Source organism: Anticarsia gemmatalis, chromosome 16 (assembly GCF_050436995.1).
Source record: "Anticarsia gemmatalis isolate Benzon Research Colony breed Stoneville strain chromosome 16, ilAntGemm2 primary, whole genome shotgun sequence".
Taxonomy (NCBI): Eukaryota; Metazoa; Arthropoda; class Insecta; order Lepidoptera; family Erebidae; genus Anticarsia; species Anticarsia gemmatalis.
In genome coordinates, this window is record NC_134760.1 from 9,808,152 (window position 1) to 9,952,330 (window position 144,179).

The 144,179-nt window shown below is 36.4% G+C and overlaps 8 protein-coding genes across 18 annotated transcripts; 4 read left to right on the forward strand and 4 right to left on the reverse strand.

The window, feature by feature from the left end:
* Window positions 1-628: 628 nt before the first annotated feature.
* Window positions 629-14,179, reverse strand: LOC142979382 (uncharacterized). 3 transcript variants are annotated; one of them, XM_076124256.1, is made up of 3 exons: window positions 11,617-11,736; window positions 3,090-3,306; window positions 629-1,474 (listed from the first exon to the last, which is right to left on the reverse strand). In XM_076124256.1, the coding sequence occupies exons 1-3, from the start codon at window positions 11,719-11,721 to the stop codon at window positions 1,236-1,238; spliced, it is 561 nt and encodes a 186-aa protein (XP_075980371.1). In that variant the 5' UTR covers window positions 11,722-11,736; the 3' UTR covers window positions 629-1,235. The 3 variants fall into 3 exon arrangements, with proteins under 3 accessions (XP_075980371.1, XP_075980372.1, XP_075980370.1); XM_076124257.1 differs by lacking the exon at window positions 11,617-11,736 and adding an exon at window positions 9,631-9,705; XM_076124255.1 differs by lacking the exon at window positions 629-1,474 and having other exon boundaries at window positions 3,173-3,306; window positions 11,617-14,179.
* A 12,387-nt stretch (window positions 14,180-26,566) lies between these two features.
* Window positions 26,567-78,000, forward strand: LOC142979241 (uncharacterized). Of its 8 annotated transcripts, XM_076124066.1 has the most exons (8): window positions 61,596-61,736; window positions 62,568-62,736; window positions 75,419-75,506; window positions 76,644-76,837; window positions 77,037-77,206; window positions 77,370-77,460; window positions 77,561-77,734; window positions 77,851-78,000. In XM_076124066.1, the coding sequence occupies exons 3-8, from the start codon at window positions 75,485-75,487 to the stop codon at window positions 77,998-78,000; spliced, it is 801 nt and encodes a 266-aa protein (XP_075980181.1). In that variant the 5' UTR covers window positions 61,596-61,736; window positions 62,568-62,736; window positions 75,419-75,484. The 8 variants fall into 8 exon arrangements, 7 of the variants coding, with proteins under 7 accessions (XP_075980176.1, XP_075980179.1, XP_075980177.1 ...); XM_076124067.1 differs by lacking the exons at window positions 61,596-61,736; window positions 62,568-62,736 and adding an exon at window positions 29,052-29,191; XM_076124065.1 differs by lacking the exons at window positions 61,596-61,736; window positions 62,568-62,736 and adding an exon at window positions 74,895-75,025.
* Window positions 34,869-44,475, reverse strand: LOC142979294 (sialin-like). Its single transcript, XM_076124138.1, has 11 exons — window positions 44,262-44,475; window positions 42,694-42,914; window positions 41,953-42,046; window positions 41,239-41,387; window positions 40,721-40,868; window positions 40,022-40,188; window positions 39,691-39,840; window positions 39,059-39,191; window positions 38,059-38,214; window positions 37,837-37,925; window positions 34,869-37,395 (listed from the first exon to the last, which is right to left on the reverse strand). The coding sequence occupies exons 1-11, from the start codon at window positions 44,293-44,295 to the stop codon at window positions 37,114-37,116; spliced, it is 1,623 nt and encodes a 540-aa protein (XP_075980253.1). The 5' UTR covers window positions 44,296-44,475; the 3' UTR covers window positions 34,869-37,113.
* papi (tudor and KH domain containing protein papi) lies at window positions 48,515-74,503 on the reverse strand. Of its 2 annotated transcripts, none has more exons than XM_076124071.1 (13): window positions 74,225-74,503; window positions 72,895-73,082; window positions 62,773-62,991; window positions 62,130-62,287; window positions 61,582-61,741; window positions 58,956-59,110; window positions 58,348-58,461; window positions 57,605-57,703; window positions 57,382-57,486; window positions 56,912-57,026; window positions 56,178-56,298; window positions 54,276-54,376; window positions 48,515-53,726 (listed from the first exon to the last, which is right to left on the reverse strand). In XM_076124071.1, exons 2-13 carry the CDS (start codon window positions 73,076-73,078, stop codon window positions 53,407-53,409), a joined length of 1,851 nt encoding a protein of 616 aa, XP_075980186.1. In that variant the 5' UTR covers window positions 73,079-73,082; window positions 74,225-74,503; the 3' UTR covers window positions 48,515-53,406. The 2 variants fall into 2 exon arrangements, with proteins under 2 accessions (XP_075980186.1, XP_075980187.1); XM_076124072.1 differs by having other exon boundaries at window positions 61,621-61,741; window positions 74,225-74,502.
* Window positions 78,001-78,213: 213 nt separating the features above from the next.
* Window positions 78,214-78,838, forward strand: LOC142979245 (uncharacterized). The gene has a single exon (XM_076124073.1). The coding sequence runs from the start codon at window positions 78,225-78,227 to the stop codon at window positions 78,726-78,728; it is 504 nt and encodes a 167-aa protein (XP_075980188.1). The 5' UTR covers window positions 78,214-78,224; the 3' UTR covers window positions 78,729-78,838.
* Window positions 78,839-78,888: 50 nt separating this feature from the next.
* Window positions 78,889-82,249, reverse strand: LOC142979242 (X-ray repair cross-complementing protein 5-like). The gene is made up of 3 exons (XM_076124069.1): window positions 81,807-82,249; window positions 81,091-81,246; window positions 78,889-80,960 (listed from the first exon to the last, which is right to left on the reverse strand). The coding sequence occupies exons 1-3, from the start codon at window positions 82,095-82,097 to the stop codon at window positions 79,305-79,307; spliced, it is 2,103 nt and encodes a 700-aa protein (XP_075980184.1). The 5' UTR covers window positions 82,098-82,249; the 3' UTR covers window positions 78,889-79,304.
* Window positions 82,250-82,546: 297 nt separating this feature from the next.
* LOC142979243 (2-phosphoxylose phosphatase 1) lies at window positions 82,547-90,238 on the forward strand. The gene is made up of 7 exons (XM_076124070.1): window positions 82,547-82,936; window positions 83,120-83,269; window positions 83,650-83,788; window positions 84,145-84,308; window positions 84,612-84,686; window positions 85,468-85,642; window positions 86,544-90,238. Exons 1-7 carry the CDS (start codon window positions 82,816-82,818, stop codon window positions 87,706-87,708), a joined length of 1,989 nt encoding a protein of 662 aa, XP_075980185.1. The 5' UTR covers window positions 82,547-82,815; the 3' UTR covers window positions 87,709-90,238.
* Window positions 90,239-132,787: 42,549 nt separating this feature from the next.
* On the forward strand, window positions 132,788-138,469 carry Thor (eukaryotic translation initiation factor 4E binding protein thor). The gene is made up of 2 exons (XM_076124094.1): window positions 132,788-133,011; window positions 137,228-138,469. Exons 1-2 carry the CDS (start codon window positions 132,870-132,872, stop codon window positions 137,434-137,436), a joined length of 351 nt encoding a protein of 116 aa, XP_075980209.1. The 5' UTR covers window positions 132,788-132,869; the 3' UTR covers window positions 137,437-138,469.
* The last annotated feature ends 5,710 nt before the right edge of the window (window positions 138,470-144,179 follow it).

The window sequence follows — 144,179 nt, forward strand, 5'->3', positions numbered from 1 at the left end:
AAAAGCATAAGAAACAGATTATAAAATAAAAGGGAAGAGCTTTTATGACTAAAATTTGAATAACATACTAGGTACATAAAGTACGAGAGTAAGGTAAAGATTGAAATAGAAAAAAAGTAGCTATAGAAAAAGAAATAAATGTCAAGATGTCGTCCTAAGTATAAAATTGATGTCATGATATTATGTATTGAAGAAATATTAATGACATGATATATGGAAGTCTGACAACCAGTCTTACCAACGGGTATCGTGTTGTAACCCAGGTAACTGGGTTGTGGAGGTGCGATAGATAGTCGCTCCATGTAAAATACTGGTATCCAGCCTGCGTCTGGTGAGACTGGAAGCCGACTCCAACATAGTTGGGAGAAAGGCTGATGAATACTGATAATCATGACGACATGATATGGAAATGAAGAAGTATGCAAGGATTTGTGAAACATTTTATATCGATTAATGTTACAAGTATATGATAATGCTGATTGATATAATATTTTATGTATGTGATGATCATGAAAACGATTATAACAGTGAAGTTTTAGATGTTATAGAAGTAGAAAGAGGTAAGGAGAAAGTTGTATTGAAAGAATAATGCATGAAAGTAATGGTGAAAATGAAATGAAACGATAAGTAACATAACAACTTATATTTAAAACAAAAGAAGCAAGTACAGTATAGCATAGAAAGAAACAAATGAATGGTGACAGAGAAAGAGTATTTATGAACTTGTACATATATACTTTGTATATTTGTGTACGTTTGATAAAGATAAGCGTGAAAGAAGTGCTTAAGCATAAGAGCGTGCGAAAGTAATGAAAAGAAGAAAGAAGCAAGAATGATTTAGAACTACCTCAGTACGTATCACAGTGTACTTTGTAACTTTAACTCTTAAACATAAAGAAAGGAACTAACTTCGTATACAGTGCATAGAAATAAAAGTTTAGCGGAATGAACCGTTTTTAACAAATGTGCGGTTATCCAGCTACGAACCTAAGCTAAAAATATCACTTGAAAATAATACTGTCTTTGGTAATATTTGAATAACAAGTGCTTGGCAAGATAAGTGCAACATTGAGCCTCTTATTGGCAGTGAGAGCAAGAGCATTGAATTAAAATGGTAAGTCGACCCACTCGAAAGAATGTCATAGACGTAAAGCCTAAAATTAACTATCAAAATAAATTAATTTGTAATCACGAGTGGGTTTTAACTTCCATTATTTTGTGCTCGCCCATATTACCTATTTCCTGTAACCAGAATCGTCATGGTTATTGACGGGGAAGTCAGCATACCAGCCAAAGGCACCGTTGTCGCCGGTGTGGGCTCCGAAGTCCACGTATTCACCGAAGTCTGGAGGCCTCTCCGCGTATTGCGAGCTTGCACCCAGAGTAGCTGCTCCTGCCACATCTTGTGGTTGATTCTGGACTCTTACTAGTCTGGCCGGTGCTTCATTTTCTTGGGGAGGGGCCAGGGCGATCGCTGTAATCAAAGATAAACTCCTATGAAATTCGAAGAATAATTTGCTATCAAATTGGAACATAATTGGCCATGGAAATCGGCCCTGTTCCGACATTCGCAGCAATTTAAGATCCATCTGGTACATTATGTGTTACAACATCGACACGCAATTTGGGGTTGTAATAGTGGAAACCATTTTGAACCAAGTTGTTAGATTTATTTCATAATCCGGAACCGACAGCATAATAACGAACTAAATAATAAAGTATAATTCGTGACATTTGACGTTAATTAAAATGCAAATTTTAGCATTCGATCTCAATAAATTATATATCACAAATGACCATACGTTAAGGATACAATTAACAAAAATAAAATGATCTTTAAATTCAAGGCTTTATATATTTATCAGCCTAGATAATAATATGAGTGCAACTTTTTAAAACGTTTCCAAATTGAGCTAAGGAAACGTATGCATAATGCTTTACGAAATGAATAGTAATCGTTTTTTTAGCATGCATAAACTGGCTCAATCAGCGGCTTAAGCGTGCGTGACCGGGCGGACTTAATTGAGCAACACTCGTATTACAGGATAGTTGCAAGACTTGCAACATGTTGACGCACCCCGGTCACTACTCGCATGATTTATGACTAAGTTACTAACCCACTGCTCTAGAACACATAAATCAAGCGCATTATCATAAGTAAACATTTCGCGTCGTAAATCGAAAGTTGTTACACGTTACCTCATAGTGTTCTCGCTAGATATTTTATACCAAATTGGATTTATGTTACTCAACTTTATGGCGCCGCTGTATCGCCAAACATGAATTTATATTGCACTTGTTGTTTTATGTAGCTGAATGAAGTCTCTTTATTTGTTTTGCAATTATCTAGAGACTGTCTTTAAGTAAAAATACGGATATCCGTCCGACAAGAAATAACATAAAAATATAAAAAATGATTTAAATTAAGTAAATCAACTAAATTATTCAGTTTAAATTATACACTAACCAGCCAGGTGCCAGTGAAGCCAAGCAAACTAGTTTGTATAATCTAAAGAAAGTACGGCACTGAAGCTTTTTCAGGCTAATTACGTAAATCCTCAAAGCATTTCAACAATGGATGAAAGTGTGGTTCGAGCACATGCCTGTCTTTGTTCTTAGTGAACGGACAAACGGACACGATTCCATTGAATGTAAAACAAGTTATAACAAACAACGGTTGAGTAGAAAGCAAGCTGATCCTTTGTTCTGCGGTGAAAGTGATGGGGTCAGAACAATCTTGATTGATGTCCGTAAGAATCGACATTACCGGCTCGTTACAGCTTGACATTTCGCAACTGTGGTGACGAAAGTAGTTGAGACATGAATGGTAATGTGGAGATTTAGTTTGTTGATATGTGAGAAATGTTGTATCGTTGCTAAGCTAAAAATCTATGTCTCTACTGAAGTAATTGCCGGTGACGAAGAAGTGCCTTTTGTAAAGACGAAAATGTTGAAAAAGTAACATTTGAACAAGAAAGTTAGCCACATAATTTACGACAGATTTACAATCGCTAACAATAGTTTTTTCTTCCCTACTTGCAAAGACATGTACCACTAAAAATCTAAGTTCTTAGATAAAAGTATCTTACGTTGCTGCTGATACGGCTGCAGTTGTATGGGGTGATAATCCTGTTGGTACAACGCTTGTGGTAGCTGCGGGAGCGGGGGTGGCGCGAGGGTCTGCCGCGGCACCCTGCGTGCTCGCAGTGCTGTCAGGTCCACGAAGGCGATCTGGTCCGCCGGCACCGCGATGTATGACGGCATCGCGGACGCCACGGCTGCTAACGTTGTCAGGATTATCACGTGCTGCAAGAGAAAGGAAAAGTTAATATGGAACATAGATTTAAAAACGTGAGAACTAAATTTTATAAAATATTTAAGGGGAATAATAATATTGATGGTAGTCTAAATACAGATTTTAGAGCGGCAGAAACTTATTGATGGTCGTATAAGTACGGATTTTGGAACGGCAAAACAAAACAAGGTTTGTCTCAAAGTGATGATGTTTATGTCGTTATAAAAAATGTGATAATGATCAATTTGTTTTAATGATGTTAGGATGTTAATCTGAGTCTAAATTAGCTGGAGCAAATCAGTAATTGTTTGTAGTAAGTTCTATACAGCCTAACGTGAGCGTGCTTATGTTTGTGGACATTGTATTTACCATGCTTTACGTATACAATAAAGTTCTATAAATGTCTAAAGTATTGCGTAATGCTTTCTCACAGCGGGTGGTCTCCTGGCAGGTGTGTTCAAAACAGAAATAGCTCATCGAAACTTGTGAAATGAAACTGAATGATCTTTATCTACATTTAAAAATAATATTTGGGGCTTCCTGTCATCGCTGACCACCTACAAGATAGCTATATTTAAAACCTACTAATGAGGTGTTTGAATAAACAAGTCGTCTTGTAAATAACAATGTTTTGAATAAAGACATTAAGATGTGTCTATTTTGTAAGATATTTATGATTGCATGACTGTGAGTAAGAGCGATTATAACGCAGTTAGTTGTGCCACGTAATACGTCGTGGCTAACACTATCATTTGCCGACTGTTAGGTAATATTTGTCATGCAAGTTTTGTTTGATACTTTTACTTGCTACTGTAAATGTTTGTCTTGTTCAAAGTGTTTTGCTTTCACTCAAAGCGATTACCTTTTGAATAACGATTACGAATCTTTTAAATGATATTGGCGCCATTATTGTGTTCCGTTCCACGCTGTAAGTGGAGGAATGTTTTTGATTGGTGCGGATACAATTTTAATGTTGTAAAGGAAGTTGTTTGCGTCTAAAGGTTATGTCGGTTAATTGGAGAAACTACTGGTTTTAAAATATAAATGTATAAAGTATTTTGCTTTGTAATTTAACATGAAGATAATATGAGTGCTTTCTGAGTTACATTTCACTCACATAGTTATATTTCATCTTTGGTGAGGGGTTTGTTATAATTAAGAAATTAAAATTCTTTTATAGTGACCAATAGTTAGTTTAAGTTGCGTGTTTGTATGACCCAACCATAAGCTGTAAAAGGAATTTAACGGAACGGAATCCAAGCAACGAAAACATTTCAACACATAAAGCGATCACGATATATTACAAATATGTAAGTTTAGACTTCATTGCTTCACAAACGACACAGTATCTTTGCAATAAGGGAACTCGGCGCTACTCGGCAGTAAGTTAGCCACGTTTTGTCAGCGTTTGCGCAACAGTAGTAATTGGAGCTCGGGCGTTGTTGCATAACTAGAGACACGCGCGGTGGACCGAAGAAATTCATTGTTTAACACTAAAGTTTTCATGGCGAAACTTTATGAACAATTAGTGAGAAAAAGATTACATCGAACGCTTTTTGTATCGCAATATTTAACGCGCTGAGAATAATATGTTGTAAGAACTTTAAGTTTTTAAAATGCCTGCTCTTTGTCATGCATTGTTTGCGTATCTTTGCGCATATTATTTTCCTTTCATAAGATAATACATCAACATTAACGAAGTAGCTAATTAGTTAATGACAGAGGCTCGTGAGATTTTGTGAAATATTTATTTATACAACGTTGCAATTTTTGATGAACTTTTTCATAGCGTATAAAGCGTACTTGATAATAGATTACTATAAGCGTAAGTTTTATTATGATTACAAAATTAATGATGAAAACGTGAACAAACATTTCTAATAACTGCACTATGTAACCAATTAAAAAGCATTTTACCGCATAAATCTAAACATCGTTTTACAAGCATTCAGTTGGATAACAAGTAATAACAACGAGCAACTCATCAATTCATTCATACGCTTACAAAGATTGATGAATGATTTCATTCATATGTTCCGTTCATTTCACAAGTCAGTTCTCTATTTCTATCGGAACGTTGTTTATGGTGTTGTAACATAAAACCAATAGATCTATATTGTGTAGGTTGCTGTGGGCGTTTCAAATTAAATACCTGTACAGTAGGTGGAAAATTACGTCCGCACAACTTTCGATTTAAACCTTGAAATATCTCATTATATTGACCTCAGTAACCGCTGTTACAATAAAACCTCATTTTAAATTCTACCGGTAAATGCCAACGAAAATGTTAATCTTAACGATTTAAAAAGATAGCCTTTTTTGGTAATAATATGGTTAAGAGGCCTGACACATGATACGATTAAAAGAACTGGTTTATTGGTACTGATATCGGTCTTGAAAGGAATTGTACAGTGAAAGTGCAACCGTAATTATATTAAGACTTTCACTGTTTATGTTTGGATCATAATTTATTATCTTTCTATCTTTTGGAACTAGAAACTATTCAAGTTGATATATAAAACAAAGTCTTATTGTTCTTCGATCTCAAGACCATGCAACTATAAATGGTCGTATATTTTGACACCTCAAATATTTGAAACAATGTGTTATAAAATCTTGAGAATCTACGTTTCATAGTCAAAGAATTTCACACATCGAGATAACAATGCTTGCTCCGTATTTGTGGACATGGTAACCGTGTTGACAAGGCTGAATGCATTGTGTTACTTCAGTGTCATTCTCTTACCTTTGCCTGACCGGTTGACCTATAAAAAAGTTACGGTACACGCTAAGCTGCTTTATGGTGAAGCATAGAGTTGTAGAGTTGAGACCAAAATGAGATAAACTAATCATATCCTTGTTTTCAATCGTGTAAACTTTTAAAAGTTTTTAGAAATTATCAAAGTAAAGAAACGGAAGAAGTATCGCAATTAGGATGTTGGCATTCTAGTTACGCGTTCTTTAATATCTATCTAATATTCTTATTCTTACGGGATTAAGGCCTATATAAATATTTTAAAACAAAACTTAGCTGTATTCAGTGTAGTGCCTGTAAAATGTAACACGAATAATTAACATCACACTATTGCGTAGCCCACACAGCTGTTTCAGCAACAGACCTTATCAATGAGTCCATCAAAGAATGCAACGGCATTACAATCTGTCTCTTTATCAGATTGGACTAACACCAAAGAGTTTATTTGTACACGACCATTGCGTCATGTCCGTACTTTTAATAAGCCGTACTTAATATTATAATTGAGAAAGTTTTTTCTATCTAGGACATAGAAAAAGACCGTTTTCTATGAGATGGGGATATCTTTGGATAAACTATTGAAATTTTAATGCAATTTTTCACAGAGATAATTGAAGCTCAGGGGTTAAAGGCTAATTTATTTTCCAGTTATCATGCGAACGAGCCGAAACGAACAACGAAAGTCATAGGTAGTTTCCAATAGATGAATATCTAAGTACTATAGCATACCCTGTCTAAGTACAGCAGTTAGTTCTTATTAACACGTCACGAATCACTTTCAAACGGCTGTCTGAAAGCGAAATGACTTTACGTAACAACCGTTCAAGCTTGATTTGTTGTCAAATAAGACCAGTTTTTGTGAGAGCAATAGCTGTAATGGATATGCGGTAGAGCTAGTCATTTTTTGTCAGTTCAGATTTAAAATGAAGGATTTATAATCCGCTAAACGACTTTCGAAACTTTAAATAGATTTAGTTTCGAACTTGTGTGCATGTCAAGGCGACCTCTTTGTGAAGTGAACACTAATTTTATTCAGTGTGAGACTTAGTCATACTAATCCAGTTATGCTAAGATAATAGTAGGTATCAACCTTCAAATGGCCAAGTACTTAGTTATATGCTTTTGTCATAAAGTTGTTGCATTCAACTTTCGAACACTGGTCTGAGTCGTAGACTATTAAAAAGTTAACACTGTTTTTTCTTTGATCAATGATCGGAACTAATAAATCGAATATAACATTAGTAACGCATGCACACGAATACTAAGTTCAATCTTTATTAACCTAATGGCAACACGGTTACGTCCGACATTACGTTTAGAAAGTAGAGTAAATACGATTTCATGGCCTTACGAACCAACTGTGATCAATTACACAACCATTTGTATCGATAAAATCGATTAAAAGAAAACCTACTTTTTCCTTTCTTTTTTACCGGAAAAAGAATCGATTTCTCGTCTTGTTTACCACTCTCATTATATTTTTTACGGTTTTTATATAACAATGACAGTTGGACAACATTTTTAATATTAGTTTTTTTTTGTCAGCGTGGGAAAGTAACGGTGTTTTGAAAGTGAATGCATTTAAAATTAAATATTCAAAGGCTTAATTAAAAGTTTAACGACTGTTAAACGTTATATTATATTAAGTAAGATTGCGAATTTTATATAAAGCGAAATAATTGTTATGCAATAATTATGCATTTTCGGAATATAATGATGCTATATAATTTTGCAATTTTATACAGTTTATTCAAATTATATAACAAATACAATATTCTGCATATTCTCTGAGACATTTATTTAATGATACAGTTCTTTCTTAAGAGTTATTAAAATGTCCATCCATATTTAAATCGTAGGTACTTTTATTTCCGCGCTAGGACTTATACCATAAAGGAAAATTCAGCAAGGTTTCCTAAATAACCATTTCATTGTTTGGATAAATGGTATTGGAATATTTTGTTATCATGTACCGGCTGAATGATACGAACTCCACTCGGTCCCGATTGCCTTCAATACTTCCGCGGGTGAAAGGGTTTTCAATGCCATTTACTTTTTGCGGTATTATATGACAAATATCGTTTCTACTGGCCACCTAACATGTTCCTCAAGGTTGAACATTAAAAACTAAGTTATTGTTATTATTTTTTATGATAATGAATAATTGACAATAAACAGATATTATAAAAGGTACTTTTTTTATAAAATATGCATTCGATCATAAAATTGGAATGACAATGGTTACAATGCAAATGCAATGTTACGCATTAAAAAACTTGCTATATATTTTTGGTCGAATGTTTTTTTAAGTGAAAAAATGTCTTTCTTAGTCACTCTATTTATTATTTTTAGATATTTTAGTAGCCAAGATACATACAATCAGATGCATATAATTTTATATAGACCTTATTAAACTGTTATAGTAATTTCTCCAGGGGACAATTTATTTTTTCTTTTTTTGCTAGTTGCCATGCAATCAAGGCGAGATGAATACTTTTTATGCATACTTTATTATTTTATTACAGACTACTACATAATCAAAATGACGAATAGATAATATATAATTTTATATAAAACATTTACGTATAGCAAAATTACTTGTGCACTGAACTATGAAGATTTTACTATTATAATCGAAGCAGTACTTATAATTTATAGCGACTACTATATTTATGTGATGGTTCATTAATTTTGATCACTTTTGATTGTCTATTGTTAGTATGATTGATGGTTTAATTGTACATAATGTTCGACTAATCGGTTGAATTTTTTGGAAGGATAAAGAGAATTCATATACAATAGAATGTTTTTTCGTAAATATAAAATACCTAATTAGTAGTAAGGGTTAACGGTAAGGATTTTTTTAGAAATAGATTAGGTACTAGGTAGTGCATAATTGTATTTGAGTAACTCATTATAGAAACAAATATAATTATGATTTAAATTGTAGTAAAAGATTATTTCAGAAGTCCGTTGTCTGAGTGCAAAATACAAATGTTTTGTTGTTGAAAAGAAAGCAGCTAATATCACACAAACGAACGTTAAAACAAATGTAATTTGTAATTTAAAGTAAATTGAAACAAAAGCCATATTGCCTTGAATATTTCGGTCAGTTGCTGCTCTAATAATTTTCGACAGCCAGATTATTTTACAAAGAAAATCTTATATTTGAAAAGATTGGTGTATGTTTGCCGAATTTATTTTATTTTCTTGACTATACTTAATATTCTTTGTTTTATTTAGAATTCAAACAAACTCGTAAACTTTTAAATAATGACATTTTGTACAACGAATAAAATATTCAAATTTTTAAGATAAGTACTTAGTTAATAATCCGACAATGTTTTGTGTGTATGATAAAGGTGTATAAAAAAGATATTATTGTGGAAAAACTAAATAAAAAATATAGTTAGTAGCATAACTTAAAACTACGATTAATTCATAAATATTAATTAAGAAACATACTTTCACTAAACACTAAATAAATACACCATATTATCACTAAAAATAAATACACTATATAATAGATATTACGTGATTATCTACAAGAAACAAACACTAAACGAAATTGTGGACTGACCATTCTGTGTTGTGTGTTGGCGGGAGTGACGCGACGACGCGCGCGAACGACTGAAATGGCCGCACAACTTGCTACAATTTTTATACTACATACACAGTACGGTTTCACTTTCTACTCGAGTCCGGTCGAACGTGATCCACTTTTTTACGGCGGCCATAACTCTTACGCCTTTAAAGGTAAACAAAGAGACTGATCACCCCTGGGTACAAGGTACAGAGAAATTGTAAAGGACTGAGTCCTTGGATCCCGCTTGCCATATGACGTTCGTACCCGTTATACGTGTTTTTGAAGCGATTTACATATGATACATATCACGTCATGTGGTGGCATTCAAAATGATGCATTTTCTACCGTTTCGATGTTTAATCCTATTAAAAAAATATGTCTACAGCCTTATAATGTCCCGATAGTTAAAGAAGGAAAATTTTGAGTAATGCATTTTTGTCTCACTTCTAGGTACAAGTTTATTCCAGGAGCGGTAAGGCCTTGAATCTACAATTTTTTAGAACTGTAAGCAGTTGACTGCATTTCTACAAGAAGTTTAAGATGACGATGATTATGTAACTATCGCATAATAACAAAAGGGTCTACGTTCAGTAAAAACAAAAGAAAACATCGTGCCGGAAATATTTCCATTTCTCTAAAATCATTGTTCTCCGACCGAAAAGACTATTACAAGAACGTGATTCTTTTATATTACAACAATCTTTTTAATATAACATTCTAAGTTTCCCGATTCCTATTTCTATTTAAGGACAATTTGGCTCTTTTAGCTAGTGGATAAAGTCATCATTAGTGATAAATATCTACTTGTTTAAGATATAATTATATTAGCGCTGAAATAAGTCGATAGTGGTCTAAAAATTCGGCTTCCACGCAAGTGGTCTAGGTTTCACACCAATATTCAATCCAATCAATCAATGACTTTTCGAAGTTATGTTCGTAGCAATCAAGAACACTGGATCCAACAGTAAAGGAAAACATTGTGATAAAGCCTAGCATGCCTGAGAGTTCTTTAGTCAGTTATTGAATAAATGCAATGTCGTCATGTTTTAGGCGCCCATAGCCAGTTAGACCTATGTTAACATCGGTCGGTAAACGGTCTGTCGGTCTGTTAAGCAACCGTTGGCGCGATCATTCTATATATGGGTGACCGTTTAATGGTATGTGAGCTGAGCGTCTCCGTGTTTCGGAGGGCACGTAAAAAGTCGGTCCCGACTGTTGACTACTAAGATAACTGTCGTAAAGCCACGTCAGAGGCCTTTCGGGCGGCTTGAACGACTTTGACACTAGGTTGATCACTAACAATTAGCCAAAAAATAACCAACCAGCACTTGGTCAGCGTGGAGTCGAGGCCCAACCTGTCTCTTATTCTGGGAGAAGGTCTTACCCAGCAGTGGATTTTATTACATTCAGAATACATAATACTATACTTATGTCTGACGAAAGGTCTATAGGTATTTTTGTGACATTTGGGTGCCGGAATTATGAATAGATCATTTTTTGCGTCTGGCTTAAAGTTCGTTCATATAAATGTCATGCTAAATGAAAATAAAAAGAACGTTTCGTTTTGAAGTTGTCAAAATACGTGGCTGTGCCACAGCCAAGCTTATGAATGAAAGGCTAAGTTAACGCCTAGAATTATACTTAGTTAATTATCGATTTAGTTATGAACAAAAATTTTATGATGATTGGAGCAAAGATGCACTTTGACCTGCGCCGTAACGTCCAGCAAATCAAGGTAATATGCTCGAGCAGATTGAGGTATAAAGGTGGGTTCAGCGCTAGAGAAGCTGAGCATAAACTGACCACGGGCCAAAAAAAACAGTCGTTTAGAAGCATGTCCCTTCGAGACTTGTGAGGCAGTCCACAATACAAGAATTTGTGGCTTTTGCTTTACTTTGGCTCTTTTCGTGTGTGATGCGACAATTGATAAATAATAATTGAATAATAGAATACGGGAATTAACGCGAACACGCATTTTACCTTAAAATGCCTAACGTTTCGGCGCAGGTTGCACTCGCCGTGGTCCCAGGCAGACTGGAGCAGCGATGACAGGACTTCGTGTATATGAGGCGGACGAATGTCCATCCACCCTCATATTTTGATTTTTCCTACCGCCAACACACACTACACTAACCGTGTCCCTATTCTGTGAGCTAACCGATTGCGAAACATAGCGAGGTTTTGTAACAGTAATCACTGGATTCCACGTCGCGGATAATTTGAAGCCGTCTTCCCGATTGAAATTTGGATGTTTCTTGATTTCGATCGCTTCACGAACAATCCTCGAGTAGAAATGTCGTTCAGTGGAGAGGACTTGAGGGCGATGGAATTCAATCCAGTGATTAGTTCCTGCTTCGAGTAGATGTTCCGCAATGGCTGACTTGCTGATTTGACGGTTCTTAACAGCGGCGATATGTTCCTTGACCCTTTCAGCTATCGACCGCTTAGTCTGGCCTATGTAGGAACTACCGCAGCTGCAGTTGATCTTGTAGACACCTGGTGTTTGAAACGGTAGTACATCCTTCGGTGTGCCCACCATGCTGCTGACTTTTGCCCCCGGCGTGAATACTGTGCTGATGCTGTATTGTTTCAATACATTCCCTATCTTATCAGTCACTCCTCTGACGTAGGGCAAGTAGGCGGGCTGTCTGTTGACCTCCGGATGTTTACTCCGTTTCGTGATCCTGTTCCTTCGTCGACTTACGTGGTATCCGTTCATTCGTAGTACCTCCTGAACATGTTCCAGCTCCTTCCCAACATGTTCAGGGTCACAGAGGTCATGAGCTCTGTTCTTCAGTGACGTCATAACGGACTGCAAGTGACGGGGATGGTGATGTGATGTAGCGTGCAGGTATCTATCTGTGTGTGTCGGTTTCCGGTAAACACAGTGTGATAAGGATCCATCGGGTTTCGCGGCAACCCTCACATCTAGGAATGACAACGACCTGTCCGTCTCCATTTCGTAGGTGAACCTCATCTTAGGGTGAATGGAGTTTAGGTGTTCTAGATATTGATCTACTTCCTGTTGACCTCCTTGGATAATGCAGAAGATGTCGTCCACATATCTTTTCCAAAGCCGTATGGTTTTTGGTCCGAGTGCCAATGCTTTCTCCTCAAAGTGCTCCATCCAGAGATTAGCCAGTGCAGGGGCAACGGGGCTGCCCATTGCGACGCCATCAATCTGAAGGTAATGTTGGCCTTGGAAAAGGAAGTAGTTGCCGTCCAAACAGTTTTTAAGAAGATCAATATAGTTAAACGGCATCTCGTTGTCCTCTAGCTTGGTCTTTACCACGTCCAAACACTCCTTAATTGGAACATTGGTGAAGAGCGACTCGACGTCAAAACTCACCATGACATCGCCCGATTCCAATCTAAGGTCCTTAATAATCTGGACGAAGTGCCGCGAATCTTTCACAAAAGACGGTGTATTTCCCACAAGTGGCTGCAATACTGACGCAACGTACTTTGCAAGGTCGTAAGTAGGAGAGGCGATTTGACTCACGATAGGCCGCAGTGGTACGTTGGACTTGTGTATTTTGGGCAGGCCATATAATTTCGGTGGTTGGTGCGACTTCGGTTTATACAGTCTTTCGTACTCGTCTTCCGTGAAAAGGTCCTTGTTGTCCTGTATCAGCGTCCGTATTCGTCGTGTTACTCTAGTCGTAGGGTTATATGATACCGGTTTATATACCTTGTTATCACATAACAAATCCCGAACTTTCTGTTGGTAATCAGTTGTATTCATCACTACAGTGGCGTTTCCCTTGTCGGCCTTAAGCACTAATATATCCCGGTTATCCCGAATAAGTTTCAGTGCTTGACGCTCTTCTGCAGTGGTATTACTCGCTGGAACCTTCGATTTTCGTAATATAACCGCAACGTCCTGTCGCAGGGTATCGGCGTCGCCGGGCGGTATTTTATTACGAGCAATCGTTTCCTCGACGCTACTGATTACACTTTCGAACGGAATTCGCTTAGGCGTTAGTGCGAAGTTCATGCCTTTGGCCAAGATATTCATCGTAGGTTGGTCTAAACTCACATTTGAAAGGTTTACGACGGTTTTAGTCAGTGGATCGGGTACAGCCGGTGACGTATTTTTCTCGACATACCTTCGGTTGTACTCCTTCGAGAACTTACGCTCATGGGTTTCACTACACAACTCGAAGGTCCGAGAAGCCTGAAGATACGTTACCCGATCACACAAGTCGTAATCTTCGCGTGATAAACTAACACTACACTTCACATGTAACACGTATAACTCGCTATGAATACGGTTAAGCTCACTGTGTTTGTTCCGTATTAATTGTCTCAGAAGCCGTTCACTCGCGTTATTTAGAATATTACGGGAATGCGCAATGTCACTACGCGGTTTGATACGTACACACGTAGGTAATAAGTTCCAATCGCGACACTTAGTTAAAAATATCAACGATGTTTCCACTCGCGCACGTTTCCGACGTAAATATTCTAGGTCACGTATTTGTTTTGCAATGTCCGACCCGTAGCGGTTTGCAATCATAACTTTTAAACTCTCGCGTTGCATGTTTAATGTATAATAGAATACGGGAATTAACGCGAAACGCATTTTACCTTAAAATGCCTAACGTTTCGGCGCAGGTTGCACTCGCCGTGGTCCCAGGCAGACTGGAGCAGCGATGACAGGACTTCGTGTATATGAGGCGGACGAATGTCCATCCACCCTCATATTTTGATTTTTCCTACCGCCAACACACACTACACTAACCGTGTCCCTATTCTGTGAGCTAACCGATTGCGAAACATAGCGAGGTTTTGTAACAGTAATCACTGGATTCCACGTCGCGGATAATTTGAAGCCGTCTTCCCGATTGAAATTTGGATGTTTCTTGATTTCGATCGCTTCACGAACAATCCTCGAGTAGAAATGTCGTTCAGTGGAGAGGACTTGAGGGCGATGGAATTCAATCCAGTGATTAGTTCCTGCTTCGAGTAGATGTTCCGCAATGGCTGACTTGCTGATTTGACGGTTCTTAACAGCGGCGATATGTTCCTTGACCCTTTCAGCTATCGACCGCTTAGTCTGGCCTATGTAGGAACTACCGCAGCTGCAGTTGATCTTGTAGACACCTGGTGTTTGAAACGGTAGTACATCCTTCGGTGTGCCCACCATGCTGCTGACTTTTGCCCCCGGCGTGAATACTGTGCTGATGCTGTATTGTTTCAATACATTCCCTATCTTATCAGTCACTCCTCTGACGTAGGGCAAGTAGGCGGGCTGTCTGTTGACCTCCGGATGTTTACTCCGTTTCGTGATCCTGTTCCTTCGTCGACTTACGTGGTATCCGTTCATTCGTAGTACCTCCTGAACATGTTCCAGCTCCTTCCCAACATGTTCAGGGTCACAGAGGTCATGAGCTCTGTTCTTCAGTGACGTCATAACGGACTGCAAGTGACGGGGATGGTGATGTGATGTAGCGTGCAGGTATCTATCTGTGTGTGTCGGTTTCCGGTAAACACAGTGTGATAAGGATCCATCGGGTTTCGCGGCAACCCTCACATCTAGGAATGACAACGACCTGTCCGTCTCCATTTCGTAGGTGAACCTCATCTTAGGGTGAATGGAGTTTAGGTGTTCTAGATATTGATCTACTTCCTGTTGACCTCCTTGGATAATGCAGAAGATGTCGTCCACATATCTTTTCCAAAGCCGTATGGTTTTTGGTCCGAGTGCCAATGCTTTCTCCTCAAAGTGCTCCATCCAGAGATTAGCCAGTGCAGGGGCAACGGGGCTGCCCATTGCGACGCCATCAATCTGAAGGTAATGTTGGCCTTGGAAAAGGAAGTAGTTGCCGTCCAAACAGTTTTTAAGAAGATCAATATAGTTAAACGGCATCTCGTTGTCCTCTAGCTTGGTCTTTACCACGTCCAAACACTCCTTAATTGGAACATTGGTGAAGAGCGACTCGACGTCAAAACTCACCATGACATCGCCCGATTCCAATCTAAGGTCCTTAATAATCTGGACGAAGTGCCGCGAATCTTTCACAAAAGACGGTGTATTTCCCACAAGTGGCTGCAATACTGACGCAACGTACTTTGCAAGGTCGTAAGTAGGAGAGGCGATTTGACTCACGATAGGCCGCAGTGGTACGTTGGACTTGTGTATTTTGGGCAGGCCATATAATTTCGGTGGTTGGTGCGACTTCGGTTTATACAGTCTTTCGTACTCGTCTTCCGTGAAAAGGTCCTTGTTGTCCTGTATCAGCGTCCGTATTCGTCGTGTTACTCTAGTCGTAGGGTTATATGATACCGGTTTATATACCTTGTTATCACATAACAAATCCCGAACTTTCTGTTGGTAATCAGTTGTATTCATCACTACAGTGGCGTTTCCCTTGTCGGCCTTAAGCACTAATATATCCCGGTTATCCCGAATAAGTTTCAGTGCTTGACGCTCTTCTGCAGTGGTATTACTCGCTGGAACCTTCGATTTTCGTAATATAACCGCAACGTCCTGTCGCAGGGTATCGGCGTCGCCGGGCGGTATTTTATTACGAGCAATCGTTTCCTCGACGCTACTGATTACACTTTCGAACGGAATTCGCTTAGGCGTTAGTGCGAAGTTCATGCCTTTGGCCAAGATATTCATCGTAGGTTGGTCTAAACTCACATTTGAAAGGTTTACGACGGTTTTAGTCAGTGGATCGGGTACAGCCGGTGACGTATTTTTCTCGACATACCTTCGGTTGTACTCCTTCGAGAACTTACGCTCATGGGTTTCACTACACAACTCGAAGGTCCGAGAAGCCTGAAGATACGTTACCCGATCACACAAGTCGTAATCTTCGCGTGATAAACTAACACTACACTTCACATGTAACACGTATAACTCGCTATGAATACGGTTAAGCTCACTGTGTTTGTTCCGTATTAATTGTCTCAGAAGCCGTTCACTCGCGTTATTTAGAATATTACGGGAATGCGCAATGTCACTACGCGGTTTGATACGTACACACGTAGGTAATAAGTTCCAATCGCGACACTTAGTTAAAAATATCAACGATGTTTCCACTCGCGCACGTTTCCGACGTAAATATTCTAGGTCACGTATTTGTTTTGCAATGTCCGACCCGTAGCGGTTTGCAATCATAACTTTTAAACTCTCGCGTTGCATGTTTAATGTATAATAGAATACGGGAATTAACGCGAACACGCATTTTACCTTAAAATGCCTAACGTTTCGGCGCAGGTTGCACTCGCCGTGGTCCCAGGCAGACTGGAGCAGCGATGACAGGACTTCGTGTATATGAGGCGGACGAATGTCCATCCACCCTCATATTTTGATTTTTCCTACCGCCAACACACACTACACTAACCGTGTCCCTATTCTGTGAGCTAACCGATTGCGAAACATAGCGAGGTTTTGTAACAGTAATCACTGGATTCCACGTCGCGGATAATTTGAAGCCGTCTTCCCGATTGAAATTTGGATGTTTCTTGATTTCGATCGCTTCACGAACAATCCTCGAGTAGAAATGTCGTTCAGTGGAGAGGACTTGAGGGCGATGGAATTCAATCCAGTGATTAGTTCCTGCTTCGAGTAGATGTTCCGCAATGGCTGACTTGCTGATTTGACGGTTCTTAACAGCGGCGATATGTTCCTTGACCCTTTCAGCTATCGACCGCTTAGTCTGGCCTATGTAGGAACTACCGCAGCTGCAGTTGATCTTGTAGACACCTGGTGTTTGAAACGGTAGTACATCCTTCGGTGTGCCCACCATGCTGCTGACTTTTGCCCCCGGCGTGAATACTGTGCTGATGCTGTATTGTTTCAATACATTCCCTATCTTATCAGTCACTCCTCTGACGTAGGGCAAGTAGGCGGGCTGTCTGTTGACCTCCGGATGTTTACTCCGTTTCGTGATCCTGTTCCTTCGTCGACTTACGTGGTATCCGTTCATTCGTAGTACCTCCTGAACATGTTCCAGCTCCTTCCCAACATGTTCAGGGTCACAGAGGTCATGAGCTCTGTTCTTCAGTGACGTCATAACGGACTGCAAGTGACGGGGATGGTGATGTGATGTAGCGTGCAGGTATCTATCTGTGTGTGTCGGTTTCCGGTAAACACAGTGTGATAAGGATCCATCGGGTTTCGCGGCAACCCTCACATCTAGGAATGACAACGACCTGTCCGTCTCCATTTCGTAGGTGAACCTCATCTTAGGGTGAATGGAGTTTAGGTGTTCTAGATATTGATCTACTTCCTGTTGACCTCCTTGGATAATGCAGAAGATGTCGTCCACATATCTTTTCCAAAGCCGTATGGTTTTTGGTCCGAGTGCCAATGCTTTCTCCTCAAAGTGCTCCATCCAGAGATTAGCCAGTGCAGGGGCAACGGGGCTGCCCATTGCGACGCCATCAATCTGAAGGTAATGTTGGCCTTGGAAAAGGAAGTAGTTGCCGTCCAAACAGTTTTTAAGAAGATCAATATAGTTAAACGGCATCTCGTTGTCCTCTAGCTTGGTCTTTACCACGTCCAAACACTCCTTAATTGGAACATTGGTGAAGAGCGACTCGACGTCAAAACTCACCATGACATCGCCCGATTCCAATCTAAGGTCCTTAATAATCTGGACGAAGTGCCGCGAATCTTTCACAAAAGACGGTGTATTTCCCACAAGTGGCTGCAATACTGACGCAACGTACTTTGCAAGGTCGTAAGTAGGAGAGGCGATTTGACTCACGATAGGCCGCAGTGGTACGTTGGACTTGTGTATTTTGGGCAGGCCATATAATTTCGGTGGTTGGTGCGACTTCGGTTTATACAGTCTTTCGTACTCGTCTTCCGTGAAAAGGTCCTTGTTGTCCTGTATCAGCGTCCGTATTCGTCGTGTTACTCTAGTCGTAGGGTTATATGATACCGGTTTATATACCTTGTTATCACATAACAAATCCCGAACTTTCTGTTGGTAATCAGTTGTATTCATCACTACAGTGGCGTTTCCCTTGTCGGCCTTAAGCACTAATATATCCCGGTTATCCCGAATAAGTTTCAGTGCTTGACGCTCTTCTGCAGTGGTATTACTCGCTGGAACCTTCGATTTTCGTAATATAACCGCAACGTCCTGTCGCAGGGTATCGGCGTCGCCGGGCGGTATTTTATTACGAGCAATCGTTTCCTCGACGCTACTGATTACACTTTCGAACGGAATTCGCTTAGGCGTTAGTGCGAAGTTCATGCCTTTGGCCAAGATATTCATCGTAGGTTGGTCTAAACTCACATTTGAAAGGTTTACGACGGTTTTAGTCAGTGGATCGGGTACAGCCGGTGACGTATTTTTCTCGACATACCTTCGGTTGTACTCCTTCGAGAACTTACGCTCATGGGTTTCACTACACAACTCGAAGGTCCGAGAAGCCTGAAGATACGTTACCCGATCACACAAGTCGTAATCTTCGCGTGATAAACTAACACTACACTTCACATGTAACACGTATAACTCGCTATGAATACGGTTAAGCTCACTGTGTTTGTTCCGTATTAATTGTCTCAGAAGCCGTTCACTCGCGTTATTTAGAATATTACGGGAATGCGCAATGTCACTACGCGGTTTGATACGTACACACGTAGGTAATAAGTTCCAATCGCGACACTTAGTTAAAAATATCAACGATGTTTCCACTCGCGCACGTTTCCGACGTAAATATTCTAGGTCACGTATTTGTTTTGCAATGTCCGACCCGTAGCGGTTTGCAATCATAACTTTTAAACTCTCGCGTTGCATGTTTAATGTATAATAGAATACGGGAATTAACGCGAACACGCATTTTACCTTAAAATGCCTAACGTTTCGGCGCAGGTTGCACTCGCCGTGGTCCCAGGCAGACTGGAGCAGCGATGACAGGACTTCGTGTATATGAGGCGGACGAATGTCCATCCACCCTCATATTTTGATTTTTCCTACCGCCAACACACACTACACTAACCGTGTCCCTATTCTGTGAGCTAACCGATTGCGAAACATAGCGAGGTTTTGTAACAGTAATCACTGGATTCCACGTCGCGGATAATTTGAAGCCGTCTTCCCGATTGAAATTTGGATGTTTCTTGATTTCGATCGCTTCACGAACAATCCTCGAGTAGAAATGTCGTTCAGTGGAGAGGACTTGAGGGCGATGGAATTCAATCCAGTGATTAGTTCCTGCTTCGAGTAGATGTTCCGCAATGGCTGACTTGCTGATTTGACGGTTCTTAACAGCGGCGATATGTCAGTATTGCAGCCACTTGTGGGAAATACACCGTCTTTTGTGAAAGATTCGCGGCACTTCGTCCAGATTATTAAGGACCTTAGATTGGAATCGGGCGATGTCATGGTGAGTTTTGACGTCGAGTCGCTCTTCACCAATGTTCCAATTAAGGAGTGTTTGGACGTGGTAAAGACCAAGCTAGAGGACAACGAGATGCCGTTTAACTATATTGATCTTCTTAAAAACTGTTTGGACGGCAACTACTTCCTTTTCCAAGGCCAACATTACCTTCAGATTGATGGCGTCGCAATGGGCAGCCCCGTTGCCCCTGCACTGGCTAATCTCTGGATGGAGCACTTTGAGGAGAAAGCATTGGCACTCGGACCAAAAACCATACGGCTTTGGAAAAGATATGTGGACGACATCTTCTGCATTATCCAAGGAGGTCAACAGGAAGTAGATCAATATCTAGAACACCTAAACTCCATTCACCCTAAGATGAGGTTCACCTACGAAATGGAGACGGACAGGTCGTTGTCATTCCTAGATGTGAGGGTTGCCGCGAAACCCGATGGATCCTTATCACACTGTGTTTACCGGAAACCGACACACACAGATAGATACCTGCACGCTACATCACATCACCATCCCCGTCACTTGCAGTCCGTTATGACGTCACTGAAGAACAGAGCTCATGACCTCTGTGACCCTGAACATGTTGGGAAGGAGCTGGAACATGTTCAGGAGGTACTACGAATGAACGGATACCACGTAAGTCGACGAAGGAACAGGATCACGAAACGGAGTAAACATCCGGAGGTCAACAGACAGCCCGCCTACTTGCCCTACGTCAGAGGAGTGACTGATAAGATAGGGAATGTATTGAAACAATACAGCATCAGCACAGTATTCACGCCGGGGGCAAAAGTCAGCAGCATGGTGGGCACACCGAAGGATGTACTACCGTTTCAAACACCAGGTGTCTACAAGATCAACTGCAGCTGCGGTAGTTCCTACATAGGCCAGACTAAGCGGTCGATAGCTGAAAGGGTCAAGGAACATATCGCCGCTGTTAAGAACCGTCAAATCAGCAAGTCAGCCATTGCGGAACATCTACTCGAAGCAGGAACTAATCACTGGATTGAATTCCATCGCCCTCAAGTCCTCTCCACTGAACGACATTTCTACTCGAGGATTGTTCGTGAAGCGATCGAAATCAAGAAACATCCAAATTTCAATCGGGAAGACGGCTTCAAATTATCCGCGACGTGGAATCCAGTGATTACTGTTACAAAACCTCGCTATGTTTCGCAATCGGTTAGCTCACAGAATAGGGACACGGTTAGTGTAGTGTGTGTTGGCGGTAGGAAAAATCAAAATATGAGGGTGGATGGACATTCGTCCGCCTCATATACACGAAGTCCTGTCATCGCTGCTCCAGTCTGCCTGGGACCACGGCGAGTGCAACCTGCGCCGAAACGTTAGGCATTTTAAGGTAAAATGCGTGTTCGCGTTAATTCCCGTATTCTATTATACATTAAACATGCAACGCGAGAGTTTAAAAGTTATGATTGCAAACCGCTACGGGTCGGACATTGCAAAACAAATACGTGACCTAGAATATTTACGTCGGAAACGTGCGCGAGTGGAAACATCGTTGATATTTTTAACTAAGTGTCGCGATTGGAACTTATTACCTACGTGTGTACGTATCAAACCGCGTAGTGACATTGCGCATTCCCGTAATATTCTAAATAACGCGAGTGAACGGCTTCTGAGACAATTAATACGGAACAAACACAGTGAGCTTAACCGTATTCATAGCGAGTTATACGTGTTACATGTGAAGTGTAGTGTTAGTTTATCACGCGAAGATTACGACTTGTGTGATCGGGTAACGTATCTTCAGGCTTCTCGGACCTTCGAGTTGTGTAGTGAAACCCATGAGCGTAAGTTCTCGAAGGAGTACAACCGAAGGTATGTCGAGAAAAATACGTCACCGGCTGTACCCGATCCACTGACTAAAACCGTCGTAAACCTTTCAAATGTGAGTTTAGACCAACCTACGATGAATATCTTGGCCAAAGGCATGAACTTCGCACTAACGCCTAAGCGAATTCCGTTCGAAAGTGTAATCAGTAGCGTCGAGGAAACGATTGCTCGTAATAAAATACCGCCCGGCGACGCCGATACCCTGCGACAGGACGTTGCGGTTATATTACGAAAATCGAAGGTTCCAGCGAGTAATACCACTGCAGAAGAGCGTCAAGCACTGAAACTTATTCGGGATAACCGGGATATATTAGTGCTTAAGGCCGACAAGGGAAACGCCACTGTAGTGATGAATACAACTGATTACCAACAGAAAGTTCGGGATTTGTTATGTGATAACAAGGTATATAAACCGGTATCATATAACCCTACGACTAGAGTAACACGACGAATACGGACGCTGATACAGGACAACAAGGACCTTTTCACGGAAGACGAGTACGAAAGACTGTATAAACCGAAGTCGCACCAACCACCGAAATTATATGGCCTGCCCAAAATACACAAGTCCAACGTACCACTGCGGCCTATCGTGAGTCAAATCGCCTCTCCTACTTACGACCTTGCAAAGTACGTTGCGTCAGTATTGCAGCCACTTGTGGGAAATACACCGTCTTTTGTGAAAGATTCGCGGCACTTCGTCCAGATTATTAAGGACCTTAGATTGGAATCGGGCGATGTCATGGTGAGTTTTGACGTCGAGTCGCTCTTCACCAATGTTCCAATTAAGGAGTGTTTGGACGTGGTAAAGACCAAGCTAGAGGACAACGAGATGCCGTTTAACTATATTGATCTTCTTAAAAACTGTTTGGACGGCAACTACTTCCTTTTCCAAGGCCAACATTACCTTCAGATTGATGGCGTCGCAATGGGCAGCCCCGTTGCCCCTGCACTGGCTAATCTCTGGATGGAGCACTTTGAGGAGAAAGCATTGGCACTCGGACCAAAAACCATACGGCTTTGGAAAAGATATGTGGACGACATCTTCTGCATTATCCAAGGAGGTCAACAGGAAGTAGATCAATATCTAGAACACCTAAACTCCATTCACCCTAAGATGAGGTTCACCTACGAAATGGAGACGGACAGGTCGTTGTCATTCCTAGATGTGAGGGTTGCCGCGAAACCCGATGGATCCTTATCACACTGTGTTTACCGGAAACCGACACACACAGATAGATACCTGCACGCTACATCACATCACCATCCCCGTCACTTGCAGTCCGTTATGACGTCACTGAAGAACAGAGCTCATGACCTCTGTGACCCTGAACATGTTGGGAAGGAGCTGGAACATGTTCAGGAGGTACTACGAATGAACGGATACCACGTAAGTCGACGAAGGAACAGGATCACGAAACGGAGTAAACATCCGGAGGTCAACAGACAGCCCGCCTACTTGCCCTACGTCAGAGGAGTGACTGATAAGATAGGGAATGTATTGAAACAATACAGCATCAGCACAGTATTCACGCCGGGGGCAAAAGTCAGCAGCATGGTGGGCACACCGAAGGATGTACTACCGTTTCAAACACCAGGTGTCTACAAGATCAACTGCAGCTGCGGTAGTTCCTACATAGGCCAGACTAAGCGGTCGATAGCTGAAAGGGTCAAGGAACATATCGCCGCTGTTAAGAACCGTCAAATCAGCAAGTCAGCCATTGCGGAACATCTACTCGAAGCAGGAACTAATCACTGGATTGAATTCCATCGCCCTCAAGTCCTCTCCACTGAACGACATTTCTACTCGAGGATTGTTCGTGAAGCGATCGAAATCAAGAAACATCCAAATTTCAATCGGGAAGACGGCTTCAAATTATCCGCGACGTGGAATCCAGTGATTACTGTTACAAAACCTCGCTATGTTTCGCAATCGGTTAGCTCACAGAATAGGGACACGGTTAGTGTAGTGTGTGTTGGCGGTAGGAAAAATCAAAATATGAGGGTGGATGGACATTCGTCCGCCTCATATACACGAAGTCCTGTCATCGCTGCTCCAGTCTGCCTGGGACCACGGCGAGTGCAACCTGCGCCGAAACGTTAGGCATTTTAAGGTAAAATGCGTGTTCGCGTTAATTCCCGTATTCTATTATACATTAAACATGCAACGCGAGAGTTTAAAAGTTATGATTGCAAACCGCTACGGGTCGGACATTGCAAAACAAATACGTGACCTAGAATATTTACGTCGGAAACGTGCGCGAGTGGAAACATCGTTGATATTTTTAACTAAGTGACGCGATTGGAACTTATTACCTACGTGTGTACGTATCAAACCGCGTAGTGACATTGCGCATTCCCGTAATATTCTAAATAACGCGAGTGAACGGCTTCTGAGACAATTAATACGGAACAAACACAGTGAGCTTAACCGTATTCATAGCGAGTTATACGTGTTACATGTGAAGTGTAGTGTTAGTTTATCACGCGAAGATTACGACTTGTGTGATCGGGTAACGTATCTTCAGGCTTCTCGGACCTTCGAGTTGTGTAGTGAAACCCATGAGCGTAAGTTCTCGAAGGAGTACAACCGAAGGTATGTCGAGAAAAATACGTCACCGGCTGTACCCGATCCACTGACTAAAACCGTCGTAAACCTTTCAAATGTGAGTTTAGACCAACCTACGATGAATATCTTGGCCAAAGGCATGAACTTCGCACTAACGCCTAAGCGAATTCCGTTCGAAAGTGTAATCAGTAGCGTCGAGGAAACGATTGCTCGTAATAAAATACCGCCCGGCGACGCCGATACCCTGCGACAGGACGTTGCGGTTATATTACGAAAATCGAAGGTTCCAGCGAGTAATACCACTGCAGAAGAGCGTCAAGCACTGAAACTTATTCGGGATAACCGGGATATATTAGTGCTTAAGGCCGACAAGGGAAACGCCACTGTAGTGATGAATACAACTGATTACCAACAGAAAGTTCGGGATTTGTTATGTGATAACAAGGTATATAAACCGGTATCATATAACCCTACGACTAGAGTAACACGACGAATACGGACGCTGATACAGGACAACAAGGACCTTTTCACGGAAGACGAGTACGAAAGACTGTATAAACCGAAGTCGCACCAACCACCGAAATTATATGGCCTGCCCAAAATACACAAGTCCAACGTACCACTGCGGCCTATCGTGAGTCAAATCGCCTCTCCTACTTACGACCTTGCAAAGTACGTTGCGTCAGTATTGCAGCCACTTGTGGGAAATACACCGTCTTTTGTGAAAGATTCGCGGCACTTCGTCCAGATTATTAAGGACCTTAGATTGGAATCGGGCGATGTCATGGTGAGTTTTGACGTCGAGTCGCTCTTCACCAATGTTCCAATTAAGGAGTGTTTGGACGTGGTAAAGACCAAGCTAGAGGACAACGAGATGCCGTTTAACTATATTGATCTTCTTAAAAACTGTTTGGACGGCAACTACTTCCTTTTCCAAGGCCAACATTACCTTCAGATTGATGGCGTCGCAATGGGCAGCCCCGTTGCCCCTGCACTGGCTAATCTCTGGATGGAGCACTTTGAGGAGAAAGCATTGGCACTCGGACCAAAAACCATACGGCTTTGGAAAAGATATGTGGACGACATCTTCTGCATTATCCAAGGAGGTCAACAGGAAGTAGATCAATATCTAGAACACCTAAACTCCATTCACCCTAAGATGAGGTTCACCTACGAAATGGAGACGGACAGGTCGTTGTCATTCCTAGATGTGAGGGTTGCCGCGAAACCCGATGGATCCTTATCACACTGTGTTTACCGGAAACCGACACACACAGATAGATACCTGCACGCTACATCACATCACCATCCCCGTCACTTGCAGTCCGTTATGACGTCACTGAAGAACAGAGCTCATGACCTCTGTGACCCTGAACATGTTGGGAAGGAGCTGGAACATGTTCAGGAGGTACTACGAATGAACGGATACCACGTAAGTCGACGAAGGAACAGGATCACGAAACGGAGTAAACATCCGGAGGTCAACAGACAGCCCGCCTACTTGCCCTACGTCAGAGGAGTGACTGATAAGATAGGGAATGTATTGAAACAATACAGCATCAGCACAGTATTCACGCCGGGGGCAAAAGTCAGCAGCATGGTGGGCACACCGAAGGATGTACTACCGTTTCAAACACCAGGTGTCTACAAGATCAACTGCAGCTGCGGTAGTTCCTACATAGGCCAGACTAAGCGGTCGATAGCTGAAAGGGTCAAGGAACATATCGCCGCTGTTAAGAACCGTCAAATCAGCAAGTCAGCCATTGCGGAACATCTACTCGAAGCAGGAACTAATCACTGGATTGAATTCCATCGCCCTCAAGTCCTCTCCACTGAACGACATTTCTACTCGAGGATTGTTCGTGAAGCGATCGAAATCAAGAAACATCCAAATTTCAATCGGGAAGACGGCTTCAAATTATCCGCGACGTGGAATCCAGTGATTACTGTTACAAAACCTCGCTATGTTTCGCAATCGGTTAGCTCACAGAATAGGGACACGGTTAGTGTAGTGTGTGTTGGCGGTAGGAAAAATCAAAATATGAGGGTGGATGGACATTCGTCCGCCTCATATACACGAAGTCCTGTCATCGCTGCTCCAGTCTGCCTGGGACCACGGCGAGTGCAACCTGCGCCGAAACGTTAGGCATTTTAAGGTAAAATGCGTGTTCGCGTTAATTCCCGTATTCTATTATACATTAAACATGCAACGCGAGAGTTTAAAAGTTATGATTGCAAACCGCTACGGGTCGGACATTGCAAAACAAATACGTGACCTAGAATATTTACGTCGGAAACGTGCGCGAGTGGAAACATCGTTGATATTTTTAACTAAGTGTCGCGATTGGAACTTATTACCTACGTGTGTACGTATCAAACCGCGTAGTGACATTGCGCATTCCCGTAATATTCTAAATAACGCGAGTGAACGGCTTCTGAGACAATTAATACGGAACAAACACAGTGAGCTTAACCGTATTCATAGCGAGTTATACGTGTTACATGTGAAGTGTAGTGTTAGTTTATCACGCGAAGATTACGACTTGTGTGATCGGGTAACGTATCTTCAGGCTTCTCGGACCTTCGAGTTGTGTAGTGAAACCCATGAGCGTAAGTTCTCGAAGGAGTACAACCGAAGGTATGTCGAGAAAAATACGTCACCGGCTGTACCCGATCCACTGACTAAAACCGTCGTAAACCTTTCAAATGTGAGTTTAGACCAACCTACGATGAATATCTTGGCCAAAGGCATGAACTTCGCACTAACGCCTAAGCGAATTCCGTTCGAAAGTGTAATCAGTAGCGTCGAGGAAACGATTGCTCGTAATAAAATACCGCCCGGCGACGCCGATACCCTGCGACAGGACGTTGCGGTTATATTACGAAAATCGAAGGTTCCAGCGAGTAATACCACTGCAGAAGAGCGTCAAGCACTGAAACTTATTCGGGATAACCGGGATATATTAGTGCTTAAGGCCGACAAGGGAAACGCCACTGTAGTGATGAATACAACTGATTACCAACAGAAAGTTCGGGATTTGTTATGTGATAACAAGGTATATAAACCGGTATCATATAACCCTACGACTAGAGTAACACGACGAATACGGACGCTGATACAGGACAACAAGGACCTTTTCACGGAAGACGAGTACGAAAGACTGTATAAACCGAAGTCGCACCAACCACCGAAATTATATGGCCTGCCCAAAATACACAAGTCCAACGTACCACTGCGGCCTATCGTGAGTCAAATCGCCTCTCCTACTTACGACCTTGCAAAGTACGTTGCGTCAGTATTGCAGCCACTTGTGGGAAATACACCGTCTTTTGTGAAAGATTCGCGGCACTTCGTCCAGATTATTAAGGACCTTAGATTGGAATCGGGCGATGTCATGGTGAGTTTTGACGTCGAGTCGCTCTTCACCAATGTTCCAATTAAGGAGTGTTTGGACGTGGTAAAGACCAAGCTAGAGGACAACGAGATGCCGTTTAACTATATTGATCTTCTTAAAAACTGTTTGGACGGCAACTACTTCCTTTTCCAAGGCCAACATTACCTTCAGATTGATGGCGTCGCAATGGGCAGCCCCGTTGCCCCTGCACTGGCTAATCTCTGGATGGAGCACTTTGAGGAGAAAGCATTGGCACTCGGACCAAAAACCATACGGCTTTGGAAAAGATATGTGGACGACATCTTCTGCATTATCCAAGGAGGTCAACAGGAAGTAGATCAATATCTAGAACACCTAAACTCCATTCACCCTAAGATGAGGTTCACCTACGAAATGGAGACGGACAGGTCGTTGTCATTCCTAGATGTGAGGGTTGCCGCGAAACCCGATGGATCCTTATCACACTGTGTTTACCGGAAACCGACACACACAGATAGATACCTGCACGCTACATCACATCACCATCCCCGTCACTTGCAGTCCGTTATGACGTCACTGAAGAACAGAGCTCATGACCTCTGTGACCCTGAACATGTTGGGAAGGAGCTGGAACATGTTCAGGAGGTACTACGAATGAACGGATACCACGTAAGTCGACGAAGGAACAGGATCACGAAACGGAGTAAACATCCGGAGGTCAACAGACAGCCCGCCTACTTGCCCTACGTCAGAGGAGTGACTGATAAGATAGGGAATGTATTGAAACAATACAGCATCAGCACAGTATTCACGCCGGGGGCAAAAGTCAGCAGCATGGTGGGCACACCGAAGGATGTACTACCGTTTCAAACACCAGGTGTCTACAAGATCAACTGCAGCTGCGGTAGTTCCTACATAGGCCAGACTAAGCGGTCGATAGCTGAAAGGGTCAAGGAACATATCGCCGCTGTTAAGAACCGTCAAATCAGCAAGTCAGCCATTGCGGAACATCTACTCGAAGCAGGAACTAATCACTGGATTGAATTCCATCGCCCTCAAGTCCTCTCCACTGAACGACATTTCTACTCGAGGATTGTTCGTGAAGCGATCGAAATCAAGAAACATCCAAATTTCAATCGGGAAGACGGCTTCAAATTATCCGCGACGTGGAATCCAGTGATTACTGTTACAAAACCTCGCTATGTTTCGCAATCGGTTAGCTCACAGAATAGGGACACGGTTAGTGTAGTGTGTGTTGGCGGTAGGAAAAATCAAAATATGAGGGTGGATGGACATTCGTCCGCCTCATATACACGAAGTCCTGTCATCGCTGCTCCAGTCTGCCTGGGACCACGGCGAGTGCAACCTGCGCCGAAACGTTAGGCATTTTAAGGTAAAATGCGTGTTCGCGTTAATTCCCGTATTCTATTATACATTAAACATGCAACGCGAGAGTTTAAAAGTTATGAAATAATAATTGAATTGATAACTTGCTTTTATTTAGAACAAAGTCTTTTAATTCCAGTTTTTTATTATAATAGTAATAGCAAACTGGAAACGTAAGACTATTTTCTTATAATTTAGAACATTACCTGTAGAACAAGTTTAACTTATTGATTTATCCTCATATTTGTATGAAGGGAAAAACCAAAGAAAAAAGGAAAACATTGTTCTTCTGTGGTACTTAGGTAAGTACTTGCAATAATGACATAGGGAAATATAACAAAGTCTCTACATATTTATCAAACTAAGTTTCCGTCATGACTGTCTGTATGTTTGCGACATACTTGCATGCGGTTTTAAGGAAAAGCCTAATGATTCACAGAGTAGAGTTTATAATTCAAATTTGATTCAGCTAGTTGAAATTGTCGAAAAAATAGAGGTCAGAGACTTCAGGCTCAACCTAGTTTATTTGTCATCACATTTTGCTCATGGATAAGTCTTAAGAATAACATGACACATGTCGAGTACAAATATAAGGTAAACATACACCCTCTTATTCATTAAAATATATAAAAAAATCTAAAATAGGTTAGAGAAATTGTGAAGAAATTGTGTTTATGAATAAGAGGGACAGACTTTATACTCGCTCGGTTTTACCAGACGTAACAAAATCATTGCAATTTTCTAGACAAAAAACCTACGTGGTTAATTAACTTTTTCTTTGTGAGGTAACACCGACGCCGGATATACGGCAAGTCAACCTTGAATGCATATAGAGCAACCTGTTCGGTTCCAAGTACACGCTTGTTCATTGGCAGGCTAGTTTACTTAACACAAATTCAGGGTTGCTAATTTTTGCAGTAAAATTACTGATATAGGTAATTAATTTTTTTATCAATTACTAGTGAACTAACCCCTCTTTGTCCTGGTATAGTACAATTTTATCCCGTTGATTCCTTTCCCTTGGGAATTGAGATCTTATCGATCTCAAACAAACCTTTTCTCGATAGTTACAAAAATACTTATTAAAAAAAATATCCAATTTGTACTATTGTGTAATTTTTATACAAAATATCGTATTTTCAGTTTGTCTGTATGAACTAATATAATAAATATCTAGTTCCCATACAAACAATCGATACCGTTATCCGTTATTACCATTTCCACGACTTTAATGCCGCCAATTTTCTTCAAAGACAGTTATATACGATCCTGTAAGGCAGAAACTTAGACTTAGAAATAAAAAGGCGATAAAAGACGCCGAAATATGTCGACAGGTCGACGACTGTGTGTACTACTAAACTACTTTATGTTTATCCAAATCCATGGATAGCTTGTTTTTCTTTAGTAGAATTCGACATATTCTATTGAAGAAAAGCTAACTACAGATAGATATTAATAATTAAATAGCGGCCGTAATTCGAAAAAGTGACTGGTGGCTACTTAACAAGTTTTCAGCCCACTCGGTCCACCTCTTATCTTGATCAACTGTTAAACACCTACGATTTACTTTAGAAGGTTGTAAATTGAATAATCTAACTTGTCATTTACATAAATGATTATAAAGTCAAAAAGTATTTGTGAAATGGACTTGACACGAGGTTGAGTATGTACGTGGGTTTTCTATCCAAGCAATACTAAATATCATATTAATTGCCGTAACAAAGAAACCCTGCAGTGCATATTTGTGACTAGCTGACCCGCGCAATTTCGCTAGCGTCACATAAGAGAGAATGGGTCAAAAATTTTCCGTTTTTGTAACATTTTTTATTGCTACTCTGCTCCTATTAGCCGCAGCGTGATGATATATAGCCTTCCTCGATAAATGGACTATCTAACACTCAAAGAATTTTTCAAATCAGACCAGTAGTTCCTGAGATTAGCGCGTTCAAACAATCAAACAAACAAACTCTTCAGCTTTATAATATTAGTATAGATTAGTATAGATAGAATATACAACGTTAATAAAAGCGAAAGGCATGATACTATCTATTTCTTGTATCATTATAAGGCTATACAAAAAAATTAGATCTATGTAAGCAATAGTTTAGTCACAGGAATATTTTGTAGTTTATTCTTAGTTCAAGCGCCATGTTGTATTTCGTCTGTCCTAACTTCCGAGGTTTATCCTATGATGTCGATTTTCTACGAGATTATACGATACGATACGATAGACTATCGAGAGTTAAATATTTTAAAATGTATTTGAAAAAGTTACTAAGTCGGTAGTGGTACGAAAACGCCCTGCAGTATCCATTTATTATTTTACCTCCGAAAGAATAACGAACATCGGATCTGTCTACGTAGAGGTACTCACATTTACATACAGAAACATCACATCCTCGGTCATGTTTGGGTGATTCCAATCCAGATTTCCTTGAGATTACCAATCCACTGTTTGCTTTGACGTAACTAGGATTTTCCTAGAAGGGACTATCGCCTAAGATCTAATACTTAGATGACATGCAACGTGTAAATGCTGCACTATTTCTCTATGCTATTATTTCCTTAGTAATAAATCTCAGAAGGTTTAACCTGGTGTGATTACTGTGATTATTCTAGATTCTTCAATATGTATTACCTAAATAGTTCCATAGTCGCCAGAATAGATTTGTTTCAAGCCTTGAACTAAAGTAAACCAGTTATTAATTTAACAATTACACTAAAAATTAAGTCCAATTGTTTATCGTAACGTTCTCAGGTGCTCAAACATTGCGTTTGTGTGATATTATCAGTGCGTCCCACAATATTTCATCACACGTAACAGCCAACAAGCGCAGGAGTGCATACTAAACGCGCACTTATTACACAAGCATCATGGCGCACTAAAAAGGATTGGAGGAAATCATTTGCATTATAGTAGGGAAGTTGATCTAAATCTTTAAGTAATACTATTTCCTATTACGACTTAGAGAGAATTAATGTAGATCAATCAAATCTATTGTGCGGAAGTAATTTGAATTAGACTGCCTCCGTGGCGCAGTGGTTTAGGTCACCATTGCGTCGGGAGGTCGTGGGTTCGATTTTCGACAATTATTTGTGCGATCCACAAATAATTGTTCGTGCGATCCACAAATAATTGTTTCGGGTCTGGTTGTACTTTGTGTCTAGTCTTTTATATGTTACTGTAAAAGCCCGAACTGTGGCAAATCCTAAGATTTTCCGGTAAAACCTAAGATTTACCAACTCTCAATGGTAAAAGTCCGAACAAGCCAGAGTTTAAAAACTATGTTACGATATATAAAAAAATCCTCCTTCATAACTATGTTTATAACTATTTCACGGTATAATTATATACTGTGACATACTTATAAAGAAGGAGTTTTGGGCGAAGCGACATGGGTAGGTTAGGTTAGAAGTAGCCTTCGTGGTTATTTTTTTTTAACCACCCAGAAGGAGGGGCTCCGGCGACATCTCGACATCATCAAGTGAATATAGGTAAAAGTTCGAAATAAAAGAATTGTTCGGACTTTTACCATTGCGAGTTGGTAAATCTTAGGTTATACCGGAAAATCTTAGGATTTACCACCGTTCGGGCTTTTACAGTAACATATATACTAGATGCCGCCCGCGACTTCGTCCGCGTGGAAACCCTTCCACGCGGACTAAAAAGTAGCCTTTGTGTTATTCTGGGTCTTCAGCTATATAGGTACCAAATTTCATCGTAATCGGTTCAGTAGTATTTGCATGTAAGAGTAACAAACATCCATACTCATTGGTAGGATAACGACTTAGAAACGTGCTTTAATAAAAGAAAATTGTAAGTAGTTTTATGCTAATATCAACTTGTGCCTTTTTTCCATTGAAGTTTACGCAGGTGCCTTTCTCTTTCAAGGAAAGAAGGGCTCAAGTGATTGTACAGTGATTCTATCTTACGACTTTCTTGTTTCAATGTTGCGTGTGTGTGGTATTTTATGGTTTTTGTATTGCGTATTATGGGTGTAATGTCATGGTGTGTTTGCGTTACTACATCACACTTTACACCTTCCATGTGACGTCATATTGCACCCACGTTTTGTCATGAGACAGATGTTAAAATTATAAGAAAATTAGCTGACCCGGCAAACGTTGCTTTGCCATATATAAAAAAAATTGTGTCACTTAGGTGTATGAAAAGTAGATGTTGGCCGATTCTCAGACCTAGTCAATATGCTCACAAAATTTCATGAGAATCGGTCAAGCCGTTTCGGAGGAGTATGGCAACGAAAACTGTGACGCGAGAATTTTATATATTAAAGCATTTTTAGAGCATTTCGTTTCTTTGTTCATAGATACTGTTGATCTTGATCTAAGTATCTACTTAGTCACCTAAACAAACGAGAGGAACAGTAAAACATTGTGAATCTGATTCTATTTTTAATATTATTTTGTCTTACAAACACGTTCTACTTTTCACGAATATTTCATGGATAAGTAAGTAAAATGCACTGTTAGCAAACAAAAGGTACAAAACTTCATTTATTCAGTGTTTTATAAGTATAACACGTGTAAAAAATTGAGAACACATGCGCGATGAAGGCGGTGCATTATAAATTATAATTGCTTACAGTGTAAAGTTACTACACTGACCCCAATCAAGTTTGCACTGCACTTTTCCACGCAATTTTTAAGTAAACCTTCAACAAATGTTATTGTTTCCTTATTACTAAATTAATAGTTAATATAATTTATATTTTTGCCTTCCGACTTGTGAAGTGCCGGTTTTTAACAAAAAGAGTTTCTGTTAATTACTTCATTCGGTTTGATAAATATTGTACAAGGTGTAAATTATATATCCTACGACTTAATATAGCTTATGAACTCTCTGTGTACCAAATTTGGTGTAATAATCAACCATCGAAACTTCATACCATCAAAACGTTTGCATTCAATATCATCAGTAAGATAAGATCAGTAATAATATTTACTTTCATCAAAAAAGAGAAAATAGCTCCAAAATCCAAATTACAATTCAATCAAGATTTGTTATAAAGTACTTAAATGTAAGAGGAAGTGGTCTAGATGTTTGTTTTTCTTGTAAATTGACACTTTTCGCGCTCGACCGACGGTTACGTAACATCGATAATGATTCGATAATCGAGTCGTTTACCGAATCGGATGCACGGATCGAGAACTTTTTGTGCATTTGACATGGTTTTAAATCCAAATAAAGATGGCATTTAAAAATAAACGTAACAAATGGATAAATATTAATATGCCTTCTGAATCGAAATTCTCATTTCGTTGAGTAACTATTACTATACCTTCTCATAGTCTATTGAAATGTTAAATTTCTTAGGCCTTAGCTTGCGTTAAGGGGACTGAAATACTCAACCCTTAATGTAACTTTTCAATGGATATCTATCTGTAAAAGGCATAAGGCTCACAGCCTTTCGTAATTCATAATTTGGTGCATCTATTCTATAATCATATGATTGTGGCTAAGTTTCGTGCCATCCAAACTGGTGTTAACATATCATTAGACAACTAACTATAGATACAATTACCGACATTGGACTGAAAGAAAGGATTAATTGATTAAGTAGCAAAATTCGCGCAAAAAATAAGTAAAAATATAAGTACCTAGGTGTAATCTCAAACCTGTCGCACTAAGCAACAAAATTAAAAGGGTTGGGATATATGGAAAATAATAAAATCCACGTAAAATGTGCAATACTAAAATGTTATTCAGATAGTCTTGAAGAATGTTCTAGAATATCTAACAATCTAAAAAGCAGTTTGACAAGTTAAAGCAATAAATTATAACACGATTAATACACAATTTTCAACCATTTATAAACATAAAACACGATAATATCAAATTAAAACGTTGATTAATGACGGACGCCTTTCGACTACGCAATTTAAATGAGAGAAGCGCATAATGACGTTTTAGATAATCTAATAGTTGACGTAACGAAAGTGGTTTTCTATTTTTAGTTTTTTTTTGTTTTGTTTATTGATTAGAAACAAACGCTTATTAATACCTCAATTTATTACACAACTGGAACATAATCAACTACAGCCTTTCTTCCCACTATGTTGGAGTCGGCTTCCAGTCTCACCGGATGCGGCTGGATACCAGAGTTTTACATAGAGCGACGATAGAGCCTATCAAACTTCCACAACTCAATTACCTGGGTTATACCACAATACCCATTGGTTAGACTAGTTGTGAAACTTTCAAGTTACCTACAACAACTAGAGCGCAACCTCTTATATCCCTTAAAGACTTACACAAATATACTTGAGCGTCCATGACCGGTATAAGACACAAGCCAATCAAAAAAGCTGTAGGCCCAGATCACAACGCAGGTGTAACGTCGTTTAATAGATTTTAGATACAAAAGTCAAGAAAACATAAACATGCAGAGAAAATGTTGTAGTTGAAACTGTAAGAGTAGAGGTGCATGCATCGGGATGGAAAAACAACTATGTTTCATATAATATAGACATCGTAACATAGAACATTAATGGAAATCTCAATGTTTTTAAAAAACATACACACACACAAGAAAAAACTTCTTCCACTCAATGACAAAAAAGAAAGAAAAATCTCTCCTTCGGTTTGGGCTCCGAGAGTAGTTAGTTTTCAATCAGCAGCAACAATATTTACGTAAGACTTACAAATTAGTTTCATAACACCTTGACAATTGTTAAATTAGGTTTGAAGCTAATTAAAATATTTATCAAGGTGCATAATTAATTGTAAACTGATTGCGCTGTTTGTAAGGTCCTTGACCAAGTCGTATCTGCAAGAATCAAACTTCGCAGCGGTGGATATTTGCGTCTCGCTCTTACTTATTATTGAAAGCTATAGGGAGAAAGAAAGAGAAGATTCTCTTGATAGAAGTACCTTTAAAGTTAAGTACTGTCAAAGGTCGTCAAATTTGGGGTTATTTAAATGCTGGAAAATAAAAACCTATACTAATATTATAAAGCTGAAGAGTTTGTATGTTTGTTTGAACGCACTAATCTCAGGTACTACTGGTCCGATTTGAAAAATTCTTTCAGTGTTAGATAGCCCATTTATTGAGGAAGGCTATAGGCTATATATCACTTAACGATAAAAAAATTGACGGCAAACAATCGTTATACTCGCCCTCACACCTGTCAAATAGGAATCAAAAGCTCTAAAACTTTGTATGCATGTATATTAGCAGGAATACAATAGCCATGTTAAAACAAAGGTGAAAACAATATGACTTTTAAAATTGATTCAATTTGTACAATATCTTTGGCTTAAAGTTTAAACTTTGACATTAAATATAGTTACTTCATATATTCTAATCTAAAGACTCTCACATTGAATACGTATTTAAATAAGATTAAGATAAAGAAAACGGCGTAACTGACGGGCTTGTATGGGGTCTATCCCACTAGTCCCGTTGAGTTGTCCCGTGACGGGACAACTGGCACTATTTTGTCCCAGTTATCCCGTGGCGGGATAAGTGATACTATTTTGGTGCCAGTTGTCCCGTTGCAGAAATATCATGGAGCCAATAAGACAGACGGAAGGGTCAATACCATTAGTTCCATGGAATTGTTGTGTGACAACAGGTACTTAGTACTTTGGTATCTAGCACATTTTAACAAAGGTAGATATCTCAAATGGAATATGCACTATACTTGTGTAGATAAATTGTAAAACTAAAGGTATTTAAATCTATATCTTAGTAATAATGAGGCAAGGATTTGTAACGATCGTACCAAGTTGTGTTCTTTGGTCTCTGCCTACCCTTACAAAAAAAAGTCATAATATTATTCGATTCTGGGGAGCCTCCAAAACTCAAAAGTGCAGTAAAATCCCAGAAACAAGTTAACAACCTTGAAGACTTTTGGAGGCCTCCTAAATCCATGCCTCCAAACTACCATGTACTAGTTTAATTGTTCCTAAGCTTTTCTTTGCTCAGTTACTGGCGGCTCAATTGAGTGGACGTTATTAAGGTTTTCCGGCTGAACCTCGGACGGTCTCGTTCCTTCACTAGTAATATCCGCTTGTGTACTGACGGTAGGTTGAGTCATTTCAATATTGTCTGGTGGTGCATCTTCTTCATCGTCTTTGTGTGCCGGCCTGTTCCACGGCTGTTCCTCACTCGTCGCGAAGAGACTGAACACCACTAATTCGATCACGTATATGAGGATCATTATTATGAATACTATTTTCCATGATGGCTGAAATTTTGAAACATATTAATAGTGTTTTTTATACTGGACGATCTTGCAACTCTTTTAAGGTTACCATTTTTTTGGCATTTCTCTACCAGTATCGAATATCGTTAACCGGAAAGATCGAGTATCGAGAGTTTCTACGACGCCCGCTAGAGGCGCTGATCAGATTTTTGTGCCAAATTTCTCGACAGCTCGGTGGTTGTAGGTAGTAAATGATGGTAGAGAATCGAGCTACTGAACCTACGGGCTAAAATAAACCTGAAGGTTACATCGACGTGACTGTGCCGCGAGGGAGAAGGAACTATTTTATGCATTGCGTTTGAACTCCCCGGCAGGCAATATTATGAAGAAAACAGGCAACAAGAAGAAAAATCCTGTCCTTTTGAGAAAAGATTGCTGCTCAGCAGTGGGACGAAATTACATAATTAAAATATTGGTACTTACACCTGCCGTGAACATCCATATACCGGCGAGAATCGCCATCAAACCGATAAACAATCCGGCTATAAAATCTGTGTACCCTGTCAAATTACCTGAAAAAAAATATATAACTATAATTTATAATTTCAAAATATATTTTTAAGTCGTACTTTCTCGACTGCTATGCAACCATGGTAATTTTTCTTTTCCATATATACTGTCATAAGCATTAATATTTTTATTTACCCGCATAGTTAGGCGCGATGTCGATATGATTGGCCAGTATCCCCGAGTGCGTGCCGCCGGTGGCCACGACGGCGATGGACCACAGCACCGTGGCGCCGGTCACGTTGCACCTCAGAACGAGCACGCCACATAGGCACAAAGCCGGCACTGCTGACGCTGTAACACATATCAATAATATTAGGTCGGGGAAAAAGTCTTTTCTCTTTGGCTTCAAGAATCACAAAAGAGTACACGGTTCATTAGGTTTCTTTCAGTGAGCTTGTGAGGTACCCAAATATCGAGCTTTTTTGTGTAGAGAAAAGATTTTATTACAAGTTCATACATACTATAATGCGAAAAGACTTTTTCCCCGACCTAATATAACCCATTACTGTCTTACTGTGTCTTACTGTCACTGCTGGGCAAGTAACCTCCCGGAATAAGGGAGGGGCTAGATCTTGAGTCCTATTTCGTGTTGGGGTATTGGCATACCTACAATTGGCATACTTGCAAGAACTGTAGCTCGATTCTCTACCATTATCGACTACCGACAACCAGCTCGCCATCAAGAAATTTTGCAAAGAAAATTAGACAAGCTCTTCTAGCGGACTCTGTATGAACTATTTTGGCAGTACATTATAAATGTCAACAGCTAGATACTCGACTGTATCGAATGTAGAGAACTGCGCTACTGTACTAAAGAACTTTTAGGAAAGCAAGATTTTATCACGATTATTAAGTGCTGTTGTTAGTAGCATAAAACTTCGAAATGTCAGGTCAGGAGGGGGGGGGGGGTAATCCTCATGCCCGCCCCCGCTCGAAGTAGGGCCCGCGTCCAAGGCGGGCCGCCACCGGCTGGGACGCGGAGTATCCGATTGGAGGTACCGCATCCTGGCCACGTTATGGTGACCGTGGAAGGAACACCGTCCGGTTTTTAGTCGGTAGGCCCATGCTCCCTGGGGCGGTACATGCAGTAATGCATTTTCCTGACAGAAATAAAAGGTACATTTCTTTTACTTACCAAACGCAGTACTGATCTTCCTAATTTGCACGATAGAGATGTAGTGCCTCGTACTCAAGACATTCAGTACCATGCTGAGACCGATAGCGAAGACTCCTTGAAACAGCGCTGATAATATCAACACTGTGTTATCCTGGAACATAGTGTTCAGCCTAAGGACTATGTGTCTACCGTCTATAGTTTAAAAAACGTTTAATATATTATAGTCCGACATCTTGGTAAAAAGTCCTGCAGGAGTTTTTTTTTTTGATTTTATTAATATTTCTGTGTTTTTACAAAAAAAAGTTACTGTAGCATGCAAGCTACCGTCGGCTGCATCCCTCTGGGGGGTCACTGAGTTTCAGAGAATATAAATTTTGTTTACCTTTGTCAGTCACGAACCGTGCTCTTTAAAGAGCCTTATATGGCTTTTTAAAAGTTATTCTTATTATTATCAACCCAAATTGTCCCACTGCAGGGCGAAGGCCTCCCTACTTACATATCTCTGTTTAAAGCTATTTGATGCCAATCTTTAATATGAGAGTCCAACTCATACTTGGCCTTTCGCGTTGTCGCTTTCTATCAACTGGGAGTACTGGGACTCAGTGGTTGTTTTTGCCAAATTATTATACTATAATTAATTGATAGTTTACCTCTGTAACATTGTACTTCATCACGCTCGCCATATACAGAGGCAGCACTACTAACAAGGAGATGACGCCGATGTTGGAACAGCTGTGACAGAAACACAGCACTAGGAAAGCACGCGACCTGAGTATAGCGCACCAAGGAGCCGGGAGTTTCTGAAAACAATATTATTTTAACTTCATTCTAATAGAAACTGCTTTTTCCTTAGCCTGATTTAGTGTCTCACTGCTGGGCAAGGGCCTCCCTCCTTAACTTCCAAATCACCCTATCGTCAGCAAGATCCGTCTAGTTTTCAATCCGGAATTAGCTATTAGCGCTTTATTAATACTTAGTTACATCACGTGTTTGGTCGCCAATAACATCTCCCAGAGAAGAGACAATCAAGTTCCTTTCATCCAATGTGATAAGACGCTGTCGTTGCGGCGAGTCGTCCACCATCATGACCCAGAAACCACACCAGACTATTGACAGAGCACCGCTGATGTAAAACACTGCCGTCCAACCTGCGGTACATGGAAATTATCAAGTTTTCTCTATTTCTTGTTTTACAGTTTAGATTAGGAATAAATTGAATTAAAATATTGTTTTTGTAAACTGAAACAATCGAATTTTTGGAAAATACTCTAATATACTACATAAAAGAACGTGTAGAAATAGCTAAACGTTAAATTTCTTATACAACACTAACTAAATGTACTTTTCATTACAAGAGTTATTAAGATTTTCACTTTCAACGATTCTACTGTAAAGTTCTTTTACGAGTTAGCGTAACAGAAATAGCTGCTGCCCGTCTGATAGGCTTACTGGCATTATCAAGTTTTTCACTTTAAATGCTAACTGAAAAGTTCACTTTTACGAGTAAGCGTAGTATAAATGCTGATGTTGTCGGTCTATCAGATTAACCGATACTTATTTAAAAGTGGTGAAATGGAGGCTACATCTTTTTGTATACACAACGCTATTTACATAGCAAAGACTTATCAAAATTCTATCCCTAAGGGAAAAAGCCGTGATTTTATGTTTTAATGTAATTACCTAGACTAGCAGATATAGTGGTCGCCATAGCGCCGTATAAAGCTGGGCCTAAAGACTTGCTGGTGGAGACGATAGCCTCCATGACTCCTCGCTCGGTGGGAGGCGCCCATCGAGCCACGAGCACGTGCATCGCCGGGTATGATAGCGCCTGTGTAGTTATCAATAAATAAATAACAGCAAGATCTCTCACTAGGCTATGAGAGTGAAGGAGTAGAGAGTATACTTGTGCTCATACTTGAACAAATTATATATAAATTTTATAATATTTTCTTCTAAAACTTTGGTGTTTATACTTAAAGCGTATTAAGTTTAAATCAAACCCCAATTGGCAGCGTGTTGGGCTCAAGGCCTAAGTGCTTGTTCACGTTGGAACTCGCGGGCGCGGTGGCGGTCGCGAGCGCGGGGACGTGGCGATTTGTGTTCACGTTGGCCTCTCTCATTACGGGACTCTCAAGCCGAGTGGGACATTAATGAGTAAAATTTATTTTTCATTATATAAGTTTATAAGTGAGTCTTACCGTACCAGCTCCTAGCCCAATACGAATACATCCGAGTCCAAACGCCCCTGCCGAGGCAAACGCAGGTGTGAGCAGTGTACTCACTATACAGGTCACCACGCCTATTAACATTACCCATTTCGCTGACCGCAGTTCCGCTTTCTGAGCACCTGTACCAATAAAAATACAGTCGCTTATGTGTGCGACATTGCCGACAAGAGAGTATGCTGAGGTGGTATGACCCTGTCTAGAGGAGGCGATACTACGTCGGAAACAAGGCACTAAAGCTTTCCCTCCCTGGTTGTAGATCCAGAAGACAGCCCAAAACAAGATGGGAAATTGTAGTGCAAAAAGACATGAGTGAGTGTTAGTTTTCCAAAGACGAGGTCCAGGATAAAGCGAAGTGAAGGAAAAAGAGCAAAAGGGTTGAACTACCATATGGGATTCAAAGCATGGAAGAGAGCGTTGCTTATGTTGAATTCACGTTTCTAATAAGGGGCGATTGCTCTTTTTCGATTATGTTGGAGTCCATCTTACCAGATGCAGCTAAAATAACAGTATTTAACATGGAACGACTGTCAATCGGGCTTCCACAACCCGGTTACCTGGGATATAACAACACTGTACCCCTCGGTAAGACTGATTTACAAACTTTCAAGATTCTGACTGTCAAAGATCTTTGAAAATGACAGCATAGACCCACAATAATTTTAGTTCCAAATAAAGTTTTTTTACCCATTAATATGAAGCCTTGGTATCCATAATAAAATCCTTGTTGCAAGAATCTTGCATTGTGTTCAGTTGTAAACGCCAAGGGGCCATCTGCAACCTAAAATAAGTAAATATTACAAGTTTCGTACTTTTGCCCGCAGGTCCCGTGATTACCCGTGGTAAAATGTGTTACTTATATTATGTTAGCAAAGGTTATTATAAACTATCTGTTTTAAATTTTATTAAATTCTGTTTACTTATTAGAAGTTTCGTGAAAGAATGATTTTAACTAAAACTATACATATAAATCCATCAATCATTACAAACTTTTGCACTTATAAACTTTCAAGTATTTAAAATCATCATAGTATTTTTTATCTACCACCGTTTCGGAAAAGCTGTTGCTCGTGAGAAGAAACGGCAGAATACTCACGGTTTGCTCTTTTAAATGCAAATATTTATAGCCATGTTATATTAATGACTAGCTGACCCGTGCAACTTCGCTTGCGTCACATAAGAGAGAATGGGTCAAGATTTTTTCATTGCTACTCTGCTCCTTTTGGTCGTAGCGTGGTGATATATAGCCTATAGCCTTCCTCGATAAATGGACTATCTAACACTGAAAGAATTTTTCAAATCGGACCCGTAGTTCCTGAGATTAGCGCGTTCAAACAAACAAACAAACAAACTCTTCAGCTTTATAATATTAGTATAGATTTACTGTGATGAGTAGAAATAAAAAGTTATGAATCAGATACTACTTACATTAACGTTTATAATCTTGGGAGTGTCGGGACACGTAAAATCATTGTATAATATGGAGGGCGCAGCTTTGTCTATGCCTCCACTTGCTATTCTGATGGCAGTGTGATTGAACATGACTTTCGCACTGGCTCCACTCAGGGACATGTTGCCGGATAATCCATACACGATCAACATACCCATGGAACCAAGAACGGCAACAATGTATCGCGTGGGAAAGTAGCCTGAAATTGAAATTACTTATTATTCATTTTGAAACTGTCTACTTTATTCCGTCTACCGTCTTTCAACGTGCCCTCTGAAGCACGGCAACGCTAAGTTCAAATATCATTAAGAGGTCACCCATCTATGAGATGACCGTCGTCGTTTACAGACGGGTGAATGCAACTGGCTATCAATCAGTCAATCAATATTGTTACATATGTGTAAAACTCTTCCGTTACTGGGTGACTGACTGACTGATTGGTTAACAATGCACAGCCGAAACTGCTGAGCGTAGAAAGATAAAATTTGATATTAAGATTCCTTAGGAAATGTTGAGAAGCACTTATAGAGGATTTTTGGAAATTCCGCCCCGAAGGGGATGTAATTCCACGCGGGCAAAGCTGCGGGCGAAAAGGGTACTCCTCTGTAAAATAGTCACATTAATAAAAGTAGAAGCTTCGCATTTTGAGTTGTATATACGTATACGTACAATTCATTCTTGTACAAACAATACAAGACTCTATATTTGTCTAATTACGTGGTTTTGTTTACTATTTGTCCTGCATACATGACTATTTGCGTAATGCAATTTGAAGTAAACAACTAAAACAGGACAACAGGAAAAATCTAAATGAATATACTTATTCATTGATCTCCTATCTTGTACAATGATCTGTTATTTATCCTGGTTTAGGAAAATCCGTTTAATAATTACTGTCTGATTAAATAGAGAAAAAACCCGGCCAAGCGCAAGTACCATTATTTATAAAAACTTCATTGTATTTTGTTACCTCCTTTAATGTTAATTTTATTCAGTTTTATTATATTTGTTGTCATCGCGGCAACAGAAATACATCATTTGTGAAAATTGCAACCACTTAACTATCACGGTTCATGAGATAGATACATGGTGACAGACAGAGAAGTCTCAGCAATAGAGCCCGGTTTTGAAACAAATCATGTTGCTCATGATGTTAGCTATCTAGATAGGAGATGTTATTAGTATTTTACAAACAACCCAGGATTCACCAATTCTTGATAAGATGGCATTTTGACAGTTATTTCCATACAGTTTCTATCACTTTATCAAACAAAAACGCTAGACAACGGACTCGTAATGAGGATATTTTTTTTCTTTGCATACCTCCAAGAACCGTTCTTAAGAACTCTCAGTCACAAAAGGTTGCATCACGATGTTTTCCTTAACCGTTTAGACAATTAATAACTATTTCTAATACACACGTAACTTTGAAAAGTCAGTGTCGCCTTGGGTTCGAACCGTCTACCACTTGTAGTTACAAATTATACCACTTTTTCTAGTTATTTTGACTTCCGTTTTGACTTTAAAACAAAAAACTTTGACTTACGTAAAAACGCAGCTTCCTTCACAGGCACGTCCATGGTTGATGAAAATTTCCTCACAAATAATAATAATTTATAAAAGTAATAACATAACAATTAGTCATGTTAAGTACAGCAGAAGTACACAGTGTAAACATGGTCAGTTATTATTTATCTCGGGTTTAGCTTTGTACCTATTGTTCCTAGTGACATTGCATTGCGCATTGCCCGAAGTATACTAAACTAGTTATTACTATAATTGCCTGTTATACCCGGCTTAGGCATACATACAGACTACAGATGCAGGCAATTTAATTGCCGATAGGTATAAATCGTAACCGGTGGACCTTTATGACACGATGTATAGATATGAATGAAGCAAGGGAAGTTTGTAAGGCTCTTAACCAAGTGACATTCTTTGGTCTTTGATTACCCTTATGAGAACAAGGCGTGGTTTTATGTATGTATCTATGTATAATTCGAAAATTTCAGACACACGTTAAATCACGTAATCGCCTTTAAAAGCTCAAACGACACCGTGGCCTTATTACGAAATATATATACTTAATATAAACTTGTGGCTATCAAAAATATGTCGGCTTAAAATAGTGCACAGTTGAGTAAACAATGTACCCAAGTATGTATTTAAACTCTCTAATTTGGTGCAATGGTGTTATCACAAATATGCCTTATGTAAGTAAGTAACTAAACGTTTGTCAACAATAAGAAACCTTTAAATACTTTCTTTAATGAAAACTTATGTTTTTTTTTACCAATTAACACACACAATTTACCTTGTCTTAATTGGCGATTAAATATCATCAAATATTTATTTGGTATAGTCTAACAACTTAGTAGTAAGCTTATAAATACAAAACTCGGAATTAACCCTAGAAAGATAACCTACGCCTCAGAGGCAAATTGCTGTCTCTTTCTAATGAGCGCGCGTATCTACCTGTCCTTTTTAGTTAGCTTTTTAGTTAGTTGTAGTTAAGTTAGTTCATTAAAAAAAATATATTAATATATCGTACGCCTCTAAAGCGCATGGTTATCTTTTGTGGCAGTCAAAATATGGTTATCTTTCTAGGGTTAAGAACCTCAATGACCTGCACGCTTATGCACCTGACAATGGCATGTTCGATAAAGCTGCCTAATCTTAAAATCACACAGATTTATTTATAATAATTTTGTCAGATTTACGACGTTTTTAATTAAAATATCGACCAGTGCCCAAAAACAAGGAGATGAATTAAGAAAAGTTTGAACACAACGAAACATACAAACATTCGCATTTATAAAAGATGAACCATGTTTCAGAACGGAGAGCCTTTGAACACTTAAGTAAAATTGCTAACTCATGTTCAGCTAATAAAATGATCACGAGATATTATAACGATATACTTCCACAGCTTTCCATACTAGAATTACAGGCCTTAGTACCTTAGCTCATGGCTCTATGACGGTACTTTCCCTTCGCAGCAATTACAAGCTTTCCTACAATACCGACGTAGAATATGTAGGTACTAGGTACAGACTAGTAGTCTAGTTTGTCGACTCACTTTCACGATACCTAACAAGATGTAGGTGAATTGGAAAAGGAAATAACGATAAGAAATTTGTGCCGATTAGTCTATTATAGACCGACAACTTAGTAGAGAACATCGGCATGAATGATTTCTTTTAGCCCATTACTGTATCACTGCTGGGCAAGGGTCTCCTTTCGATTGAGAGATGGGTTAGGCCTAGAGTCCACCACGCTGGCGAAGTGCGGGTTCTACACACCTCCGACGCAAATAGTCGAGGGTTCGTGATCCCGAGGCAACACACACTTCTGACTTTTATAAGTTATGTGTGTTCCAGGAATAATTACACTTTTGTTCTAAAGATGACGGAAAACATTGTGATGCAACCTTACTTTACCTTACATCTGAGAGTTCTTAAGAACAAATCTTAAAGATATGCAAAGGCCCCAACACGCACCTGGACAGCGTGGTTGACTCAAGGCCTAACACCTCCCTCAATCTGGGAAGAGACTCTTGCTCAGCAGTGAGACAGAAATAGTTTCAATCAAAATACTTAATTATTATAATGAAAGTGTTCTAGTAAGCTAAGTGTTTCGATATTATTACCTACTTAATTATGCAACAGCGTTCTCAAAGAAACTTGCACATATGCAAATATGCATTGGTAACGCTTAGCACCGTTCTACTTCGTTTTTTTGACTTGATTTGTCAAGTTGTACTCAATACGTTAATTAATGTAGATAGCGCAGTGGGTCATGTAGTCGATATACCGCTTCCACCGCTCCTTGTGTAGTAGATTCGATTCCTCTGTGGAAAGTTGTGATCTACAAATACATAGGTCCTAAAATGTCTGTGGTCGTCATTATTATTAAGATTTATCTAATCTAGAGAATATTGTAAGAGTGAAGTTAGACTTAAACCTGCTTTGGCACGCGACAACTCAAATATATCGAGTGGTAATTAATAGATTGTGGAAATATCAACTGCGTTTAGTTAGAACACCTATTTTTGAAACCTACCGTTTACCTGTCTAATAACTAAGTTTCGTATTTTAATAACATAAGTAGCTAACTTCATTCTTTCTAAGGAAATGCCACATACACAGATCATATCGGTGATGTCTTGCAATAAGATCAGGGTGCGTAGTACTCGTAACCGGCGGTCCTGTATGACAAGATGTATGGATGTGAATGACGCAAAGGAAGTTTGTAAGGATCTTACCAAGTGGTGTTCTCTGGTCTCTGCCTACCCCTATGAAACGAAGGCGTGATTTTAACTATGTTTGTAGGTAAATGTCTTGCCTAGTGCAGTTGCTTCGATGTTTAGTGCAAAACTAGCAACCCTGGTTTTATTTACTTATGAAATTCGCAATAACAATTCAATGGACATATTTGTTAGATAAGTTCTAATACCGCGGCGTATAATTGACACGTTTCAGGGCCATGATATTTTTATAGAGGCGAAGTCAGGACTAAGTGCCTAGTTAACTTAGAGTCAGGGTTAGGTAAATTATATATTAGATGAGACATGATATTTTTAAATGTATTCTTCACCCACTCTTAAGTTTGGGAATTTGTCCATCCTTTGCATTGACGTTTTCGTCAAAACAACGATATACTTACTTAATATACATAAGTACTAGGTACCTACCCATAATGACAAATTCTAAGGGGCGATATCATGGCTCCAGGTATGGGCAACCGGTTCGATGCTAAAGTATCAAATGTATGAAAAAAGGGGACAAAATATCACCCGATAAATTATTAAACAAATTCGGTTGGGATGGTACACAGTTAGTTTGTAGCCTGGATGGACAAATAGTATAATTATTTTTGGCACAGGATTTTTTCATGCAGACTAAGTCAGGGGCATAAACCAGTATTAAATATATTCCGTAACCGTCTATCACTTGCACCAATCCAAATGATTTAGTTGAACGCCAGTTCGGGACCGTTTCAAAGCGTAAATAAGTAACAATTTGTAGAGAGCACCACGCTTTCCAACTGCCATTGTACTAAAACCATTGTTTACAGTACTACTGACAGTCTTACACTAAAATAAACACCGATTATATTACTTAACTGTGATTATATAATCATGTTTTAAAGTAGTTGTACAGCCGAGTATTCAAACGATACTCAATTTTAAGTGACGAACAGATCTATTTCATTACAACACAGGTCAAAGTATCAGTAGTAGCATGAGACTTAAGCGAAACTTAATTTAAATGAATATGGATCAGAATGGATCAAAATTTTCCCCGTTTTTGTAACATATTTCACTGCTGCTCTGCTCCTATTGGTTGTAGCGTGATGATATACTTATAGCCTATAGCCTTCCTCGATAAATGGGCTTTGTAACACTGAAAGAATTTTTCAACTCAGACCAGTAGTTCCTGAGATAGCGCGTTCAAGCAAACAAACACACTCACTTCAGCTTTACAATATTAGTAAGTATAGATATTCGGCTATTATAATTATATATAAGTGTGTATAGTAGGTAATTTGCGAACGAATTTATCTGCATTACTCTGAAGATTAATTAAATTTGTCAGTTGTGAACAATTTCAGCTTTTGTTCAAGGATGTGTTAAAACAACAATGTAAATCAATGTTGGAAATATGTAGTTATTCGATGGTCAGCGAATTTTGTATTTGACTGTCCGTAGGACGCGTTTTTTTTACTGTTCGTCTAGAACTCTAGAACATCAAACTGAAAAAGAAAAAAGGGAATACAATACATAAATAAAACTCAAAATTGATCCAAACGTTTCTATTTCCGAAAACGCTAATCGCAATGTACATTTTACAAAATATATTCGAGTGTAACAAAACTACACAAATATACAACTGTATAACAAAACCGAATTATTAACAAACTAAAAATTATAAATCAATACTTTTCCCGTATCTAGTGGGCTTAGATACTTCCTTATAACTAGTGGGTTCATTTATCTGATCTCTCTGTCTATCGTACTGGGATAGAAAGAGAGAAAAGATCTGAAATTATTAGCTACTTGATAAGGAAGCTAAATGGTATGGCACCATTGTACATCAAATACACTAGGAAACATTATTTTAAGCATATTGATATTATTATCACATTGCTGGATTAGCATAGATATTTAATGCCAAAAATTCAAAGGGCCGGCAACAAATGGACTTCTTAAGCACTATGTAATGTATTAGAAAGTAGACATTGGCTTTTGTGATTCAGATGCCAATGGCCGACTTTACACACACGCTCTATCGCAAGATCTTAGGAGCGTACAGGAAAGACGACGCGCTCTGCGCTCGCGATTTTCTTCGCGGGCACGGACAGATGAGCGCGATGTGTGGTCTTTCCTTTCTCCTTGCACACCCTTTACACGCGCGCTCTTTCACGCGCGATTGTTTTTTCATGCGCGATAGAGTGTGTGTGTAAAGGGAGCTATTGTCTACTTGTTCGTAACGCAGAAGGCGGCCTCCTGTAGTGATAGATGCAAATGCAAGACAACATACATTTTTTTATTTAAATGTTTCCTAGTGTGTAAGAAGTGAAATCAAACAAAATAATTTAAAGGCGCTCAACTTTGAAATCTTTAAACCAAAATTGAGCACAAAATAATAAGTACTACGCTATATACATACATACAAAAATGTAACAATATCATGACTGTTCGTTTATTTAAGTAATATTTGAGGCTCTAGTAAGATTTATATTATTTAGTCAATTGAGAGAGAAAAAATGACGTATTTGAGAATTAAATACTGATGTTCACCAATTGACTTCATATTGACAATAAGTCAAATCTTTGGTGATTTTGTACACACTACTTTTGGGCTGTGATTAAACAGTCCCAAGGTCGTGGACCTTAATCGCTACCCGATAAGAAGGGAAGGGTCTTTGAGGCGAGATTAAAAATTATAACGTGTAATTTACAGTTCTTGTAACACAAGAAAAAAACAACGTTCCAGCGGTTGTTTCCGCGACTGATTGTTTAAAAAGGTGAAACTATCTTATATAACAAACAAACAGCCGTCAATTACAATTATTTTAGCACCATCTGTTACACCTAGATGTTAACAATCTTACTTGTTCCATTCTTAACGCTTACTTCCTTCCTACGCTGAATGGAAGCCTTACTATCACACCATATATTGTCCTTATACCGATCACTTCGGTGCTAATTTAATGAAGCCAACGAAACAAAACACACTTTACTACGACATGAACAGTGAATACGCTTTTAACGTGAATATGAATAATAAACACATCCAAATTACTCATAATTAGTTCAATCAAGTTAAGTTTTTATGTATCTCGTTGGCCTCACAACAAAACAAACTAACTAAAAAAACTTATAAATAATAAAGCAAAGGTTAATATCTAAACAAATATAATCTAATTATTATTTCACAAAATGCAGACAAATAGGATGGCGATGGGAGACGATCACTTTTAAACAAGTGCTTCATGACAATGTTAGTTTACAACAAGCTGGCTATTGTAAAAGTTTGGGTAAAAAGTAGAATGTCGCAGATAACTGCAACTGCAGAGAACAGCGGACTACAAACTGCAAATGTCAGACTGCCAACTGCAAACTGCAAAACTCAGGCGGAAGTTTGTTAAATTTGTTAATTGACTACAAACTGCAAGAGTCGCAGCGTGTCATTGTTGCTATCTGCATTCTTTAGTTTTCTGCGGAATCCTACTTTTGTTTTTTACTAATTTATATTACCGTATATCTAAATACATAAGCTATTCTGCCTAGAAATTATCAAGAAAAGAATTGACAGTTTCTTCTATGTTTCAACGGTATTTTCCCAGTCGTAGCTCTAACACTGTCCATTGGGGTTACAACTTGGACTATTCTTCCTAATCTCCCCCGGGGTGCAATCTGGGAAAGAGCTAGAGAGGACAACTGGGAATATACAGTTTCAATATCCTTAAAATGTTATAATAATTGAGGTGTTTTCGTAAGCCATTGACATTTATTACAAAATTCTATACTGATAACAATAATTGGTAGATCAATTAAATACTATAAAGGTAGAAATGTAAGTACGCAATAGATATACCAAAAATATATTTTGAAAAACTCCTATAGAACATTTGCTAGAAATACTAGTCAAAGACATAGGTACAGTTAGGCCTAAAGTTTAGGAAATTTGAACCTTAAACACATAGAGATTAAGCCCAGTTCCACGGTTCAGAAATAAGTCTCATAAGCTATTTATCAGATAAAGTGGCACAAATGTATGAAAAACAAGTGCTAAAATTTGATAGTTATTAATGGTGAAATCGTGCCTAAATTTATTTATCTAACGACTAGGTACAACACTGGTCACCCTGATTAAGTAAGCTCGACATAATTCGAGACTGTAATACAATCTAATAAGTACTTATAAGAAATTTATAATATTTTAATGATGCTGTTATACTCTTCGCTTGTAACCTCTCCACTATCTTCTATAGCAACTATGTAAAGTTTTTTTTTTCAAGTACCTAAATAAATGATTCCCAATCTGAACTTGGTCAGTGTGATGAACTCTAAGCCTAACCCTCCCTCGTTTGGGAGGAGATGCTTGCCCAGCAATGGGATGGTTTAAGAAAATATGGGCAGTTATGCCTCGAACTCGAAACTTAATATTTTAACAATTTTATAGTACCTTTTACATGATGGGGTTATTAATTAACTACACAAATAAATTCTAAATGACTTTTCATTTTTATTGTTGAGCGTTCCTATAATTTTCGGAAGTTACGCGATCAATGGTAATGGATATTTTGAAATATCTTAGTTCTAACATTCAGAATATATAGTGAAGTATTGTATCTAGTCAAATGACAGACAGAAGATTATGTCTACAGGACCACATCTCTACAATCATAAGCAAAAAAACATGTATACTAACATTATTTACGTATTTAACGTAAATTAAATTAGTATCTACTACCTTATATGAGTAATATTTACACGTACATATCTGCTAATTATCTACAACAAATACAACTGACTATACTCGAGTTATTACAAACGTGCGAGCTACGTCATATCGTTTAATCGGACTCTCATTCGCACATAATCGACAAAGACATAGTAATACATGATTTGCCATGTAATACTTAAATTTATACATACTTATTTATATGAATAATTGAACAACCTTTCTTGTCAGTGTTTTGAGAGTAGGTGACGAAAGTACATTTTAAAAAAGACGTAGCACGAATATGGAGATTATAGTTTAATTAAATTTGATAATGAAAAAAGATGTACCGATATCATGTTAAAGAAAATTATAAAATCCTACTTATTTCTTCAAATTTATACAGAAGAAAGATCCGATATGCACTCATTCAAAACAATTTTGTACACAATATTAAAGCTTTCTGATGCGGACTAGTGATTTTGTAAATTCACACAAACATCGCATTACAATAATATTTACCATATTGTTGCTTTATTATTTTAATATTTAAATAATGCTTTTTATTCTTTGAAACGTATCTAAAGGTAATATAACAAAAAATATGATTTGCAAATATCTATACTAATATTATAAAGCTGAAGAGTTTGTTTGTTTGTTTGTTTGTTTGTTTGAACGCGCTAATCTCAGGAACTACTGGTCCGATTTGAAAAATTCTTTCAGTGTTAGATAGTCCATTTATCGAGGAAGGTTATAGGCTATATATCATCACGCTACTACCAATAGGAGCAGAGTACCAGTGAAAAATGTTACAAAAACGGGGAAATTTTTTAACGCTTATGTAACGCAAGCGAAGTTGCGCGGGTCAGCTAGTAATGAAATATACCTTAAATGGTAGCAAAAGTAATTTTAAGGTATGCCAATATTTATCAAATTTGTGACAAAATGAACCAAACTTAACAACTCAAGAAGTATTTAACAAAATCTTTTTTTTTATAAGAAGCTTACAAGTGAAAATAATATCTTATTTGAGACTCTTATGACTGGTATTATACAATGAACAATTACACTATATGCTACAGTATACCTAATACAACAGGATTTTATCCGGACATACCTACTATACTAATAGTTGCAATGACAAAACGCAATCTTTCCTTACAAACTTAATTGATATGACACGCTTGTATTTTTCTTAGACCTCTTATTTGCCACTGGTGTGTTTTTAAGGTCCTAGAACTCTTCCATCCAAACATCAAAGAAGGTTACCGGGGTGGTTTTTTAGTGGTAACACATACACACACATAGTTTGGTTTCGGGTTTTCCCCCAGGAAAATTCGGGTATCCGAAAGGATTTTTCCCCTCGAGAAAAAAAAACTTATGTTTTTAAAGGCCAGTTTAATAGCTTCAAATAAATGTTGGATTAAGTATCTGATGAAATATTGCCATTAGATGTATGAAAAAGACTCAAAATTCCACCAGTTAAGTTAACTGATACTTATTGAGACGTGGCAAATACTACAAGCATTCTTTGACATATTAATCAGGCAGTTAGTAGACAGTTTAAAGTTAAATCTTGCCTTTTCAGAGACGGCTTTCCACGCCGCTTTCGAGATTATTAAATTTTATCATTAAGTACATAATTGAACAATTTACTTATTCATTTATGTTTCATATAATCTATCTATTTACACTTAACGGACACACATTTTATCATTGCAACTAAATTAACAAAAAGACTTACTTATTAACATCATGCTGTGATCTACCGAGCGCCTCTAAATTACTATGATGTGAATCTATTCTATTCATGTTCGCTTTGAACTCATCTCTTTGGGTCTTCATATGAATAGGTGTCGATGGTACTAGGGTATCTAAGGACCCTTCCTTGTCGACATTCTGTTTCTCCATGTGAAGGAAGTTCTCGTGAGATCCGTTGAGATGCGGCTGAGATAATGACTTGTCTGGGTACGATAAGTCAAAGTTTGAAATAGATAGAGGCTTGCTCGATTCTTGTAGACCTGATGCTAGTGATTTTGATGTTGTCATACCGTCGTTATCTGGAAAATTGTTCAATAGTTATAGCGTGTTTTGAAGCTATCTTTATTAACTAGATCAGAAAGTATTGTGTAAATGAGGGAATTCAGAACCTAATCGTAGTTTTTAAGATCGTAGCGCAGTCTATGATCAGAGTTCAAAAATCGACTAAAAGCTTTCCCTAATATTTTTACTATAATCTATATCATGCCTTCTCGAAAGCTACCTAGAAATCAAGGATTTTAACTACTTTATCAAATATGGTTTTTACTCCAAGGACAATTATAATATTTATATATGTATGGCTATAATTTGAGCTAATAAATAATTTGAGGTAATCATAAGCTCTCATGAGATACCGTCCGCTTTTTGTGAGGGCGGTAGTGCTTGTTTGTGGGATTAAACTATTATATTTTATGTAAAGGGGGGCGCTGGAATTATTATCCTTGTAAAGGGGGACTATAGTCAAGGGTTGGGAACCTATGGTTTTGATGATCAATTGCTCAGCACATATAGGCCAAAACAAGACGGAGAGCAGCCGCTCACAAAATACATGTGAAATTGTATAGTACCTTGTGTAGTATCGATAGTGGGTGATACTTGTCGTTCGCCGTGGTCGTCTTTGTGGTCCTTCGGTAGAGAGGAGCTTCGCCCCTCCAGCATGCCCAGTACTCTGTACATATACATTTAGTTAAGTTTAACCGTAACTACGTAAAATTTACAAAATAATGAACCATTTTAAGTAATATTAAATACGTCAATTACCTTAATTAACTTATCCTGAATGTGAGCATGTTCAAAATATATTCATTTAGATGATATTAGTTATACGAAAAACATATGAAGTTTTGAGTTATATTGAACCGAAATTCTTCGGAGATTATCATTGCAAATTAATTTGTCTGTGCGTCAGTGGCGAAGGCTCCATACAACTCGATTCCTATCGGCTTCCCTTTCTGGACAGACTTAATATTAATATTAAATTAATTGTTTACTATTGCCAAATAAAACACAATTAATTAATAATCACCAATATTTAAACCGAAATCTTTAACTAGAATCATTAATCTAATCGAAACAGTACGAAAACACCTACACTTCAAAAATTACGCTCCGCTAAAAACGCAACGTGAGGTAATAATAATGAAATAAGCCGGAGGCGCTGATCGAGAATCGCGTACAATAAAAACTATGGCGGCGATGTCGCTTACGACCTTGTGGATCGCGCTTCGCACCGCGCTGCATAGTGGCGAGCAAGCCGGAGGAAGAGCGGGTTGCCTCGCGCTACAGCGCTCGCGCCGCGGCGGACACATGATCTTACGCATGTTTCTGTCGCGGTGTGAGCCGCGTGCAAGAGCGAGATGGAAAATATAAGCTAAGCATCCTGCATAAGTATTAGTTTTTGTCCAGTTTGACATTAGGTCATGTTACTCATGTTTGTTTACTGTTTACATCTTTCGCGCGCTCTATTACAAATTAGAATATTTGTGTTTATCACAACATTATTCCTTAATAATTGTGTTTGTGCATAATTGTGAATGTATCAGTATATAAAACAGTAATTGTTTTGCATGTTTCTATTAGAGTAAATTTTCATTTTGTCAGATTTATAGGTTAAACTCATAACAATAAAAGTGTTCTGCGTTTATCCATAATGTGTTTGATATTTTATTGTTGATGAATACATTCTAAATTGCTTGTATAATAAGTTATTAAACAACCAGTGCGAGACAATCATCAATCGTTCGATATACGTTATCTTAAATATGTGCTGTTGTGTTACCTACGTGTTACTACTGAAGACAGAGTAACTTAACACAAAACAAGCATGATTAGGTAGCCAATGGTAAGTACCTATGTATTATTAGTCTGTAGAGAGAGAAATAAGATACCTACTGTAGTCGAATGTAGATAATACACTCATATTGTTATTATGCAGTAATACGCTACTTTTATGTCGGCATTCTTACGATGTACATAAAATGTAGGTACTATACCTAGACAATGACTTATAGCTCCGGCTTACCTTTTGTAAAAAATGACCCTTCGCCACTGCTGTGCGTCTAATCAAATTTAAATGACACAGGGATATTATCGGTTTAACATATATCCATAATATCAAATCAACCCGAAGTTTCGAAGATGTAGGCAGAGGTGCATGAAAATCACCCACGTCGAGAAATTAGAAATTTTAGTCTCATGTAATAGGAGCGAACCTGTTGCCAACCACCGGGCACACTTTTAATTGCCTCCGTGGCGACCAAAACCACTGGTTTTGGTCACCACGCCGCTACTATTGCATCGGGAGTTCGATTCCCACACGGGACAATTATTTGTGCGATCTACAAATGATTGTTTCTGGTCTGGTTGTGCTTCGTGTCCGTTGTTTGACTGTTGTAAAAGTCCCCGCGACACAAGAGCAAATCTCAGTGCGGGATAACTTTTAAAAAAAGTTACCAATCAAATGTACTGACCGTGAGTTGCCGAGGTCTCCGAAGGGTGGTCTCATGTGTCGGGGCGGCGAGGGTCGCTCGTGCGGGCCCGCCTCCGCCCACCCCTCCGATATCAACACGCCGCCGATGTCCAGCTCGCCTTCTGAACATATAACAACACACGGTCACGGTCATTTGATTCCAAACTAAGCAGAGCTTGTACTATGGTAACCAAATAACAACACATTTATAGTACATGGCATTAGTTTTGGTTATTCTTTCAGTGTTAGATAGTCCATTTATCGAGGAAGGCTATAGGCTATATATCACGCTACGACCAATATGAGCAGAGTAGCAATAAAAAATGTTACAAAAACGGGGAAAATTTTAACCATTTTCTCTTATGTGACGCAAGCGAAGTTGCGCAGGTCAGCTAGTTTATTAACAAAGGAGCAAAACTATGTGAGGTATACGCTAAACCTTACGTTGGTGCACGAACCGTTACGTACACAAATAGTACATCATCATTGCGTAAATTAAGATAAATCTTAAAGCAAAATTTAAAGGTTTGATTCAGATAGTATATGTATAAGTTTTCTTTTAAGTTACCAATAAATATATTTTTCTTGGACAACAACAGTATACCTTTCTTGGGTTAAAATTTATAAAACCGTGTTTATTTTTTTGTTGTATCCTGTTCACACCTATGTAATAAATCATTAAATATAAACAATAATATAATAACAGTAAAATTATGCAACAATAGTATAATGTACCGTCAGTAGCGTCGAACAGTTTGATGCCGGGTATTTCTTGTTCCTTCTCTCCTTCAGCCGTCGCAGTCTTCTTATATGTGCACGTGCGTGACAGTAACGCCTTCCATCTTGCTACCTACCAATACAAAGAAAAAAGAGCATTAGAAAATTGCTGGGTAACATTTCCACAATAGTACTCCATTGATTTATTTGTAGCGAAAGAAAGTGTAACTGCTGTTCGCAGATGTAGAGTTTAAATACCAGGACAAACCCGAAAGCGTCGATCTTAAAGGTTGCCACACACATATTGCACGCAGGAAACACACGCACACAAAGTTGAGGGAAGGTCCCTCAATTTTTTTGCCACATAATTTGATAGTTTCCATGTAACTGGCTGCCTTTCTGTGAATCAGTGTCTATCGAAAAAATACGTATTCGAAACCATTTAGTTCAGATTGTCTGTATACCATTGTGATGTAAATTCATAATACCTGTGTCAGTTCTTCGAAGCGCTCGATGGCCTGTGGGTGCCAGCGCTCGGGCTTGACATCAGGGCGGGGCGCCGGCCGCACTCCCGCTAGGAAACACTCCATAGCCTGTAATTAAACAAACCATATATCAAAACTCAAGTGTTCATAAGGCATTCCCGTTTTTCCCGATGATTCCCGATGGTAAATAAGTAATAATAAAAAGACCTTAACAATGGTACCTTACCTGGAATCGTAGTCGTAGTAGGTCAGCGCGCAGCTCACACAGTTCGTGCGTGGCCACGTACTCGCTGTCACCGTAGTCCAAGTAGAACACGTCCGCTACCTACAATTTAAATATAACATAATCAGATCACAAGAGATATAAAAATATGTGAGAATAATTTGCACAAATTACTAGTGACTTTCAAAAGCTCTTAATTAGATTAATCTGGGCTGCTTGCATAAGGCATGGCCATCAAATTAGGGATCCTCGCTTATCCTTATCTAAATAACTAATATTAGCGGGGACCATTAATCGAACACATAAAACAATACTTAGAGTAAGCCCGAATATCCGTAAAGGACATTTTTGTTAAACAACGGTACCCACAATATTCCTTACAAAAGAGAACCGCGGTTACATACAGCTATTTTAAACGTTTCACAGCGAAAAAAAAGTGTGTAAGGTTTAAATCGTTCGTTGGTTCGTCATATGGTTAGTGGTCAGCCTAGTGTCAAAGTTGTTCAAGCCGCCCGAGAGGCCTTTGACATGGCTTAACGACTGTTATCTTAGAAGACAACAGCCGGGACCGACTTTTTACGTGCCCTCCAAAGCACGGAGACGCCCATCTCAAATACCATTATGCGGTCACCCATCTATGAAATGACCGCGCCGAGGATTGCTTAACCCACAGATCGTTTACCAACCGGTGAGCTCAACTGGCTATGGGCGTCTCAATCAGGTTTAAATGTGGTCAGAACACTTGCCTGTTGCGACGCGTCGAACTCGTTAGGTCTGATGTCGTGCACGCGCGCGCGGTACCACTTGCCGTCGTGGCGGAACACGGCCGCCACCACCTGCCCCACGGACACGTGCGACAACTGCAACACACAAACATATACATATTAATAATTAATTCATTAAATACACTACTGTTCCAGTGTTGTACAAGAGTCTCCTTAGTCCTCACAGATTGAACGAGGGATTAGATCTCGAGTCCACCACGCTAGCTTCCAGAACTCGAGCATGCTATATTTTATCACGTTCATTTCCTTCGCCGTTAGAACAATTGATACAAAATATTACGCTTGTGAAACTCAAAGGTGTAGATTTTTGTATGAAATACACCCAGGTATCGCCATTCACAAATATTTTGTACCATTTAAAAGGGCGAGTCTATTGCTATATACCATACACGTTACCAAACTCCGGGCTGCTATTGAAAATATTCTAATATAAAATAGAAACAAACACTTTTCCGTCACGAAAATCGAACTTAAGACGTCTTGATCAACAATCAGCCACAGATATTTCATACTCAATGTAAAATCTGCGATCTAAAAACATGTTAATGGTCATAATTCATGGTAGTTACCGCATGCGCCTCTCGATTCTCCTTCTTGCCGTAGTAGTCGGTCATGAGTTCGTTGAGCTCGTCTAACTGCGCCACCTGCGGCCCCACGAACTGCACCCAGAAGCGAGACGGAGACGACACGGCTGACACGTACACTTCTATCGGAGCTGCGCCTTCTGCACCACAAGTTAACAGTTGTAGCTTTTTAAAACTTTAAATATATAGGGTCTTCTCATGATCAGATGCATGGGCAGAATCACGGAATAACAAACACAATGTCATACATTTTCAATGAAGATGGCTATCGCCAAACTCAGCCGATGACATTTAACGCACACTGAAATACGATAAGGAATAAACGACTATTACAAATTAAAATAACCAGCCATATTTCAATGAGATTAGAGTCGTATTTTGCACTAATACTTCGTGATTTATGTTGGATTTCTATCTAAGTGCTTTCACTGCTGACACGCTGACATGCCCCTTCCTCTTGTGTTAGTTATGCCGTGAGCAGAATCGCCTCCCAAAATATCACCAGGTATTATGAAAAGACCCTGCATACATTAAGTTTCTGAAACGTAATAATTGGTTCTCAGAAGTCAAATGCCACATATAAGGATGTTGTTATATGGCTAGTTTCAATTAAACTGGCTGCCGTAGCTGAATATCGGTCAGGAGGTCATAAGAGGCGAATTTACTGTAATTTGATTGTTATATAAATACATTTTCGCACAGGGTTCGAACCTGCGATCGATGTCACATACGTCATTGATATAGTATTTCAATTATTATAATTAAAACGAATTAATACTGAAAACCAATTAACAATTTAAAACACTCTACATTAAATAATAATCACCACCACTCACTACCCCAAAAACACACTTTTTAAACTCCCAAAATAGAAAACTCCCTGAACCAATACCAAATAATTCGTAAACAAAACCAAAATTAAATTTGGATATATTTTAAAAGCGTTTACATACCGGGCCTAAGTTTTGATTAACTTAGCGTTAACTAGGAACCACAAAACATGACACAGTTAACGATAACTTAATCTACATAACATCCGTATACGTGTACGAACGTGCACGCACTTTTTCAAAGCTAGGTTAGGTAACACAATATCTGTCATTAAATACTCATAATGTATAAAGTTGCCATGACGTAAATCTGGTACAGTTGACTGTACACGCACATGCACGCACTTTCTCAAACAGACGTACGCAGAAACAAAATACACGGTATGCAAAACGCTTTTCGCTATAATTTTCATAATCTACCACCTATATACTATATAACCCTTTACCCTAACATATACACACGTCAAACAAAACGACACAAACACACATGGATCACTAAATACATAAATATATATTTATTAGGTTTCACTCCAGTGCTTTGTTACACTATGAAACAAATGTGTGTTAAATAACATTACTGAACAAACTTACTATAGAATATATAGCTGAAATGGAACTGGGAACTATAATGGTAAGCCACAGGGCAAATTTTCTGTAATTTATTGACGCAATCACACTGGGGTGACACGCAAAACATTTTTTTCCCTTGATTTCTTCTCTGAGGCAATTTATTCATATTAATATTAGGTCGGAGAAAAAGTATTTTCGCATTATAGTATGTATGAACTTGTAATAAAATCTCTTTGGCTCCAAGAATCACAAATGAGTACACCGTTCATTAGGTTTCTTTCAGTGAGCTTGTGAGGTACCCAAATATCGAGCTTTTTTGTGTAGAGAAAAGATTTTATTACAAGTTCATACATACTATAATGCGAAAAGACTTTTTAACCGACCTAATATGTCATGGTTGTTGTATAATCGATGTTTTTCAAAGTAACATTATAAAGATACAAAGATGAACTTTCAAAAAAAATCTTCCATTTGTAACATATTTTTTAATTCTATAGGTTCATTGACGTCAAATTGTATATTATTCCCACATAAATCGTAGTTGCGCATTTTAAATATAATTGATTTTAGTAATCATGTTATTTAAGTCGATAGTAGATATTACTTACTTTAACTTTTAAAAGTGAATTTTCAAAACAGCCCACTTTAAACGACCTTAACTTATGTAATGTTTAAAGAGCCAATTAGCACATTAATCCGATATGTATTGAAATAGATTACCGTTCTATCTGACACTTATATGGCTATTACAAACACAAACATTGAATAACCTTGAAAGCCTAGCCTAGACTTTTGTTATTCGTAGGTCAAGATATGAATTGAGAAATGTTGTATTACTATTTATGATTTTTTTTCAATATATGAATGGATGTTAATGGTAAATTTTGATTTTGATAAATAAAAGATCTTATATATTTTTTTTTGTATCCATAAATCCATATTATTATATTTTTAATACAAATTTTCATAATGTTTTATGTTTTAAATATTGCTATCCTCGAACTGTGGAATTTATATTTTTCTGGACTGAATTTAACATTACTTTGTAATTTCTTTCATAGAATCATTCAGACACATATAGCAGAGAATCACAAAAAATATGAAAATTCAAATCATTCTTCTAAAAGTTTTCTAGAACCGAAATAATACGCATTTGTTTACTAGTTTTGACGTTTCGCTTACCCTACAAGTGAGTCATGCTGTTAGCTTACCAGGGCGCTTATATCTGACATGCCTGACGTGCGAGTCACCTTGCTCCTCCGAGTGGTCGCTGGCGCACGACGCGGGCGGCGACGGCGACTGCTCCGCCGGCGCGTGCCGCGGACTGCGGCGCGACTGCTCGATCTCGCGACGACACTTCTCTTGGGTAACCTGATGATTTAAACAACATTTAGATATTTAAATAAGTGAATTTTACACGTAACTGTCTCATTGCTGAACATGTGTTTCCTTTCGAAAAGAGAGGGGAGATACGTGACAATGATGCTCCTTGTTTTTTTTTGCGAATACAGTACAAGACAAGTTTTATTGTTTGAATTTTACATATTGTTGTAAGACTAGAGGACTATTCCGAGGCTACTAGCATCACGCCACGCAACTAACGTAGTTAGAAAACTTTATTTTCCTTAAAAAACCGTTTAAAAGAACTTTAAGGATACCGTTACCGTTAAAGTAAAGCACACAACTGTTTAGTCTAAGAGTTAAATGTTTATACCATTCATCTATGACGACTCGGTTATATGAAGCGGCTAACACTTACATTTTGTTCGATGAGTTGTTTAGCGTTTTCGATCTGTTCCTTGGTGCCTCTGATGGAGACCTGTCGCTCCGACATCTTGTCGCCGTTGCTCGGCGCCTCGATCTTAATGCGAGCCCCGCTGCGGTGGCTTATTGAACTTATGTTGTCGCCACCGTAACCTGCAATTACGAAAAAATATATAAAGAAAAATAAATCCTGAACGATTAAGTGTCTTGAACCAAATTCTGATGGCCAGAATCAGATAGTGATGGCAACTTCGCACTAGAATCAATAGAGACGGATTAGTTTAGAAACTTTAAAGGTTCCTGTGACCACGATCTTTAGCAACAAGAATATTTTTCTTGCCTAACATTCGGGCACAGCAGCCCGTGAAAAAAAAACTGTCTTGAAAAATTTTGACTGCTGGTAACAACTGGTAAAGATCTTTGATAATGACAGCCGGGACCCACCACATGACGTGCACTGACATGACTTTTCGAAACACGGGGGAACTCAGCGTGTATATCCATCAACCCATCCACTGACCAACCTTCGATCCGCGCAGCTGTTGTCTTAGCCACGAGCACCTACTCGAATGGATGTTAATATGTGGATATAAATAGAACAGGTATGTTTCTGACTTAAATTTGTAGAAACTACTTACCGATGATCTTGCCGCAAGCCCACCCCGGTATAGTAATGACTTCTACCACGATGGTTGGCTGTTTTTTTATAAAGTCGTGTACCATCGTCTCGGCCATCTGCGTGTCTTCCGACTTGCCTTTGATGACGCACACGTCGTAGTCTTGGTCGCTAAACTTGTTGAAGTTTATTTTAGCACCTGTTTTCAATTCGATGTCTTTTATGTTTGAACCGCTGCGACCTAGTGGCAAGAATAGAATATAATATAATAGTTTATTTCAATTACTAAGTTTTACAAAAATGTCTCTTAGTCTACAGTAAATATAACAACAAAGGATGATTATATCAACAAGAGAATACGTTGACGACCGTAGTAGTATGTACTGTGTCACAGTCGTCAGCGCCTTCCACTCAAGTAATTACACTCCTTGTTTTCAGTAGCAGCAAAATCTTTTATAAATATTTCGCTATTTTTATTTTAATTGACTGCCTCCGTGGCGTAGTGGTTCTTTTATAAATATTTCGCTAACTATTTTTATTTTAATTGACTGCCTCCGTGGCGTAGTGGTTCTTTTATAAATATTTCGCTAACTATTTTTATTCTAATTGACTGCCTCCGTGGCGCAGTGGTTTAGGTCACCACGCCGCTACCATTGGGTCGTGGGTTCGATTCCCACACGGGACAATTATTCGTGCGATCCACAAAGCATTATTTCGGGTCTGGCTGTAATTTGTGTCCGTTGTTTGTAAAAGTTCCCGCGACACAAGAGCAATTCTTACTGCGGGAGGGGAGTTGTCTATTTCATATAAAAAACAAATATTTAAAAATACAGTACAGGTTTGAAGAATCGAAATTAAGAGCCAGTTTACTGTTATGGATAAGTTCCGGTTAACTTAACCGATAGATAATGTGTCAGCAAATGTAAATGTGTAAAAATTCTACCTGATAAGAACGTAACGCTTTCTATCAAAAAAGTTGTCAAAACTGGAGCCTTCCTTTTTTATAGCGATATTTATCGTAACATATTAAAATATTAGGAGTGCCTATGGCATTATATAAAATTGGTAATATGTACCTTGATTAAAAACTCCGATTACACGAATAAAATGCGTGACAAAATTACTTTCCTTTGATATTATGTTTCATACAACAATTCAAGCGTATTAGCTTAGGTTTCACAAAATAACCTGTAGGTATTATATTTCTGGAAGTCGATACGTTGACAAAAATATAGAATGTATACGAAAGGTGCGTCTGGTAGTTTAGCTGTAAAATTAAACCAACCTACTTGGCGTGTAATTTATAGTCCGAAAACTTAGTATAGAGCCTTAACATGCACCGCGCGTACTTAGATAAATAAGGAGGATATCTAACTTATCCGGGAAATTCTGAAATAGCCGTACAGATTCGCTTGCTAAAAGTTCTGGATAGGAAATGTTCTACAGCACTCGATCTAGGATATTATTGAAATTAGGCCGTCAAGAGAATAGTAACGTAATCAAAAGAATAGTAGCGTAAGTATAGATTACCTAAAAATACACAGTCGTCTAAATATAAGTAATACCTAGAAGTGATAAATGTTAGGCATAGCGTAGCGTGTTGCCTGCCAATTAAACGCGCCCTTGCATTCATTCATACACCCACTTTGACGTAAACGCTCATTGTTTAGTACTATAGGGCTCTTTCAAATTACGTATTTTGGCTACTGCACTGCGGGTAGAATACGGTCGAAGTTGCGAGCGGCATATTTCATACCTAGTTAATTATTTTTAGGCAAGAGGGTCCAAGAATCACCTTTCCTGGTTTTTGTTCGCATCAAATTGGGGCTTGGCCTGAGTGTCATGTGATAGTAATCCTTTAGGATGCTTCTGGCTTGGAGTTCTAGACAGACAACTTTCATCATTTTACCGTATATATGATAATATGAAGCTGTTAGCATACACTATAGTAGCTAAATGTGTGTCTGTAAGTATTTCTGTATATAGCTGCCGCTGCGCAGAAAGCTCAAATAATCAGTCACAAATTTAAATGAAACTAGATATTTCACTGTACAATGCACTGTTTGTAGGTACATACAATGTCCTGTGGCTGCGAAATATTTTAATAAATCTGAATAACGTTTTTCACTTGTAACAGAAACTATGTTTATGTAAAGCTTATTACTCATCACAACACTAGACATCGTCTTTACATTATATAACGATATATTATATCGCAGATTGGCGCTTGTATGAAAATGTATGAATGTATGACGTCCACCATGAATAAGTGATGCGAATATTGATGACGTGATGCATGTACTCACTCGAAATAGATGTCGACTTATGTTAGTCGTACTAATCATAGATATCCGTAGTAAAATGTAATTTGTTGCTAAATTGTAGGCCGGGATTCTAATATTCTGTGACTAGATTTGGATATTGGGGAAACAGAATCGACTAGATATAAACTATGGCTGTTTTCACGGGTAAAATTGTTTTTATTCATCGCTAAAAGTATGAATCGGATGCCTCATATTCTTGTACCATAGTTCGACCTTCGTTTTATAAAGGATAGAATAATAAAAAAAAACTAATAATGGGAGAACTAAATAACTCAATATTTGAAGTTTCCACAAAATCGCAATTTCGGTACTGCTTTTTGTCACTATTTTTGAAATCACTAACAAATGGGGAACATTTTCATTGTAGACAATTTTATAGGCATGTTTGCAATCAATTTTATGATGGATCAATCTAATTTCCATAATGAACCAAAAAACTAATAAAAGTCAAAAACCAAGTTATCCATTTCTAAGAAAATGGCCATATTTTTAGATTGGGTTAAGGTATCGGGGATTACGAAAATAGTAAAAGGTCAATTTGGCCAAAACAGAGTTATCCCATTACACCGACGAGATGACATTTCAGTGATTTTTGTTGGTTATAGTGCCTATATAGCTCTGAAATCCTGCCTACAATAACAAATATCTGTCCTTACTCTTCGTCGCCTGTATCAATATTTGACGAGCCTTCTTTATTACAGTATCAAAATGACTAATTCTACACAAACAAAGTCATCAGTAAACGAATGATGCAATTGCTAAATTTCTAGTGGTTCAACCTTCAGTGGCCGTCATACATCGTACAACTTAGTAACGTAACACGTATGTTTGCAAATACCAACATATTAGAATTTGTATTAAAAACATTTCATACTGGAACATTCGTTTAAACTGGGGAGCAGACAAAATTAACAAACGGCAGGTAATAGCAGAAAATACTGAGCAAAATAAAGCTCTTTAAAATGTAAGACTCTTTTCGTATCGCATTCTTTCATTGCCTGTTTCATTTTTGTATGACACCACGTTTGCATAGGTCCAACACCAGTCCAGGTCCAGTTGTTTGGCTTGTAAGGTTTTAGATTACCTGACTAACCCTCGGACAAAAAAAAACGCAATGAAAAGATAAACTACCGCTAAATGTACTCAGAAACCGGGCATTATAGAAAGGTACTTTTGGTTAGCTATGCTTAGAATGTTAAGTGCTAAAATAATCATGGCTGTCGCGAGTGACCTTTTGCTTTCATTTGTGTAGTTCAATAACTGGTTCTAAGGCGAAAGGTTGTTCATTATTTCAATATTTTATAAACCTATGTAGGTACCTATAACTGTACGGGGTCAAAGATCGTCTGATTGATTCAAGTAGCATACAGCATGTTGTCAAGACAAAACCTCGTAAATACGTCAAGTAAACAAACAAAAAGTAATAATCGTCTTCATCCGCGTATTTATTAATTTAACTAGACGCCGCCCGCGACTAGTCTGCGTGGTAAACCTACCCGTGTAAATCTCGATCTCCGGAACTCCGGGATAAAAAACCTATGTGTTAATCTGGGTCTTCAGCTACCTATATACCCATCATAATCGGTTCAATAGTATTTAAGTGAAAGAGTAACAAACATCCATACAAACTCACAAACTTTTGCATTCATAATATTAGGATTTGCATTATCACCACGCAGTTAAACCTAAGAGTATAAGCAGAGGTGTGCTATACACTCAACACTCCAACATTTCGCCATAACTGTATAATGTTAGTCCTATGTAAAAGGATGAAAGCTTTTATTACACCGGGCACGATACAAAACTTGTATCCGCATAATGTAATAGGTACAATTAAAAGGTTTTATAAATCAAAATCAAATCAAATCATTTATTGGTTTAGGTCAAATGACACTTATGACTTACGATGTCAATGATATCTTCAAAATTAAACAAAAGCACTACTAGTAAGAACATAGTTTAACGAGGAAAACTTCAAACACCACGTGAGACATTACCAATGATCAAGTGATCATTCGCAGATGATGTCATACAAACATTTACTTTAATGTGTCGCAGAATATCACACAAATAGTCACCACATGACTGTACCCACATGAGTGCCAATTTCACGTGACTTTTATTGACATTTGGGTTTGTGACCTAGATTTTCTTACGCAATGAAAAGTCTAGCTTTTTCCATATACATGGCTTTGTGAAAGGAAAACTGTGAGGCAAAAAATAATCATTTTTCAATTAAGTTCCAGCCAGTTCTTAATTACGCATGCGATTTTTTTTTCGTTCCGCTTCTTTGATCTGCTAGTCTTTTCGCAATTTTTATATTTCTGATGAAACTACAATAATATTATAACGTTCCACAAGACGGCACAAATATTTTTAAGAAAAATATTGCGTTTCCACTACATATAATAAGATGATATCCTTGTCGCCACGCTATTTAAACCGGACGAAGCCGGGGCGAGTCGCTAGTCATCATCATCATAGGAGGGGAAGCCCCGATAATAAACCAAAGTATCATTAAAATAATCATCCAAGTTATTGTGTCTCTTATCTCACCAATATCATTACGACATCATAGTACTAAGTGGTCCGCACCGTCTGGCTTCAGTGATACCAACATGAATAATTTTAGTATAGGATGCATGCATCAGTGGCGCGAAATATCGCTCGAAAGAACAGATGCGTTACTTGGATTTGAATTAATGGATTGTTTAAACGTATTATTAGAACTAGTGATTGATAAATTATGTTTATTTATGAGACTACTATCTGGGAATATGTGAGTTTACAAGCGAATCATCATCAGCCTAGCCTTTCTTCCAACTATGTTGGTGTCGGCTTCCAGTCTCACCGGATACCAGTGTTTTACATGGAGCCACAGAAGAACCTCGGCAAGCGTAGCTTAACGTCAGAGATCGATCCGCGCGGCTGATGTTTACTAAGCCATGAGCTCCTTGCAAGCGACTAGTCCTACTCATAAACGCGAAAGTGTCTTAGGATGGATGTATGAATGCGTGTTTGTTACTCTTTCCCGAAAACTATTGGACGGATTTAAGTGCAATTTAGTACACTCATAGCTTATAACCTGGATGAACACATAGGATACACTTTACCCCGTGAAATCTTTTCACGCGACGGAATTCGCAGGTAGACACTAGTATGCATTATAATGCAATTTATTTTCATACAAAGATTTTCCTTATTTGTCATTGATACACCAGCACCTGTGATCCTATAAATAAATCTGTTTGTTAAGCTTTCAGCAGAATTTCTAAATTAATATTTAATAAATGTCAAAATTGTGTTAATAAATGTCGGGCGAAGCCGGGACGGGCCGCTAGTATGGAAAAAAGTCAGGGTAATCATAATCCTGAAAAGGCTATTTATGCCACGTGTTGTTTTAAAATCGGCTTCGTCGCTAGCATAAGTTACTTAATTGTATTATTTCTTATTAGCATTAATGCAGTTTTAAAACCTAACTGTTCTATCAAAGAATGATGAAAATAATAGCAGCTGGAAATTGCAAGATTCGACAACGTATCCAGCATAATGTAACATCATTTCCACATTTCCTCACATTAAAGTTAATAGTTCGGCGAAAAACGCGACGAATCGTAATGAGAAAACATATAAAATACGTTAAACAAGTATTTAAATAATTTGGACGGAGATGTGTGGGCGTTTTTGTCGTCACACCCTGTACGAAAGCTTTAAATGTCGATCTGAAGTATAAAACGTGTGTTTGTGCTACATTTAAAACGAATTTCACGGTCATACTGATTAAAATGCATGTTATTTGCTTTGATATTTGCATTGATACAGACCAGATGTGCCTGTGAGAAGGAATTCGTACGGTTTTTCACTATAAACTGTTTAGCTTGCGTATTTATACAGCATGTTTTAATTTCAATATTTTTAAAAGACATCTCTTGCTCTAAGAATTGCACTTGTGTCGCTAGGACTTTAACAAACATACAAACAACGGACACAAAGTGCAACCAGACCCGAAACAACTATTTGTGGATCACAGAAATTACTGTACTGTGTGGGAATCGAATCGACGACCTCCCGACGCAACAGCAGTGGCGTGGCAACCTTAACCACTGCGCCATTGAGGCAGTTACTACTTTTGTCGTATGTTTAAACAGTCAAGGTCGGCAAATCCTGGGTCATGGTCTAACGATTGTACAATTCTATTCGATAAGTGTTATTAAGTTATAAGTATAATGAACGATAACACTACGCAGAAAAAACTTATAGCATGTAGGTATAAATAAAATTTGAAATCTAACAACAAACTGAAATGAAATAGGTAATTTATTCTGACATATTCTAGAGTTAACTAACTCACAAAACAATTTACGAATAATATAAAAATGGTTATAATAACTGACAAGAAACTCAAGGTTACTCTATTTAACTAAATGCAAATCATTTACAATTATTATTCGCTAGTTAGAGCATTACATTATTTAATCAATTATCGCATTGATCACGTGCACTGAGTGAGTAAGTTTCAAGTAAATTTGCGAAGGCACTCCGTCTAATCTTAACATAAAACAATACGTTACGAATAATTCGACAAGTCAGACAGGAATCATAGCGGGGACAAAGCAAGGGCATGATGAGTCTTAGACGTAAACCAGACGGAAGACCGTAAAGTGAGGATGGTGAGGTCAAACGGCGTAAGTTTTCCTCTTTTCTTACGCTGACATTGGTAGCGTAAGAATGTACACATCGTACACGATGTTCTATAGGATACTCCACAGCGATGACGACGCAGCGCGGCTGATTTTTCGTTCTAAGGGCTATTCAGACATGGCGGAATCCGCGCGGATGCAAAGCACGTGGTTTGAATCCGCGCAGATTCGGCCGTGTGTGAACTAATCCATTTATGCAATCGAAGTGGAGAAAATTTGTAAGAATCGTACCGAGTGGCGTTCTTTGGACTTTGCCTCCCACTATGGTAAAAAGGCAGGAGGAATGGGAACCTCAAAAACTGTTAATTTATGTATGTAAGACGTATCGTTCGCGCCTTGTCCTTGATTTATATGTCCTTTCTATCTGGGTTACGCACTACGATAAGAATTCGAGCATAACTAAATCTTAACATAAATTATTTAAACTGGAAATGATTATACGACTAGATAAATGACCTCAAACATCAAAATAGTTTATGATTCACTAATCTGGTTGATATGATAAAGCTTTGAATTAATACTATTAGTTTCGTATGTCTTAATCCGTACGCAGCTCGAACATTCGTCATAGTTATCAAGGAAAATGGAGTTCATTCATGAAATTTATGGATGCCGAAAATAAATCAAGTTTTACATGAAATGATATAGACAAGTGGTTCCCAACCAGTGGTCCGCGGATGATTATAAAGGAAATCATCCATTTTGGGCCTTTTTTCAAAGTGATGACGATGGTTTGTTAGTTGCACACAATCGAGGGTGCGGCCCCTTGGGTTTGCTGAGGGAGGATGCGCTGACCTTGCGCTAGTCGCCAGTGACCAGTCCAGTGGCGACGCATTAAGGCGCCGGGGGAATCAAACTCGCACCTAAGGGGCCGCACCCTCGGTTGTGTGCAACTAACAAACCATCGTCTAGGTAAGAGGTCATCTAGAGTGTTGCCGTTGGGTTGTTATGTCCGACTCATCGGCATGTGGAACAATATTTTGTGCTTCGGGCACGATTTGTGATGAGGGCCCTTGTTATGAGGACACATGTTGCGGTTTAGAAGGTATGCCCACAATTCTATCGGAATTTGCACATAGCCCCGCACTCCACCCTGGGTGCTGGTGTATGCATAATGCGCATACGCACCACTCCCATCGTCGTGAGTCGGGGCGATCACATAACGATTCCGATAAGTGTGGTACAGTAGGGAATTACATACAAATAATACTGATGAGCTCGAGTTGATACGGTGACGACCCGTTTCCGAGTTGATACGTGTGCTTACGACCTTAAATCAACTTCAGAGTGGTCGTTTGCTTTAGATACTTCATTCTAGCAAAATCAATCATTATTTTATGTTTAACAGCACTTTCAGAAATGAATAAATATTTGAATATTATGAATCTTCAAACCTGTATAACTCGGTTTAAAGCGATCCTACCGGTTTCGTGCCATACTAACTATTGTTTCAAATGGCTAGCTCTATCGATACATGCCACTTTTTTTTGCTGGCCGGCACTTTGAAAAAAGACCCAAAAATGTATGGAGCGTGGATGATCTCCTTTAAAATTTTCAGGACGATAATATTACACTTTATTTTTAATATACAAACTTACATAGTGGTCCATGCTAACAAAAATAATATAAAAGTGGTCCTGGACTAAGAAAAGGTTGGGAGCCCCTGATCTAGAACTTCAAGGGCATCTTAGACCTACCAACCCACGAAGACGTTCATAGCCCACCCCAAACCGAAATATCCGAATCGCTACTGCATTACACTATACACGTTGAATGTGGCACCACGATAAAACTCATGTGGTATATATAGATACCTTTATGTATAAAGACATCAAGGATTTACCCCCAGTTTCTGTGGTACATTAAGCGGTAGTTTATCTACTCAATAGCATTTAAACTCATATAAAAAACGCTATTGAGTAGATAAACTACCGCTAAATGTACTCAGAAATATGGCGTTAATCAATCAATAAGTTAAAAAGTACAGTAGAAATAATGTAAAACCTAGAAACATATTACAGTGCAGTCACCAGTAAAAAAGTAAAAATTAGTGAATGACAACATGACCTTACACACATTTACATAACAGCTGATTCAATCAACACATTTGTACTCTCTTCTCATGAACTTCAAATAGTTTGTCAACATAGTGAATGGTGCCAAAAATTTTAATACAAAATACTATCACTTTTCTGCTTTGTCACTAATGTAGTATTTCAAAACTTATATGTTTCTAGCTGATTTATGATATGACTTAAATCCTGTATAGCTTCAACAATAAACTATTTGAAAGAAAATTTCTTAAAGAAATATAGTTATATTATCCCAAATTCCAGACTAAAATCATCAATACGAAAGTAACTCTGTCTGTCTCATCTTCGTGCCTAAACCACTCAACTGATTTAGGTAAAATTTTGTACAATAACAGTTTGAGATCTTATAAAGGACATAAGATAGTTTTTATCCCAGAAATCATACACCAGCAGGAACTATTAAGGATAAGAAGGCATATAAAAACAGACCATATAGAACCTTGAAGACTTGGGTCCTATGTTCAAGGTTCAGACAATGCCAAAAATTATAAATTTAAGGATTATGATTGTGGCATTTCAATGCCTTATGTTAATTCTACACACCAGCCATAATGAAAGTGACTTTGGTAAATAAAGTTTAATTTGTCAGTTATCTTTTACTCTTTTTTTTACCATTCTTGTCTGACTACTAGGCTAAGATCTCCTCCCAAATAGATGGAGGGGTTAGGCCTTGTAACAATAATAATAACACAACAAAATTTTTCACAATGATTGTAAAACTTTACATTTTTTAAATATTAAAGCAGTCATACAATCACATATCGGCCACACACTCCTCCCAAATACCCAGCACTATAGTCAAAAAGTCAATCCATACTAAAATTATACATGTGAAAGTAACTCTGTCTGTCTGTTACCCAATCACGCGTAAACTACTACAATTTGCATGAAATTTGGTATGGAGATATTTTGATACCTGAGAAGTGACATAGGCTACTTTTTACCCCGGGAAAATGATGAGCATGGGAAAATTCAGGATTACGAAGCTAGTTATAAATAAATAAAAAAAAAGTAATGAGCTACTCACCAATCAAAGCAGGAACTATACTCTTAGGCACTGGAACCTCAATAATATTCACTCTAGATGTTGTGACAGAATTTTCTGGTTCTTCATCTTCATCTTTCTTGAAGAGGTAGTACACTACATAGGCTGTTGCCGTCACTATAGACAGTCCTAGTGCCACGGGCACTAGTTTTGTGTTTAGAGGCATTTTTCTGTAACAATATTTAAAATTATATGCATTATGTAAGAATATATTTATTTATGTATGTACACAGATAGAGGTATATTTCTTTAAAGGTCATAAATACAACAACCTCTATGTTTAGGATCCCTATGCAATGCAGTTGATGATAAGAGATTATAAGACCCACATATTTATAGCGTGCAGTTGCTCGCTCTTTACAAGCTTCTCAAGCAATATCAGTATAAGTTATGTTGATAAAATTTACAACGATTAAAAACTACTTTGCTGTACTGCTTTGCAACTTTTCTGTCTAAGTGTATATTGAGCCTAATATTAAATACCTATTTCTTATAACACAATGTGTTGGTTGTAAATTAATTATAAAATCAAAGCTTGTATTGTGATTGACATTACTGAAATATTATAACACCTACGGAGGATGTTAATAATTAATTACCTATTAACACTTGTAAAAGCATTGTTATAAAAACAATATTAATCAAACTTCCTTATGGACAATAAATAGTCAATTGAAATGTGTTCTACAATTACTTATTATTAAATTAGTTTAATGCATTTCCTCATCTATCACTAATTATAATGCAAAAATTCTAATTGTCAACTTGCTCCATAAAACTGGGAAAGTTAACTATAATTTTTTTGTTACACATCTAATCCTTAGTTATCAATGAAAAGGACATTAGTTTGCAAAAGTATAAAGTATATAATTACATACAAGATTCCAAGCAGAATTTCTGAGAATTTGTGCAGGATGTTTTAACTCTAATAACACTAAGACCTTTCACATTACAATATAATACATTTATTGACATACTCAACACAACGCTTACAAAGAAGGATTAATTAAGGATTACAATATTAAAGATAATTTACAAAGTAGTATAATTTTAACTTTTGAACACGATTTAGCTGCTCGGTACTTTCGTTTATTTACAAGTTATAGTGTAAAATACTACTGGCCCATTGAAACTTTGTACAAGACAATATAGTACGATATAGTGTTTGTATTTTTCACTTAATTTACCTTGTAACCAAGTTTACCAAGTTGATTTTTCTATTAGCAGCTATGACATAATATTCAGGGTAAAAATTACTTCACAAGTAATATGATACTTTGTCAAACAAACGTAATACAAATTAATGTCTTACCTTTCGTTTTTAACACGTTATTCCTCTGATAAAATGCAATTATGGTCAATAGATTCCCACTATTATTGCAATTTTCACGTGTATATCCCCAACAAACAAACTCAGGCACTCAGTTCGAGAATGTAATTTTTTTATTCTGTGACAACAACAGTGAATGATTTTTAGAACTTATGAATGAAAAGAACGACTGAACGAAAAAGTTTCAGAACAAAAGCTTAATGTTGCAAGTGTAAATATATCATGAGAACTAGTAGAATACAAAACAGAACAAAGTAGGTACCTAAAATTAGGATATTTTCTATTTATTTTATATTTAAGAGCATAGTCATTTTAATAACGCACCCATCTTGTGTTTTTTTAAACATCAAATTATGTGAACTACAGAATAACTTGATGTAAAAATCATAAATAAAACGCTCTTCTCTTGATAACGATAACGACGACGGTGGCTATTTTGAATTACCTACAATTAAAATATGAGTGTTAATAGGCCCTAAAATAGAGACAGATGAAACATAAAAGAGATTTAAGTAATACTCAATCCTCATTGACCTGAGTATAAAAATAGAAGTGAACAAATAACACTTTATTTATTGCAAACTTTTCTACGAAGCGATTAGCTCATGACTAAAGAGTATGCATAAACTCTGTGTTAGCCCCACAAAATTTGGCCCTAAACATAAGAGTAAAAAAAAATAAAAAGTCAGTTTGATGAATGCTTTCAAATTCATTTTTGAAATAATTTTGCATGTCAATGAATAATATTCTTGAGAGATTTTGTGTTTTTTAGGGAGTTATTAGGTAAGCCCGTCATGTTTATAGAATATTTTTAAGTTTAAATTATAGCTTACACCTTTACGAGACAATAACCCTTCTTATGATTAGGAAATAGTTAACGAGCCTTCGCCTGGCGTAACTAAAAACATCACGGGCTCATAGTCTAACACCTACCTTACTTGAACATCTCACTAAGATCAGGTTGTAAGGGGTTGACAGGGGTTTTTAAAACTAGTGTTTTTTTACACCTTCCGCATTATGAATTGCTCTTGAATCGCTATGTGGGAATCGAACCCACGACCTCCCGGCGCAATGGTAGCGACGTGGTGACCTTAACCATTGCACCACGGATGCATTTAAAAGTTGTTTACTTCTTAGGATTAACTAATAATGTACCTATTATTATTTATGTTTCAGTCGACTATTCTCAGTACGAAGCATTTTATAACGTGATCTACAATTTTTTAATATAATTATTGCAATATGACTTGGGATGTAACTTTAGGTAAGATCTCATTCCTATATCTAGAACTCGAGACGTTATAGTTAAGAAGAAAATAGTCTGTTACATTATATTTATTTCTTTAAAAGCATAGGTTGAAAGCATTAAACATGACATCGTTTTTTGAGAATGTGCCGACTATTGACATAGGCACCAAAACATTGTTAAGCAATTTTTTCTGCTGTATTTGTTTGAGTAAATACCTAACTACCATGAAAACATCCTGTTTAATCAATATACAAATGTAAAAGACCTACTTACTATGTTTTGCATTGACACGACCTTTACCTTTTTTTCGTGTCTTTCATGTCATAAACAAATGATTGCGTCGTTCCGATTGCTGATTTTTTATAGTAACCATGCTGTTGTTACTACAAAAGCAGACATTTTTCTTTTAAATAAATATATATAGATTATATATTATGACATAAATACGGATAAACTACTGCTATAATCAGGCCTATACTTAAAATGTAAAGAGTTAAATTTTAACCCGCCAAATAATGTTTTAATGGGAACTGATGCAAAAGTGATAGGAACCTCAAATTGATTCAATTTTTTCCTACAATTCATAAAATTGGAAGTTTTCTAATTACATTTAACTAGCCTATGAGCATAACTACATTAACGACCATAACAAGGAGGGATCTCATAATGCATGCTAGAATAAAAATCAATCTACATGAATATGTAGATAAGAAATGGAATGTCCGGGGATTATTTTCCTCCCGTGTGGATACTTCTAACAGCGGCGCCGAGCGTGCGCTCCAATAAAGCGTAATATGGGCGGATTCATCATATTTTTTATTGTTTCTAACAATCACGAACGCTCTGCGAACTAGTCTGTAGTATACAACCATGCAGCGACCGTACACGCGCCGTTATCTAGCCCCCAATAATTTCGGGGAAGCCTTCCATGGCGGTAAAGTAGAAAAAATATTGGTTTAAGTGAAAGTAGATTAGCATTTAAAAAGACCTTATTGATTTCAGGAACTAAACAAAACTAAACTGCTTAACTACTTTAATAAAATATTTCATGATTTATATTTTGCGAAGTGTTCTAGGTTTACTTGTTTCAGAATGCCTGAATCTTCATTCGTTGTATTCGTTATAATAAAACACATATTTAATGCGTTTCAGATTTTGAATATGTGGTAACGAAAAAAACACCGCCACGCATATGTTTTGGATCTGCTCTGGACCGGGAGGTCTTGCCGACTGCCGGCCCTGCCATGAGTCCGTTCATGAGACGAAATGCTAATGAAATAAGACCCGGTGTAGGTCCTGGAACATATGACGATAATAGAGATGCTTTCTATGATATTAATCGCAGGGTATGTTTAAACACATTAGTCTATAAGTTATGTTGTCTGTGTATTTAATAAAGGAAAACTAATCATAAACATTCATTGTGATGACAGAAATGACTTAGGTACTATTTCATATTATGGTCGTAGGCCGTAATTTACAGTCTAATAAAAAAATGTTTATACAGCATCATATGGCTATCTTAATTTACAAAACTGTTCTCAGATTTACAGTAAACAAGGACTGGGAGCGAAAACTCCTCGTTGGTTGGTGAGACATGAATACCAACCTCCGCCGAGAGAACCCAAGCCAAAGAAACGATTCAAACAAAATTGCGCTCCTTTTAACTCTACTTCTAAGAGAAAGGGGATATTTACTGCATCCACTTGCCCAGCGTAAGGATTCAATTTGTTGAATTAATCTCGAAATGATTGACTGAATGACTGGAATTGAACGCCTAAGAATTTTCTGCTTATACTTTTGTATAAGCATTCAAGCATACCTATGTGTGGTTATGTAGGTCCCTTTTTGTATTATGTAGCATTTTTTCACCCACAGGCCTTGCGATTATTGTCCTGAAGTCAAAAAACGGCAAATGAATTTCGCATACAGTTTCTCAGGGAAGAAAATATTGAGATGTGCCGTGGGAGTAAGTATTGTTATTTTCAGATATAAATAACATTTAATGTACCTAAGTCCTGATACCTACCTAAATCTAAAATACAATTTATTTTCATATGTTACATTAGATTAAATGCGTGCCATACAATTTGGACGCCTGTGGAGTCTGCGGCTGTTCATGCTCGGCACAAGGAGATTACTGGCAGTTTGAAAATAGAGTATTTTTGTGTCGAAAACATTATGCGCGATTATTCAAACATTGCCTAGCGAAATTCCAAGGCTGCAAACTTGCAGAATTTAAGGTATGATATTTATCATAGTTTGTTAGTTAGTTTTGTGTTTACGAAATGTGGAATATATGTGTATGACCTTGCTAAAATATCATGTCGAAATAAAATATTTTTATTGGTCATTACAGTCTATACGAGACTGTTTCTTCGCACATGCGCACAACAGTTGCAAAGCCGCCTTGAAAATAATGAAGAACGAAGAAATTGTGAAGAAATTAAGAAAGGAGGCCTATCTCGATTTATATTTCCCCCAGCGTCGATTCTGTGAAGCAAATTGATTTGAAATTATATTGAGTTTTGCTTGTTACTTGATCATTACAAGTTAGTCTATTAGATTTTTAATGTTTGTTATAGTAGTTTTTTAGTTTAGCTGTTATAACACTGTCGAGGCTGGCAACACCAAAATTATCAATCATCTGACTTTCGTCGACAACTCTCTTCCTTATTTATTATTTATTTTGATAACGAATCGATATTTTTGGGTGAGAACTACGGCGAAACCATGAAACTCGACTCGAATAATAAAATGATAAACAGTGAGGGCGGCGCCGATCTCTCTGAAGAAGTTGTTGATCCGCGACAAAACGCTGAGGACATAATTGATGAAATACTCGCAGAGTTTACAGAGTCGCGATCTCCGGACGCCGCCAGAAATGGGAATGGCATACCAGAAAATTTATTCAGCATGATACAACCTCCACGGACGCGCACTCCCGCCAATTCTTTCTCTGAAAATGCGACCATTGACGACATAGACCCACAGTCCGATCTCGGAGCGTCAATCAGAAACAAGTGTTTGGAACTCGAAGAAATACTTCAGAGTTTGAAGTCACGCCTTAATCATGTTGTTTTGGACGAAAATATTGTACTGAGTCCCGAGGCTAATTCTATGGAGGCACAACTTGAACACGATTTAGACACAGACTGCCAGGAAGATCTATCCCTGCAAGAGTTTTTGGAACTTCTTCACTCTCAAAACAAAATAAGCCCGACAGGTGTACAATGATTGCTCAAAGGACCATCACATCAAACTATTAAGATTAAATTTACATGAATTTATTGTGTGCAAATTGAATATTAGATTTTATTGAAAACTATTAAATATTCAGGCCTAGACTTGTTGTTTTCATTGATGTGTTGAATGGGGGACTTAAATGAAAAAGTTATTAAATACAACAACTTTTTAATATAAAGCAGGATAAGTACAAAAATAGCATTCTTATCTAAAATACTTAAACTATGTAAGGTAGGTACATTGTCAATTTCAAATTCAATTCAGCTTTCTATAATATTTACCATACCACAATTACTCACTGTTAACATTGTTTTTTACCTACAATATGTACTTAATAATAAACCTTTTAACACTACAAAAATATTTTTTTTGAGAAATCTTGTGTAACAAATTTCAACAATGAATTTTTGAGATCCTTTCAGAAGTAGACCAAATTTAAATAGGACCACAATTAGGTCTATTCCATTACAAACATTTAATGGATTACAAAAATACAAATACATATAGGCTACATATTCATATAAGTAACAATACTATTTTTTTTTTTCAACACACAATAACACCATTTCAATCATCAAACATGTCCTGTACTTCAGAACTAATAGTCAGCTCAGCAGATTGTGGTATTGTATCATTCTCGTACAGCTGGCTCTCCTCATGGCTATATTCACTGTCATAGGTACTCAACTCATTCTCTGATTTTAATATAAAACTAGCTTTGTTCTCAACAATTAAGTCTAGAATATCTTTATGATCAGAATCTATCAGATCTGCTTTCAGTTTCTGCATCCAAGCATTGTAAACTCCAGGGTCACTGCTCACATATTCTGACCTCAGAATCTTCATACTGTCTATAGCTTTGGAGTAATTACCATTGATATTATAGTTTATCATGTCTTCTATAGCTTTGATCATCTCTGGACCTAGTTCTGCTAAAGATTTGTTTTGATTCTTGAGAGCTTTATAGTCACCAACAGGGTCAAAAGTACCTATATTTTTCACCACAACAGGGGCCTGATGTGCTGGCATTTGAATTTTCACATCTGCTGCTTCTCCATCCTCTGTTTTAACATCAATCGGCTGAATTAAATCAATGTCCAAAGGTATATTCTTGCTTCGCTTTGGTTTGGGTTCAACATTCTTCAGTGGAAACAGTATTTTTATTTTGTCTATGGGATCTTTTGCTTTCTTTAGCAGCATGGGTGGAACTTCAAACAGGCTCAATATTTCTTGTTTAGGTTTAGGGAGTGGTTTATCTGGGTTCATTGCTCTGTAAGCAATACAATCAAGGACATATTGTGCTGACGGACTGACACACTCTGCTATTGGGAAAGCTTCAGCATCATCATATGTGTCATCATATGCATTTGTTAGATCCATTGCATTAATGAGATCTACAAAAGCATTAACTTGTTCATCATTGCATCTGTGTTTTTTCAAATTTGTTGTTGGAAATGACATTTGTTTTATGTCTTCTTTGAAACATACAGCAGCCATGGACAGGCAGACAAAGTTGTTAGTATCAATGACTGGCATTAGAGCATACATTTTAGGGGCATTGTTATTGTTGTGTACTTTTCTCACTATACCAACAAGATTTAATTCATGTAGACACTCTACAAGACATCTTACAGCCTCCTGTGCTTTCCTATCTCCTTTCCTACCAAACATATACTGCAAGCCATCTCCATTCAAAGTCTGCCATTGAATATTTTTAGCATTTGTGAAACCATAAACTGTGAGACTCTTCTCACCAGATTTATAGAGCATGGTTTCATCATGTTCATCAAATGGAATTATTTTCTGTCCATAGTGGTAGCCCTTTATTTTATTGTCTTCATCAACTTTTTTATTTTCTGGATTGAAGAACTCCTTTGACTTGACTATAGCCTCTGATGTGCTAGTACTGTTTGAGACTGGGTCTTTTACAGACTTATCCCATTTTTTGACTACAGGCTCATCTTTAATCCTAAGAAATGTAGACACAGGAATCTTTATGTTAGGGCCTATACTTAAGTCAACATTCCATGGCATAGCTTTTACTGTTCTTTTCTTGTGGAAGAGAAGATACTGCATAGTGTTTTCAAATGTTTCTGTAGCACCTTGTGTTACTTCTACAAACTGTCTAGCTAATTCAATAGACTCTTTGTCATGATCATCAGAGTATATGTTTGGGCCAATTATGTCTACTTCGTAATCTTCCTCTTTGAATCCATTTAAAACCTGAAGAAGAAAAAAGTGCAAAATTTACTTTATGACTAATGCTGGTAATTGAAGTAAGATTTTTTAAAATAATAAGAGTTTGTTTATTGGGTATTAAAAATTGTGTAAACATAATCACAATCATAAGTACCTGTTCAATAGAATCTGGATCAAAAGCTGGCAACCTCTTAAAATTGGTCATAAGTATGATCTTCTTGCTAGAAAATTTCATACCACTGATGCCATTTTTGTAGTAGTCTGCTGCAACAATAAGTGAATCGAACCAATCTCCTTTGCTGTCTGATGGCTGAAATAAATAAGACAGATACATTTATACTACAATATGTTATCATACAGTTAACATGTTAACTGCACGTTTGGCGCAGTGGTTTAAGCGGTCACCTCGCCGCAACAACCGTAGCGCCGCGTGTGGTGGGTTCGAATCCTACCCGGGACAAGTTAGCGTCAGGACCCCTGGACCAATAGAGATTTTTGTGTAATGAGCACGACTATTTGTTCTGAGCCTGGTTGTCAATTTATCTATATAAGTATATATTTAGAAGTATATAAGTATGTTTATCAGTTATTTGGTTACCATAGTACAAGCTCTGCTTAGTTTGGGATCAAATGACCATGTGTGAGTTGTCCAATAATATGGATTTTTTTTTTTTTTTAAACAGAAATTATACTCATACACAAAACTTCCCAAGTAATTATTGTACTAGTCCTTTAAATTTTTAAAATCGTTGAACGTAATATGTTCATACATAAGCCCCCTCAAAAATAAAAACAATTTGTTTGAATGACTAACTATAGTATTACACAATATCATAAAATTCTAATATTTTTCTTAGAAACAGTCCATACCTTCTCTGGTAAGTTCCGAATCATTTGCCAAGTGGGAGTTTCAAACTCTGTCATTATATCAATGTGTTTAAATGTACCAGGGTATTGCAAAGCCATATTATTGTTGGTTTTCTTGGATCCCAGTAAAATTATTGCAATTACACTCTTTCCCTCGCTCATGACTTTACGTTCTATTATTCTAGCAGCACATTCTTTAGCCTTTTCAAAGAAACTCTTCTCATTTTTCTCTTCCGGGGTAGCAACATTGCGCCCTATGTCTAATATGATGATTATTCCTTCGTGTAAAGCCATTTTGATGTGGTGCCTTGTTATAACTCACTCTGATGATATACTTGACAGACGATAGATTTATTTTCAACGTAACGCTTTTACTTTAGATGTTTACCACTTTTTACTTTAGTTTTCCCGGTATTCTACGATTCAAGTTGAAACTAGTTTGACAGTTGTGAGATATTAAGTGTTTTGACGTCACAGAAAAACATTTGACAGTTGTCACAGTTGACAAATTGTTTATGCGTTTCGTTCATAGCGTGACGCGTACCGCAGTAAACTATTTCAGTTAACGTTATCATGAAAATAAGTTTTTTCTAGGTCTTTATCTAAAGCCCGCAGTTGTTCTAAATCCGTGTTTTCATTAATGTAGTTAGGTATTCTGGCTACATACTTTTTATTTCATCGGTCACCATAGACTAGGTACGTACGCGCAGAATCTACGGTTTGCGTTTTATTTTTATTTTTTCTAATGTCATGTCAAAGTGTACGTAGGCGTCAAAGTTACGCGATCGATTGTTGTTGCTCTAAAATTATTGTTTACAAAACATAAAACGCGTCATTCTGCTGAAATACAATGTTTGTTACTAATTACATCCATTATAGATAAAATATAAAGACCGTGTAATAAAAACATGTGACCACAGTGTACACGTAACGTCTCAAGAAATTATAATGAATACAATAACTTAGCTCTCACGAAGTGAAATTTAAGAAGGAAATGTGCTGAATTTCAACAATGTCTTCAATATTTGCAAATAGGAGTAAAATCGTGACAGAAATGATGAAGTTTTCGTTTCACCACAGAGCTTTTTATTGTTATCTTGGCATGAGTGTTTGGATTTTCTTTCTCATAACAGGTAAGAAAGAAAAATATCACTATCTTATTCGCATCTGAATTCGTAAAGTTGTCGAAAAATAGCTGGCATTTTGGGCCGGGCCAATTTAATTGTGTTATGCTTAATATATTATTTGTGCTAGAAAAAATATGATACAGAATATTATTATGTATCTTTATTATTTTTTTTATATAAATGTTTCAGTCATGTACAAATACATGTCAATGGGAGAAGAAACAACGGCTGTAAAGAAAATAGTGCACAATGAGTACATATCAAAGAGTGATGCGAAGTTTAGACGCATATACTTGAGAGCTTGCAACCCACCAGATAGCATAGTCAGGGGTTCTGAAGGTAAGAAATATTTAAATATAACTTGTACTACATATTATGCAGTAGTTTACAAGCCAATAGTGGACATTGCCTTTCCATACCAAACTTTCAAACAGTGGTTTGCAACTTAAAGTCATAATTTCAGACTGTAGACCATAGATTGTGAACTTTATTTTTAAACTTGAAATTACAAATAAGCTTTACACACCAGAGCCTGAGCTTGAAATCTAGGGCAACACACTATTTTTTTAATTGATATGTTTAATAGCATTTGACCACCTGCCATTGTGGACTTGCAATTCTTCTCATTATTATGGGAGCATAGAATAGTGGGACTGTAACTTATCTTTCGAGTTTATTTATCTCAAGTCATTTAATTAATCTAGTTCTTACTCTCCTAGGTGTAGTAGACAGCGACACCTGGATGCTTCAAGGAGCTCTCGTAATCACCAGACATGGAGATAGGGGTCCCTTAACTCACCTAAGGAATGGTGACAAACTACCTTGTGATGCTGAACCAGTGTCACCATTGCTTAAAAGGTATGACTTTCTTATTACTTAGTAAAGTTTATTTAAAGTTTTCATACTCCTAACTTTATGAGTGTGGCATGGGAAGTAGCATGTTTCTCATACATTATTATTATGCACATTATTGTGCATACCTACATTTCGCAATAAACAGTGTTAGGTCTATGTACTACGGAAATTATAGTAGAAAATACTCTGAGACCGCATCATAAGCAGTTGGCGCGACAGAGGCAGTCTTCCCACTTGGTAACGAACTTCTGTGTGGCTAGTTGTATAGAATTTACGGTTGGATATGGCCAGGTAGACATTATCTTTATAATCTGAGAGAAAAACTCCATATAGTACTAAACCATAGTGTTTTACAACAGTTATGAAGAGTTCGTGTCAAACGCGAGTAGTACGGGTCGCGCGTGGTGGGTGTCCGTGGCTGGTCCGTTCCATAACTTTCCTTCATTGCCGACGAAAGCGGCCGGGACGCGCTGCGCTTTGGGACAACTCACACCGAGAGGCATATTGCAAATGATTACTGTTGGTAAGTACAAATACTGTTAAAAACCTTTGCTTCCCTTCTTGCGACGCTGTAGTCCTAATATGTTTCGTGAATACGATGTTTCGTTACGATATTTATATAATGCACAATAAATACAATAGTCTTTTAAATTGCATCTGCTAGGGATTTTTTGCTATGTGAAAAGGAAAATAATGTTATCCAAAATATCTAATAAATTTCGCCTTTCGACTTCCTATAAACTAAGAGGTATTCGCGAATTACTTAGCAAGTCTAAGAAAGGTGCTAATTTAATAAGAAACGTTCAGCAGTTCCTTTCTATTTCAGGTAATATATTGAGAGAGGCGTATGGAGAGAAATTGAGTTTGGATGCTGTTGAGCCGCAAGGGAAGAAAGATACAGGTAAGTTATCTTTTAACAAAAACGATTAAAAAGCATTATACAATTGGTATGACTCTTATGTTAAGGTGTTGCGTGAAATTTATTGATCCTTGTTAAAGTCGATAAAAGATTGGTATCCGATGTTTTAAAGTAACTGGCTGCCGAGTGCCGTGGTCAAACGGCCAGAGGAAACTTGTAGCGTGATCTACTATACTTTTATTACGATTGATGATGATTGATTACGATTACGCACGGGAAAGACGGCGCGCTCTTCGCTCGCGATTTTTTTCGCGGGCACGGACAGATAACTGCGGCGCGCGCTTTTTTCTTTCTCCTTGCACACCCTTTACACGCACGCTCTTTCACGCGCGAAAGATCGTGTGTGTAAAGACACTTATTGTCTTATATAATAGGTACATCTCGTACCTACTTATTGAAAGTATCGCCTTTTGTTCATATAATTCGTGATTAAGGGGTTGTTTGGCTGCGACGTCCTTATGATATAACCTGCTCAGGATTTAAAACTGAAGAGATTTGACATTAGTCCCGCAACTGATCAAATGGCAATAGTCATTTGTAGACTAAAATCGTTGAGTATCGATTAATTGCGTAGCCTTGCGTCCTTCGAGTCTTAAAGCCAGTATGGTGTTATCCAGGGGGTGACTCTAGCTCTACTACTATAATCATATATGCGATTCATATCATGGAATCCCTTCCATTCCACTCATTCGTAGACTAAAATCGTTGAGTATCGAAGAATTGAAGGTCCTACGGGTGTTGAAGGCAGTATGTTGTCGTGCAGGGTCGGTGGTGTGGTACAGCACGCGCTACCGGCGCACGTTCCAGTCGCTGGTGGCGCTGGGCTGGGGCGCGGCGCGCGGCGCGGCGGGCGCGCGGGCGGCCGGCGCGCGGGAGGCGCACAGCATCGCCTTCTGCTTCCGCGACTGCGCCTGCCACGCGCACCACGCGCTCAACAAGTACGTGCATTAGTTTAGTACCTAGAACACTAAAATATATGTATTCGTGAGTAATTGCATAGTTAGGTTTAGTTTAAAGTAATTATGTTTTTAGCTGTTAAGATTTACTGTTCAAATAAATGAACTTCTTTCTCTCTCTCTCTCCGTACCTGCTTATTGCACATTTCCTTAAATATACCAGTTATTACCACTGATTAGGGTTGCCAGATGGCCGGGATTGCCTGGATTTCCGGGATTGTTCCATGTCCAGTAATTTTACTTTGCTGTCCCGGAATGAAAAAATATTAGTTTTTACAAAGCTACGAAACTACAACGTTTTTTTTTGGTCATTCCTTCTTAGTGTAGTCTCGGACCGGAGAGACCAAAACTTCTTATTCTGTTCGATGCCTCAGAAATGTCTAAGAAATGATCAGCCAACACTACCACTGATGGATATATCTACTTGTGACACTGTCTGTATTGTTCACCACTAGCACTACTAATTACTACTATATTTTGGTTCAGTAGATCAGAAGTTTTGTTGTAGGGTTTCATTCCCAGGGATATTATTCCAATAGAAGACCGAAGTTTGACATTGTGCTCCCAATAACTTTGTTTTCAATCTGAAAAAACGACCTTAATAAATGCCTATTGCCGCGGGCATCAGCGCAAAAAAAAAAATCCAATATCTAAAGTCTGCACGAGATGACCTATGTTATCTATAGCTGACGTCATTTGTTTAAGGTCATAGGGTAAAAGTCAACACGTCATAATTATGTCACTGTTTAATATAATAGCATGATGAAGTTTAGGTTGTTATAATAATAACAACCTAAACTTTAGAAGAAATAAAGATGATCGTGTATTTTATCTGTCAAATAAAAATAACCATAATAAAGAAAACTTTATTTCACTGTTACAGAAAAATCAATTCTCAAGCGAAGAATCGGCTAGAATCTCACCCCGCCATCAAAGAGCTAGTCAGTAAACTGTCCAAGGTTCTATTCGAGTCTCAAGAACATCCCGACGCCGACGTAGTCCGAGACGCGCTCCTAGCGTACATGTGCCACGACGCGCCTCTCCCCTGCACGGAAAAACCAAAACAGAAAAAACTAACTATAAACAAAAAACTAAAATTCCGACCAGACACAGTACCTTCTAGAAAGATCCTCGATGTAGACATAGATACGCTCAACATGGAGCTAGATTACATCAACAATCAAATGGACTTCAACAACGAAATAGGGAGAAAAGCAAGAGATATCATCGGCAAGTACTATGACAGTAAAAAAGCGCCTTTAGATTTCGACGCACAAATGGAGAGAGAAAAACTATTGTACTACCAACAGAGGTACCTAGACAATGCAGATGGTTACGAAGACGTTGTTATAGTGAAAAAGAATTTAGACGCAGATTTCAACTTTCCGAACGACGCGAGAATGGACGCGGATTTCGACGAAGATTATAAAGAACCAACGCCGGAAAGCGGCGAAGACTTCTGCATTAAGAAAGAACATGTAATGTCTCTTTTTGCTTACTTAGAATGGAGTTATAGACAGGAAATTAAGAATGTACATAATAGGAAGAGAGGTTTGTTAGTCGCGTACGGTTTGATACATAATATAGTGCAGAATATGATTCGAATGATATCGGAAAATAAACCTAAATTTGTTGTGTACTCCGGTCATGATAAAACGTTGCAAGCGTTGATATTAGCGTTAGGGTTAAATAATTATCAGCATTATAATATACAGTATGCATCTAGGATGATATTCGAAGTGTATAGGAAGAAGGATTTGAGAGACGAATTCAAGTTTACTAAAAGGAAAGCAGTCGCGCAAGACTTTTATTTCCGTGTTGTGTACAACGGGGAGGATGTTACAAACAAACTAAGTTTTTGTAAGTCCAGACAGAATGTTGTAATGAAAGTAGTTGACCCTATTGATGATATGAAGATTTACAATACGTATTTATGTTCAATAGAGAATATAGTGAGGTTTATTCACGATGATTACTTCGCCAGTTTCAATGTGACTAATTTTAAGGATGCGTGCGCGAGTTATGGGAACGCTAAACATATTTATTGATTGGTTTGTAAGTTGTTGAGTACTTAATGTGCAGTGAGGTTGGAATCTGCAAACGACTCTACAAGAAAATGTCACTAGTCAAAATTGATCTATAGTATCAAACATACATACATAAAATCACGCAGTCTTTCCACCAGAAAAATGTATTGTGTATCGTATTCCTACAAATATGGATTGACTTATGTGTGGGATCCTCTGTTAAGTTTGTAAAATATATTTATTTCTGTTTAGTAAAAAACATGACAATAATAACTTTCGGGTTGTATTTTGGGTGCACTTGATGTAAGTGTGCACGTGTATGTAAGTGTATACGCACATGTGCTCGTTATAAAAATATTTGTCTATTATAGAAACACTAGAGACCGCCCGCGACTTCGTCCCCGTGTAAATCCCGATCCCTCGGGAACTTCGGGATAAAAAGTAGCCTATGTGTTATTCTGGGTCTTCAGCTACCTACATACCTAATTTCATTGTAATCGGTTCAGTAGTATTTGCGTGAAAGAGTAACATACAGCCATACATACAAACTTTTGCATTTATAATATTAGTAGGATTGACAGTGACAGTTTCTTGTAGTTAAACTACTGATATTGTATAGAAAAAAGCAAGCTTTAGTTTTGTTCTGTATATTTTTTAAATGAAACTTGCAGGCTCCTTGAATATTGGTTCACTTTTAAGCCATATCATAGTTCTTAAGTTACGAAACTGTGTTCCGTCTCTTTCACAAGTCTTACGAGTCAGTGAGTCAAAAAGAGATGCACGATTGTGGAAGGTTTTAAATTATTACACTATTTATTTAATTTTTGAAAGCATATCATTATTTATTGTGATATGAATTTACGAAATTGGATCTCAACATTCCCGTGTTATTTTAAAAAGACCTTATTTATTTTTAGTATTGTAAGTTTAGTTTTACCATTTAAGTAGTATCACTAGTGTAGGTACTAAATGCTTGGAAAGGGGAAAAATTTGCTTAATAACAAATTTAATGTAAGTCCCATTCACATCGTAGCGGTAAGAGGCTTTAATGGTTGACTAATATGTTGGTCTAAGTTCTGATCTTGCCAAAAAATCTAGTTACGCCTTTAGGCTGCTGATAAAATGCACATTAAAAGTTAGATCTTCGCAAAGAAGAGGAAAAACAATAGATTAAAGAGAGGTTTCTTTCTGCGATCTATCTTTCTGATTTCGTGCGAGTGTATCTTTCTCCCGTAATCTGTAGCGCGATTCTGTGCCAATATGGATTTTTAACAGCCAGCTAGGAATCGAAAAAAGTGTATGAAAATCTAATCAGCGACTGTAGCAAACGCTGAACGAATTATTTTTGCAGTAAATTTTCAAAGTCTGGCAATTAATACACAGTACTGAATATATATAGCGCTACTGACCTGTCATTCTTTTAGATGCTTCGGTGTGAATGGTTCTTTATACATAAACATCAAATAATAAAAATTATTAAAGTAACAAAACACGCACAATAAATTGCACAAATTCCGTTTAACACTAGTGGTACTAATTAAATAATTGAATGACATATCCTAATCAATAATTTGACGTATCATGTAAGAGGGAATAACGAAAAGACTGCACTTATATATTGTGTTCTATATTTTTTTTGTTGTTTACATAAATTAACTTATTCGTAGATATTATTTTAATTGTAAGTTTTAAAACGTTTCCCAGGATCTTTGCTTTAGTAATAAAAGCAAGCACTAATTTGATGATTTTTGACCATGGTACCTATAGGGTACCTAGTTGTGACATCACTTATCAGATTCACACAATTACTCGTAAAAGCTTCATCGAAAATACTCATGCTAAGCCATTTTTATAACAATTTTGAAATGAAATGAAATTCTATAATACGACAGTGACGTCTCTATGTCGTGTTTTTGGTTTTGGTTTTATGTAAAACCTCTTTTATGGTTAACTTATCCCACAATTTATGCATTAGAAAAAGCTAAGTTAAATGCTTCGTTTTTTCATCGGCATCCAGCGGGCTTATCACGTATCTCAGTTGACAGCTAGTGTACGTCAAAGTGATGGTCATTATTCAGTACATTGCTGCTTTGACGTAACGTGCTAACCACAGTATTCTAAGGGAGAAAACAATGTACAGGGTAGTGTCTTTCAAATATTTGACAACTGAGATACGTGATAGCCCCCCAGTATGCATTTCATAATTGCATTTAAATATGTTTTTTAATGTTCTGCAACCCTTTTATGTAGCGTAATTATCTACTTAACTATAAGCAATAATTTTAAACATGTAATTCTTCTGTTTAATTAATATTAACGTTAATGATCTCCACATAACATCATCCTTTGCTACTCTGGGGATAAGCAGCAATATACGTCATTCATGATCTCTTCTTAAATCTAAGTGTGGTATGATTTTTTAATTGTAAAGTTCCTGGGAAACGTATCTCATGTTTGTACGTTATTGTCTCAAATAGACGCCATAATTTAGAGTAATTGTACCCACAGATAATATAATAGATACATCACATTAAAATTGTTTGAATTCTGATATTGTCTTATTATTTTCACAATATCCATTTATAGAATTCACTTTTGAATAATTAGGATAATTACTAATTTAGGTGCAGCGCAGACGACAGACTATCCGTGACGCACTTTTATGTCTGTGAAAATAGAACTTATGCCTTTATATGCAGTAACGCACACAACGCGCAAAAAGTCCGGCGCGTTACTACATATAATTGCGTAAGTTCTGTTTTCACAGACTAAAAAGTGCGTCAAGGATAGTCTGTCGTCTGCGTTGCACCTTATTGTTACATATTGACTTCAAATATTGGAGCAGGAGATGCAAAGCTCAAATACCTCTAAGCGACCACCCATGGAATTGAAACGCAACTGACTATGAACGCTTTAGATAAGCCTAGCGTCTAGATGTTTCGCTTATTAATTTTATTTCTCTTTTTTTTTTCTTTTAAAAAGACAACTCCCGCACTAAGAAATGCTCGTGTCGCGGGGACTTTTTACTAACATACCTACAAACAACGGACACAATGTAGGACCAGACCCAAAACAAAGATTTGTGGATCGCACAACTAATTTTTTTCATTGTTTGAAGCTTCATTGGTGACAGTGTTAAAAATTTAATGTTTTTATTACATAATGTTATAATACTGTTTGCTTCGTTCACCACAATAATAATAATAATAACTAATAATAATTGTCCCGTGTGGGAATCGAACCCGGGAGGTCGTCCCGACGCAATGGTCGCAGCGGCGCCATGGAGGCAGTCAAAGGAGTAATACTGATCGGTTGAAATCAATAAAGGCATAATGTATTCAAGTTTAAGGTAAATCGGCATTATGTAGGTAAGTTGAACACTCGAACAAGGCACCCTTTGAATACAGACTAAGCGCCTGACAATTTAATGATCCTGTCGGCACACAGTTCTGCTATATTAATTGCCTTGTGTACATATTGCTATTTTAAACGATCAGGCGCAAACACCGTATGTGTAGCTCGATTCTCTACTCGTAACTTTCTTAAACGCTGTGCATTAAAAAACACTTGAAAAGAATGGTTTCTGCAAAAAATCTGCAAAGGGCGCAAATTTTTACACAAAGTTTTCGGCAGCTGCTTGGTTGTGTTGATGATCGATGGTGACTATAGTAGGGCCGCTGAGTTATTACCGATTTGACACATGAAAAATTGACAATACTAGTGAAGTGACTGAACCAGTAAGCCTAATATCATTTTGGAACAGTTTGTTTTTAAATATTCTAGTAAAGAATGTAATTAAATAAAATCAAAACCAATTATAGTTAAAGACACAAGTTCTTCATCAGGTGGAGTATCCTTGATGAAATAAAATAAATATCCATATTCCTTATTCCTATATTCCATCAATATTCCTTGAAATAAAAATCATACCTATTCCAATGAATTCGGACCAAATACTATTAGGCACATCACTATGAAAACTAGACGCACGAATCCGCACGATGTAACTTTGTACAAGCGCGCCAAAGAACAAAAAATAAATGTTTTCATATTATTTACAATCTATTTTAAGTTTTGAAACAGTGTTTATTGGAAAATTACTTAATTCTGATATTTTGACATAAAGTTTTATATTAAAGAGGTATTCTAAATCATTCGGCGAATGTGTCGCTCGTGCAAGGTTATATCGATTAATTTAAAGAATAATCTGAAGTAAAACCGTTTAAAAACAAAAGTCTGGATGAAGTAGGCTCCTTATAATATAATTTAGAAAAGTCGTTTTAATATAATAGCAATTTGCCTGAATCGGGAAGAGACTTCATGATCAGCAGTCTTAAACATTTTAGCACAAAAAGAGACAACATACTATTGAAAAATAAAAATAATCCATTTCTTTTTCACTACTGGACACTGGTCTTCACCCTAATGAGTGACGGGTTAGGCCATGAGTCCACCGAGTTAAATGCGGGTTTGGGACTTTGCACGCTCTCGAGAAATCGATAAATATTAATAACATAGCACTTAACTTATTAGAATATTGAACCCCGGAAACGAATGCCCACATAAATATGTATTACTCATAATAGGCTTGTCTATTACATAAAGGTATAAACAAAATAATGCGTCGCAAACAAATAATCCTATTAAGTTTGTTTACAAGTGCAGTGCAAGCTGCATACAAAATGCGTATCACTACTTCACATAGAATGTTCATTCAATACATTCTTTATATAGAATTGTTGTTGATTTCATTGATTAAGTACGAGGTAATGGTTATTTGTTTCTCGTGTTTTCTTATCGTATTATAGTAGTTCGTTTAATTTTCTAGTAAGTACGTTTAGGTGTGGAAATGATCGGTAGTAAAACATTGCTAGGCAATTGGGGATTTTAAGGTCAATGTTTAGTGTCACAGTGCTACTATTTTGACTGATTAGCGTTAAAAATGTGTGGTACCAATACCCAACTCGTAACCGATTGTAAGGATATATTACTTTAGCGGCGTTTATCAAAACGGAGGCTACAAAAACACAATTGTCATCATCAGCCACGACTTAGTTCTCGGTGGCCCCTCTTGATACAAAATGAACACAAAAAAGAACTTCCATTGAAGTTTAAAAAAAAAAAGAAAACTCCCGCACTGAGATTTGCTTTTGTGTCGCGGGGACTTTTACAAACATACAAAGAACAGACACAAAGTACAACCAGACCCGAAACATTTATTTGTGGTTCGCACAAATATTGACCCGTGCGGGAATCAAACCCACGATTTCCCGTTGCAACGGTAGCGGCGTGGTGACCTAAACCACTGAGGCATTCAAGTTTAAAAGATAGATGTCAATAATGATCGTGATAAAGTTAATTTACCTAGTTAGGTAAGTTAAATAGTAGGTCTTTCTGGTCCAGTGGTCCAAATCAGGTAAGAAATGCGCATAATACTTAATCTGTTTACGCAAGAGCTGTGAACCATACAAATAACCGTGATAATAATAATTGTAATTATAATTTAAAAATATCATAACAATCTATGATAATAGCATTCTAGAAGATTTTGTAAATAATTTTTGTAGTAAAGAGTACGTGACCGAATTGATGCCTGAGGGCCGACGACGTCGAGGTAGGCCACGAAAACGTTGGAGCGATGACTTGGACATCTGGAGGATTGGCGTGAGATAGCCGATGACAGGGACCGATGGAAAATTTTGGGGGAGACCTTTGCCCAACAATGGGACAGTACAGGTAAACAAAAAAAAAAGTAAAAACTGCGACAACGCAAGGAAGTGTAGTCTTTTTCAATAGCATTTTTATCAATGAAATTAGGGAAAAGTACTAGTGTTTATTAACTTCAAGGTAGTTTTGCAATCAATATGTAGTCTTTGCATTCTTTTCCCCCGTGAATTACATCCTTCGGAAAGAATTTCCAGAAGTCCTCGCTAAGTGCTCCTCTACACTTCTTAAGGAGTCTTCATAAGAAATTTCAAATTTCTACGGTCAGAAGTTTCGGCTGTGCGTTGTCCGTCAGTTAACGCGGTAACGGAAGAGTTTTATAAATACTCATTGATTGACTAATGGTACGATACTGACAAATATGGGCAAGTGCTTTTAATTATGATAACAAACAACCATTCTTTAAGGAGAGATCTTTGCACTTAAAAGATAAGAAAGGTATATAGGTAAATAAGAAAGGTTTCAAATAAAGAGCAATTTAGTTCTTTTATTATTTTCTTCGTTAGCACTCAGACTGAAAATACCAAAGGCAACTTACCCTTCTATATGGGTAATTGGGTGAGCAGTACACAAATACACGAGACTACGTGACAGCAGTACCGTCTGTCTGTCGATTGTAAAAATAGGCCGGGCGAGTAGCGACCTACCTGCGTACGTGCACGTCGAACAATGTAGTGTTGTAGTGATTATGAACAGTAATTGTCAATGAGATTTTATTTTTAAACGACTTTAAAAGGAGACGGTTTTCTTTTTTTTTGTCGGTATATTTTTTTCATGTGTTTACGCTGATTACGCCGAGATTTCTCAATCGATTTACGTGATTCATATATTATATTGTTTAATGCGGAAAAATTGGCAGTTAGTAGATTAGTTTTGTTTGGCACAGTCTTTTTTGTATTGTTTTATGTAGGTATATTAAGAAGGTTAGCTTCTTCCCGCTGCATATAAAGTGCCACTTTCGTACCAATTTTGATACAACATTTTACCTATTTCCTCTTGGTTCTCCTTAATATCATTCCGGTAAAACCCTCAGGTTTACACCTAACTTACTAATTGCAGCAAATCTCAAAGTAGATATAGTCTTATGGGTGAAAGTAATCTACACCTAAAGCTATCTAATACACCTTACAATTTATATGACATCTCATCCGAAATTCCAGATACATTTCGTAAGACTTTACAAGTAAACAATGAGAATACAATCAGTTAACGCTGTTGCGACACGTGGGAGCTAAAGGGCGGTAATCCAAGGCAAACGGGCACTCCGCCTTATTTCACAAATATGTTGTCCGAGCACATTTTGAAGGAACATTATTGAGACAGGTCCAAGCTAGAACACGGCCCAAGCAAAAACTGTTACATATCCCTTCTGCCAATTCATCTAACAGTTTAATGATGCTGCTTGTTCGTGATGGTCACAATGGGACTGGCATATCTATATATAGATAAAAGTCCCTGAATGTAAAGTAAGTAGAATAAAAAAAAAATAAGAAAAAAAAGGGCAAGCGTACACCAACTTTCCACCTGTGTAGTTCGTGTATGTTTGTGTGCAATGTTTTGATTGATTGTGGAATAAGTGTTTGTTTCTCATATGAATGTAGAATCGTAGACGGACATGATGCTTCCGTGCGATGTTTTAATCGATCAAGAGTTAGGTTTTGGCCTGTCAAATATGTAGAGGGAGAAAAAAAGCTTGGTCACAATAAGGCTCTGTTGTGACAACGCCCGCTAAATCCTACGACGCTTGTTCAGGAATTTTGTATTGCTGTGTGTCTTCGATTTGACGTTGTGTCGAAGCAACGGGCACAGTGTTGTGGCTTAGTCCTTAGAAGCGCACTCGTTCGAGGATTGTAAGTCAGTCATTGTCATTGTGTTCGTCTTGTGCTCGGCTCGAGCTCAGCTTCTAATAAAGATCCACCTTTACATTACTAGGCGTGCCCCGCAGTCGCACTATCAAGTCTATCGCGGTAAGATGAATAATATTACTATAATAATGATAATGCATTTCATACGCATTAATGTTTATATCTAAAGCCTGTCTCGCAGGTATGGCGGAGGATTTAATGAATAATTGTGATGCTTAGTTAAAGCGCATATTGCGTCAAAACTACTATAAATGCAGCGTTAGTTCCACTTCGAAATCATAAAATCATTATTTATTAGTTTATCATAATTATTTATATAATGTAAATTATGTTTTTCGAAGCGAGCCCAGTTCCACGCAAAAATTCAGTCCAATATTTGAGACGAAACTCACTCGAATTTCGTGAGAAAAGTTTGCACTCGTAAATCGTCTTTATGTTCGTAATTTCATTTGATACTAGCTGACCCGCGCAACTTCGCTTGCGTTACATAAGCGTTAAAAATTTTCCCCGTTTTTGTAACATTTTTTACTGGTACTCTGCTCCTATTGGTCGTAGCGTGATGATATATAGCCTATAACCTTCCTCGATAAATGGACTATCTAACACTGAAAGAATTTTTCAAATCGGACCAGTAGTTCCTGATATTAGCGCGTTCAAACAGACAATCAAACAAACTCTTCAGCTTTATAATATTAGTATAGATATAAACTGTACTAGATAGCCTTGGCCCCAGCTTTTGAAAAAGTTTCAAGCGCTTACTCTTAGTTAAATACCTTCATAAAAGGGCTCATAACATCTTGTATCTCCCTGTATGGCTATTAAGTGACTGCGTAAAGATTTACTTAGGCTTAGCATTAAATTTATGGACCGCAGCATACAATGTTATCCTAACACGCACTTACCTACGTAATCAGAACTTTATAGCATTTCATAACTTACAATGACAATAGTTTCTCCTTATTTTGAAACTGCTTACTAACTAACAAGCTTTCATTCCTTCTTTCAGCCCCTTACGAGTAGATATTTGATAAATATGTCTATGTTTGATCAAATTCAATTATCTTCATGTAAGTAAATTTGAACAAAATGAATTCTGTTGTTTAAGCGCTAACGAGTGACAGATAGGCAGACTATCAGTAGGGATTGCCTGGGAGTACGGATTATTGCCCACGAGGTCGTCCGTGTAAAATGATTTCCCGTATGAAAAGCATTCCAAGTGTTACTGCAGGTTATAAACTATCTGTGTAGCAAATTTCTCGTAAAATTGTTCAGTAGTTTTTGCGTGTACAAACAATCACAATAGTATCTTCACCAACTTTCGCATCTATTAGGTCGGGGAAAAACTCTTTTCGCATTATAGTATGTATGAACTTGTAATAAAATATCTTTGGCTTCAAGAATTACAAATGAGTGTAAGGTTCATTAGGTTTCTTTCAGTGAGCTCGTGAGGTACCCAAATATCGAGCTTTGTTGTGTAGAGAAAAGATTTCATTAAAAGTTCATACATACTATAATGCGAAAAGACTTTTCCCCGACCTAATATAATAGTAGAATTCGTTTTTGTATGATAAAATCATAGTTTAGGTACCAATATTTGTTCTATAACAACACATGAGTAAGGACATGTGTAGGTTAATGGTAAACTGATATATTTTTGTCCTTGTCTAGGTCGAATGTGAGCCATAAAATATTTTACGTGCTTTGTATAGTAATTAAATGCCTGTGCGTTTAAAATTATATGTGACTGATGGGAATCACGCCTAGTAAGTTATTGTAGCCGATAACCGGTTGTTAACTAACGATCGAGTGGTTTACTAAATATAGAGATGCAAGAAGTTAAGGAAAGGAAACTTTAAGGTGAATGAAATAGTGGTTAAACGCTACGTAGATTTAGTAGCGACATTAACATTTTATTAAAAAAGGAGGTGTGTTTAATTGGATAAATTACATTTTCCTTAATCTTTCTTTAATTTAATGCATTTCTCACTCAGAATAGAAAAAAGATACTATTCAGAGACTCACTTATTTTTGTTTTTTTTTTTTTAATTTTCCTATGTCTTAAAGACAATTTTACAAAAACAGTAAGTCGATGTGGTTATGCTGTTTTAAAGTTTTGCGCTTAGCATCACATTTGGCGGTATTTTTTTTGTATAAAATATTTGATTTATTGTGTGTTATATGTTGTATGCCTATTTTATTGAGTATTTAATACATTACTTTCATACAAAGACGGAAAGTAGAGTCGCCCATTACATGCAAATAAAAACCACACGATCGACAACGCACATTTTACCTACTTTGCATTTAATTCTACGATTATGACCGATCATAATCAGCATATTACGACACAATCAAAAATATTTTATTATACCTATAAATGATATAATTTTACCAAAATAAACACAGTCTTCTCTATTAAACCACGTTTTATGAAATGATGTAAACGAGATCGGCATTTTCGTAATCCACCATCAACCGCGTACTGACGATCCTATCGAATTGTTACACATACATTGCCAGTTTAGTACGAGAGTGTAATATATTTTGTTGTAGATAACAAGTAATGGAATGTATATAGGGTATGTTTTGATAATGTAGTTTTAAAATGTAATAATGTGTGGTTGGAACTACGCAGTATGTGTAGTCAAGGTTGTTGGTGGATGTGTACAATATTTTTTATTTATTCTATTAATGGCTCACGGTTCGCTGTTGATAGGCAACGATAGTGGAACGTTTCGGACATGTTATATGCCTCTTTAATTATTATTTATTATCTAAGAAATAAAAAACTTAATACTTGTACAAATTTAATTTTACATTTCATTACGCACAATATGCAATCTATTTTTGACTTTTAAAGGGTTTATTTTTACAAAGCTAATTAGAGAAATGAACTTACTTAGAAGAGGTGAAATCGTGTCTAAATATAGGAGAGAGGAAATCATCGACGTAAAACAACTCAGCAATAAATTTTCCTTTCAGACAGTTTTAGATTTATCTCCAAACTGCAGCTGCAGTGACTATAAGTTGGAAACTGGGGCAAGTTCAGAGGTGAAGCCAACAACTTGCACACGTAACAATGTGACATGACTATGGCCATCTTGCTTTTGTCGTATGCTAATATTCTCGCTAACCTCGACTCATTCTAATGCCAAAATAGTGATTGATTTAAATATGATCCAATACTTCTTAGTATTTCATCAGATAATAAGATATTTAAAAAGATAATTAGTATAGGATAGTTTGGGAATAAACAGCCATTTCTTACTTACTAATGTATTTTTATAATTACGCCTGTTTTACCTGTATAAAGCAGACAGAAATGTATAAAATACACCCGCTTGTCGTCGTTTTGCAATGCTTTCATGTAAGCGGGAACATTTCAATATAATTGAAAATAAAATCAAGGTAGGTACCTAGTATTTGGTCACAGCTGCTACCTATTTTAATAAAATATTAGAAAAACAATGGAAGCATTTTGCGACCTCATTGTGCTATCAGAACTGTCGTTTACACAGATAACATTATTTATAAAGATAAACGTGTTTTTTATCCGGCGACAGGCGTTTTATCAATTATGTAAGATATCCATACTGTTATAATCAGAACTAGAGCTCTTTCTTTCCATTAAAGTGATGTTTTTGAGACACTTGTAGCCGTTTTCACCACTTTTGAAAACCGGGTGTGGCAGTCTCACAATCAGTCTTTCAGGGTTGCGGAGGTCTGGTAGGCAGTCGCTGCATGTAATGGCATTCATCTGCATCGGGTGAGATTCGTTAAGCTGGTGATAAACTGAAGGTATTAAAGATGGGGTTTGATATTTGTTTCTTACGTTTGCTGTCACTTCATGTATCGGAAGTTTTTTTTTTTTTATAACCCATTAATGTCCCACTGCTGGGCAAGGGTCTCCTCCCGTAATGAGGGAGGGATTAGGCCTTGAGTCCACCACGCTGGCCAAGTGCGAATTGGGGTCTTTGCATGCCCTCAATAAATGTTTTAAACAAATTTTTAGGCATGCAAGGTTTCCTCACGATGTTTTCCTTCACCATTGGAGCATGTGATAATTATTTCTAATACAGACTTATCTTCGAAAAGTCATTGGTGTGTTGCCTCGGGTTCGAACCTGCGACCACTCGCGTGGGAGGTGTCAACTTATACCACTCGGCTATCACAAGTTATCAGACACTTATTCCTAACCTGTGAAACTAGCGCTTAGTGTTTTAATTTTTTTAGACAAACTTTATAGTTATAAAAACTGAAACGAGAAATCCTACGATTGCATTGGAAAATGTGACAGTAGTTGGACACTATTCTCGAGAGTTAGAGAGCTCCAAATTCTAGAATAACGAGGCCCTTTGCTGTATATGTATACTTTTTTATATAGGTACAATTTCTAGTTTCTAACTTTCTACCGCACTAACGTTGTTATTTTACTCGTATCTAGGGTAGAATTCGGAAATTATAGGTTAAATTCAATAGTTTTGTGTTAATTCATTAATAAGTTATTGCAATGTTAATAAAGTATATTATAATAAACTTAATATTTTTTACTTATCTACCTCAATGCTGTAGTGGGCCTAATATCTATACTAATATCTATACTAATATACTAATATAATAAAGCTAAAGAGTTTGTTTGTTTGTTTGATTGTTTGTTTGTTTGTTTGTTTGTTTGAACGCGCTAATCTCAGGAACTACTGGTCCGATTTGAAAAATTCTTTCAGTGTTAGATAGCCCATTTATCGAGGAAGGCTATAGGCTATATAACATCACGCTGCGGTCATTAGGAGCGGAGTAGCAACGAAAAATGTTACAAAAACGGGGAAAATTTTGACCCATTCTCTTATGTGACGCAAGCGAAGTTGCGCGGGTCAGCTATTTCAAACATAAAGGAATTAAAAAAATAACACTTTCGCTATCTGGTACAAAAATGCTATCAAAATACAACAAAAACAGAAAAAAAATTAACAAGAAAAAATTCTTAAGTGTCAAATTCATCCACAAGATGGAGTTACTGTCAAAGACCAATCAATCATAGACAAGTTTATCTCCGTTTAGGCATTTACGCAGTTATCTTAGAAATATTTACTTTTAGATTAGATAAAGTGGCTTTATCTTAGTCGCGTGATGTTTTATTTGAATAAGAAGGTAAACTGGTTTTAACACACAAATATTGTATTGTTTATCCACAATTTTACGTTCAGCAAAGACAATAAGGTAGATAGCGTTTGTTAAATCTCGACAATTTCGTAATTAGTTTTCTTTACCTTTTCTATCAATGAATTCGCCATTACAGTTAATGATTGTCGGGAATTAAAATAAGCATATACAAAAAATATTTAAGCTTTATATTTTAGTGCCAAAATTGGTTATAATCCGTTGCGTAGCGGGTAGATTCTAATATAATGTTTATTGTTATATTTTTCTGCGGGATCTTTGTGATAGTAGGTTTATATGTATTTTTGAAGTTAATTACTGACAGCCTGCCTTTCGTAGTATACATTATTTTATATAGAATAAGACTACCACATGGTCTTAACACACGCACAACTGTCGCGATTACCAATATAAATAAAATAAAATAGTCGTAAACGCATTAGCGCTGGTTCATCCGGTGTGTAAAGTTTAAAACGGCATCAAGGCCAAATTTGTTGATGGCTGGAGCGAAGAGCAACACTCCATACTTGTTAGTTTGAGGTACACGGAATAAGATAGAATATGGTTAAAACTGTTTGTGCTTGAATATAAAAGTGCCATTACAACGCTGAAAAGTGTGTAAAATTTTCAAAGCAATTCAATACACAAAACCAAATTACTTAAAATAAAATCTTTAACGGTTTTTTTTAAATCAGCCAAAGTCTAGTTATTGAATTTTACGTAAGAGCGGCAAAATTGTATTCCACAAATTAAGTGTAATTAATTTCGAGCTATAGCAGTTAATTAACGATTCAACCGATTGTTTTAATCTTTCATTCTCTGTCCTAAAACAATAATAAAAACTAATTCTACGTTCTAACAACTGCTCTGTATTTATGAACCAGTCTCCTCGCCGTCAACGAATAGAGAATGCAACAGTAAAACTACATTCAAAAGCAAAACTAACAACATTACTAAGTAACAGTCACAGTAAAAAGCATCCACATTCATTAATCAAGAAAATAAATAACTGTGCTTTCCTTCGTATTGAACCGTGAGTTTCTTGCCGTTTCTTTTAACGAGCCACAGCTTTTCCGAAACGGTGGTAGATAAAAAGTAGGTATTATGATGATTTCAAATACTTGTTAAAAGTTTATGAAATAAAGCTTAGGTACTAACTATCTAAGACCGCAAGCTTCGTAAGAAAAGATTTATAAATTATTTATTTTTGACAAATAAATAATTTATAAATCTTTTTTTCACCATCTCCTTACTTCATGGAATATTAAAACAAAAGAATTAGTGAAATCGGTCCAGCCAGTCCACGTGATGGCGTGACCAAGGGAAATAGTGATTCATTTTTATATATTACTAGCTGACCCGGCAAACGATGTTTTGCAATATAAATTAAACAAAAAAATAGTGTCACTTAGGGGTAAGAAGAATAGATGTTGGCCGATTTTCCGACCTACTCAATATACTCTCAAAATTTCATGAGATTCGGACAAGCCGTTTCGGAGGAGCACGGTAAGTAACTGACATGGAAATTACATAATAATATATTTGACTTTGAACCTCTATGGTTCGAAGTGATTTGATCGTGATCTCGGCTGTTCACCTCGATGCCTTGGCCTATGAAATACAACCTTGGCAATGGCGGCGAACGACCAATTTATACATCGTATGTTATTTCTGTTTATTTTTGATGTTATAGGGAAGGAAATATACTGTGATTATTTGTTGTGTGGGCTTATAATAAACGTGGTTTGGAATTGGGGCAATTATTTTGTTGAAGGACGTTTGATTTGTTTGATTTTATAGGGTATCGGCAGTGGAATCGTTAGAAGAAAATAGTTTAGCTTCTAAAAGATTATTTTTCTTTATAACCGCTGGGAGAAAGGGCTGTGGGTTTTGAAGTCACTCTGTGAAAGTCTTTTAAAAAAAGATTTTTTATAACTTAACTAGAGAAAATTATACAAAATTTACAATTAAGTATTGAAGATAGTCGAAGTTTATAGTCTTTTCGACTCGAACCAAATTACCTCAGCAAAATTATAATTTCCAGTATACTAACTAACTAAAGCTACAATAAAAAATAACAAAAAGTAACACTTATAACAACTTTTTAATATTTTTGACAAATAATAACATCATTTTTTTTATTGGAAGGCTGCCAGTAGCTATTACCTGTGCATTGATTGAAGGATGCGAGAATACTGCTGACTAGTGCCGACCCATCTGGCAACAAGCCTAAATGTTTTAACGATAAACAATTCTATTGTTATAAAGTTGATCTGAAAGCTATGTATGACTAAACATGGAATAAATGCTTACTTAAACCATACTTAAGTATGGGATAGCTGGTCATTTAAGTTCGCTAATTAAATCAGCAGCAACTATAGCAGTGTCAAATGTTTAAAATAAAGTTCTATACTCCTTGTGTTATATTCTGTAATCGGCATAAGCATACGCCCTTATATTAACTAAGTACATAAATTATCGTATAGCTGACCCGCGCCACTTCGCTTGCGTTACATAAGAGAGAATGGGTCATAATTTTCCCCGTTTTTGTAACATTTTTCGTTGCTACTCCGCTCCTAATGGCCGTAACGTGATGTTATAATAGCTTAAAGCCTTCCTGGATAAATGGGCTTTCTAACAGTGAAAGAATTTTCAAATCGGACCAGTAGTTCCTGAGATTAGCGCATTCAAACAAATAAACAACCTCTTCAGCTTTATAATATTAGTATAGATCTATACTAATATTATAAAGCTGAAGAGTTTGTTTGTTTGATTGTTTGTTTGTTTGATTGTTTGTTTGTTTGTTTGAACGCGCTAATCTCAGGAACTTCTGGTCCGATTTGAAAAATTCTTTCAGTGTTAGATAGTCCATTTATCGAGGAAGGCTATAGACTATGTATCATCACGCTACGACTAATAGGAGCAGAGTAGCAATAAAAAATGTAACAAAAACGGGGAAAATCTCTACAGGCTTATATGACGCAAGCGAAGTTGCGCGGGTCAGCTAGTAAATAGATAAAATGAGCCAGCATTCTTAGATATTATAAAATATGATGATATTTGTAGAGTCACCGAGTCGCTGATAGAGCAAAAAGTAGTACCTCAACTCAGCGGTCTACCGAGGATGCAATTTTTATTTTTTTCTTGATGAAATGATGTCAACAAGTTTCGCCGTAGTTTCGTTTCTGTTTATTTTTTGCATATTTTTTGTTACTGGCTTTTGAGCATAATGAAAGTGAAACAAAGAGGGAAAAGGTATGAAGAAGTAATACTATTTGTTTATTTATATAAGAGGATACGGAAATGAATGCGAACACGCATTTTAACTTAGAATGCCTGACGCTCTTATTTTCATCTTTGGATAAAAGATTAGCAAGATATTATATTATTAATGCTAGAAAAGCTTGGTTTGCCTTCCATTTTTTGGGATGAACTTTGAAAATGGTGAAACGTTGTTTTTCAGACACCTCTGCTTAAACCTTCAGGCAAAATATTATAAAGATATAAGTAAATCAAAGTCTGTCGATGCAAACATGGGTTCTTAGCACAGTCAAACGTTGATTCGACAAGACAAGGAGGATTGTACAAGTAGGTACCTCATTAAACGATTCAAACAGACATTTCCGGGGCTCTGTGAGAGGTGCATAACAGTAGATATATAAGGCAAGGTCGTCTACATAGTAAACTGTCTCGGTGTATGTCTGCTGCGGAATACGCTATGTTTTTTTACTCATGTCGCCGCCGGATGGTAAACAAATGTAGTAGGTAGCGAAATGTATAGTCTTGTTATTGCAATTGGCATCTTAAGTGGGAGATTCAGGGGAACTATGAGATTGTGGCTTGCTTTCATATTGTTAAAACGGCCAGACATAAACAAATTCCTGAACTAAGAAAGATTTGTAGAGATGAAGATGGGCAACAATATAAAAGCTAGCATACGCAGTTTTGTGAAGGAAACATCAATCGTCATCAATCATCATCAAAGTCATAGACACCTGTGCTTCTGTCTTTGACTACCTACAATGAACACCAACCAACACATTCTGCTCGAGGAAGTTAACCCTGCTTTTATCAAACACCCCTAAAAAACTAGGCTTCCAATATCCGTACTTTTTGCCGAATCGTAACATTAAAAACGGGTGATTTTTTATTATTATTTATGTACATAACATTAGGCTTATCATAAAGCGAAAATCTAGTTTTTTCAAATATACAATTTTAAATCTATCTTACCCAAAGTTGTAGGCAGAGATTTGTGAAAAGAACCTACAGTTCGCAATAACAATGCCTGTTCCCAGTAATAGCGGCATTTTTCGCGCAAAAGATTGAAGTCACACAAATAAACTCACAGATTGCGTACAATAAGCCATAATTCGCTGACACGACTGTTCTGATAAGCTAATAAAAAACGACCTTGGCATTGACCGTTGTGTAAGTGCGGAGAAATGGCCGCCGTCTCGCATTCCTAACACTTACCACGACACGCTTGTGATTCCATCTGAGATATTGTTGATGTCTTACGTAAAGGACTTAATGGAATTATGCAACGATTGTTTCCTGAGTTGAATAATGTATTTTGCTTTTGAGATGAAAATAGCAATATATTGTTTAGTTGTAAAGAGGGAGTGAGTTGCGACCACGAACCGGGAAACGTAGTGTTGGCAGGCCCCCCACAAGATGGACCGACGACCTGGTAAGGGTTGCCGGAGTCCGATGGATGAGGGCGGCCCAGGACCGGTCCTATTGGCGCTCGATGGGGGAGGCCTTTGTCCAGCAGTGGACGATTCCCGGCTGAGATGATGAAAGAGGGAAAGTTTTTCTTCTGAAAATGACCTTTTGTAGTAAGAGATTACAAAGGATGTTTCTCAATTGTGGAAATCAATAAAGATAAAGATATATTTATTTGCTTTAATTGCAGATCAAATAATGTAAGTAAATAAATATAGGTATTCATTGTGAAATACAGATACGATTGGATAAATACTTTGATTTGAATTTACCACTAGCTCAGGAAAAAGATAGAGCCTTTTGAGAAAAGCTTGTACGAAATAAATTAACTCTGTGTATAACTAGGCCTGTATTCATTATAAATACGCCCACAGACTATATAACATCTATAATTTTCACAAATTATTTATACCCAATCAATCTTATTTTAAACTGCCTAAAGGCTGAACCTTTCCGACAAGCCTGCTCTGAAAATAGCCTCCCAGGATAACAATCATAGAATCTTAACTCTGTATCTGCGAAGTGAAGGGTCAAATGTGGGCGTCCTTTGAACAAATTATACACACTTCTGTACGTTTTACAACCACCCAATTTAGATGTGAACTTTAAGATACAAACCCGCATAATGTGAAAACTTTATAATTGCTAGGGTTAATTATAGTTGTAGTATTAGGCTCTTGATGAAAATTAATTTGAAAACGAATAAATACTGGCGTAATAATCTGTTATTTTTTATCGAGTAGCTTCTGCCCGCGTATTAGTCTCGGGAAAAGGAATGTTAGACAGGTTATAAGCTATCAGTATACCAAATTTCATTAAGATCCGTCCAATAGTTTTTATCTGAATGAGTAACAAACATACATTCATATATCCATCCATCCAGGGGATGGTCTATTTTGAAACAATTTAATGAAGACCCAATTAGAAAAAAAATAATATGTTCAAATTGTGCCAACCAAATGCTAAATAAATTCAATTTTAAAACATTTAAAATAACGAACAAATGTACACCTATACATGGCCAAATTATTTTCTATCAGGTACAATCCACCTCGGAAGGTATTTTAATAGGATAAATTAGCGTAAAACAATAGCACTAGTTGTTATCGGTCCACATTCTTCAATTTATACGTTATTGAAATACCTTAACGTTTTCGCGACATCATTATTTACATTTCTAGAAAAGAGAATCAATATCAAGAAATTCAGTGGTCATATTGAGTTTCAAATATACTAACTAGGAGCTACATACATCAACACTGTTGAGGGATAAAAAACCCTTATTATTTTGCGTAAACCATTTTATACTTAAATAAAAAATATCAGCTAAGCCATTTTTCCAAACTATGTTGGAGTCGGCTTTCAGTCTCACCGGATTTCAGATCATACTAACTTCCTTTAGTAAACTAGAAATGAGATATTATATCCAGAAGCTTGTATCATTGCTATAAGAAAAAATGCGACGTAAAAATAACTTCAAAGGTAAGTTGTATGAATAAATATAATATGTTTGCATCTTATTGTATTTATATAATTGGTATTTTGTCCTTGCGAATGTCAACACTGTATTACTCATTGTGTTTACCTTTTTTTTACTTTAATATGCTTTTGCGCGATGCGAATACCGATCAGAAAGTAGGTAGGTATAGTTTTAACATATATACATAATGTCACGATTGTTATACCCGAAGGTAGGTAAGGTAGGAAGTTGGCAGAGGTGCATGAAATACACCCGTGTTTTGCCATTAACAATGTTAATCCCTTGTAATGAGGGGCGAGCTTATCGCCATATACCGGGCAACCGGCGTTACCAAACTCGGCACAATGAATGAGAATAGTCTAATATAAATAAGAAAAAGGCCTTTTTCACTCTGTCGCGTCTGGAAATCTGGAAATAACTGCACGTTTGGCGCAGTGGTTTAAGCGGTCACCTCGCCGCAACAACCGTAGCGCCGCGTGTGGTGGGTTCGAATCCCACCCGGGACAAAGCTTTGTGTGATGAGCACGAGTATTTGTTCTGAGCCTGGATGTCAATTTATCTATATAAGTAAGTATTTAGAAATATATAAGTATATTTATCAGTTATTTGGTTACCATAGCACAAGCTCTGCTTAGTTTGGAATCAAATGACCGTGTGTGAGTTGTCCAATGATAAAAAAAAAAAAAAAAAATCGAACCCGGGACCTCGTGGTCAACAGTCAGATACACAACCAATCGTGCTACGGAGGCATTCAAAACATTTTTTTTCAAAACATTATAAACCTCTATCAAATTATTTACTATGCCTCTCTTGGTTTTTTCAAATCATTCTACCGATTCGTAATTCGTTAGATGGATGGATGTCGGTTATACTTTGAGCCAAAACCACTCATTGAATTTAAAGATTATTTTGCACACTGGTAGTTCATAAAATGAATTAGCTATTTGATATGACACATAGCTAGCACACAAACTATGTCCACTAAAATAGAGTTTCAGGCAGACTGACTTCCCTGATGTGCATCTCATATTATGATAGTAGGGTCAGCCTTCCTTGTCTTTTTGCTCCATTTTGCGTCTACTATCCTCGACATCGTCTTCAAAAATCTCAACCCCCACCTCTTACTTCTGGCTCTTTGATAACAAGTTTATAATTTTACTTTGTAGGTACAAATTTTGGATCCAAAAATAAACTCTCATTAGCATCATAACAATTAAGATTCCAGATTACGTTTATGTCAATATTTTCCTCTTATTTTCCTGTTTTGTTTGCCAAATTAACCTGTTTACTAAAACCGCGTTTAAACCGTTTCTAATGGACTATTGTGAAATTGTTATAGATTCTTGTTTACCTGTTCCTTTGTCATTGCGTCTTACTAATTGGACTTTTGCGTTAATATCCTGAGCTATATTTTTAGTTTATTCTCATTTCACTAGAATAAAAATAAAAATAGAGCACTACTAGTTAGAACAGCGGGTCCGGTTTTCTAGCACAGCTTAATATGCCAAGGACACGTTAGTCCCATACGTACATGCATAAAATCACGCCTTCTTCCTATAAGTGTAGGCAGAGAGCAGAGAACGCCATTTGGTATGATCCTTACAAACTTCCTTTCATTCACATCCTCTTGTCTTACAGGACCGTCGGTTACGAGTACTACGCAATGTTCGTTCTATCTACGTAGTTAAACTTTTGACGGCCTTTGGGGCGCAGTGGTTGAGGTGGTCGCCACGTCACTACTATTGTGTCGAGAGGTCGTGGGTTTAATTCCCACACAGAACAAAATTTGTGAGATTCACAAATAGTTGTGGTATGGTTGTACTTTGTGTCCGTTGTATCTACATATGTTTGTAAAAGTCCCCGCGACACCACAGCAAATCATAGTGCGGGGGTTGTCTTTTAGAACAAAACAAAAAAGAAACTTCAAGTAATTTTTAATGCGCAGTGTACTATTAAACATTTCTGACGTATACAGTGGCCAGTTGTTGAAACTACTAGCGAGTACCGCGTAGGAGTCGTCCAGTTATGTGTGTCAGTCGCGAATACACAATAAACACGTGTTTTTACACGTGTAAATGCACGTGTCCATTGTTTTTGTACACCCTGTGTATAGTGGGAGTACTTTTAAATTTATTTGATAGCCTATTTACTGAATAATAACGTAATTTTTTCGTTCTGCGCAGTGAGAAAACGTTGTATTACTATTTGATACCATTTTTCTAGTAATTTGAGGATAACTATATTAACTATACGTATTTCTTAATAATCATTGATCAATAAAGTAAATAAAAGGATAATTACACGTATCTAGAATTATCTAAAAAACAAAAAAATAATGTAATTTTCAAACAATGTACAAAAAATTCCACGAAAAGAAATTTAGTAACAATATCTTTTCAATAACAATAACAGTAGGTAGAACAATGTCACGTTTATCTGGCGGCCACGTGCGCACGCGCAACTCGGGGGCGTGTCCACTGACTCACTACACTTATATACCTGTTATATAACAGAAAACCGAATGTAGTTTTTTGTAAACATATCCCAAGGTTTCCATCGCGCGATCGGAAACGTTTCTATTGCAAAACAAATGACGCGCGCGCATAAATCTCTGCTTTTGAGTGCACTTGTACTTAAGTGGTTGAGAAATAGGGATGCAAACGGGACGGTTACCTTATTTTCAACCGATGAGAACCAAAATTTTACTGTTATAAGATATCGATGTACATATATAGAGTCTTTCTAAACGATTTTCAACATTCATGTTTTGAAAAAGAACAGTAAGGTCTGTATATACAAATTTATGAAACTCAGCCCCCAGAGGTTTCCGAAAAATCAGGCGTAGCACCTTTTTTCTTGTGTTTTTTTAAAGACGATTGTTTTATACGTAGTAAGTTTTTGTGTTACTTATCGATGTGTCAATACATAGATGTTTTTCATTCCGATGTTTGCATCTCCAAGAAATACTGGCCGGATAGGTAATATATTTGGTTGTTTTGTTTTTCATTGTACTTAATGGTATGAGAAGGTCGTAGCTGAATAATATTGATTTTAGCTGACTTGAATTGTTTATGGGAAATGTGACGTGAATATTTTAAAAGAAACTTTGAAGATCTGAAACCAGGTATTTTAAGTAAGACAGGTCTAATTAGTGTAGGCCTTAGTTTAAGTTTTTTAAAAGGATTCTATGTAATCCATAGATCCATACTTAAGTACTATAAATAAAATGCGTGTTTGTTTGTCATTTAATGTCAAAACGGCTTAACCGATTTGGAATAAAATTAATTAAGTATATACTATACTATACTAATATTATAAAGCTGAAGAGTTTGTTTGTTTGTTTGTTTGAACGGGCTAATCTCAGGATACTGGTCTGGATATACTGATCTGATTTGAAAAATTATTTCAGTGTTAGATAGTCCATTTATCGAGGAAGGCTATAGGCTATATATATAATCACGCTACAACCAATAGGAGCAGAGTAGCAATAAAAAATGTTACAAAAACGGGGAAAATTTTGACCTATTCTATATTATGTGACGCAAGCGAAGTTGCGCGGGTCAGCTAGTAGGTTATATGCAGGAAAGGAGTTAGACTTCTTTTTTAACAGATATAATTTAGTATCTTATAAACTTTTCATCTAAAAACACATGATAAGCGATAACAAATATTTGTACAAAATGTCTGGTATAAATACATACGGAAAACTCGTTTTGTGAATACGTAACACTGGTGCAGTAAACAACACACAAAACGGTACAGACACGTGTAAGAAAAATAACAACATTAAATATTTCAAGGAGATAACTTACTAATATTGTAAATGTGAAAGTTTGTGAGATACATCCATCTATGTAGGTTTGTTGCAATTTCAAGTAGAAACTACTAAACGAATCTTGATATACATATACCCTCTTATTCATAAAAATATTATATGAAGTTATAAAAGGCTTATAAAGAGTTTTGTTTCTTACACTCCTTAGCGAAATGAAAAAGAGAAAACATATTTAAGTAGTTTTTTAACTAAAATAGGTTTATAGTGTGTTTATGAATAAGAGGGATAGTTGATAAACTGGATTGAAATAAAGGATAGTTTTTATTACGACATCTTTAGGCGGACAGAACTAGTTATGTTTGTTGTTTTTTCATGTAGAAACTAATCTATAAATTTGATGATATTTTGTACATGGATTGTTCATAGCCTGTACATAGCTTTTTACCTGAAAAAATATGTTTACGCGGGCGGCGTCGCATCAGCTGAATCTAGCTAAAAATAGAACAGACATTTTGATATCTACATTGAATCATGTTTTACAGTTGTATTCGCTTATGAATTTCATAGATTTAGTTGATCGATTGATAGTGGATAGATAGCTCGTATAAATATTTGTCGCATTCATATCAGTTTTTGTTGTGAATGTGTTTATATTTTATTTATTGAGAATAGAGTATTTTAATAGAAATTGGAAAGACTGTACTTTGCCCTTTTTAGAAGTCAAATCCGAAACCACATATTATTATCTGTATCGCTATTCTCCATTACTATCAACAATCGATAACCGGCAGGCTGTCGTGAAATTTTGTATGAAAATCAGCCTCTAGCGGGCGGCGTAGGAACTATTTTTGTAGTTCATTTTAAATTTCAAACTTTCGTTATTCTATAGTATCGGCTGTAGAGATTGACGCTACTACAGTAATCTGCATATTTTGCAGTGCAGCATTGCAGTGAAATTATAGTTTTTCGTTGATAAAACCATTGACAATTAGCAACACTATGACCTTTTATATAAATACATAATATTGTTTATCAGTTGCATCTGATACTATTGATGTAATGATCGGAATATACATTAAACAGTTGCATTGATAATATTGATGTAAAACAAGCATAAACGTGTTTGTTTGTAGTCACGTGGGACAATAAAATAAACTATTTAAATAATTATACCGCTACTAGTTGTTATATATTAGAATGTATAGCAATTATCTGCTCATAAGAACTGATTTTACGGGTTGTTTACTATAAAAAATCTGTTTTATAAATATAAATGAATAAAATCTAAGATTAAGATTTTCATAATTTTGGAGTTGTTATTTTGTATTAACCAAATAAAAGATTTACAGTTAAATTTGTTTGATTATGCTGATTATATATTCAAAAACAACAATAGTTCCTATAGCTGTAAATTTCAAATCTACTTAATTGCAGTATAAGTTCCCAAATACCTTACTTAACTGTGAAATAGAATAGTCTTTTAGGCACTTTGCTTAATAACTATCAAAACTTCAGTATTTAGCGGAACTGCGAATAAAAACATATGTACGATGTTGGCTGCGTCATGCATATACATTATATTTATATACATAAACCTAGTATATTATGTGGTACGGTCACCGATCTTTTGGCAAGCACAGCTATTGTTGCGAATGTTGATACGCTGTGCGTATTTACGTCGACGACTTACGTAGCACAATAAAAAATCTAAATTAAATCTACTATTGGTGGAAGATATTTTAGTGTAGACAAAAGGTTAAAATAGTTAAAAAAATATGGTTGAATAGATAACCTCCTCCTCTTTAAAGTCGGTTAATATTTAATAAGGAGATCTCTATTTTCGATAAGACCGAGGATGGAATAGTTTAAAATGTCAAAGTAATATTAACTTGAATTGACACAAGTTTGCCTATTCATTAAAGAGCTTATTTATCTAGTTTAGTTGCATTATGTTCTCATCAATACACATCGAGAATATAATCAAAGCTATTTTTATTTTAAACTAGCTGACCCGCGCAACTTCGCTTGCGTCACCGAAGAGAGAATAAGTCATAATTTTCCCCGTTTTTGTAACATTTTTCGTTGCTACTCCGCTCCTAATGGCCGTAGCGTGATGTTATATAGCCTATATAACACCTATTCGATAAATGGACTATCTAACACTGAAAGAATTATTTAAATCGGACCAGTAGTTCCAGAGATTAGCGCGTTCAAACAAACAAACAAACAAACTCTTCAGCTTTATAATATTAGTATAGATAGATGTTGAAAACCAATCGTATTGATTATTATTTTTAATCAAAATTCAAATGCCTTCGTCAGAGTTTGTGTGATGAATAATAATGCAGGATTCACGGTACGAATATGGAGTTCGAAGAATCATTCATTTGTATTGAAATTGACGGTCGGTCGATACGATCAGTTTAGTTTTTGGAAACATAGAATTGACTGTATTCATTGTTTATTAGCACTTTAAAAGCGTAATTAAATATAATGCATCATAAGGAATGCTGTTTTTATATGTAAAGTTTTCACGTGTATTATTTATTATTCTGGAACTTAAATTATATTATTAAATCTATTATAATCCTATTATAATCTTTATTGGGTAAGTGTAAGAGAGTTCGGATAGTCAAGAAGTTTAAGAAACTTCTTTAGTGTTACATTCTCTAGACTTAGCAATTAGCATCCCTTCAAATTTTTACAGCCTAGCCTTTCTTCCAACTATTTTAGAGTCGGCTTTCAGTCTCATCGGATGCAGCTGGATACACCAGTATTTTACATAGAGCGACTGCCTATTGGAAATCCACAACCCAATTATCGGGTTATAACACTATCCACAATTAAAAAAGGTTGAAGGCGTTCGAGTTTTCACTACTGTAATTATACTATACCTACTGTTATTGGTATTCTTTTAAAAAGTGATTTCGGAAGAAATGTTAAAACAATTAAGTATAAACAATATATTATTGAAAGACATTCCTTTCCATGTTAGGTATGTTACTATCATATAATGTAATTTGTAACCGCACATACATACGAATATATATAGAACCGAGTCGTCGCGTCGCCCAAAACAGTCCACGGTCAAGGCTATCTCATGTTTTATGTATAAGTATCATAGTAGCTTTGTATGTATGTTTGTAGTGTTGCTACTTGAACGTGTATTAGTATAGGGAACTGCGGCATATTCGGAATACTTGTTTTTGGCAATAAACTGCAAGATTGACAACGACACAAGAGTAAACAAAATTGTCATAAAGATTTTATATGTATGCATTGTTACCGAAAAAAATGTTAAAGTAGTCGATTCTTTCCCTTGGAGCTGATAGTCAAAAATGTCAAAATAGCGTTCCGTTTTTTTTTTCAAGTTATTAACGACATTATATAGCGTTTCTGCTTGTTTAGATAAAAATATTAAACATATTTCAAGTTAACTGCAATATTCTAAATATGCTGCTTTTCCTCTGTGTGTATCCAGACTGTTTGCTGTCGTTATCGTGAGACAATTCGCGTGTCACGAAATGTGTTATACTTGCTTTTTTGACACGTTTTCAACAAAAAATTTTGGTAAATTTTCGTAAGTATTTTCCTCAAGATAGTGTTCTTTTAAGACTTAGGTATTATGATGACAAAAAATTAGATTGAATACATTTTTGTTTTTTAAACAGCATCCCATCGCCAAACATTTTAAAACACGAGATCTGGGGGCACGGAAGTGCCCCCGCAAGTCGAGCAAAAAAAAAGCGGCACGGCCGTAACATCCTTTTCTCGAAGCAATTCGGGCTATTTTTGACACCCCTATAATTTCGTTGTGGATAAAACAAGAAGCCTGGATTTTCAGCAACTAATCAGTCATTGTATAAACACGGTATATTTAAAATTTCAGGCAATTTGAACCTGTAGTTTAAAAATGACAACTTGTTAAAATTTTGAATTTTGTCACTCACTGATTCACTGACTCACTGACTCACTGACTCACCGATCATCAAAAGTCTAAGGTACTTCTAGCAGACTTAGAAGCTTAAAATTTAGAATACAAATAGGGTTTAGTGTTTTAATCATGGGAAAAATTTAATATTTTCTAATTTCGGTCCAATTTTCTAAATACACCAACTGCAACAATAACTTTGTAATCCCATATAAATGTATAAGATTACAAGGTTACATTTGCAGTTAATGAGATATTATTACTGTAGAAAATAAAATAAATAGCTGTAAATAGGTACCTACTATATGAGGCATAACGGGAGGGGGTATAGGGTGGGTAAGGGTGTTTAGCCCGTGAAACTGAACAACATTCCCATAGGAAAATATGTTGAATTATGAAAAAGAAACGTCTTTCCATACAAATTGGACTTATGTTCGCTCTACAAAAAGAAGTGAGATGCCATCAAAAACATTCTGTAAAAACCTCAAGTCTCGCCGTAAAAAGTTGTGAGATCTATATAATACCAAGTCGATTAATCTATTTAGTCTCCACTTAAAGGACCTTCTGTCTTAAGTTATTACGTATGTTATTATCATGCCAATTAAAAAAAAATACCTTTAAAACAAATAGATCGACTTGGTCATCGCAAGAAAACACAAATTCGCCATTAACATTTCAGGAGTATTAACTTCTCGTCATGCTGTGTAGTGCGATACATACTAATAATTAAATCATGCGATGGCCAGGTCGGTCTATTTGTTTTAAAGGTATTTTTTTTTAATTGGCATGATAATAACATACGTAATAACTTAAGACAGAAGGTCCTTTAAGTGGAGACTAAATAGATTAATCGACTTGGTATTATATAGATCTCACAACTTTTTACGGCGAGACTTGAGGTTTTTACAGAATGTTTTTGATGGCATTATTTTTTAATGCGTCTGAAACGAAAACCTTCAATAGTCATTTCCGAGTTAATTTTGAGGAAACACCATCCATTTTTTATTACAATGTTTTCAAAATTTCGCTCTCAATGGCCTTCAGAGTGAAGTAAACAACTCAATGCCGTAAATAGCATACAAAATACACCATAATATCCCCATAATAATTAAATTACGCAATTTTTAAACTCATATCGCGTGTTTTTATAAAATTATGCGCAAAACCAACATGGCTACCACATTGTACTCTATGTTTCCGTTCAGAGTGATAAAGTGCTTGTTTTTTAAAAACAATAACAAATAACTCGTGTAGTCTATGTTTTGTTGGTGAAGGATATGACAGATAAAAGTTTTATTTTGTTTCTTATGTGACAGATTGGTTTGTAAGCCTGTTCTTATCAATATTATGTCATCATCTACTAGGTGCTTATGTAAAACAAAGTCCATTGTGTCTGCCTGTCTGTCTTTGATAAGCTTTTAAACTACTGAACGGGTTTTCATGGTTTACTAATAGGTTTTTGTGGATATTGAGTATCAGTCAGGTTCGGTGTACATTGGCTGAAATATGGTGATATAGTTAAAAGTGTCGAATGTAATAAATAATATAGAATTACATGTTCTTACAAAAAGATGCTGGCTGGGTCTATAAGTAAAAAAAATAAAATAACCCATGACTGTCCCACACCTGGGCAAAGGTCTCCTCCCGTTGTAGAGAAGGGGTTAGGTCTAGAGTCCAGACACTATTCCTTATTAAAAAATATTGAGCTTCTCTTATTTCTCATACTAATACCTTTCTTTAAGTTTCGGCCAGCATCTATAGAGACCAGAAAGAAATAAGAAAAGTACAGTTTTTAAGAAAATGCTAGCAGAACAACCGACAATTGTGCAACACATACTCGAGTAAAGGAGTACGGCAGATTTCGTACAGCTTAAAGTTTGTGTTGTTTCGTAACAGAATTTGTACCACTTATTAAGGGGACTAAGTCACTTATTTTTATTTGGGAGTATTATTTTTAGAAGTCCGGATTAATTAGAAAGTATTTGTTTATTTAAATAATATTTTTTGGTCTATGGCTTATATTTGTTGACAACTAAAGAAAAAGAAAATCTCATGAGACGTCACTTTTCGTCTGACGTCTACGCATCCGCTAATTTGCTGTTGTTTTGGATTGTGGTTTTGACAGCATAATAATATGAGCAATTTAGCGAACTATCGGGGCTTCTAAAAATGGACATAACTTTTACCTCCCAACTTTTAAAAATATAAGAATTTTAAAATAAGCTTGTGTATCATATTAGCTACCAATTAAAACAAAAAGTAAACCTAAACATGACATTTTATAAGCTGTACGAATTCTTCATATAAACCTGCCGTTCGCCTTTATTAAGCACCATTGTATTCAAAATAAAATTTATTTTCGTATCCCAATGCGAATGGTGAATAAATAATGAATTCTGTAAAACGTTTAGTCATATATACGCAATTTAAATATATTGTATTCTTACCTTTTCAATATCCATTGGCAAATTCAACAGCTTCGTGGAAACTCGTGTAAATATTTTTTTTCTTGTTTTGTCTAAACAAAAAGGTTTGTAACTTATTTGAAATACAAATACAATTGGATTATACGCTTAGTAATATACTAGCTTATAGTACCGTAGTGTATACTTTTACCCTCTTATTCACAAACTCTCTATAAACCTATTTTAGTTATGAAACTACTATAATATGTTTTCTCTCTTTCATTTCGCTAAGGAGTGAAATAAACAAAACACTTTATAAGCCTTTCATAAATGAATATATTTTTATGATTAAGAGGTTTAGTTAATAGAAGTTTTGTAAATGTTTCTTATAATTTGTAGGATAAGATTTATTTAAGGATAGTAATAGTTGCTTAGTATTTGGGTTTAAAAGTGCAAATGAACGTATGTAAGCTACTTAGTTTTGTTGTTTAATTAAAGATTACATGAATGGTGTGATTCATTATCTAGGCTAGACAAGACTTAAATATTTACTCTTGTTATCTATTTCACTAATAGTAGGAACAATAAATGTAGAAATCAGCCTAGCGATATTCCAACTACGTTGAAGTCAGCGTCCAGTCTCAACGGATGCAACTGAATACCATTATTGTATTTTACTCTAGCTGACCCGCGCAACTTCGCTTGCGTTTGCGTCACAAGAGAGAATGGGCCATAATTTTCCCCGTTTTTGTAACATTTTTTACTGGTACTCTGCTCCTATTGGTCGTAGCGTGATGATATATAGCCTATAGCCTTCCTCGATAAATGGGCTATCTAACACTGAATATTTTTTCAAATCGGACCAGTAGTTCCTGAGATTAGCGCGTTCAAACAAACAAACAAACTATTAGTAAAGATAACGACTGCCTACCAGACCTTCACAACCCAGTTACTTGAGTAACACCACGGTACTCCTCGGTAAGACTGGATGTACTTTTCTTCTAAACTGACTTTCAAACTTCTGACTACTGTTAACGACTGTAAAACATCTTTGAAAATAACAGCCGGGACCTACAATTTAATTTGTCTTCGGGAACACGTATTTGCATACGTAAGAATAAAAATAAAACGCAGATACGGCGACGCCAATGACGTTTGCTTGATTTTAAAAATAAAACGAAATGATACAACTTTTTCTTATTGTTACACTATATACTTTTTTCTTGGAGTTCACTGCGCAGTAGCGAATAAGCGATAGCGGAATATAATCTATACTAATATTATAAAGCTGAAGAGTTTGTTTGATTGTTTGAACGTGCTAATCTCAGGAACTACTCATCCGATTTGGAAAATTCTTTCAGTGTTAGATAGCCTATTTATCGAGGAAGGCTATTTATCATCACGCTACGGCCAATAGGAGCGGAGTAGCAACGAGAAATGTTACAAAAACGGGAAAATTATGACGCATTCTTTCTTATATGACACAAGCGAAGTTGCGCGGGTCAGCTAGTTAACAAATATAAACGTTTGTTACTAATGCTTCTACTGTATCGCGAAGTTGGGTGACGAATCAACGAGCGGTGTGAGACATAAGCGATGGGATAGGCGAGTTTCGATGTAGGAAATAAATAACTGTTAACTGAAGCAAAACTTGTATAATTTTGCAATAAGAAACCCTTAACGATTGAGACCATTTCCTTATTAAGGTATTGGTATAATTTACTAGATATTCATTTAAATTGATACCAGCTCTTATTCATAAAAATATATGAAGTTATGAAAAGCTTACAAAGAGTTTTGTTTCTTTCACTCCTTAGCGAAATGAAAAAGAGAAAACATATTATAGTAGTTTTTTTGGGTTATGCCACTTAACTCCAAATCCATTGTTCTCTAAACTTTAACATCCCATACATTATTTCCACTTTGACTCCAAAGCAATAACAGAAATTAATTTACAGCCAAAAATATTTCCCTACATCGATTCCACTTAATTCCAAAAGAGTTTTTGTAGAGTCAGCAGCAAAAATTATATCTTGACGATATTTTGGTGTAAGCCCATATACCAAACGTCCTGGTAATTTTTCACAAAACAGTAATTTTGATTTAAGTTATTATAATTAGGTTAGTCAGTTCATCGTCCTCAAAAACGAACACCGTAGGATAGAAAGTGCTATCCTGGTGAAAAGATTGAAAGTCAAGGACGACAGGATTAAGCTGAAATAATAAAATATGATATGTAATGATGTAATTTTTAATATGTAAGACGACAGAGGTGTTTTTAGTTGCAACGGCGCGAGAGCGAGTGCGTACGCCTCGGATGTTACGTCAGTTGAAGGCCCATAGTGACTTCAAGAAGAATACTCCGATGGATATTGCTGTCACTTATAAGAGGACAAGGAACTGATGTGAGAGCTCGCCCGAGGAAAAAATGGGAAAGGGAAAGATAAGAAAGATCTGAAGGTGCTGTGAATAGAGCCGTTGAAGGTCTGGAATTTACAATAGCATCTATCTAGATCAGGCATGTTGTCAAATGAGTAAGGGTCATGACTCGACGCAAAAGATGCTTCGTGCATTTGACAGCGGCCTCCCAAATGCCATCAAAATGCGGAGAGTACTCTGGAATGAATTTAAACTCTATGCCTTTGTTGGCTATGTCTGATTCTAGACTCTTGTAAGAAGCCTGTAAGAAGCGTAAAAGCTCGTTAAACGCTCGCACAAAACTGGTGCCGTTGTCGGAGTACACGGGCTGTTCGCTTCGATGTTCTTATAATTTTAGTCAAGTGATGTTTGCTACGTAATAAGATTGGATGTTCAACATTATAATTATTCAGGGCCTGACCATCAAAGTGTGGAGGCGCTGTTGCAATCAGCCTTCACCCCCCAAGAAGTGAGGTTAGCAAGTATGCATTTAGAAGGCACGTAGCTCCACGTCTGGTGGGCTGTAGTTTCTTGTATCTCATTACTGTTGTAATATAGATTTAGCCTGAACAAAACATAACAAGTATAAGGTATTAAGTTCTGTATAATATAATAAATTGTAAATACTATTTTATTTATGCACTAGAGGCCGCCACGATTTCGTCCGCGTGGAAAATTCATTTTAGGCCGACGAACGAAGTGGTGTTTGCAGTCAGATCGTCCATCGTCGTGGGAGACAGGAGACGCGAGCGCCGGCAAGGAAGAACGCGCGATGGCGAGGAATGCCCTCGCGCGCCCCACCTGCGCGTAGTCCAGCGACTTGAACTGCTCCCTCTGCATTCATGTCGTCCGTATGACTAAATATTTTAAGCTGCTGACTCTACTTCTGCTGATTTCTTGGAGTTAAAGTGGAATGAATTATATTTAATTAAAATATTTATTAAAACTGTTTTGGAGTTAAAGTGGAACGTTTTTTTGGAGTTAAGTGGAATAACCCGTTTTTTTTTTTATCTAAAATAGGTTTATAGTGTGTTTATGAATAAGAGGGTTAGTGTTCAGAGTAGATATATTCCAGTTAAGTTTCATGTCATGAGTTTTTGGCATTATGTAACTTTTTTCTTCAGACCTTTCCCTTTTTCGAGTTTCACGCTCAATTAAAATGTAATATTCTTGGAACTTTGTAAAGTTTAATAAATATACACGAAGTACAAACTAATAACTTCCCACATTAAACAATATTGTAAAGTTTATATGTATAAAATACATTTAAACCACACATAATCTATACAAAGGTGTACACAGGGTCCACGTGACTTGAGATAAGCAATATTAAGCATACATTTATGAGCGGTAACTGGGTCACACTACAAATCATGAATTAAATATTAATAGTTAAACGTCTGGGGTTATAACCTTCTTGACAATGACGGCTTGACATGGAATTTTCGTTAAAATGTATTATAATAACATGTTGTTTTAACTTTAAATTTATCTTAAAGAAATACTTCAAGTTTTAAACCCATACTTGGCCAGCGTTATAGACTCATAGCCAAACCGCTCCCTCAATTCGGGAAGAGATCCTTGCCCAGCAGTGGGACAGTAATTGGTATAATCTAGAGGAAGTTCTAAGGACGTTAAAATAAATACGATTCGGCTGCTTAATTTTTTCTTCATTTCTTCTTCTTCTTATCGTATAGTTAGTGGTCAACCTAGTACCAAAATTGTCCAAGCCGTCCGAAGGCCTATGTCATACCTTAACAATTGTTATTTTCATTGATAACGACCGGGACCGACTTTTTACGTGCCCTCCGAAGCACGGCAACGCCCAGTTCAAATACCACTATGCGGTCACCCATCTGTGAAATGACCGCACCAACGGTTGCTTAGCCCACAGATTGCTTAACCCTTTGACCGCCACGGTCGGCTATACTCGACAAATCTGAACGTGCTCGCGACGCTTTCGACGGCAAATGTCGACAAAAATATAGCGTTATTGATCTACAGGGTATATAAAGCAATATAAAACAGTTTTTCAGCAATTGGACATTAAAAAGAAAACAAATGGCAAAGTACTAGTGTACAGAGCAGTCTAAAAATACAATACTATAATACCAATTGTAGTATTCAACGGTACCCAAGTCCGTGAACCTCTGATGCTCTGGGATCAATCACGTGCACTCGGCTCAATCAGAGATGATTGTGTTATGTCGGAGCAACGAGGTCGACAATACACAGATCTATGGCTTTATAATTCACAATTCACAGATCTATGGCTTTATAAGACCCAACCTGATATTAAATACATTATGAACTGAGGTTTCTTTCAGAGGACTTGATAAAGGACGAAAGGAAGGAAAGGTGTAGGAGAAAGGTATTACTTTACATAAATATTTATAATTCTCACTGAAACTGTAAAAGCTGTATACAAAAAGAAACATTTTTCATGACGTTTTCATCAATGTAATTGTATGTTAGGTGTCATTTTTAAGTTAGACTCAGGTTAGTTAGTGTAGTTAGGTTATTTTTGAAAATAATGGGAAGAAAATGGAACATTTGAAGGTTTATACAAAGTTGTCACCTAATGAAGTTTATAAAGAATTATGTATTCGTAACGATTTTAAGCTTCAACCTATATTAAATAAATATTTCAATAAACGTAGTAAGATAAAATCATTACCAACGCAAAGATCTTATTATGAGTTGTGAGTAAATCTCAGTTTAAATCTGTGCGTTTCATTTTAGTCGCAACTGCGTCGTGTAGTTTAGTGCGTTGGTCGCAAGCGCAGAAATAGAACGATGTTGCAGGTATTTTGTTTATTAGGGAATTTGATTTAATTCATAAATATACGACTGATTGTCTAATAAACTGTCTTAAACGCATAAGTCATCAGAATCTAGTCTTGATAGAAAAGCAAATGTTTTCTGCGATGACATTTTTATACTTTTTAAGAATTTAATAAGCGAATTATCATTATCTATGTCTTAATTTTTTATTTAAAATTAGGATGATATATGCAATAAAGGAATGCTCTCGATTTCTAATGACTATGAATTGTTCTTTTAAGCAGGTTCTCTCAAAAGTACTGCTAAAATTGTTTATATTGTACGTCTTAAAATAAATTATGTAAAGAAAGTCTTAAAAAAAATATTGGCAAGCGAGAGGAACCCTTGATTAATATACTATGCTGATAGATGATTGCTTTTAACTCTGATTTCGTCGTATTCCTGCAACATAGTGCGTAAATCGCTATTATTTTGAAGACAAGAATGTCGGGTGATTACACGTTTTATGCCTCTACCGATTTAGTTTAACACTGTGTGTGATTATTTCTTAATATTTCACGTTTAACGCTTGTTGTTTATCGTGATGAAAGATGTTATAGTGCAGTCAATTAAGCTTAAATTAGGTAAGAATCTCGGAATTCGAGATACCCAGCTGTAAGTCTGTAAATACTTGTATATTGACACCCTAAAAGTTGTCTCAAAACCTACATATGGTAGGGTGTACGCAACTATAAAATTTCAAGGTCCAAAGTCCCAAAAACCGGTTTTTTGAGCTTTTTTTTGTAAATATCTCATTTCCTATGGAATTTTTGCATTCGTATTCATTACCAATATTGTACAGTATAAAATTCTCTACAAATTTTGTTTGAATTTTTTTTTTACGGTGAACCGTTTTCGAGATAGAGGGGGGAGAGCGCGCGGTCACAGGATCATTTCAAGTCAACCGGTGCCTCCGGTCGAAGATGCGCCATATAGTATATATTATAGTTGATGAACTATCGATAAATCAATGATTAATAAATATTTGTCAATTTCTATTAACTATTACATTATTTTTTATCATTTTTTTCATAACCTATCCACTTTTTATTCAGTATTAATTAACTTATCAACACTTACCTGCCCATGTAATTGCAGAATTTTTCATGAAAATATAGGCACTATATTTGAATTTTAACCTAATTAATATTAATAACTTCTTACATGATGCAAAAAAAAACAAATAAATCAGTATTATTGAAAAGATATAGATTTAATATAATTATGAAGAAAATGATGACACCAATGACTTTTCGAAGTTATGTGTGTATTAGAAATAATTGTCACATGCTCCAACGGTGAAGGAAAACATCGTGAGGAAACCTTGCATGAATAAAATTTGTTAAATACATTTATTGAGGGCATGCAAAGTCCCCAACCCGCACTTGGCCAGCGTGGTGGACTCAAGGCCTAACCCCTCCCTCATTACGGGAGAAGACCCTTGCTCAGCAGTGGGACAGTAATGGGTTAAATTTATTTATTATTATAATCATTGATTGATCGATAGTTCATCAACTATATATGGCGCATCTTCGACCGGAGGCACCGGTTGACTTGAAATGATCCTGTGACCGCGCGCTCTCCGCCCTCTATATCGAAAACGGTTCACCGTAAAAAAAAAATTCAAACAAAATTTGTAGAGAATTTTATACTGTACAATATTGGTAATGAATACGAATGCAAAAATTCTATAGGAAATGAGATATTTACAAAAAAAGCTCAAAAAACCGGTTTTTGGGACTTTGGACCTTGAAATTTTATAGTTGCGTACACCCTACCATATGTAGGTTTTGAGCCAACTTTTAGGGTGTCAATATACAAGTATTTACAGACTTACAGCTGGGTATCTCGAATTCCGAGGTGAACTTACTATAATGACTGGACTATTATGACAGCTATACTATTTGACTGACAAAGTATAATTTTTGTAAACGATTCTAATATGTTTTTAATGTTTTTAGATCGTTTATTTTATGATTAAAGATTATTTATTTATTTTAAGGTCTGCTGTATTTACTTGGAAATCCATTTAAACTATGCAATTGCAAAGAACTAAGCCAGTATATACAAAGAAAAACAAAGAATTAGTAATTGCTTGGAGAATCTGTTGAATAGTTATAAACTGTTGAATTTGATAAATATAACATGTTTATAAACACTTGCCTGGGATAATCTTTAAAGCTCGAAAACGTCATTCATTTCCACAAAAAAAAAGAAATGTCCACAACCTAATTATTTTAAGGTTATTTTTTAGTTACAGAAGTTAATGCAATGTTAGCCATTAAGCGTAAGATACCAAGCTATTGCATTACCAGAAAGACTTATTACGGGAGACAAGACAGCAAGATGTAAAAAAATATATTTCTAAATGAAAACGGTTGTTTTCAGCTGCTAACTGTTATAATTAGTGTTGTGATTCTACAAGGAAGTAAAAGTCGTGGTGTACGTGAGTTTTCAGTACTTTGTACAAACATTTGTTTACCAAGTGACTTCCATATTTGATATAATAAAAACTTTGTATTGAGATAATATTTATCAGACGTCCTTGGGCCGTCCGCAGTCAAAACATGGGCATTATCTCATAACAACAATAATATTACTTGTAATTACTTAATCCAGAGGAATATGTGTATAAGCCATGTTTCATAATAAAACCTATTTTAAGTGGAAATTCAGTGTCACTTTCTGATACAGAATTTGAAGTATTTTTTTTTATATAAAAGAGTCGACTTGGACACCTATGTGAGTGGGTGGCAGGTAATGGGTGAGGATGGAGACCGGTAGACGAGTTTTGGGAAGACGTATGCCCAGGAATGTCATATTCCTGTTGTATAGAGTTAAAGATTAATAAATAAAAGAAGTAGATTAATCTAAGAAGATTTCCGTAAAAAGAAACTGCATCTGCTATTAACTGGAAAATCTGACTGGACTAAATACACACAAAATTGAACGTTATTATGTAATGTTCAGCCGAGGAAACGTCTCCTGAACCTTTTTCATTGATGGAAAATGGTTAAAATCATTAAAACTATGTTGTGTTGTATGTATAAGAAGCATTGAATGTTTAGTAGAAAAACGATTTAATAGAAACTGCTACATAAGATGGTATGGTCGCATGAATATAGTAAAGTTAATGCATATAAAATTGCCATGTCAGTTTCAACAACCACGAACGGAAGTTAGCGCTTCTATGTCGTGCGACAAGTAATATTTTGCTGTCGATGCGTAACATTAAACTGCAAGGTGAACAGGTGTGGCACCTTATTAGTAATACTCCTATCCGTCTAGTTTATTGTTTCAGCTTTAGTTTGATCGTAAAGCGACCAGTTTATGACTGTGGTTGTAAAATATATGTAAGTAGAGGCTGATTGTCGCGTTATTTGATTTTGCAGTTGAGAATTTCTTGCGATATTATCAATGATACGAATTCTGTAGCCAAAAACGTTAGACCTTTCGATGATTCATTAAAGAAATGTAGAGAATATTCATGTAAACAAGTCTTATTTCCGTAGATAGAGGAAGGATTTTTTCGTAACCTACATATTTTATACTTGAATCTTATTAGAAATAAGTCACATGTTAATTGTTATATCGAGCAGAGAACGGGGCGTTGGTAGGTATTACGAGAAAACCTTGCGTGTTTAAGAATTCTTTGCTTTTTGTAAAGGTTTTCGATGAGGTGCAGTTTTATCTCGTTCTTAGCTAGCGTAGTAGACTGAGGCACACCTAAAATGTTGTTTTCTGAAAATAAAGTACCAGTAGAATGGTGTTCTGTTAACCATAGTTTAACGTAAAACAGCAACCAGGGACATGAACTAGTCTAGGATTGAACTGACTGGATTTTATAATAGACCTTGAACAATGACACACCTATCTCTTTTAAAGGATCGTCTGCAAAGAACCTTTAAACCTATCGTAAACAACCAAATCTTGGAAAATAAAAGTTATAAATAGGTGTAATTCCTTCCTGCTTTGGTAAAAGGCTTACTTTATTTTATCTGTCCTACAGACGGTGTTATCATGTTATAATTGTTATCAGTCTGTATGTGTCCAAATGTACACGTTTTTAACGTGTGCCTACTGTTGCCAAGGCGGTTAAGACTTAAAAACGGCGTAGTATCATAAAACTGATAGTTTGTGCCTTTAGAGCTAGTTTCAAAAGTTATGAATGTATGAAAACTATTGTCGAAATTCTGTCTAATAGATACTTACAAGTGGTGACACCGAGCCCAAATCTGTTTTATTACGTTACATTCACATTAATGGTTTAACTTGGCTTTCTATATTTTTGCCTGATAATCTAACCGACGATTTTACGACAAAACCCTATTAATGTCTCACTGCTGGGCAAGGGTCCCTTTGAAAAAGGGTGGGGTTAGGCCTTGAGTCCATCAAGGTTTCAGTTTATACTCATATTATATCGTTAACCTGCTGAGGTTTCAATTCTTTGCTTTAATAAATATTCGTAATATCACATTGTATATATTAATTAACCTTAGCACGTGTCAACGAGAAATAACACTGGCTCTTTGTGTCCTGTCCGTTTCAACTGGCGCCATTAACCACATTCACAGTACTATCAGTAATTAATTCATGTTTTATGTCTGCGATTTCTCATCGCTATTAAGGTTCGTTAAACACCTCCACGGTGGTCGGCGGTCTAAAATTGTAAAGACCTTGACTGATTCTGTTTAATCTGTGCTCAAGTGTCAGTTGATTGAGGAAAAAAAAACAATTTATCGATGGTCTTTAGAAAGAAAGTTTTTGTTTTATTTACAGTTGTTTTTTATTTTATGAAATAGTTTTTTGTATTGTGATATATTTTTAGTTATACAGCTAAATTTTTCGAGCCGCGCGTCCGCTGGCCGTACAACTCCATGGACCACTAGGCTGTTTTCTATGGTACGGATCGTAAGGATTAGTGACTTTGTATTAAATTCTATGGTCAGTACCATGCTCTGGATTAGCATTTCAGTGCTATAGAAATAGATCTACATAGATTTCGACGCAGTCGACGGCAGACGCGCATCTATAATAACAGTTATTATGCCAAATGCTTGAATAACGTTGACCACTAATCTGTATAAAGAAGAAAACGGAATTGCGGTCTTGCCGCCTAAAGTTGCTACCCAAGAGTAAATATTTAGTTTAAATAAAGTGTATAAGATAGTATTTAGCCAGTGTGACATGCATATTACTGTATTTACATTCAAATTCTGTATTCGCGTGCAAAAATATCAAGTTAAATGATAAAGGTTTCCACAAAGTGTTAAATATACGTTCGCCATATTTTTTATACATATGGTTGTGCTAAATCGATCGAGTCGTTCTGTCTGTCGATATCTATGAATAACGTTTATATTTGTCTATGCTGTTATCTGTGCACAAGGTTACTTTGACATATCATTGAAGTGCTATTCGCAAGTATTCCTATGCAGTAATACATTATTGAGTGCCTTTGTTATTATTTCACGGTCGTTACAATAGGATTTTCCGCGGAAATCAAATCAATAATGTTACAAACGCCTTAAAAAAATAGATGTGAAAATATGTTTATTTGTCTATTTTGAGACTGCACAGCTGGAAATTATGTCCCAAGAAAACTCATGACCTAAGTTCTATATGAATAAAACAATACTTTTTATCGTGCGTAGATTATCCTAGTAGGTTGGTTTTTTGGTCTCTAGTCTCTACCTAATGTCTTATAAGGAGTAGGTATTTATTTCTGGTATTCTGTTTGTGCATCTGCATTGGTACTCGGTAAGGAAACCCAGAAAAGCCCTAGCCTATTCATTACGCATTGCATCGATTACTTCAAGTAAATACAACCTTATCAATCAAACCTTTTCAAGGCAAGGAAGAAAGGAGAACAAATTTTTGCTACTCTTCATTTTAGCCGAGTGGTATAAGTTGACACCTACCACGCAAGTGGTCGGAGGTTCGAACCCGAGGCAACACACCATTGATTGTTCGAAGTCATGTGTGTATTAGAAATAATTATCACATGCTCCAACGGTAAAGGAAAACATCGTGAGGAAACGCACTTGGCCAGCGTGGTGCACTCAAGGCCTAAACCCTCCCTCATTACGCGAGGAGACCCTTGCCCAGGAGTGGGACAATAATGGGTTAAATTTGTCTTCATTTTCCCTAGCACTATGGGGCCCCAGATCCCATCAACATCACACCATACATACATACGTATCTAATTGAATACTTCCTCTTCCCAATCGGTTAAAACATCGCGGAGTACTCCAAGTATAAACAAGACTAACTCGAAGTGCGTTTTAACGTTTATTTTGTACGATATTAGTAAATATTTTGTTATTTTGAAAACAATTTCAAGTGCCAATTAAACTTGTTGTTGTTACCTTCGAATTGACGTGTTAAAGAAGTGCGTGCTTTGTTGATAAATATGTTTAATGAGTTACGCTTTTCTTTCACGTCTTTTTGTTAAACAATCCTAGATTCTTCCCGCGGTTTCGTCCCCGTGAAAAGTTTTCCCGCGGTAAAAGTACTAAGCCCATGTGAGGAAATTGATCAAAATCCGTCCAACTACTGCGCGAAAGAATAACTAACCTTTACTATATGATAGGGTTAAAAATAATTAGCTATTTAAGATAGAAGGGTAAAAAATTATATCAAAGAGTAATGTGCTTGATATAACAACGTTCTCTAAGATTAGAGAAGTCATTCTTGTATTGGGAGTGAACGCCACAATCTTCTTATTACGAGTCCGAAGACTTATACTGGCACTAATTTTAAATGATTGTAATGATAAAAAGATTTTAATCGTTTAGTATAGTGATTTATCCTGACCGCAGAAGAATCAGGAAGCAACAAAACAGTAAACAAACAGTTTTAAAGAACTCGCAAGTATTTTATAATCACCATAATCAATTCCATAACATTGTTATTGTATTGTGCTTCGTTCAAGGTTTACTCCTTACACATAAGTTGTTGATTGTTTAACATATAACGGCGTAGTATAAGGGTTGGTACGCAGTTGGTAGTCGCTGGGCAACTCCTTAGGCCACTGGTCAATAAAAACATCGGACAACTGGCTACTTTGAGACGGTAATTTGACCATTAGGAGTTGATAGTCTTCTCCGACTAAGACAAGCAAAGCATATTGCAGGCAGTGTGTCTTGCCTGCTTACGATGAAATAAGCCGTTTAGGTCATACTTACTTTGGTTTTTAAGATTATCTGTTCAATGTAAAATACACTTACCTATAGGTAGGTATTCTCAGTGCTGCAATTTATTTATCCTCCTAGATGCCAAAAAATCGGGATTATTCATGATTTTAATTTTATGGCATATTGGGGGTGTGTACATGTCTAAAAAATGCAAAAAAAATATTGCTTTCTATGTATATTTTGTAATATAGGTATGACGTTGGCATCCAGGAGGTTAAAGTGGCTCTACAATTTCTGAACCACTGTTCAAGTAATGACATGCGAAAGTTTTGTAACATTAACTTCCGTTCTTGAACCTAAAAATATTCCTCTTTATCACACACCAAAAATAAAACAGATTATTTCCCACGTCAACCTTCAAGAAAAGCACATTTTGTTTCAATGTCAATAAGTACTCCAGTCCTAAATCTGTAGCTCATTACACTAAACAGTAATACACACTTGACCTATATTTGTTTAGCAGAACCACGTGTTTGAAACCACGTGGACTTTTGAGGTTATGTTCCGCGCGCGCTTTCGACCTTGAATCGACAACAGAGGAAGAAAAACTACGGTTTGTAAATAAGTATGTTAAGTGTGTTGTATGACAAATAGTTGTGTTTTAAAAATAGTTATACTTTTGAATATATTGTTATCCGTTGTTTGTTACATTGTTGAAATATTTTTTTATTGTTGTTTATGTTTTCATGTCTGTCTAGGTTTTGAGTGATGAATGATAATGTTATAAAATAATAACCGGTATTATAAGGATCCGAATATTTATTCCACTCTTTCTTACATCATTCGTAGAGTTAATATTCGGACTTCTGGCCTAAAAACCCTTTGTAAAACCGTTTGCTCTTAAAAAACGTTGTGCTTGATAAAGTCATAATAAATAGGTACTATAGTAAAGTCATATACTAGTCAGGTACTATGGAACCTACCTAGGTACCTATCAGATTTTTATTATTAAAGTGCAAAACCCAGTTACCATTTCTTTCCCTTATGTAGTCTAGAGAACAAACTTTTACCAAGCATTTGAAACATAAGCAAAAGACCAGCATCAATTCTTAAATGCTGATCACACTGATAAAATATGACAGCAAACTTATAACTACGTTGTAAATACGTTGAATAAGGCATGATTTCAGTGGCCACATCGTGGTCAGCTATACACATATAAATTATTGGACAAAGCACTTATTCTCAATGTGTCACGGATCCAGTTACGTGATTGTTTTGTTATGCAAGTTACAAGAATCAGATTGTAATCGTTACACCGGTTTTAATCTCACTGTTATGAATTTATAGGCTACTAGCTTCTGTCTGTGACTTCGTCTGCGAAAGATAACTAGGATAAACACTATGTTATGAGTTCATCCAGGTTGTAATCAATCTGTGTACTAAATTATCACCAAAATCAGTAAAATAAATATTTACTACGAATTGACGACAAACTTTCGCATTTATAGTATTAGTAAATAAAAATGAGTGAGAAGAAACCGCAAGGAAAACAAAAAATAAATTTTGATCAGATCAGTGTCAGATCATAATTGTTTGGAATGAATTAATTTTGCCTCATTTTTTGCCTTTACGATTATGCATAATTTAATCTAACTAGCTGTTGACGTTTTTTTGAAAAACCAACCTTTTAAAAAAATATACGACTAATTAATTCAAACAATTTATCTTTGCAACCAGGTTCATTTAAAAAAAATAGTACCTAATACGGCATTTAAAAAATCATAACATATTTGATACTAATTGCTGTCTCTATATTTTTTTTCTTGAATAATTAAACAGATTCGATACCTACAAATCGATTATTTATAAAAGATAGTAATCGATTAGTAATCAAGACTAGTGAATCGATCTGTGGTGCGTGAGAACATAGATTATAATTACTTATATCGAAACAATTTATAGAATGTGGAAATCGATTAAAATAAATAATAGTTCTAATTAACTGTACCAGACATATTTCTTTGAAATGCCGTTGTTAAAGTTTTGTACAAGGAAAAATACTTAAAATAAACCGTGAAAAGTTTTTAATTGTTTTGTTAGCTAAAACTTACGGTTTCATTCTTAAGAATAATTGTAATTTAATCGAAAGTTTTTATTTTTTTAGGGACTTTAAGTGAAAATATTTTTGTACGAGAAAATTCCACTGGTGTCTTCTGTTGAAACTTCTAATAAAATTACTTAACATTTGATTTTCATAGAAATAAAATGGTTGATAACAAAATGTAGAGTTCTTTAGTCCTATTTCTATTGAAAAAAATATCACAGAGAAAGATTGAAAAACGATCGATAGTAAATAGTATCTTATCAGAAATTTCCCAATATATGCATTATTGGGTTTCAAAAACTTTTCTTATGCATTTGCGAATCTTACTTAGCCTTGAATTCACATATCCTAAAACTGGATTTTGTTATTTGAATAGACAACCAGTTCCATAAACGTGACTCTATTTCTTATTTTTAAACTAGTATAGTTTTGGAAACCTTATCTCGGGAACTGCTGCAATTTATATACTTAATTGGTTTTTATGTATTTACTACTGATTGTAGAAGTCTGAAAGTTAATATTATCAGTTGCTGATAACAATGAAAGGAAACTTGATGAACTTGTGAGAAATTATAGCATCAAAAAAATATTTTTAAGATTAATATGCAATGTTCCCTATTAGCAGTGAACTGGCTGGGTAGACTAGCCTAACTCTTTTCTTTAGAGGACTAGAATAATATAGGTAATTGAATAGACTATTCCTTGCCCATATTGGATTGAATATTTTATTATTAAGATCCATTTTTTGGTTGAATTACCAATTATCCATCTACTTTTTTTTGCTTGTTTTTTAAATTAATAAGATTACCTAGTGTGTAACGAAATGTAATAATACAAACATCCAATTATAATATTCAAATAGTCTTCCGGATATTCAGTCCCGTGATAGTCGATTTTATACGAGATAAACATTTCACGAATATAAATGAGCTCGCCATATCTACTTCGCTAAACTTACTACGCACAAAATGCTGGCCTTTGTATGTGTGGGTTGCGTGTAAGATAACGATTACGTTTCCATGTGTGCGTGGACCATAGACTGCGAGTCTTACTTTATGTAGATGGTTGAGTAGGTAGAAAAGTAATTTTATTTGTTGATGAGTAAAAATATCGATTGTCTCGGATCAATAACTAACTGATTTTAGTCTGAGTATAACGAACATGCTCAACTCAATTTCGTTGAACGTTGTTTTACTGTGCCACATAGTGAATGAAATTGCGGTTTCATTTATACATAATGTTTTAATTTAACATTATTTTGGTAGTTGAATTTTGTAAGCGTTCCTTTGACAATGCTTACTGACAGTTGAAATTTATTAACAAGCTAAACTTAGGTATATCCTTTAATTTCTATCATGTATATCGTAGGTATTCAACTGCTAACAATATTCAAGGTCACCACGATAACACGACTATCGGCAAAACAACACATCTATCGCATTACTCTATGCATGTTTTGATGTAGCGCACTCATGTGTGACGTGTTTACAATACTCGCCGCGTGTATGTGTGCGTGTAGCTGGTAAACGTATTTATTTTAGGCACCGGCTACACCCGGTTCAGTCCTCCTTGCCTTTTTGTACGACCAACAGTGTCAGTGTTTGTGAAAATAAAAATAAAAACTTTTGGAAAAATGTCCGCTTCACCGATTGCAAGGCAAGCTACCCACAGCCAGGCCATCCCTTCAAGAAGGGTGCTCATCACAGACCCCTCCCAGATGCCTGATGTATACTCCAGCACACCTGGAGGCACTGTGTATTCCACCACACCAGGAGGTAATTGAACTTTATTGTAATTAGGTCATAATAATTGAAACAATTAGATAATACGACCTCGTTCGTAATCTGATAACTTATCACATTATGTACCAAGGTTTTGAAAGAATTTCACATAGAAACAGATAAATTGTTGAATAAAATTTGTTTTCATAAAGTTCAATTTAAACGCAGTTTTTTTCATAGGTCAGCGACTCGAAAATGACATTCAATATGAACCATAGAGTTCTTAATAAACATTTTTATTGCATTCATAGTCAGCGTATTGAATTATTCAGCCTCTGCATTTATTATGTTCCCGCCTCATGCATTGTGATGTGTTCTTTATATTTAGAAGCGACAACGACCTCAGTACGGCTTGCTCGGAACCTTGAAAAGGGTTTAATTAGTTCATCTATTAACGATAATTACATGCATTACGTAACAGAATATTATGAATGAGCATTGTTATTTAAAAAACAACAATTACCATAACTAATTGCTTTGATAACGATAATAGGTTGACCATAACATACTTTGCTAGAGGATACCAATTCATTAATAATAATGTGACTTAATACCTGCAGGTTTATAGCTATTATTAACATAAAATATAAAAGAAAAAATAATCATAGAGCACGTGGTATTAAACGTGGTTTCTCATTGAAAATTAATCGTCTACAACGCAGTATTATTTTTAACCGACTACATTGTAATAGTTTATCAGAGTTTAATGACCTTTGAATTGAACAATCAACAGTTTTCATAATGCCATGTAACTTTTATTAAGATTAGAAAAAAGAGGAACAGCTTTTCTTATTGTTCTACGTCTGCAATGAATGTCTTTCAGGAAATAAAACAGAAGCGTACGTGTGCCAATAACAATAGAAATCCTCTTTTATTCGTTTCACGAGGAAGTGCTTTTAAAAATCCTTCTTACATTACAACTATCTATTGACGACGATAAAAAGTAAAAAGCTTCTATAAAACGAGTATAAAAACCCACGTAAATATTATTATTAGGCATTACTTTATTAATAATACAAGATAAACATGCGATATTTGATAATATTCCAACACATTCTGGCGGTCACAGATTATAAATTATCAACAAACGTGCTGGCCGGACCGAGCCGCGTCGTTATCTAAAGCAAACATTCTCATGTTGCCAAGCGTTATATAACCAGAGATTATACATAACAACGTAAATATAACTAAGTCAATACTGCCACATGGCTTGTTTACGTAACAACATCACGTTTTAGATAAAATATAGGTTAGTTTTATGTTAAAGAACCCTTTGAAAGCAAACCATCAAACAAGTTCATTGTTGATTCGATCGTTGAGGTTATGTTTATTTTTTTTAAACGCGCATTGAAATAAGTCACGTTTCAGCCTACAATGTTATGTTTGTTCGAGTAAAGTAAACTAACAATCAATAATGCGGCCTTCTTCGATTACCTTGTTTAATATTTTACTTAAAATAAACCGTGAATATGTATAAAATTACGGAAAATAAACTGCAGTTTTGAATGGAGCATTCAATTTAAAGTTTTACTTCGTAATTATGAAAACAGTTTACGAGTCTTTGAGATCAAGCTCTTAGGTCCTCGACGGTTCAAAGGAACGTCTATTCACGATTCAAGAGGCATACAAGCGCAAGTGTCATTGCCACAACTTATCCCGTGAAAAAAAACTCGTGTCTATGCTGCATATTTTTTAAAGCGGTTAATAGTCTTTTAGTGAAACAAAGAGCTAGTTCTTACTCTCACTTTGTTTATCATGAAAAATTTAAAAATGTTGTGCAAAGTTTGGAGTTAAAAAGAAATATTTGCTTATTCTGATGAGTTTTTCAGTTTATTCGTTCTGTTTACCAACCTTGAGAATAGCGATAACGAGTAACAAGTATGAAGTATGACCATGTTGTTTAACATAATATCAATAGATGTATGATGTATTAATAGTAAACAAGTTTTTATTATGCATAAAAAATATGAGGTCTCTTTTAATGAAACGCAGTTTGTTGTATAAAGTATTTTATGTTATGTAGAGTCAAAAGTAAGTATAGGAAAATAATGCAAAAATACGCTATTTTAATTTCATCTGTATAAAAATCTTAAGTTCTTTCAATTCAGGAAATAAAAAATAATAAACTCTTTTATGTTTATACAATCACCATTGACAAAACCTCTATAATTTACGAAGTCTTTATCCTCAAATACACGGCAATGTCTCACCGGCATAGCGTATTTGCAGTCAATCCAAGTAAATATTGTGGCACCTAAGTACACAATACATTCCTTGAGCATGACTTCATAACTAGCAAACCTAGACTATTCCGCTCTAGGAAAATGATGTGTAGTTACAACAATGACCGGTAGATGGCAGTAGCTTTAATGAATACGTGAAAACTGTTGAATGAGTTCGATGTTCAAGTTTTAAGTGATGGTATAATGTCTTCTGACGCACATTTAGCGGTAGTTTATCTATTAAATGTTTTATATGAGTTTAAATGCTATTGAAAAGATAAACTACCGCTAAATCTACCTCAGAAATCGGGGGTAAATCCAGCAATTTAGTAGAGAGCCTTGTATGGAAGGAAAAACCGATATTTAGAACATCAATTATCTGCAAACCAGTGTTGGGTCAATCAACTAATTTTTTCAATCAATTGATTAGTCATGACTAATTTAGTCATGAATTATTTAGTCATGATTGAATTAATCATGAGTAAAAATAATAATCATAATCATGATTAAATAAATTAGTCATCAATCATTTAATGATTAAATGACTGATGACTAATTTATTGTATTTTTGTATGATGATTAAACTAAAAAAATAATTCAGGTGACATAATTTTAGTTTAATTGAACACATCTATAAAACTATAACTGATCACCACATTAAGTGGACTGAAAGAAGATAATTCCATTATTTATAAAATTTGATTTTCAAAACGCGTAGTTTTAAAAAGCAATTTAAATTATTTTAAACTAAATTAGCCCGAACTTATTTTTGCAAATGTGTACCTGTGTAAATTAAAAAAAAAAAAACTGATTCTGTTGTAAAACTAGCTTTAATTAAAAACCTGTGATTAACAAATCAACAGTCATGGAACGTAGACTTGAAAAGCTTAGTTTTATTTAACTATTATTTTTAGTCATTAAAATTTTAGTCATGATTGAATAACTAACACTAACACTAATTAATCATCAATCACGACTCATGATTGAATTTTTTTAGTCATTATTCATTAGTCATGACTAAATAATTTAATCTTAATCATCAATCATCAATCAAACTAAATTTTGCCCAACACTGCTGCAAACTTATGCAGTTAGTTGTCCGTAGCCTGACTGATGTAGTGACTTTATTTTGGAAATACACAGAATTATTAATTGTAGCCGCGTCAGAAAACATATTGTTTCTCGCATTAACTAGTCCTTTATCAGACTATAGGTAAAGTACAATTGTGGTGTTTTTTTTGTATTATCCTAGCATTACTCATCAAAATAATTTTTGTGTGTTTTTATAACAAAGTGGGGCAAATGGTTTTTCTGGTATTGTTATTAATTAATGACCTACTAAAAGATCGGACCTATTGTTCCATTGACAAAAGAAATATTAATTACTTGCAAATATGGTTTCAGCTGTTTTTGTCATTGTTCATTAAGTCTTTGTAGATGTAAAAAAACATCCATCTATTGTTTCAGGAATAATTAGGACTTTTGATACGATTCATCATATTATTATATTAGATTCGGTTTTTCTACAAGTATTTATGTCACGTATATATCTAAATAAATTTTGTCGATATTCATAATCAACTACAATTAAAATATTTACGTACGTATGTAAAGAAATACATAAAAGTTACTCACAACAAATTAATAAAAGACAGTGATATGAAAAGTAAAAAAAAAAACATTTAAATAATGTTACATTGCCAGTTACAACATAAATACAAAAAAAAGAACACGTAGTTTGAATCGCGGAAATGCGAAAATAGAACGCTCAACATTCTGTGAAAACTCTTGCAAAATCGTTTGAAACTGTTGGAAGCTTCGCAACTGTGCTATTCATAAATTAATTTGATTTTTATTACGTCAAGTGACGTAACTGTTTTCATTAAACACGTGGTCGCATAATTTATTTTCACTCCTCAAAGTAACAGAACTAAACTAAGAATAAAGCGATTGGGAATTTATATTGTTTTTTTTTTCATCTTTTCCAGGCACGAGGATCGTATACGAGAGGTCGTTCATGATGTCTTTAAGACAGTCGCCGATCTCGCAAACCCCACCGAAGTGCGCGCTGCCGGCCGCACTGCTAAAGAACCCAAATTCCGTCCCGAATGTCATACAGCCGTCCCCTGCGCAAAAGGCGCGCTCCAACTCCATCTCATTCGATGAGACGCAGGAAACATTCAGTATGGATCTCTAATAGGTTAAGTCTTAAGTCATTATCAAACAACTTATACTTTTCTGTACATTTTTTTAGTAATAGTGAGCACAATCCTGCTTGCTTTATCTTTTTCAAAGTACATTTCAAGTGTCAGTTTGTAAAGCTTAGGACGAGGGAAACTAAACACCTATTTCCTTAGTTTCTCGCGGCCTAAGTGATTATTTTAAGATAAAATTTTAGTTTTTAAAGCGTGACTGAACATTATAAATGCGTTCAAAACGCGGTCCTTTGCCACTCCCGCCAAAAAATAAATAAAAAAAATATAAAACAGATTATAAATACAAAAAAATAAATCAATTCTTAATGGAATGGATGCGATGTGAGACCAAAAATGTATTTATTGTTATCGAAAACGTGGCAAACGATTATTGTAAATAATTTAATTGTTAGTTTTTATGCGTGTGACGCATATTTTAGGTGCTTAGGATTTTTATAATTATAAACAGCAAGTGCCATTGAATGGAAGTTGATTAGTGTGGATAATTCTCTTCCGACTGGTGTTGCTAACATTGTTGTGAAATCTCAGATTTGTATAATGTCGTCTGGGTTTGAGATATTAATTGGTATTTAAGTGAAACGGTCACAGATTATTGTAAAGTTTTATATTGAATCAAATTGTATTATTACGATAGGAATCTGAGAAATTATAAATGTTTTTAATTGATGGGGTTCATGGCGATTATTTTACTTCAATTTTAAGGACATGCGCTGTTTTAAGTTTTGATACTTGAAAACGGCGTATTGTATAATCAGTCTGAAACTTATTAATATTGTTGGTGAGCCCCTTGTTTATTTAGGATTTACTTAATATTGAATTGTTGTTCCAAAGCATTTAATGGATGTCTGTAATGACGGAGTACATAAGTATTGTTCATTATCTCTCTTGTTAAATGTAAGTGGATGTTCCATTGTGTAATAATGGATGCTTTTCAGTATATCCTGTGTGTATACTGCATTGATATTACAATTTATGACTGCCAGTAATTATGGAAATAAAGAAATTTAAATTTAATGGTAATTTTATTTGCGAAATAAATAGTAAACTTTCTAATTGATTCGAAGAGTTCAAGTCCCTGATGATTTGGATAATATGTCCTACTATTCAGAAGCAATGTGTTCGTATTTTCATATAATTTACGTTGATTAAACTTTAAAACAAACTCGACTACCATTTCCCGTTGAAGCCATTTTAACAATATTCCACGAAAACAGTAGTTCCATTATCGGATTGTTAAATTCCTGGAAAGTAGATGCAAAATTATCGCAATCCCTCTGTCAGTCCAAACTCATAGCTATAATTCCCGCAACTACAGCGGTCCTATTAGCTATACACGTCATTTTAAATAAAGATAATTAAAGGGAAATAGCCATACGGTATTTGCTATTTTCATTATTCTAAATAGAGTCAAAAATGATTGATTTCGAAAAAAAATACATATCCCAGTAGTTGAATTGGCTTCCGTATTTTATTTACCGTCGTTCAATTTACAATTTCCTACGACACATTTCTTTTTATCATCTTCACGTACTGATTGGAAAATTATATAACTAGTTTTCGTACTTCTAGTACCTGTAGGGCTAATGTTTGAAGTTGCAAGATGATTGATTTCCGCGATAAGTCCATATCGGGCACAAGGCTACATTATGCGTGCAGTCATATTGTTTTCCATGGTTTAAAAGAAAATAGACGTTTCTAGATAATATTTGTGAACGATTATTTATGGTTATAGGGTTATACTTTAGTAATTTTACTTGTATTTCTGTATCTCAAATAATTTTCTGTCGCGATAATTAGTCAGTCAGATAATCTTACATCCATACATACAATACATGATTTTATATACCTTATATCCTAGAAATATAAAATCATGTGTTTCCATGAAAGTAAGCAGAAAGTAAAGAAGCCTAAATAGAAATAACTATTGAATAAAAAAAGCAGTTATGCCATTCATAGCTCGGAATAATATTGAATAGAATCATAAACCAAAGACTTTAGTAAGTACTTTATTATACGCCTGAATAAAAGAAAATGCGCAAAAAGCATGTTTTCTCTATTTCCACAAAACTGGAATAACACGAGCTTGTCAAGTGATTCGTGTTATACATTGAACAGCAATATTAACTCTCATCCCCTCATCCGTATTACATGGGTACGGAAATAAAGGCCGATTGAACAGAATCTAATGGACTCCGGCTTTATTTATTTACTTAGGGACTCAACGTAGCCCGCCATTTAAATCAAACGGGAGCTATTCAAATAAAAAGTCATGTTTTTATCAACTTACGAATCAATACCGAAGCGAAAGTGACCTTTTGGCCTTTAGTATTTAAAGAAAAAATATGGCCGACATTTTGTGACATTTATTTTGTTTGGCGCCAAAAATTTACCTTCACATTTTTTTATATTGACGCCATCTTTTAAAGTATATAAATCTTAATTTTCTATTTTAAGTTTATAAAGAACAACCCTCCTGATTTATGGCGTTTAATAAACACGAGACTTTAATGTAAAGTCTTCTAACTAGATTATGAATAAGCCGGCGCCATTGCAGTGATTAATTTTACAGGCGCTTGGTTTTACGCTAACCGACAAGAGATGCCGCTACAATCGTTTATTGCTTTGCAGTGGGTTGTATTGGTAGTTTTTACATACTGTATAACTTATAAAATCAAGCACTAAAAAACTATCGTGTTATAAGTCTTTTACAAATATAACAAAAGAATAACTCTTACAAAACCTGTAGGCCTACTATTTTTCTAAAATCCGAACTTTCGTTACATTTCCGATGTTCGATAAATATCATGTGTTTAATTTATTTATTGGTGTTATAGTAGGTAGGTTTAAAAGATTCAAATTGTATTAAAAAAACTTGGAAATTATTGAAAACGTGGTAAGAATTAACCGTAATTTTGTGCGAGTATCGCTTTCGTTGAATTTGTAAGCGAGGCGCTCTGGTTATATTTTACAACATAACATCTGTTGTATAACATCGTATCGAACCGAATAAGGTTACCTACTGTAGGAATGCCCGTTAACCCCATACGTGTTATACTTATAAAGAAAGATTTACCGGAATTTAGTATAACAGATAGAATTTAGTACAAATAATGGAAATAGGTATATCGGTCTTTATATTCATACGTAGGCAATAAAAACATTGTTTCCACTTTTGGAATTCTCATACAGTGTTCCCGAAAACTTCAGTAATGTTGATTTAAAGTACGCCATTGATATTTCTATCGTAAAGCTAGCGATTTCCATTTCTATGTTGTATTGCGTGCCGGCAGCCATTGTTCTACGCACGCAACGGTTTCTTACTTTCTAGAACATCCTACTAATATTATAAATGCGAAGGTTTGTGAGTATGTATGTATGGATGTTTGTTACTTTCTTACATAATACTAAACTAATAATAAGACTTAATACTACTGAATCGATTACGATGAAATTTGGTATGTAGGTAGCTGAAGACCCAGAATAACACATAGACTTTTTATCTCAGAGTTTCCGAGGGATTGGGATTTACACGGGAAGGGTTTCCACGTGGACGAAGTCGGGGGCCGCCTCTAGTTCATATTTATTGTTACTTTGTATAGTTCATAGTATAGGAATGTTTAGAGCTTAAAATAGCGATTGATTTAATGGTATGGGGTTATGAATGAATGTAGAGCTACTTAAATAATAATATAGTTAATTTATTTGGGCTCAAGACTATTATTTTTAACTACCGTTGATTAAAGCCCGAAATTCCTCTCTTTTTGGTTTCTAACAGTAATAGTAATTGTTTTTTATCTTGTGCGTATAAATCTTGTTGTGTTTATATAACGCTATGTTTATTAATGTTTAATTAAAAATAATAGGATTTTCATTTATTTTTCTTTTCAATTAACTTTAAGGGTATTGTCTTATTCAATTCGTTGTTCGCAATTAAAATAAGTATTTATTTAACTTTACTTTCTTGAGCCTTAAAATCTTGCAAAAAACCGCTTTTAATTGAAAATCGTTATTCTCTTTATGCAAAGGTTGTTGACCCTTTGTTTTGCGGTATGTGCGACGTGCGTACACTACAAGTTTATGGCAAAACATACAATGAAAAATCACCCTTAAATCTATGATATTAAGGTTATTTTTTGCTCGACAAGGGGGGTTTGCTTCCCACCCTCTCCCTTTGACGTTATAATCTGTCTGGAACTAATCGCTTCTGATATTCGCTTCAATGTACGCTTCACAACGTTAATACGATTGGAATTTTAAAATGACATACTGGTATAAACTGGTTTCAAATGAAAGGGAGAATTTGGATCAATCGGGTATGAGAGATTTTATCGATTGTGGAAGGTACAAACTGATTCTCGCTGCGTGTTTTTGTTGTTTAGCTGCAGAAGAAAACTTTTCTAAGAAAATTGCATTTGTTTGAATTATATAGAAAGCCGAAAATCTATTGACATATCTGGAAGTTTTTTATCAATTTATATATATTTGTTAGATTAAATTTGACAATAAATATAAAATTAAAGTCGCTCAAAGTGACCCTTTGCGATTAAACAGATTCGATACAGTCCTTATATGTGTTTAACATTAATAAAGAGAATAAAAAGTTCTAACTTCAAGATAAACAGTCAATAAATTAATTATACTCGTATTAGAAAAACATTTGTCAGTTGATAACCTAATTGAAGTTTATAATTTGGTTATGACACTGTCTAGTGATCCTGATTCAAAGACGGTATAAGTTGTTCTAAGATATATCAATTTTTGAGACACAGCGTATATAGTTGTTTGAAAACGACACGGTTCCTTGACCTCAAACTTTTTAATAACTTACACGCTACGAGAGCTACAAACCTCTACGTCGTAGCAAAGGTCTACGACATTCCAGCATTATCAATCAACAATAATTGACATGTCATTGTTACTCAGCGATTGACGTGTTTGAAAGACTATCAATAAGTTAAAGTTCACTTTGTCATAGTTTGTTGACTGCAAAGGTCAGGGTTCAAATCCACACTGAAATTGCACTGTTGTTTATTTAGATGGCGACGATAAATATTTAATATGTATTAAAAAGTAAAATTGTAAAATATTAAACAAATTGCTTTTTATATGTTTTTTTCTATGCCTTTAAATTGCACTAGTACTAAAAGATTGGTCTACGAGTATGAATATTAAAGTCAAATGGTCAAATAAATAACAGTATGCCACAACAAGTTCTCGGGTATCATGTTGTGCTCGTGTAAGCTACGCGTCTATACAACTATCTACACAGATGTGCTACGCGTCTATACATCTTGCTACACAACTGCTACGCGTCTAAGATAAAGAGCGATTCGAAGCAAATCTTTAGATGCAGAGAAAATAAGGCTTACTATATTTAGTCTCAGTTGCACCAGTTTGTCTAAGTACGATTTCACTTATCAGGTCTTCTTCTTCTTCTTATCGTATGGTTAGTGGTCAGCCATTGACGTGGCTTAACGATTGTTATCTTAATTACAAAAATTCTTGACAAAAACCGAGACCGACTTTTTACATGCGCTCCGAAGCACGGAGATGCCCAGTTCAAATACCACTAGGCGGGCACCCATCTATAGAATGACCGCGCCAAAGTTTGTTTAGATAATTTAACCGACTGGCAACTGGCTATGGGCACCTCGGGTACTTTTATCGGGTGAAATTTTGACAGCTGTTTTTTAACATTATATTGATACTTAATCTAACGGATAGATTATCCGTCGCTTACGTTATTCTATATCTGTCAGTGTGTGCCTCTTCTCCCTGTTAACTACGCAACAGTATTTCAACATTATTTATATAGGATATTTCCCGCTTCGATATGGATTTTATATTTATAGAAAGTAGGGGAAACGTTCAAAGCTGCGTAACGGGAACGCTTCGTAATTTCCTGGAAAAAATCAGGTCATTTTTTTGCAATAAACCCTTAAGCCCGCTTCACCACTTCTGAAAACGCGCTCTTCGCCAGTTGCGCTTACTTGTCAGCAAACGAGCTGTTGGTTAAGCAACGCATGTCGAAGTCATTTCATAGATGGGATTGGTTGTTGAGTAATAGGCTATTATTAAACTGTCTGTCTGTTTGTACGTATTTTTATCCGTTCGTAGAATAGTAGCAAGCATTTAAACACGAACGCAGTAATTAGTTTGATAGACTCTAGTGTTATGTGCAATATTGTGTTTATAAATGCTTCGTCTATAGTTTAAACTAGTTTTAATTAACTTAAAACTATTAATTAAAACCCTAGTTAATAGAATTCCAGAAAGTATTCTTTTTTAAACATTTTCTTACCAAATTGGCAATTTCAAAACAATATTTCAGCTAAATACAACTACTAGAGTACTTGAATTGGGTGAAGGCAACGACAGACTGCAGACAGCCGTAAGTAATATTTGCCGTCGCCTGCGGTCTAAGGAGTAACGTCACTTGCTCAACCACAACATTTACTATTTTGTTTTGAGCAAAGCAGTCCAATTATTATCGGGAATCATGTGAGATAACCACATGCTATATAAATCCCTGTTTTACAAGATAAAATACAGTAAAATTATGTCAAAACACTCTACACTGACCACTGTACTATCGAATACGATTTTTATATATCGGAAATTAAAGCAGTGTTTTACATTTCATCTTATTTTCCACTAGCTGACCCGCGCAACTTCGCTTGCGTCACATAAGAGAATCATAATTTTCCCCGTTTTTGTAACATTT

What these genes read in the sequence shown, in the direction of transcription:
- LOC142979382 (XM_076124255.1), bottom strand. Translation starts at nt 14,179, where the DNA reads ATGCAACGCGAGAGTTTAAAAGTTATGATTGCAAACCGCTACGGGTCG.
- LOC142979241 (XM_076124061.1), top strand. Translation starts at nt 26,629, where the DNA reads ATGCAACGCGAGAGTTTAAAAGTTATGATTGCAAACCGCTACGGGTCG.
- LOC142979294 (XM_076124138.1), bottom strand. Translation starts at nt 44,295, where the DNA reads ATGGACGTGCCTGTGAAGGAAGCTGCGTTTTTAC. An exon ending in GAAGGAAGCTGCGTTTTTAC is followed by an intron (nt 42,915 to 44,261) that starts GTAAGTCAAAGT and finishes TTTCAATTTCAG; the next exon opens with GCTACTTTCCCACGCGATAC. An exon ending in TTGGGCTAGGAGCTGGTACG is followed by an intron (nt 40,869 to 41,238) that starts GTAAGACTCACT and finishes ATAACTACACAG; the next exon opens with GCGCTATCATACCCGGCGAT.
- papi (XM_076124071.1), bottom strand. Translation starts at nt 73,078, where the DNA reads ATGCCTCTAAACACAAAACTAGTGCCCGTGGCACTAGGACTGTCTATA. An exon ending in TATAGTTCCTGCTTTGATTG is followed by an intron (nt 62,992 to 72,894) that starts GTGAGTAGCTCA and finishes TCTTGCCACTAG; the next exon opens with GTCGCAGCGGTTCAAACATA. An exon ending in CACTATCGATACTACACAAG is followed by an intron (nt 53,727 to 54,275) that starts GTACTATACAAT and finishes ACAATTTTCCAG; the next exon opens with ATAACGACGGTATGACAACA.
- LOC142979245 (XM_076124073.1), top strand. Translation starts at nt 78,225, where the DNA reads ATGAAACTCGACTCGAATAATAAAATGATAAACAGTGAGGGCGGCGCC.
- LOC142979242 (XM_076124069.1), bottom strand. Translation starts at nt 82,097, where the DNA reads ATGGCTTTACACGAAGGAATAATCATCATATTAGACATAGGGCGCAAT. An exon ending in TTCGGAACTTACCAGAGAAG is followed by an intron (nt 81,247 to 81,806) that starts GTATGGACTGTT and finishes TATTTATTTCAG; the next exon opens with CCATCAGACAGCAAAGGAGA. An exon ending in ATCCAGATTCTATTGAACAG is followed by an intron (nt 80,961 to 81,090) that starts GTACTTATGATT and finishes TTTCTTCTTCAG; the next exon opens with GTTTTAAATGGATTCAAAGA.
- LOC142979243 (XM_076124070.1), top strand. Translation starts at nt 82,816, where the DNA reads ATGTCTTCAATATTTGCAAATAGGAGTAAAATCGTGACAGAAATGATG. An exon ending in GATTTTCTTTCTCATAACAG is followed by an intron (nt 82,937 to 83,119) that starts GTAAGAAAGAAA and finishes TAAATGTTTCAG; the next exon opens with TCATGTACAAATACATGTCA. An exon ending in ATTGCAAATGATTACTGTTG is followed by an intron (nt 84,309 to 84,611) that starts GTAAGTACAAAT and finishes TTTCTATTTCAG; the next exon opens with GTAATATATTGAGAGAGGCG.
- Thor (XM_076124094.1), top strand. Translation starts at nt 132,870, where the DNA reads ATGTCCGCTTCACCGATTGCAAGGCAAGCTACCCACAGCCAGGCCATC. An exon ending in GTATTCCACCACACCAGGAG is followed by an intron (nt 133,012 to 137,227) that starts GTAATTGAACTT and finishes CATCTTTTCCAG; the next exon opens with GCACGAGGATCGTATACGAG.